General features: G+C 44.1%; 6 protein-coding genes across 13 annotated transcripts in view; 1 reads left to right on the top strand and 5 right to left on the bottom strand.

Moving 5' to 3' along the window:
- The window catches only part of LOC146365056 (mitochondrial carnitine/acylcarnitine carrier protein), a 6792-nt gene extending 3638 nt beyond the window's left edge, over positions 1-3154 (bottom strand). The window contains exons 1-3 of one of the 2 annotated variants that reach the window (XM_084918092.1): positions 2851-3154; positions 1920-2006; positions 1622-1749 (exon numbers count right to left, since the gene is read on the bottom strand). In XM_084918092.1, the coding sequence (XP_084774218.1) occupies positions 1622-1749; positions 1920-2006; positions 2851-2952 (317 nt within the window). In that variant the 5' untranslated portion in view covers positions 2953-3154. The remainder of the gene's footprint in view (positions 1-1621; positions 1750-1919; positions 2007-2850) is intronic. The other variant, XM_084918091.1, reaches the window with a different exon arrangement.
- Positions 3155-6213: 3059 nt separating this feature from the next.
- ndnl2 (necdin-like 2) lies at positions 6214-12490 on the top strand. The gene is made up of 11 exons (XM_084917989.1): positions 6214-6305; positions 7515-7575; positions 9089-9208; positions 9297-9360; positions 9681-9760; positions 9835-9929; positions 10254-10333; positions 10424-10466; positions 10555-10617; positions 11926-12040; positions 12122-12490. The coding sequence occupies exons 2-11, from the start codon at positions 7528-7530 to the stop codon at positions 12221-12223; spliced, it is 810 nt and encodes a 269-aa protein (XP_084774115.1). The 5' UTR covers positions 6214-6305; positions 7515-7527; the 3' UTR covers positions 12224-12490.
- On the bottom strand, positions 12402-28656 carry LOC146365054 (6-phosphofructo-2-kinase/fructose-2,6-bisphosphatase-like). Of its 3 annotated transcripts, none has more exons than XM_084917986.1 (14): positions 28190-28656; positions 20385-20510; positions 19021-19117; positions 18135-18201; positions 17845-17919; positions 17703-17759; positions 17273-17394; positions 16419-16626; positions 16184-16330; positions 15989-16093; positions 15614-15743; positions 15262-15324; positions 15018-15082; positions 12402-14778 (listed from the first exon to the last, which is right to left on the bottom strand). In XM_084917986.1, the coding sequence occupies exons 1-14, from the start codon at positions 28272-28274 to the stop codon at positions 14719-14721; spliced, it is 1407 nt and encodes a 468-aa protein (XP_084774112.1). In that variant the 5' UTR covers positions 28275-28656; the 3' UTR covers positions 12402-14718. The 3 variants fall into 3 exon arrangements, with proteins under 3 accessions (XP_084774112.1, XP_084774114.1, XP_084774113.1); XM_084917988.1 differs by lacking the exon at positions 28190-28656 and adding an exon at positions 27716-28070; XM_084917987.1 differs by lacking the exon at positions 28190-28656 and adding an exon at positions 22690-27682.
- A 4085-nt stretch (positions 28657-32741) lies between these two features.
- Positions 32742-80562, bottom strand: LOC146365053 (neural cell adhesion molecule L1.1-like). 3 transcript variants are annotated; one of them, XM_084917983.1, is made up of 29 exons: positions 80377-80561; positions 62098-62487; positions 60799-60813; positions 59291-59393; positions 58706-58872; positions 57524-57646; positions 57059-57229; positions 56527-56638; positions 55798-55982; positions 55373-55504; positions 54424-54567; positions 54228-54339; positions 50916-51088; positions 50535-50694; positions 49669-49796; positions 49466-49567; positions 46930-47136; positions 45616-45686; positions 45285-45510; positions 41983-42089; positions 41364-41634; positions 40893-41015; positions 40474-40650; positions 40252-40365; positions 39420-39569; positions 37859-37990; positions 37703-37775; positions 37312-37323; positions 32742-36790 (listed from the first exon to the last, which is right to left on the bottom strand). In XM_084917983.1, the coding sequence occupies exons 2-29, from the start codon at positions 62240-62242 to the stop codon at positions 36535-36537; spliced, it is 3891 nt and encodes a 1296-aa protein (XP_084774109.1). In that variant the 5' UTR covers positions 62243-62487; positions 80377-80561; the 3' UTR covers positions 32742-36534. The 3 variants fall into 3 exon arrangements, with proteins under 3 accessions (XP_084774109.1, XP_084774110.1, XP_084774111.1); XM_084917984.1 differs by lacking the exon at positions 37312-37323 and having other exon boundaries at positions 80377-80562; XM_084917985.1 differs by lacking the exon at positions 60799-60813.
- Positions 80563-90864: 10302 nt separating this feature from the next.
- On the bottom strand, positions 90865-103251 carry LOC146365052 (uncharacterized). The gene is made up of 9 exons (XM_084918188.1): positions 103191-103251; positions 100914-101264; positions 97007-97342; positions 96102-96179; positions 95849-95923; positions 95436-95534; positions 95001-95038; positions 94777-94920; positions 90865-94398 (listed from the first exon to the last, which is right to left on the bottom strand). The coding sequence occupies exons 1-9, from the start codon at positions 103228-103230 to the stop codon at positions 94228-94230; spliced, it is 1332 nt and encodes a 443-aa protein (XP_084774314.1). The 5' UTR covers positions 103231-103251; the 3' UTR covers positions 90865-94227.
- A 4371-nt stretch (positions 103252-107622) lies between these two features.
- LOC146365051 (uncharacterized) lies at positions 107623-114809 on the bottom strand. Of its 3 annotated transcripts, none has more exons than XM_084918134.1 (8): positions 114712-114809; positions 113618-113953; positions 111693-112040; positions 110925-110987; positions 110438-110533; positions 109958-109995; positions 109675-109881; positions 107623-108359 (listed from the first exon to the last, which is right to left on the bottom strand). In XM_084918134.1, exons 1-8 carry the CDS (start codon positions 114749-114751, stop codon positions 108204-108206), a joined length of 1284 nt encoding a protein of 427 aa, XP_084774260.1. In that variant the 5' UTR covers positions 114752-114809; the 3' UTR covers positions 107623-108203. The 3 variants fall into 3 exon arrangements, with proteins under 3 accessions (XP_084774260.1, XP_084774262.1, XP_084774261.1); XM_084918136.1 differs by having other exon boundaries at positions 109723-109881; XM_084918135.1 differs by having other exon boundaries at positions 110925-110984.
- Between the last annotated feature and the right edge of the window lie 27777 nt (positions 114810-142586).

Genomic DNA, 142586 nt, shown 5'->3' with positions numbered 1-142586 from the left:
TATATACGTCAGGGTAACAGGACAGGGGTGTGAAGGGGGCGTGCTGCTTCAAATGAACGAATGACAACAGAAGGAAGGGAGGCAGGGCGTGAGTTATATATAGAGAAACACACAAGCGACAGTGTGTAAGCTTTGGAGGAGTGTTTGAAGGTTAAGGTGACGTTTAATGATTGGATCTAGCCTTTTAGCTGTGATAGTTACACATAGGGATGGGTATCGTTTAGGTTTTATCCGATACCGGTGCCAAACCGGTACTTTTGAAACGGTGCCGGTGCTTAAACGGTGCTCGAACCGGTGCTTAAAGAATGGAGAACACAAAATTGGTCCAAAAACCTCTCATGTTTAGCTGTTTTTTGTAAAAAGATAACAATGTTAGCCTTTTCTGCAGCTATGGGGCATATATGGTATCACTCTTGGCTGGAAGCAGTGCTTAAACAATGGAAAAAACACAAACTTTGTCCAAAAACCTCTCATGTTCAGCTGTTTTCCACTTTTTTTTTGGTCATTTTAGCCTTTTTGGCCAGGGTGAAGGGAGCATCTGCCATCAAACAAGAAGACAGCCGCATGTAGCTATGATGATGTTTGCTAGTTCACCTTGCATGCATTAATGTAATAACGTGGTTAGCCTACTCAACGTAAATTACACACGAACAACATTAAGCTACTCACGCAGAGAAGAACGGCTGCTGCTGCATCATCATCCTCATCATTTCTGCTACACTGGCAGGGCTACGGCTACACCCGCAGTAGATGTGCTCGGTGTGAGGTCTCGCAGCAAGCTATCAAATACGGCGCATTTCTCGGCTTTAAAAAAAAAAAAAAACGCTATGCGTCGCCAGGTGTTTCATCAGATTCGAGGTGTTACCTCCTTTGACAGTATCACAGTATCAGCTTAAAGCACTTGTTGCAGGCTGCTGAGTTTGCATCTTTTGCTGTGAAGTACAGCCAGACTTTGACCGCTTCGCCTTGGGCATTTTTAATCTGTAGCTCTGCTCTAAAACAACGTACGTACCTGGGCCCGCCTACTACGCTCGCAAAGGTAAAATGATTGGCTGGAATCTAAAGTGTATCACAGCTCAGGAAAAAAAAAGCACCGAAATGTGCGCTGCTTTTCGGTCTGGTTACTACCGTTTATGTCAGAACCGGTACCCATCCCTAGTTACACATTACTGATGTTGAGCCTATTTTAAAAACAGCTGGATGTGTAACAGGTCTGCTCCAGCCTACAAACACAGACAGGGGTAAAAAGAAAGTACGCTCTCTTTCACTTCTAAGGTTTTAAGCAGGTCTTAACATTGGATCAATTCAGCCTCAGATGAACAACAACACATGAGACTTCACACCAACTCACTCTTAAACAAAAATGAAGCCAAAAAGCAGAAGCTGTGTGAGAGTAAGAGCACCCCATGATTCAGCAGTTTTAACGGGAATGAGCTGAAGCAACCGTTTCCTGTATGACTTCATGAGTCTGTCACGTCACTGTGGAGGAGTTTTATTCCACTCATCTTCACAGTGTTGCTTCAGTTCGATGTTTGCAGCATTCATTTATGCACAGCTCTCTGAAGGTGTGCGTGTTTGTGTGTGTGTGTGTGTGTGTGTGTGTGTGCGTGTTTGAACTAACATGAGCGGTTTTCCAGAAGCCGTCTGTTGGAGCTGTTTTCCAAGACCAAACCCAAAGAAACTGATGGCCATCATAGGAGCCACACCTGCCAGGGGCGCCCCCATACCTTTATAGAGACCAAGGATGCCCTGACACACACACACACACACACACACACACACACACACACACACAAAAGATTTTAAATGAGTTTCTAGTTTTTAATTAAAGTGCCTATACTTCAGTTGATGTGTCACATGTTGAAAACAGAGCTGAGTATTGGCTGTGGCTGTGTGACTGTCCTGCAGAAAGCGCTCACCTCTTTGGATACGGTCTTGCGTAAGCAGTCATACGTTCCTGTGTAAAGCACATACTGAGCGGCTTTGGGCTGTGTTTGTAGTCTCACCTGAAACACACAGTTTAAATAAGAAGAATTACAAACACACACAGTGACCATGCAGGAGGATTGCTGAGTGCTGTCAGACAGGAGGAGACACCCACTAACATCTGCTGCTCTGTCGCTGATAAACAGGGCGGTGCTGCGCTCATGTGACGGTTACTGCGATGATGTGATCAAACTGTATCTTCACAAAGACTCAGTGTGTCGCACACAAACACACAGACGTGGTTTAGATAGACTACAAAAAGATGTGGATTAAAAATAATGCTCATGTTGTAACGATACGTTGTTGGTATTTAGCATTTATATTAGATTTCTGCACATTCAAAGTTACTATATGTGAATAATAAAGTTATAAAAATCATGAGCAGTTATTACTTTAAAAAACTAAGTTATAAGTTTTAGAAAAGGTGAAAATGCGATAGTGAGAGTAATGAGACGTTTCTATTGTGATGTGTTCAATAAATGTGATGCTTCATGGCATTACTTTGTTTTCGTCAGAAATCTGATTTTAACTTCGTGAGTTTGAGCTGCACACTTTGTACCCACGCTGTGACATTTCCTCGACAGTCTCCCGCTGGCTCTAAGCAGCCTCATTATTCCGTGTTCAGGTGGCCGCCTCGGCAACAGTTTAAGCTGATTTGTCGGTAATCTCTTTAGCACCTACACGATCTGACATTTCCCGTGACTTCTTCAGAAACATTACCCCCCCCCCCCCCCCCCCCCCCCCCGACACACACACACACACACACACACGGGCACACACGGGCACACGTGGACGTGGACTGAATGTTCTGTCTAAAGGTCTAAATCAGCTGTGTTGAAGCTCGGCTCGGGCTGCAGCTCTCACCTTGATGGTGTCCAGTGGGTGTCCGGCCAGCAGCAGACACGCTCCTCCGACACCCCCAGCCACGAAGTTCTTGAACGGAGACACTCTGGGCTTTTCCTCCATCCCGCTGACCCCGCATGGCCCGAGTACACAGCCGGGCAACCTCACCACCTCACACCGCTGCTGTCCAGGGAGGGGAGGGTGCGACTGTCAGCTGTCTGTCTGTGGGTCTGTCTGTGTGTGTGTCTCTGTGTCTATCTAAGCGTGTCTCTCTCTCTGTGGACTTTTGTAACAACCCTTTTGGGTTATAACACCACTAGAGGGGGTTGCCCTACTATTGTCAGTGTTGCCAACTCCTCTGTAAGGAAAATCGCTATTGGTTGTCCTAAAAGTCGCTAGAAGTCGCTAAATGACGTCATCGCCTAATTTGCATAATTGGTCATGCTAATCGAATTGTAACCTATGTTGTTGGAGAGAGAAATAACATCGTGGAAGAGACATAAAGTGAGTAAAAAACGTCCTAAATGCATTTAGAGTTTATTTAGAACTACAAATTAAATTTCTTTTAGCAATTATTGTTTTTTTTAATGTCACAATTCCAACCCTGCTCCTTTACCCGGGCTTGGACCGGCAAAAGTGACCCGAAATAGGCACTCTGGTGGAGTTACTTTGTGTGTGTGTGTTTATAAGTAGTTTTAAACCTTGTGATCCACAAAACAGCATAAGAGTAAACGAGTAAAAGAAGAACTGACTGCGTTACAGCACCCGCTGCTTGTTGAGAGTAAAAGCGATACGCGCTTTCACGTCTTTTTTTAGCGACTTTTTTTTTTAGAAAAAAAGTCGCGACTTTTTTTTTTAGAAAAAAAGTCGCTAAGGGGTCTGAAAACTCGCTAAATATAGCGACAAAGTCGCTAAGTTGGCAACACTGACTATTGTAGTAGTTGTGGGAGTCTCCTAGTGGGTGTGGTGTTGTTAGCGGCAGCCATTCCATGCTGCTCATGTTCCATTCTCCGAGGAAACACCTTACTGTTGTAACGGCCTGGCGCCGGCGACTACCGAACCCCACACATGTATGTACGGACAGAGTAGAGCCGTGGAGACCTGGCTTGTATGGTCTTATGTTGCTGATAATGAATAAAGGTCTGTTGTTTAATTTAACTGACTGGCTTCGAGTAACCTCCACACCACATGCCCGCTGGACCTGCTAGCCGCTCCTCCCTCGCCAGACTGCTGTTACACTTTGTCTCTCAGAGCTGAGCGGAAACGAGAAGAACAGTTATTCCTGTAAATAATTTACCTTCACAGTCACCCCTTCACATGTCCATAAACTCTTTGCTTTAGTCATACGGCGCACTTTAAACCACTGTTTTATATTTTTGTAGCTTATAAAAATCTGCCGCAGGTGTATTCACAGGTAAGGTTGAAACAGGGGATACAGCGCCCTCTGGTGTTCACAGAGCGAAAGATGTGATTTCTTAACACTGTCCAAAGTAAAAATACTACACTGCAATAGCACACCTGAGGGTCCTTCGCTGCTGAAAAGTCTTCCTTACCTCTGCTGAGGAGGTTCTGCTTTCGGCAGCGTTTGTGTGTCTTCCCATCTGAAAACACAGACTTTTGAATAAATTCAGATCCTGCAGATGGCGTCATGTTAACGGTCCATTGAAATTCAGCTTCCATCCACCAGCGTCTTCAAGGTCATCTCCAGGAGTTATTGGTGGAAAATGGCCAAAAAAACCCCCAATTTTTCCTAAAAGTGCGATATGTATCATCAAAATCTACAAAGTAACATAAAACATGTGAAATATGCCACATTTGACGTCTCCTTCAAGGTCAGTGGATCGATCTGAAGGTCAAAATGATAATAATGCTGTATAGTGCTATTTTAAACTTCTCTTTCCCATTGTTCATATTGACAACAATAACAAGGAAGTGGATAAAAATAAGGAATCATACATGTGGATTGTAAATATTGTGGTACTTTGGACCTCTGACCTCTTATTCCAGGTTAAATAAGGTCAAACTTTCACAAAACATTTTTTTATCTTTAAAACTGTGCTTAAGATTCTGCTTGTTTGTTTGTACTGGCTACATTGAGGAAAGGATACTGGTATATGGTGACTCTCACATCATAGTTGCATCCTAATATCATCTCACATTTGACCTCTGACCTCAGTTTTACATTTCTGCCTTTATTGATCCTAAAATGTGCTAAATCTTTAAGGAAAGTATTTTCAAGAGGAAGAGAGAAAACTCTGCTATTATGTAATAACCTCAAGTTATTCATGTCCGGTTGTTTACAAAGTTATCCACTTTTACATGTTTATATAAAAATAGAATATTATTCCCTTAACAGTATATTACTGCTCAGAGAGAGAGAGATGCCTCGGTGGACGTTTGTGCTTCTTGTTCACACATCAATTCTTGCATATTTTATTCAATAAAACTCTAAAATCTCATGTAGTACAACGTTTAGGCAAATAAAAAGCCTAAGATGATCATTAAAAATGGTGATGAATTAAAAGTACATACAGTATTTTACTTTTGAAACTGTTCAAATCAAGAATTTCTAAGACTGAAGCACTTTTTTCCAGAAATTTTATGTTCTCAAATATCAGACTGGCGCAACAATAAACATGGGACTTTAATTATAATTTTAAAAAGTAATAATAATGAAAGTGATTTTTCCTCATCCAGAGGATTACATGGAGATATTCATAGTTGGATGAAAGGGTCTGTAGCTTCGTCTTTAATATGGACACTTATATTTATCTCATACAGAGGCTGGTACACTTTCCAATGGAATGCCGAGAAGACTTTTTAACTTATTATAAAAAGGCTTTTGATAAGTTAATAAGCTCATTTCAAAATTACACATGTGCTCTTTCTACCAATCACAGAAGCTAACAGCCGAAGAAAAGTCAACAGTTGCAGAGGTCTGAAAGAAATATCAATTTAATTGAATAAAGTATGAAGCTTCTCTTGGATTTCTGAAATTCCTGTTAGTTTCATTTTAAATATGCTAGTCCGTAGAATAAATTTCAGTAGTTTCTCACGCCTGTCCTCGCCTGTGTGCGTCATGAATTTTATCATATAATCATGAGTTATATCAGTATGATTATTTATCTCTTTATCAAACGTTCATATTTCTGTTCATTAGTAATTATGCCAATTAGGTCCTTTTACACATAAACTAATGAACAATATTATTCCGGCGAATTTGTAAAATAAAAATAATTTTCTCGGTATAATAAACCATCAAACTGTCACAGGGGGAATAAATAAATAAAACCACTCATTTTTATTTAATTAATGGATGAAACCAATGACTTTTCTACAGTCACTGAGTGAAACCAACGACGTTTCTGCCGAACGAAACGGAAAGGAAAAGCGGCAAGTGCAAATGACGTCATCAGCAGGCGCCTGCAAGCCCCATTAGCGGGAATCTGACCGTTTGGAACGGGTGGGGGATCAAAGTGAGTCATTTTCTAAAACATACAGACTATTTGAAGCTTATGTTAGCCACGCTTTATCCCGGGAAATCCGGGTGAAGTATTTTAGGGCACGGAGTTAGCAACGCTGTCTGCTCTGGTTTTCGCGTTAAGGATCTGTGGTCACTTCCGGGTTTTTGTTTTTGTTCAGCCTACAGACTTTCTCGTTTAAAACGCGCCGAAACACACACACACACACGGTGTAGCTACGGCGATCAGGTCCTAACAGAATAAATGAGCGGCAAAAACTGTGTTTGTGTGGGACAGGTCAACGCTGAGTCTAACATTTGGTTTGCTCTCTTACAAAGAAATGAACAGCCTCTGATTTTTATGGTACTTAGATTTTAATGGCGTGAGACGGAACAGCCAATCACAGAGGCTGGTAAACATGCTGTGGGCTGCTTTCCTGCAGAGGGTGAAGAGGATTCTTCACTGCATTGAGGGGCTTGTGGATCAAGCACATATTTCAACCAATAACATTCAAATTAAGTTATAACTTCTATAATGGGTTTATTTTTTGGAAGGAGGCCTGTGTGTGTGTGTGTGTGTGTGTGGGGGGGGGGTTCTCTTTGGGGAGACAATAACCCGACGGACCAGTTGCACGAACCAAAACATGTATGTATATTCCAGATATCTGTAGTATTATTAGAATCATATGATTACAGCACATTTACCTCTCATCCACTTCTTTGAAGTGTCTCCCAGTCCCAGCGCACTTGTTAGCATGTTTTGGTTCGTGCAACTGGTCCGTCGGGTTATTGTCTCCCCAGAAACATTTCCATTGTGTTTTTTCCGATTTCCGTTGTGTTTTGTTTTCTTTTTGCAGCGTTTTTCTTTTTGCAAGTGTTTTCTGAAGTTGCAGTCCGTTTGGCCTCTCAGGGCCACCGTACAAACCTTCAAAACACATCTGGCAATTTTACCATTTTTAATCCAGTGATGATGCACACGACGTATCACCTCACACCATAATTTCCTGCTGTGCAAAGCTGCAAACAGAATGACCTTTGGTGACAGGCTGATCCTCTTCAGATAACAATAAACAGCCTCCCCTTCGTGTATGTGAAAGTCAGACTTTAGAAAAGTGCATGTACTGCAGAACCATTCGAGATGTGGTGCAGGGGGCCAGGAAGAAAAATGCTGTGCAGTCCAACCTAAAGAGGGACATCTGTTCACCCTACCTGTCTCCTTTATCAGGCGGTGTGTCGCTATGACGCAGAGGAAAAGACCGTCCAGCACACAGAGCTCCTCTCAGAGAGTAAGTCCTTCGTTTCCACCACAGAAGAAATTCTTTTCACTTCGAGTGTCTGCACTGTTACAGTAATGAGAGGTGCTAGGGTAAAGTGGTGAACGCCTTTGTATAAACTCAAGATCACGTCCAGATCAAACCACAGCAGCTGGAAAAAAAGCAGCCCATGCAGGAAAAATGATTCAAACTGTGAGGGCATATGTTAAATAATTATTACACCCACTCCACGTGTCCCAATGATAGGAGCTTCAGCATCATGGGATATAGAGTTTGAATTAAGTGCAGTAATTTGATGTCTGTGATGCAGAGGGACAGAAACAAGCTCCAGCTCTCTGGATGTTTGCTCTGTCTTCACTGGAGAAAATGTTCTGCATGGTTTCTTAAACACATGCTGAGAAACATCAGAGATGCTACGAGCAGAAACCGCTGAAGCAGCTGGACGAACAGGCCGGTCCCTGATGGCGGTGAGGTGGTCTGAATGGTCACTTTATTGGGAAACCTTCCACATCTTCAGCGGGGTACCTCAGGGTCATCGGCACTTTGCCCAAGTCAGGGGTCTCAAACTTAAATCAGCTGTGGGCCACTGCTGGCACTGTCATCTCACCGTAGTGTTCAAATAGTACAAAACAAACAAGAAGAAATCACACAAATATTTCCAAAAGTGTTTGTTTTTTATTTTAAATATTGTATAACAAGACAAAACTGCAAACTAACCGAAACCTTTTATTGAACTACCAAACAAACACACCTGTCCTCTTTCTGGACAGGCACATTTTGTCATATGTAACAAAATACAAACACAGACAAGTGTTCACATTAGTTTGTGACTCGCTGAACTAACACAGCCGATCCCTCAGCATGTTTGTGCTCTCTGCTCATATCACCTTCATAATAAGTCATTTAAAGAGCTTATTTTAACATTTCACTCAACAACAAACAAATCCTCCCCAACAGAAAAAGTCAAACTGCGTTATATTTCTTCACATCAATATTTGAGGCCTCGGCAGAGCAGCAAAGGCAAGATTAGCTTTGACCTGTGGAGGGTTCAAACTGCAAGCTCAGACCAACCATAACCATCCTGAACTGGTCTCGGCTGCTGGATCGCTCTTCCCAGTGACTTTTTTAAAGTTGCGTGGGCTCCAAGCCGACCTGCTGAAAGAAACTGCGCTGACGTTGCCGGGAAATCAGAGCAGCAAACTTTCATAGGAAAGGAGTGTGAACGTAGCGTAGTGACTGATGCAGTCAGATGCTTGGGGCAGCATGGAGCCCAGGAGCTCGTTGACGCTGCTGCTTCTCTTTGAAACCTAATAGCTTTGATTGGTTGGACTTGATGGTTTTTGTGTTGACCCTCTGGAGGTCTGTGTGTTTGGCGATTATTGCAAGAACCTTATCGTGTCTCCATCTTCTCCCAGAGCTTTTAGACAGCCAGGTGATATAAGTCAAAGTTACCGTACAGAAAAATAATCTGAGGGTGTCAGTGAGTTTCACAGATACTGACTCCATGTACATTTTTCCCACGTAGAGACACACCGGCAACTTGGTGGCTCAGGATGAGGATGACGATGCGACCTTCACTCAGCCGAGTACGTCACAGGTGCAGAGAGGGCTGGAGAAGCTCACACCTGCACAGGTCGACCAAAAGGTACAGAACAAGGAGAAATCCAGAGTTTGATTCTTAATGATCAGTAAAATGTATTTAAATTTTTTTTCTGTCACTCGTCTGTCTGCAGACTGCTGAGGTGGTGCAGTACTTCCTGGTGAAGGACCAGAAGAAGATGCCTGTGCGGCGAGCAGGTACAGACAGAGCAGCCAGGGAGCGTTTGAATACATGGCAGCTTTCCACTGAAAAACCCTCTGAGGTTTATATCAGCTGAACTGTGAAATCAAACGGGAGTAACAGTTAAATTGAGTGCTAAGGAACAGAAGTGTGCCACGAAAACAGAGGCTGCTTCAGTTTGTTTGAAAAAATCAAAGTGCTCAGTGTGTCGTGTCGGGCTCTGACGAAGACGTTGTGAGTCTGAGGCGTTTTAAAACCTTGCTCGCAGCCGTGGATGTCCCAGACACACGTATAAAGCACAGTAATGAAAGATAACGTCTCCTCTGTGCCGTTTCAGACCTGGTGAAACATGTGGTGAAGGATTACCGAAACATTTACCCCGAGATCCTAAAGAGGGCGGCGCGGACGTTTGACCAGGTTTGTAGAGTCAGAGATGATCGGCGTCACGATTTGCAAGTGAAACTGTCTCAGCGCTGCGCTCCTCTGTCCAGGTGTTCGGCCTGAAGCTGGTGGAAATCGACCCTAAAAATAAAATGTACATATTGGTCAATAATTTGGAGACGCCTGACAAAGCCTCGCCGGTCAGGTGAGTATTCATGCATATATTCATAAACCGGGGAAACGAGTGTCTAAACATCAGCAGTACAAATGTTTGTGTCCTTGTGTGCGCTGTGTGGCGTCTGAGAGGTCTTTAACTTTAAGCTTCAAGAAACTGTGGGCAGAGACTGCAGCCCCATCTAGTGGTGACATCATGTGTTACATCACAACCTGAACAGTTAAACGCTGAGGCCGAGCAGCTGGATTCAATTATTGAATACCCGCGTGTTTTATACTCTGACACAGCCAACATCAGTCCGTCATCAGAAAACCTGCATTTGTGTAACAAGTGTCTGTTTCCTGTGGCGCGTAGGAGCCCGTCCAATCCAAAGATGGGTCTGCTGTTAGCGATCCTCAGCGTCATTTTCATGAAAGGCGGTGTCGTCAGAGAGAGTGAGTTTCAGTCTTCCTTAGATAAAACAAAGGCGAGTTGATCTGTGGAAGGACACAAGTTTGACACGTTTGTCTTCCCTCGTCGTACAGATCTGATCTGGAACACTCTGAGGAAGCTGCGCGTGGACCCCGGGTGAGGCCACGCCCCTCAGTCGGCGCCCAGCTGCCCGTTAGGAGTCGGCACAAATCTGAATTTAAACGTTTCTGTTTGCTGTGCGCAGAGAGAAGCACGAGGAGTTTGGTGACGTGAGGAAGATGGTCACCGACGAGTTTGTGCGTCAAAGGTAGGAAGCAACCCGAGTCATGGGCTCTGTCACCGTGGTAACCGGGTCACTCTGGGGTCAGCCACAAATGATCAAGGACAGTTTAAAGTTCTGATCAAGATGTGAAGTTATTGCGCTTAATTGGATGTAATCTGATTACCCGATAGCATGTAAACCCTCCCCCACCTTTGAAAGCACAGGGCAGGTGTGAAGTACCTGCGTCCTGCAGTCTGACGATGGCTCAGGCTTCTAAAGGCACCGCCGTGTAAGCAGAAGGTCGCGGGTTCGAGCCCGGCAGGGTCGCTGTAGTCGTAGCGCACTGGTGTGTTCAGAGCCAGCGTCTTTCAGACCGTAGACTCTGGTTTATACCACACCACAGAGCAGCAGGAGGGCGCAGGAGGCCAGAGCACCACAGCACCGTGCCTGGACCAGCTCCTCCAACATTCCCAAACTTTATGCCGGTCAGAAAACCACGTGTTGTGTTTCGCTTCGCATTTCTTTGACATTTTGTCTTCAGTTACTTTTGTGCGTCTGTTTTCGAACGATGCATCGCTTTCCTACAAAAACAGGCTGCAGTGGATCATAAAGGGCTTTTTTTCCTTCAGCGTTTGTTGTTTTTCGCTGTATTGTAATTCATGTTTCCAACCTGAAGACTCAGACTTCCTTGGTATGTGCTGGCAGCGTCACTGATGTTTCATAATGATTATTTAACGTGATTGCTCCTCAGCCTGGATTAAAAGGATCTGTTGATGTTGAGTTTCTTTTTTAAAAGTGGTTTTCATCAAAATGTAAAAGGAAAGAAAAAAGGTGTGAAATTTTCATTTACCCTGAAATTAAACCCACAGCTGTCAGTGGAAGCAGGCACAACATCTGTAAGTGAACCCGGTTGATAAGGATTTAAGACTCATAGATATTTGGAGACTGAACAGATTTATCGGCTGAATTTATTTGTTATTGTCACAGGTGGTGGACGGCCCATCTGTCCCATCAGCACTTATAATGTGGCTGATGGGTTTTCCCCAAAGTCTCTTTACTGCTTTAAGTTTCCATTTATCTGCAGTTTCATATATCAGCTCATAAATAATCAGGTGGGCGATCGCAGGTCCTGTTGGGAGGCCTCGACTTCTGTAACCAGATGTGATGATCAGCAGCGATGCTGGACGTTTCAGTTCGCCCGACCTTAGTTTATAGGAAGATCATGTTTTATTCTAGAAGATGTGAAGAGCAGCTCGCTGCTCACGTTCAGTTTATATCGACTTCCACACTCATTTACTTAACATCTTTTCTGTTAATGCTCAGTTTGATTCCTGTGTTTGTGCGTGCGTGTAGGTACCTGGAGTACGTGCGGATCCCTCACACGGAGCCCATTGAGCACGAGTTTCGCTGGGGTCAGCGCGCCGACGCAGAGGTGTCGAAAGCCAAAATCCTGGAGTTCATGGGTGAAGTAAGTTTGCTGAGCAGAGCACGCCTACACCTGCAGATGAAGCTGTGGCTACTAATGATGGTTTTTTGTGTCTGATCTCAGCTTCATGAACAGGACCCTAAGACCTGGACTCAGCAGTACAGACAGGCCCACTCCCTCCCCAACTCCAGCCAGGCCTCCAGCAGCAGCAGCAGTCAGAGATAACCACCTGACAGCTTCTCCTGCCTTCTTTTTATTTATCGTGTGTGAAAGAGAAGCTGCACCAGCAGCGTTTTGTAGACTGATCGTGTTACAGTGTGAATCCCGGTTATATTAGAGCCTCGTGTTGGACCCGTGTGAGCCTCTTTAATTCATTTTAAACATGAGAAAAAAAACACAGATGTCCAGTATCCATTTAGATTTTATTGCCTGGATTTTAACGTAACAGCAGGTTTTTTTTCACGTTTATAAAATAAAGTTTTTTATAATTGATCCAACAACAGTGATTGCATTGATTTGACTGGTTGCTGGTGACACAGCGGCACGGGGGCGGGGTTACTCTACGAGTCTGGTTTAAACACAGAATTACTGTTCAACACTGCAGGTTTGCTACAGTAAAACTGGCTGTCACACTGTGAAAATGAGGATCCCCTGAGGTGGTTTGATTTTCTATTGCTACACCCGGTGATTCTGCACAACTCAGAACATAATGCTCCACACCAGCACACAGAGGCCTCCAATCACATCTGAGTAATAGTGTTAGTCGGTATCCAGGTTTACTGGTATCATGAACCTGGCTCACCTAACTACAGCATATCACCATGGTAACCTCGATTTAAACATGCCCTACTCTGGAAAATGTGCAGTTTTTCTACAGTTTCTCAGGGGAGCACATCCCTAAACTGCAGGCTTTGAGGTATATTTAGTCTCATTAGCTTATTGATCCTGTATACTATTATTAAGAACACCTGAAGGTGTTAACACGGGTGGTGCGACTCCTTTTGCAAAGTGGCTCTAACCAGAAGCCTACGCAGGTGTTTGGCTTCACTATTATCATGAAGCTTATTAATTCTGCAGCGTTCATTAGCAGCACAGTTTTTAGCGTTTCATCCGAGCAGCAATCCGATGCTTGGAACCACAAACGCAGTCCCTCGAATGACCACAGGATGTGGCCGTTTTGATTCCAGCATCTAACTGATGCTTTTATTGATCTTTAGTGACTTTTAGTACGACACCAGTCTGTGCTGCCTGTAATGAACCACTCGCCCTCCTAACATCAACCTGCCTGTAGGTGAGTTCATGATACCAGTGATCCTGGATCAGCGAGTCCAGGAGACAAAGAGCAGGACTACAGCGGACGGACACATCATCAGGACCACGAACAGTCAGTGTAACTTCACAGAAAAAAATAAAAAAGATGCACCAGACCTCCCTCCCCCCCTAAAGAGTGTGGGGTGCATAGAGCAGTCATGGATTTTGTGTTTATGAGGCACATTGAGGTATCGGGCAGTTACAGGACCAGCTGTCCCCTCATGTTTTACGCAGGAATTATGGGTCGTGTGCTTTGAAGGCCTCATTTCTGTTTTATCTTTTACAATGAATAATACTGAAAACTACCAAAAACCACATTCATCCAAACACTGTCAGCCAGTCCTGCTGAATCCAATCACCGACCCCTCAGGTTATATTCCAGTCGCCTGTGGATATCCGGGTAGGGATCGTTTTCCTCCATCTTTTTTTTTTTTTAAATGAACGCGGGCCGTTTAAAAAGAGATATTAAAACACTAAACTATCATCACAGTTTCTGAACAGGCTGAAGGTAATCAGAGCTGAGGCTCGCAGAAGTCCCGAGGCGCAGACACGGTAAAAACATGGATGCGTCTACCTGCATTCTGTCTGAAGGCCACCAGGTGGCGATAGCTGGGTTCCAGTTTTATAGGTGTTTAAACTGCTTTCTGTCTTGACTTTGTTTTAACTCTTTTTTTTTCCTGATGATCATCAAGTGTTTTCTTGTTGTTTTAGAGCGCGTGTTCTGGGTGTTTTATCAGCATCGAGGCGCCAAGCACACGACTCAGGGAGAGTTTATTTCCGCCCTGGAAGAAGGCCCACGGGCGTGATGGTGGAAGTCCTGCTTTAATGGGTGAATGTGGCTTTAAGAAGTCGATTAGATCAGAATAGAAATGTTGGTACATTTACCACCAGAGCAAACGTGACGGTTTTACTGCCAGGAATAAAAACTTTTTCAGCAATTCTAAAAATCATATCAACCTGTCCTTTAAGGATCTTTCAGCTTCGCTTCTGTAACAACGCTCTACTCGCTGACGGTAACCAGCACCACGTGTTCGGTATGTCAGTGTGGACAGTTAACTTCCTACAATGACGGTTCAGACTGACACCGGTTACAGCACAGGTACAGGTGAGGAGGAGTCGAGGAGGGAAAACGGTAACGCAGACCCCCCGGCACATGTTCAGCACTACTTTGTTTTTTTCACAGTAGAAAAGACCTCTTCTTCATCCGGCCTCGGCCCTGCGTTATAAAGTGCATCGACATCGGAAAGAGGCTACCACAGAGAAATGTCTCATTTTCAGTGTTGTGAAGCTTCAAACTGTCACAACAGCAACAATCACAACAGCGATGATCTCTAAGATTACTTAAATTAAAAAACAATAAAAGGCCACTTTCCATCAGTGAATAAAAACGAGCTCCCTGCCGTCCTCCTCTAGATGTGTTCAGGGACCGTCTCCAGGGCCTCGGCCGGGTCTCGGTCCACGTCGACGTTCTGGGAAAGAAAGTCAAACTGAGTCTGATGCACAGTCGCAGCGCTTTGAATCAATGCAGGCTGCTTCATTTACTGATGTGTACGACACACACACACACACACACACACACACACACACACACGAGCAGCACCAAGTGTGCGCGGTTCCTCTGCACCTCGGTCAGTCTCAGGTTTCGTTAACTCTACGACTTGTGTTCAGCCGTTTGTGTTTAAAAGAAGAAATCATATTTCATATTTACCACCGGCTTGTCTCTGTGTGTGTTGACGGCCTCGATGTTCAGGAAGACGGATTCCACTTTGCAACCTGAGGGAAAAACAGACGGACGCTGTGACTGCACGTCGTGACTTCTTCCACCAGCACGCCGTTCAAAAATGACTTTCATCATCTTACTTTGTGTTTGCTAGTTTACGCTGCAGAGCTTGTTTCAATGCTACTAACAGGGGAGGACGTTAAAGTCAGAGGCAGAAGAAGGCGAGACTGACCGTAAGCGACTGGCGTGAGTTTCAGAACCGTGTGCAGAGGACACTTCAGGTACGGCAGCTCGTCTGAACACAGAGACAGAAATGTTTGTTTATCCACAGCATGACTGCTGCCATCACACTAACCACAGAGAAATAAACTCGGGGAATCTATCGTCGTTTCTTCATTTGTTTCATTATCAAAAAAATCCTGTGAAAGATAAATAAGAAGATGTGATCTTGTACTCTCAGCGGTGGGTTCATAGGGTGATATTTATGGGAATAATTCAAAACAACATTGGTTTTAATCACCTTTCGATCACAAACATGAGCGTAAAGGCGAGCCTCAGCAAAGCCACTGCAGAAGAACACTTACTAGCACTCTTGTCCAGGAAGTAGGCCAGCAGACACCTCATGACTGCCTGGTGACAGATGACTAGAACGTTCTCCTGCCTCTCCAGCTCCATGATGACCGGCTCCAGACGCTGAACGAGGTCCTCGTACGACTGAGACACACACAGTTAGACATCAGTCACTTTGCTGTCAACGCGTGAAGCTGAACGAGGCTCCTCTTGTGATCAAACACTCGGATTTATTATCTGACTCAAAATGGGACCAGATTTATTTATTTTTTAATCACTTTAATGTTTTATTCAGTAAAACCTGAAACATGCAACAGAGACCTAAACTCATAGTGACTCCTATTACACAGCCAGAGCAGCTGCCCCCTGTAAGCAGGCTCCACACCCACCTCTCCTTTAGGGTAGCGGTAGCGATACTTGTCTTGGTCCCTCAGCGCGAACTCCTCGGGGAAATGCTCCTGAATCTCCTCGTACGTCATCTCCTCACAAACCCCCTGAAGTGAAACACACAGGAAGTCAGACTCGTCTCCTACAAATGAGCAGAAATCATCTACGTGAAGCGGCCGAGCCGTTTCTTTACGTACGGCGTCGATCTCATTGAGAGCTTTCCATTGTTCGTACTGGACTCCCAGAGCCTCTGCGGTCTGGATGGTCCTCTTCATGTGGCTCGTCCACACCTTCAGGTCGCTGATGCACTGCCCACGCATGTAGGTGCCCAGAGTGCTGGCAAACTGACGGACACGCAAGAGAAAAATCTCACTGACAACAACATGACCCGAGATCACAGGTGCATTTAAAAAAACAAAACAAAAAACGAACCTTTGCCCCGCGAGAGGAAAGCCCAGAGTCGCCTCCGATGCGACCCACGAGGTTCAGTTCGCTCTCACCGTGGCGACACAGGTAGATGGACCTCGGGGTGACGTGGATGTTCATGAGGTAGTAGACGATCCGGCTCTGAATGTGGTCCTGGACCCGGTTCACCAGGTATCTGCTGCCCACGTTGAAGATTTTAATGTAAGACAAGTTCCTGCAGAAAGACGAGGAAAAGAGACCCAAAAGTGTGTTTACGTAACAAAGACACAGATCGCCCAGTCCGAAGACGCAGGACCAACAACCTGTCACCCAGCGATGTATCAATGTGAAGCTCCTATAAAGATTTCATTCTTTAAAGTTGTTCATTTCTTCTGCCATCATATTTGTACTTCGTTACATTGTACTTAATGCACACGCATTTTGTTTTTTCTCAGTGTGATGGATGCTCAGGGACGACTTCAGGATCTCACCCAAGATTCAACCACAGACTGTCCCATTAGTGGGCAAACCGCTCAGCCTCCTGAGCCACAGTCATGTGAGGAATCCTGCCGTATTATTGGCTCGTGCAACCGCTGGACCAGCTGAGACGGACGGCCCGTAAAGCTCTCGCTCCACAATTTATTACAATTTAAACATATTGTCATATGTAATGGGCTTCAGAGGCATCAACTCAAACCAATATTGACTGTGCAGAGTGATTGATGTGATGATGATGGAGTTTAATTCCAAATTCTCTGTGTAAGGTTATTTTATGAGTTTAGCATGAACAGAGAGTGTGGCTGATCTGCCTCCACGCTAACGGTGAACCACGAGGTGTGGATGTGACTCAGAAGCTGATTTTCCACAGCAGAGGCAGTCACCTGTCCTTGGTGTCATCGAGGGGGACGTAGGTCATCGTATAACATTCGATCCTCTTCAGGAAGTCGGCCACGGCCTCCTCTTTGTCGCAGCCGGCGTAGTCCGGGCTGCTCAGCTTCACTTGCTGTTTTCAGGCAGAGAGAGTGGGAAAAGTCACGACTAAAGCAGGGCACATGCTGAGAGAGACGTGAGCTGCACGCACAACATGAAGTCTGAAACGAGCCAAACTGAAGAGAAAACAAGAGAAAAGGACGGAGAAGCTGCAGGAAGGGTTTCTCCACATGTTTTTGTTGTGGAACAAAAACCAGTCCAGGTCCTGCCAAGACACCCGCGGGCTGGCACAGCGAGCTCGGTTCAGCCCGTTCCAACAAAAACAAACTGAAAGCGCACCGGATCCCGGCTCCGAGCAGCGACTCGCCTCGGATCACTTACTTTAATATTCTCAGCGATGATGTCGGGGTCGTCACATATCGACTCCACAAAGAAAACCTGAACAGGAAGGGAAACAAAAGCTGTCGCAGAGGTTTGACGAACACATTTCTATTTTTAATAAAGAAAAAGAAAGAAAGTTAACCTTGTAGCCGTTTTCTTTGGCAAAGTTCAGGATGACCTCTCTGCGGTCCTGGGTGGTGTTCGTGGCATCAAAAACCTTCAAGAGACAAACTTAATAAGACCACACTGACCGACTTTAACAGCTGCTCACACAAGGATGTGAGGACTTGTGTTCACAGCGTTTTAGGGAGATCTGATTTGTCACTGTAATATTGTGTTTGTGTGTCCACGACAAACAAAAATGTGCTGCTGAGCGGTTTGGAGGAAACTCTGGTTTTATTTTTTTAAATGAGAAATGAACGTTTGACTCACCACCACCTGACCCTGCTCCCTGCTGATGTACTCGCACACGTCTTGGAGGGCAGCGACGGCACAGGCCCTGCGTGCAGACACAGAAACCGACACATTAATGATGTATGACACTGTCAGCAGGCGGGACTCACCCCTCACATCTTTACACGTTGGTAGGAAAGTAGGAAACAGCTTCAGACGTTCATGCTGCATTTCCACGTATGTGCACGTGTTGAGTTTCATGCACCTCAGTTATGCCAAAGAACAGCTGGACAGCAGTGAGTGTTTAAAGTCTGTTAAATACTGCTGTGGTCTGACCACTGTGAGCGCTACAAAAGCTCATCTTCTCTGCAGGACATCAAATGTATTTTTTGGTTTCCACGTTTTCATCTTGGAGCGTGATGGAAGGTGAGCAGCACTGTGGAGTGTTACAGGTCAGTGTGACCGACTGAAGAAGCCGTTATTCCAAGAACCTGAACACCTGAGGGGCCGAGATCATGGACCGTGAGCTCTGCAGTGAACTGCTCCAGCTCCCATCTCACTTTGTGTCACAGATTATTTAAGGCCAGTTTATGACTCAACAACAAAAGTCTAAAAACAAAGTCTGAACGATTCTAACAAGCTTGAAAATGAATATTTGATACGGTCACTTCCAGTCTTTACGCCTAAACGACTCACAGCTCAGGTACAAGAACTGGACTGAAAACGGGAGAAAAAGCAGCAAATGTCCAAACAATAACTTTTAAAGACCTTCAGAGAGTTGGACTCGTATTGCTCGCGAGCACTTTAAAAATGACGACGTAGTCTGGCTCCTCTGAAGCAACACGCTGTGGGTTTCAAAAACACAGCCTCACACACTAACACCTTAATGCTGAGGTGTGGCACACGTGCAGCTGAGGGCTCGTACTTGCGGATCTTCATGGCCTCCTCGTTGTCGGGTCTGAAGAACTCGTAGCTGTTGTAGGAGCACGTGGCCTGTCTGCGGTACTGCCCCACATTAAACACTGGAACACAGAAAACACAATCCTGCTGACACAGTGACAGGGTCTGGATCCAACAGTAGCAATGAGCTAACAACGCTCAGAGATTAGAGGTGAGACTAAACTTACAGCTAAACATGCTAATGAGGATGCCATCTGCTGACTTTTAGCAGTGACCATCACAGGTTAGGAGAACGAGCCGTGAAGGATTATAACAACACAAACAAGGAGCAGTAACTGTGGCTGACAGCAGCACACGTTCTAACCCACGATGCTTTCAGACGGCTGAAAAAGACCAAACTGCAGTTCCTCTAACATCCAGCAGAAGCTCCAGCAGTCAGTCCGTCCCCATAAACCCGGGGTGGGCAACTCCAGGCCTCGAGGGCCGGTGTCCTGCAGGTTTTAGATGTGTCCTTGATCCATCACAGCTGATTCAAATGGCTAAATTACCTCCTCAACATGTCCTGAAGCTCTACAGAGGCCTGGTAATGAACTAATCATGTGATTCAGGTGTGTTGACCCCGGGTGGGATCTAAAACCTGCAGGACACCGGCCCTCGGGGCCTGGAGTTGCCCACCCTGCATAGACTCCCATGTTAAGACTTCTGCTTCGGTCTCTAAACACAAGCTCTGCTCCATAAAACCGTACAGCTTCACTGTGAACAGAACAGCAGATGGAAAACTCGTGTGGAGAATAACAGATTTTTGCACTGATGAAGAAGAAAGATAAATGATTTTTTAGTATGTGCACAGCTTACAGCTGTTATGACCGAGGATGGAAATCTCCTTACTATCATTTAAATGTCATCAACAGACTCATCAGATCCATGCTGACTGTAATGAACTTTTTAGATCCTTGAAATCTGACAGTGTTAGGATCCTCTGAAGGATGTGCTGCCAACATGTTGGTGTCAAATACCGCAGAGCACCTTCAGAGTCCCGAGGAGGCCTCAGCGCCCTGGAAGTGTTTTGGCAACACACAGCAGACCAAATAAAGTCCGGACAGCCAGAAACGCCTCGGCCAAAAAGTTCCTTTGCTCTCATCTGCATCTCTGTAACACGCCTGTTTATTCACAAACCTTTGACCTGAAAAACTTTATTACTCTGCTGCTCGGTCAGAGCGAGCGCGTCTGTTTGAAGGTTTACAGAAATCACTCCAACCTGCATCAAACAGCACCTGCGAACATGAGCTGCGTTACATTAAAGAGGAACAGCTCACACTAACAGATGTGTTTCCATCTGTGTGACGACGGCCTGGTGTGTCAGTTTAGCCGCGCGCTGGCAGCCGATACCTTTGGTTTTGACGCCGATCCAGTTCAGGTACCTGGTGAGCTTCGTGGAGATGTAGGTTTTCCCTCGTGCCGGGAGGCCCACCATCACGATCATGGTCGGGGAGTTGGTGAACTGGGGCACCGAGGCTGAAACGCACAAACACAAAGGCGGTGACTACAGGTGACCAGCGCAGGTGTCCGAGGAGGAAAACACACCGACGTCTCAAAGAAGCCGTAAAACTTTTACCATCTGAAGTCTGATGTGTTTGAAATGTTCGTCAGTCTTATAAATACTGACACAAACCTGCAAAATACTCCAGCTACTACATTACAATGCTAGCATCTCTACAGATGGCCCCGCCCCTCCCTGAGCCTGTCGGAGGTTTCTTCCTGTTCAAAGGGAGTTTTTCCTTCCCACTGTCGCCAAAGGGCTTGTTTAAAGGGGACATATGGTTGTTGGGTGCTCTCTTAATAAAGAAATACATTTAAGTAAATGTTTATAAATTAATTTCTATGTTTTTTGTGTAAAAATGTGTCACAGACATTAGAACTACTTCATTTTTATTTCATTCGTTTCTTTGAAGCCTCGGTCCGTACGATCCTGATCTAAATGTTAAACGGATGTGAAAAGGTTAAGTGGACGGAGCTGAAGCCTGGCTGTGAAGGAGAGGCAGCAACCACACAACGATGTTCGGCTCATCTCGTAAACAACGTCTGACTGCACAGCTTTCTTTCTCTGACGTCAGTACATGTGTACCACGGAGGGTTCGAGCTGGACTAAATGTTATTTTGGTGATAAGAAGGAACACCGTCTGACCGCGAGTCATTTTTCAGAGTCACAGGCTGTAATCTTTCCTCCCACAGACACACGTTCGCCGTACAGGAAGGAGGTGATTTTAAGCTCATGGCGAGCTTCTCTCTTCTGTCATCGCTTCAGTTTCATCTGTTTGTTTCCCAACCTTTCTGCACTTTACTGTAGTTTAAGTAGGAAGTGCAGCTGAAGTCAGTGTGAAGTTTACTGTTGTTCTTTGAAATACGTTTTCTTCTCATTTACTGTGTTTTTCTTTTTTTCCTTCTCCCACATCAGCACTGATCTCATTTCTTTGATTTCTGTTTTATTTGCTGTCGTTGGCTTTTGTAAAGCACGCTGTGTTTGTGTGTCTGTTGTATAGAAATACATCACACCTGATTACTGATTGAAAATGTGGAGTTAAGACCATAAATCACCCTAAAACCACTCAGACCCATCTTGTGACATCTCCACAGCTCCAACCGCAGGCTGCAGACACACTGACTGCACAGATGAAGCAGTCACAGGGGAAATGTCACTCGTATTCTTGTGCTTTTACTTTGGTAAAGGATCCAAATAAAAACTTTAGCACTCAGAAAGCAGCAGTGAGGATGATGGTGGTGGTGAGGAACAGTGAGTTTCCTCTTCAGGTGTTTGCCTGCTGCTGTCGCCCCCCCTCGTTGTTAGGCTGCCCGTTTAATGCTTACAAAGCTGCAAAATGTTAACACGTCTGAGTGAAAGCTTCAGGGAAGATCTGAGAGAACCTGACATTCGTTTGTTTCTTCTTCTGACAGCTGCTCCGTGTGGGATCTTACTTTCAACAACCCTCTGCATGCACTCAGATATATACAGACGTCACATCAGCAGCAGAAATGTGGACTTTACAGCAGAGAATCAGCAGCTGCACGACCGCTCTGCTGCCTTGCTCTGAGGTCAGAGTCAGACACTCCTGCACTGATAAGGTTATAACTGTGTGGTGGGAATTTTTTCCCTTAGTCGGGGGTGAAGATCGGAAAATTGCCACCCAACCCATTTTTTCTGCGCTGCCGGTTAAACAGAAACATGTGGTCCTGACGTTTGATTGGGCGGGCAAAACGCCCGTTCGGGCAGGCTGAGCCTCGCCACACACACTTGTCCAAGTCCACCAACAGCCTAGTTTTCATACTTTGTAACTCTTCCTTCAAAATATTTTGTTATTGTGATTCTTTAGATGTTTAGTTTCACTTTGTACTTTACAAAATTCTTTAAATGCACATTTGTCGTGTTATTTTTGACGATCTGAGTCTGTCTGACCGCACGCAATCACACAGCGACCCTTTAGGGTGAATGGCCGTCAGGACACACAGACACACACAGACACACACACCTGGTGAATCCACATAAGCTGTTCAGAAGAAAACGCACAAGTATCAGCATGTCAAAGCAAAACAAGGCATCACAGCGCAAACCACGTGTGCGTGTGCACAGACACACACACACGTGGTTTGCGCTGTGATGCCTTGTGCGTGTGCTGCATGTGTGCGCTTGTGTACTTACAGCCTCGCCGTCTGTTCAGCCTGCTCTGCATCCATGGACCCCAGGTCTTCTCCAGAGGATTCTGAGTGAGTGTTTGCGACATGGCTTCAACAGCCAGGTGAGCGTCTGTGTGTGAACCTCTCCTCTGTATCTAAGCTGTGTGTGTGCGTCTGTGTGTGTGAACCTCTCCTCTGTATCTATGCTGTGTGTGTGCGTCTGTGTGTGTGAACAGGAGGACGGGATAAAGGCGCTCTCCCAGCTGTGTTCAGATTTTGAACTTTCTCACACCACATCAGAGTGGGAGGAGCTTCAGCAGCACTTCAACAGCGAACACACCTGTTTGGTTTGTGGCAGAGGATGCGGTGCCTCTGATTGGTCGGCTGGCCTGTCAGTCAGTAAAAGACACTACGATGAGGTCATCCACCAATCACCATGTGCTGCAGTAACCTTTGTCCCGGCACACAGGAAGTGGTGTAACGTGACAAATGGGTAACAACCATGCTGAGCGGCTCTATTGTGATTCTATCAGCTGACACCCAATGAAAGCAGCCGAGCCCTGTGTGTGTGTCACATGACCTAGGTCTTCATTAATATCAACCATGTGGGTGGTGACTGACTTGTTTGTTGTATTTAAATCCAGTCCTGAGATAACCACACACACACACACACACACACACACACGCACGCACACACACACACACACACACGCGCACACACACACACACACACACCTGAATGTAATTAAAAAGGAACAAGAGCAGAAAATCCAAACTGCTGCTGCACAAATTCATTAAATGCATTTTAAATGTAATTATTAGAGGCAGTCATGTTTTTGCATGTGTGGAAAACAGCTTCTACCAAACAAAAACACTTGAAGAAACGAGCAGATCAGACTGAAATGATCAGACTGTGCCTGGACATCCTGACCTTTCTGCGTTAACGATCATTAATCCACCTTCACGTGACTACAGTGCTGCGCATACGTCTTGATTTTGCTTCCAAGGAGCCAAACCTGTTTTTTTCTCTCCCATTTTCAGTCCACTCCTTGTACCTGACCATTTTCAGAGGAATGTTTTAACTGCTGACCAATGAATCATTCAATGAACCCAACTCCAGGCACTTTACTACTACTCATGTGTCACAAAACATGCCAAAGACTACACCGTTTGACATGCATAAAACAGTATTTTTGCACCAATGAACAAATTTCCAAAGAGCTATTGGATAAAATCTTAGCATATCTAAGCAAAGTGTTCAGTGTGTCGTTAAAAAATTAAAGAAATAAATGAAGAAACCGGAGAATGGAGGACAAACCTCAGAGGAGAGGCTGAGGTAGGGCTGCACAGTTACAGCTTAACTGATAATCGCCATCATTGTGATCAATACTGAGACCACAATTATTTGTCACGATTAACAAAATGTGTGTTACACTGTAAACAAATCTCTGCATTGCTGTAAAAGACTCTGGTGACCTCAGCACGTCTGAGCTGCACTGCATCGTTGGCTTTAATGCATTAATTATGTTAATGGAGTCCCTGCTGATGGAGTCCCTGCTGATGGAGTCCCTGCTGATGGAGTCCCTCAGCTGGCCGAAGAAGTTGTTGTTTGTGCTGCAGACACAACTCTGCAGCACTCTGTGCATGTGATGCCTTCATGTTTAACATCAGCTGCCTTAAAATGAAGTATTACCAAACACCATGTCTGCAGTGCCACACACAGATACATTTTCAGTGTTACTGCTCCAGGCATGGAGCAGGGAAAGGCTGTGATTGGCTCATATAGACGAGTGGTCGGCTGCTTATTTAGGGAGCGCCTGGCTTGCCTTTGCTTTGATGGCTCATTTAATTCTGGGACATCAAATACAAGTAATTGTGCAGCCCTCGGCCGACGTGTGCCAAGTTACATTTTTGGTGAGAGCCTGCAGACATCTGTGAAACACGGTGGAGGCTCTGTCATGGTTCAGGCTGCAGTGGAGCGAGTGGTGTTTGCTAAAACTTCTAAATGCAGCGGCCATTTAAAGCCATCTGCAAAGCACCTGACTGGGAGTAGGAGAATACCTGCAGTAAAAATATACCCGGGCAGGAAAACAGAGTGAAACACTGCCATCAGACTGGGCTCCACAGAGTCCACACCTCAACCTTATTACAGCAGTGTGGGATCATCCTGACGGAGAACAAAACAAAAAGCAGAAACATTCTGAGAAGAGCTCCTAACGTCCTTCTAGAAGCCTGAAGAGAAATGACTGGAGACACTTAAATGACAGAAATCTGCCTGAGAGAGTTCAGACTGCGGAGAAATAAAGGCGATCATACCAAAATATTCATTTTACATTCACAGAAATCTGTTTTTGCCTTGTATGTTTTAATCCCACACATCTTTTTGAACATGCTTCAATAAATCCTTACATCCATTTTCCAGCAGAATACAGAGAAATGAAATTGGCTCACGATTGTTGCACGGTACTGACCGTCATTCCTTTGCACGTTAAGCAACATTAAAAAAGTTTTCCCTTCGTTATCCCAGTTTATCTCCTTTCAGCAGACGGCTCTTATTTACAGTCGAGTTAGCTCCTCCTGTCCTGCTCTGTCTCACAGAGTGACGCAGACAGACAGACGGAGGGAGGAGGAGGGACGTTATAATAATTATGCAGCTGAAGTCTACATGTTGCTTTACCGTAAGTGTATAAAACGGCGCTCAGCAGACATTACACCAGACGTGACGAGGGCGAGCGAGAGCGATTAAGAGGGAAGTGAGAAGGGAAACTGAGGTCTTCAGTCAGGTCAGGTCTGAACCTACCTGACATGACTGTCACCCCCCCAAAAAAACTTCATTATTAGAGACATCAACTTTTTTTGTCAAAGCTAGCGTTCAGAGACAGTAACCAACAGTGGCCACAAGATGGCAGTAAATGACAGGACGGCAGCAAACAGGCGTTACAGGCTCGCCGACAGGACGGCACGCTGTTCTGAGGAGTGAGGAGACAGAGGCTTCCACTCGTCTCCTCAGCGTGATGCTGCCATAAACACATAAAAGCCAGAACGCAAACAGAAAGCTTATCTAAGGTAAGACCAACACGTGGACCAACACACAGCTCAAGGCGAGCATCTTCAGATTAAACACCCGTCACACTACATCCTGTTACCGTCCTTGTTTGCACGCTGCAGCAGACACGAAGCTTTGTACAGAACTGAAACTGAACTCACGACCTTTTCGCTGTGAGCCAGCGGCGCTAACCACTGCACCAGTGGCCAGCTGGAGTCGTTCTGTGTGGAGTTTGCGTGTTGTTGTCTGCGTGGGTTCTCGGCGGGTACTCGAACTTCCCACGGTCACAAAAACATGGATCCATGGATGGATCACTCACTTTTATTTGAATTTTGGGGACAAATAAATGAGAGTTAAATAAAGGGAAAACATGCCATTTTAGTGGTTTGGGTCTGACTATAGCTTCTACACAGAAGTTAAAATATTAATGATGTGTATTACTGACAGAACATATAAACACAGATAAGTCAGTAAACATAAGCAGCTCCTGCAGCGAGAGGCAGCTGATGTTTACTCTGCTGAAACTCCCAGTGAGCAAACAGGAGCTGGGTCACATGTGAAACGCACGTCTGCTCAAGTCATCAACAGCTCAGAGAAGTTGAAGTTGAGCAAGAACATTTCCTACAAAGTCACGCTTCTGTTCCCACGTCACAGTTTTCTTCAACAGTGAGCCGAACACCAAAAACCAAAGAATCTGAGGTCAGAGGTCATCAGTTTTCAGTCACCGAGGTTTAAAAATGACTAATGAAGCAAACGGCTACGTTTCTTCTGCCAACTTAAAGTTTATTTTCAGGCCTGAGTACTTCATTTATATTTTAGTGGCTCTGTAGTTTAGTGGTTTACACCCAACACGGCAAAGATCCTCGGCCTGATTATTTCTAAATGACTGACGTGGACACAAACTGAATCCATCCACAAGTCAGATTTCAGTAAAAACCAGTGAAGCATTGTTGTCTTCATGCCTCTTCCTTCCTTCATGAAAGGAAGCTGTGTGAAAGGCATGCAGTGTGTCTGTGTTTTTAGTCAGGACTGAAAACTGACCAAAAATGCCTTTGGGAATTTTATCAGCTCGGAGTGGACAAAAGTCACATTTATTAGTTTAAAAAAGAAACCCACCCAGGACTGGACCAGAGACCAAGTTACAGCCACGACAGAGCAAACCAGCCAAGCATTCACTGCTATACTCAGCTCGACATAAACAGGTCTTTTAAAAGCGCTGCACACGTCACAGACGGCTCGGAGCGAGATCGAATCATGTCAACACGACAGAAACCATCACAGAGCGTCAGTCACACACGAGCTGCCACAGTCTGACCAAACACACCTCAGAGTGGAAAGACCTCCCTGCGGCCGAGCCGGGACGTGAACTTTGTCGTCATTAACTGAAGTGAAGCCAAAACCATGCAGGAAATTTCAATTTTACTATATTTTTAGACACGAGCAACATGCTACAGCCTGCTGTTGGTTTTATACATGACCACGGCCTGAAGTTTAAAAAAGCACGGCGTACATCAGTCACCATTCGTCAGGCCTGACCGCACGACGTACTGCAGATGATCCTGCTCTCAACTACATATCTGCTTCTTATCACAGGAGTGAAACCCAGCACTGACACGGTGGCGATCAAGGCCCAGACATGCTGACCATGCAGTGAGCTGTACCCACGCCACCACACTGCAGAACATCCATCGCTTACACATTGATAAGAGTCCAAAGACAGGACCTGCTGCTGGTCAGGCTGCGTTTTTATAAAAATAAAAGTGGCCGTGTGACCACGCGCTCCTCGCCCCGCAGGCTCAAAGTCGTCCACTCCTCCAGCATTAAAAGGTGCCCACTCTCGGATTTCTGCCCGCGGCCTCTCAGACAGCGGATCCGGCCCTGCATTGGCTCTCACTTCACGTGACCATCGAGCCAGACTTCAGGTGTTTTCACCAAAAATGAGTCACGTGTGCGACCTGGGGGAGGTCAGTGGTGCGTTTCTCTGAATGAGGGAAACAAACCTCACCTGTGCTCTCACACCGCACGCGCCGCCGTCGCATGGGGTGCGCGCTTTGCTCCCTGGACTCCATTCCCCACGCGGGTCGTGTCTTATCAAACCAGCAGCACCACCCAGCACATGCCTGACAGCAGCTCAAAGACCGCGCGCTGTGACATATATGCGCGCTCACAGCAGGCCCGATATATCGCAGTCCTTATATAATGTGTGTGCGCGCGCACGCTGATTGGCTTTAACAGTATTCCTGATGATGATGATGATGATGATCACGCCCTCTGCCCACTAATCAATGACATTATCAACAGTTTGCGTCACGGTGACGCGCACACAGTGTGTTGCGGGAATGAATGAAATAAGAGGAAGTGTGTGTGTGTGTGTGTGTGTGTGTGTGTGTGTGTGTGTGTGTGTGTGTGTGTTTTATTACATAACCAGGCTGCTATTCTTACATCCCGGTCATGCGCTGTGCGCGTGCCCGTCACTAACCGTGCGGCCGTTGGAACCGGAGCGTCCTCCCCGCGGCCCCCTGCGTGTCTCCTCCGGCTGCTGCGATCCGCTCTCCGTTCATCATCCCGCAGATCTGCTCGTGGCTCACCGCGTCGCAATATCTGTTTGTGTGTTATGACTCCGTGCCTGCTGCATGCAGCCACGGTGCGTGTCTCTGCCTGCTCAGGCAGCGTGGAGCCAGCCAGGCGGTGCTGGGCGGAGCGGAGAGGCCGGTCCTCGTTGTCACAGACTAACTAGTCCTGCAGGTTTAACGTCTCACGCCTCTTTGTCATCGTAAACATCAGCACGAGCCCGTGCGTTAATGACGCGCCCCTCGTGTGCCACGCCTCCTCCTCCTCTTTGTCCTTCCTGTGGGGATCGTCGTGATGCTGCGCGCGCTCTGCTCTCACCTCGTTGCCGTCATCCTGTCACAGAGTCTTAAAGGGCCCCCCCGACACTGTTACCCGAAAGGTCACGGGACTGTTTCGTGTGGAGGACGCTTGGTCACGTGCTTGTTGGCCGTTAAGGAGCTGGTTTGTTTGTCAGCGGGAATGCACCCAACCCCCACACCCCCCGACCCCCGATGGCCCCTGAGGCCCTCTGCACTGCTTTCACTTTCCAGGACAGCTGAGCCAGTCAGGCAGAACTCACCGCTGACGTTAAACACGCAAAATCTACGCAGACGGCTCGTCGCAGGCTTCTACGTCATAGAGAGTTAAAAGTCAGACCCTTTCCCATGGTGACCGTCTCTGAGCTGGACATACACAGTGTGATCCACCCGTCAGACACTGTGCCCCACATTTGATTGTCTTTAGCAGAGTCTCTCAGAAATCGTGTGGACCTGAACATGATTAATAAATCTGCACAAATACGATTACAGAGAGGATACAGGACACAATACAGGACACGTGACATCCTAAACACTTTTGCTTCCAGCATTAGAAAACAGTCCTCAGATAAAATACTGAATATCTGTCCTGCAGAGTTTGTAGATTCGTGTCAGCATTATTAATGTGTCCAACGCAGACATACTCTTCCTTGCTCCGTAGTTAGTTTGCTGGGATCTGCTCTTCCTAACTGTACATGATAATATGTGCTTTAACAGTTCTTCCAGAATCAGGAAGAACGGCCTTATGCTGAGATTTGGTGGAGGGCTGTGTAGTCTGTATGTGGCTGGAAAGAGAAATGTAGAAATGTGACATTATGTAATTATCAGGACAAAAAGTAGGATATGAGAAAATGTAAATACAGAGGAAATCAATTCTCACAAAGGTGCAGCATGTTTGCTAAAAGCTGCTACAGCCTGCGCAGTTCTATATGTAACCACAGGGAGGTGCTGTGACAGGCAGTGTGGCCTTTCTAATAGAATAAGGGCTGGCAGCAGGGCGGCTGGTCGTTACCTGCCAGCAGGTGTTCTTGTGTTTTAGCTGGGATGTTTCTGTGTGAAGTAATGCACACTGTAGGCACATGTATGAATGAGTGGAGGGAAGGTAACCCAGGCCAAGGCGGCACTAATGGGCATCTTTACAGATTAGATACGTCACGTTTTCTCCACCGTGTCTGTATTTAACAACGTCATTCCAGTTTTCCTTACAGATTCACATCCAGCTGAGCAGGAAATTGTGATGCACTCTTTTGGAATTCATTGGTCTGATAGTCCTACTTAACTAGTCTGCAGCTGTTCAGCTTCTGTTGACTCACAGCTTTGAGCGTAACTCGTCTCCACCGTTTGTAAAATGGAGCTGTGGGGCAGGAGGGGCGGATGTGTGGCAGACATTTCTCCAGAACAGAAAGAAATGGAGGGAATTATATTTACCTTACAATATGTGTTATCGGTACATGTGTGAGTTCAGGGTGGTTATGGCCTTTGGGAAGGAACTGGAGGAAACTGAAGGAATAAATGTCCATCAGGGAGGGCAGCCGATGATTTTTTGTGTCTTGACTACACTCTGAATCCTCGCTCTATCCGCCTTAGTGCAGCTGCCGTACCATACCGTGATGCAGGGCGATGGCGTCTTCTGTGGATCTGTTTGCGTGGTATGCAAACTGGTGGGGGTCGAATTCTGGGGGGGAGGTAATCTTTGATGAGCTGAAGGACTAGTCTCTCAAAGCATTTCATGATCACCGGTGTGAGGGCCACGGGACGGTAATCATTCAGGCTGGAGATGGGAGACGTCTTTGGCACTGGGATGATTGTGGCTGATTTTAGACAGGATGGGATGGCTGCCTGATCCAGTGAGAGGTTGAAGAGTCTGGTGAAGATGAGGGTGAGCTGGTGGCCACACGCTTTTTGCACCTTGCCAGATACTCTGTCTGGACCGGCCGCCTTTCTGGGGTTCACTGCTAGGAGCACACGTCTGACATCGTGCTCTGTGACAGTGAGTGGAACGGTGCAGGAAGGTGAGGATGAGGATGGGAGCAGGGCTGAAGCAGATGAGCGCTGCTGTTGTGGTGTTTCAAAGCGGATGAAGAAGCTGTTTACTTCCTCTGTCTGCTGCTCACTCAGGTTTTCTGTTTTCACAGCCTCTGTGGTTGATGATGTCTTGTATTCTCTACCTTCCAAAGAACCAAAGCAGATCCTGTTTTTCCACACTTTTTCTGGAATGTGTTAACTGAGGAGTGACAAGTTCTGACATCCGAGTTCAGAGGTATCTGGAATGTGGCGTAAGTTTACAGCTTCACTGAAACACACTATTTTACAGAGGCGTAGCGTCGATATTTGAATTGAATTGAATGATGAATACTGAGAAAGAAATTCTTAGGAGGACATTAACTGTCTAAATACTGCTGTGATGTCACACAGGCGGTGTAGGACTGACGGTTTGTGTGGTGTGTGTTTAAATGAAATCACTTCCTGCTCTGCGCTTCCTGCATTTCACCACACTGAAAGCCCCTTATCAGCTGTTTGATCATTCATACTGACCGTGAGCATGAGGGTGTGGCTATTAATCCTTTTATTTTTTTCCTCTTACAGATGGAAGGTTGACTAAGTATCCAATAAAAATATCATTACTTCAAGCATCAGAAGACGTATTTTCCTTTTAAACAAATGTGCTTGGTTTGGAAGACAGGATGTGAATGGTCAACTTGTTGCTACAAATCCAAGCTTTAATAGATCAATCGAGCGAAATGTTGAAACACTGACACGCACAAATCCATCTGCTGTTGAGTAGCATGCAATAAGACGGCTAACATCATCCACGATTCTTACTTGTGAGTAAAGTACGTGACTAAAAGATGCTTTCTACAGAATGAGCCATGAGTTAAAGTGAGGCTGGTGCAGTTCGTCTGCCAGCTGAGAAAAACTCATGGCTGCAGTGCATGTGTGAAAACTGGCCAGCGTACGTTTGGTGGAGAGCAGCAACTATCCAGTTAGCAGGTCACATACTAACTGGGTGGTTGTTGGTTCGATCCCAGTCTGTTCCAGTCTACATGCCAAATATCCTTGGGCAAGATGCTAACCCCATGTTGCTCTCCGATGCGTCCATCGGAGTATGAATGTGTGTGATTGTTAGAAGAAGTGCTTAGAAAAAGTGAATGAACACGTTGTGTAAAGTGCTCAGATAGAGTAGAAAAGCACTATATAAGAAGCAGTCCATTCACCAGAAATAAAACTCACAAAATACCAGAATAATAATGGAAGCTGAACCAAAAGACTCAAAACAGCAACTCAGCTGAGATGGATGTTCTTAGGCTCTCCTTTTGTGGATGACCTGGTTTTTCTCTTGGCTTCATCAAACGATGACCTTCAGCGTACAGTGGAACAGTTTGGAGCTCAGAGGGCATTAGCATCTTCAAGCCTGAGACCATGGTTCTCAGCCAGAAAAGGGCAGAGTGCTAGCATGAAGTCAGCCTAAACTGTGGCCGTGAGCTCAGGGTTGTGACCGAAGGAGCTCTGGATACAAGGCACCAAAATGAGCTTCCTCGATGAGCAGCTTGATCATTCAGCAGGAATTCAAAGTACACCTAAATCTTTCACAAAGGAGCTGATTGAAGTGGTTTGCCTTTGGGCATGTTCAACTGGGAGGAGACCAAAAACAGAATGGACAGGCTGGAGAGATGATGCCTCTCAGCTGGCTTGGGAATGCCTCAGTGTCCCCCCGGAGGAGTTGTGTCCCTGATTAGAATCCTGACCCTGCAAGACCTGCTGGATAAGCAACAGAAGATGGATGGATGATGCCCCCAAAAGTTGATTCTGTTCATCTGGACGTAGCTTTTCAGTAGGAGAAACATTTCGTCACTCATCCAGGTGACTTCTTCAGTCTCAGCTGACTGCAGGTTTCCCCAATCTTGCAAACAGTACATTTGCATAATGACTGAATGATGATTGAGCATACATCAGGATGTATGGTTGGATGAAAGCCAGACTCAAATATGTTCCCTAAGATTTGTGCATTCAAATACACAAACACCCCGGGACAGTCGAGGATGCTAAGAGGTTAATAACTTTGGTCAGACTTGAACTGAACTCTTTAACAGCTCCAGAAGTGTACATTTTCAAAATGCACACACACGCACACACACACACACACACACACACATGAGCCACTAGTTAAGGATATGCGTAGTCCGTGTTTATTAGTTGACAGTTGGGTTAGTTCATCAGATACAGCTCAGCGCACAACGCAACAAGCAGTTACAACATCAGCACACCTCAATATTGCAGTAACCCCCTCCCACCCCCTCTGTATACATATGTGTGACTCCTCTTCTCCCATCCTCCCACTTTAACCTCCCTGCTTGATCCTGTGATACTGATTCATTGTGTTACTGACCACATGAGGATGACACTGACGTCATCATCGTAGCTGATTAGATTACAGCACTGTTGTTATTGTAAGCAGAATTATTATGCATAACTACATTTTTGTCTTTTTAAAGTGTTTTTTAATATTGTTGTTTTTTCCCCATACGTATAAAAAAGGCTGTGACAAAAACAGGCAGACAGACAGGGCTGTACAGCAGAGTCAGAGCAGAGAGACAGACGGACGGGAGTGGGGTCGAGGGCGGGGACACGTCCATCAAGGCAACAAGATGAGGTCGGACTTTGGATTATTGTACATGAAGGAAGACGAGCGTTTGCTCGCTGCTGTTATTTCACAATCAGCAGTGATTATTCAGCTCCAGATACGCAGTTCCCTGTCCATGAGTTCACTCTAGTTTTCTCTAGCTCGCTTGTAGTTTTTCTTTTGCAGGAAAATCCACTGAAAAGACCAAAACCAGTGCTGGATGTGGGCTCACTTTTTGTCTGGAAACTGTGAAAAATCTAGTTTTCTGTAGTAGGACTTGTTTTTTGACCCCTGAAGTGAGCATTGAGGGGACAAGACGCCCTGTCCTAAAATGTAGGACAGGCCTGTCACTGAGTCACAGACTTCTATACAGCCAGAGGAGTCGCCCCCTGCTGGGCTTTGGGAAGAATGCAGGTTTGAGGCACTTCTAGGTTGACTTCACCTTTTTGAGGCCCAAAAGCTACATCCATCCTTTAGATGTAGTTTATGGTCACACAGACACACAGTAGAGATCCAGTGATGTAATTCCCTGCTTCCCAACAAATGCACTGCTCCTGCCTGTTTGAATTCATTTGTGGCCCAATGAGCAAGTGAAAATAAAAGTAGGAATAATACCTCAGAGCCACAGATGGAGGGAAAACCCATTCACCCTCCTGCAGTCACAAACACTCACTACAGCGCAAAATACGAATTCAACTATAATGAGAATTTATTTGCTGGATAATAATGAACTTTGTTTTTATGGGAAACTATCATTTTGGAAGGTTGTTTAAAGTTTTATGTCTACAGTAAGTGGTTGTTGGTTTTGGTCTTTTCTGCTTGGTTTATCGCTTCGTCGGGTTTGTCTCTCTGCTCGACAAACTGTAAGAATAAGCGTCAGCTCTGGGTCCGAACACGGGGCTCCCTGTGTGTAATCCTGCGTCACATATTTTCATCAGATTGATTTTTTTTGATCCGCATCGGCATCAGTGCAGCGTGTCCAAGGCAACGAAATAAACCCTCTGAGCTCTAAAACTGTTTCCAGTGCGGGTCCATCCAGAGAACATCATCTCACCCGCTGCCATTAAACAGCTCAGCGAGCTGTAGAAACATTTATGACATAGCTTTTTAATAATCAGTATTATTTGCTGCATTGCTACGCGCTATAAAGAAACTGAATGAATGAAGGGGAGTGTTTTTCTCTCTACGGTTCTAATCTTCTCTAAACGTCTCGAGGCTACTGAGCGACACGAAAGGAAAACCTAAGATTAGACGATGGAGGGGAGGGTGTTGATACAAAATACAAGTACAAAATCAAACAGAGCAAAAGATAAAAAGACAAACTGCAATTCAATGATTTTAGAGAAGAAGCAATGGAAATAAAAAAACTGACAATCTCAAGGTTCTATTTACATTCAGGGAGCGATTACATCTGATCCTCTTTCTCCTCCGCCTCCTCCCTCGCTCCGTCAGAGGGTCCGTTTTGCTACAGAGGACCCGCCATGTGGGCCTCCACTTCATGTGTTCATCAGTATGTGTGTGTGTGTGTGTGTGTGTGTGTATGCATAGGAATTTTTCAATCATATTCAAAGGCAGCCCTGAAACATCTGAAGCAGTGAACTGTGCGTCTGCTGGCCATTTACAGGGTATAATGGACGTTTGCAGAAACTGCAACGCTGAAAACTTTTACACATGAAGCTGCGTCTGAGGAGAGATGACTGACAGGAAGAGGGAGGAGAGGAGGTTCATCTGGACTCTCTTAAGGCAACAGAGCTCCCCTCTCTGCAGGTCAAAGGGCAGGGATGGAGAGCAAGCACACACACACACACACACACACACACACACACACACACACACACACACACACACACACAGCGTAACAGTCTCGCTCTTTAACTCAAATATCAATGAAATGCTTTAGAAATGCCTGGAAGCTGGCATGCATCTATAAATAGCAAAAACCGTTCCATGACGCATGCATGCAAACTCAGATACATACGTTGGTAACAAAAACACATAAATATAAAAAATCTACATATAAAGATGTTAAGGAAACAAAAAGTGATTTGGTCCAAGATGAAAGATGAAAAACTCCCAGATGTTTGCTTTTTCTTTGTGACGCTCTCCCATAAATCATCTCCGTCTCCTGGGCTGAGCTGCACCAGCTTCTCTAAGTTTCTATTTAAAGTCTAATTTTACTGCGTCATGTGCAAACACCACTCTAAGGTAAAAAGTCAAAGAGTAGCTTTGTCCTGGTGGACAGATGGAGCAACCAAGAATCAGACGCAACACTCTGAGCCATGAAACTCATTTCCTTATGAGACTGAGACTGGTTTCACTTTAAGGCCATCTCAGCGAGTCCCAGCTTAATTTGCAATTACATTCATCAAATCAGGAAAGATTTTAGTAAACAGTAAATTGTTTGTGCCCAATTAGAAAGCTTTCCATCGTGTAAACAAACCACAACATGGTAACTACAAACCTGGTGAAGTCCAGATAAATCCAGAGATGTATGTCAGTCTGAACGGCACCGAGTTAGACCCAAAGAACGTCAGAGGAAGCTCCACCTGCAGCCGCTCAGGTGACTTTCTAGTTTGAGATATGCTGAGGTGTCAGAACTCGTCATGAAGGGTACGGAGAGGACATCAGAAGCTCAAACTGTATTAGCTAAAATGCACAGAGAATGGATCCTTTATCAGAATTAGTATTAATAAGCTGTATTATTTTATTTTTGTGTTTAAGCTGATATTCACCGTTAGCCAATCAGCTGTCTCTTGGTTCTTCCAGAGCTCCGAGCAGACTAGCAAACTGTTTGCTTTGTAGTCACTGACTACAAAAAGTTAGTCCAGAATTTTAAATATTCATTAATAATCCTACATAAGAACTAGTCTGTGTTTTAAAAATGTATCCCTTTATTATGAATTTAATTGAAGTTTCATAGCTCTTAAACTGTCTCCATGTACTCATTTGGGTGTTAATCTATGTGAGTAGTTACTGACATGTGAAGCTGAATCCGATGCTGCAGACCAGAATAACACTCGCTGCGTTTCTTCGGCGGGCTACGCGTCCCGAACGCCATCTCAGTTGTTACAAAATCAGAAGTTTTACATGTTCAGTAACAATCCTGCAAGCAGACTGAGCTCATGTAACCTGACTCAGTGAGCTCAGGAGCAGCTGGTGCAGCTCTCGCCCTCACCTCACTCAGTTTGTTCGCTCATACGAGTTTCTAATCACGCGGTTGTATGTGTGTGTGTTTTTGTGTGTGTTTGTAAACTGTAAACAGCTTCACTGCATAAACCAATGGAATGTACTGACATTGTGTGTGTGTGTGTGTGTGTGTTTTGGCCATGTGTGTCTCTAGCTGGGCCGGTTTAGGATGCTCGACATGGAGGGAGCGACGGGGGGAGGTGGGACTGCATTAACGGGGGAGGCGGGGCCCGAGCTCTCGTTGCCGTGGGGAACAGATGCCCGGCCGCTGTACTGGCCGATGAAGGAGCCGTCCTCGTTGAACTGGATGTCCACACTGTCCCCGTATTCAGCCAGAGAGTCGACGCTGCCCATCTTACTTTCCTCCAGAGACTGCTGGCTGTCCGAGCGCTTCTCATCGCCATCGCTGGAGGACGGCACAGAGACTCAGTGTAAATTCTCACAGACAAAAAAGTGAAGTCTGATAAATGAAGGAACATGCTGCGTAGCATCACACGGACACGGTGACGTCATAACCGTGTCAAATTTGTGAAATATGTCCCAAACTGAAAATGGAAAGAAAGAAACTGCATGGGTGTAAGTACATCCTCTTTAACAGTTCATGTTAAGGAGGATCAAGTTATTATAAGTATTTAAATAAATTTAAAGTATTTAAATAAAAAAATGGAATGATATAAAATAAATAATTTAAAAAATGCAGAAAAGACAAATATGAAATAACATAATATAAAATAACACATGAATAAAATGTTAATAAAATTCTTCCTGGTGTTCAAGGACTGCAGGCTGATTATGCAAATGATTCCTAATTACACAAAAAATCAAAGAAATGCACACAGAATGAAAAGTTTCATTAAATCTAAACAGCATCTCGACACAAACACACAAACACACATGTGAGTGCTACAGAGGGGTGAAGTGTCCTACCTCTCCAGGGATCTGCAGGCAGAGCATTGAAGGGAGAAAGAAAAGTGAATGAAAGGAAGCAGAGCTGCGAGCATGACGAGCTGCACGCTCAGATGAACCCGTCAAACTCGATGTTTCAGAAACAAAACAAAGTTTCATAATATGATTTACTGCAGGGATATTATCACTGTTTATATAAAAACATACTGTATATAACTGATCTCATTGTTGACATGAAGGATTTTTGTGCAAAAACTAAACAACACACTGACTCAAATCGTAGGGTCGCTCTGTGTTTTGTGCTCTTGCTGTAGTTTGTACCTGCAGGGCCACTGTAGCACTTTGTTCTGTGTGGAAGCAAATGCATTTCAAGCATAGCCTGTAATCATGAGTGACATTCAAAAAGGCCCACCTGTATTCTCCAAAGGCTTCATCTTTCATTGGTCGAGCTTCAGAGTCCACCTCCTTACTTTCTTTGTCCTTCACTGTGAAAAAAAGAAACCTTTAACTCTGCGTTAGAGTCTGTGTGAGTCAGAGAGTGTGAGTCCAGCTGCGCACCGCAGCGTACCTGCATATTTGCCGCCCTTGCTGCGTTTGATAAGGCAGAGGATGAGCAGTATGAGAACCAGCAGCACGATGGCGCTGATGAGTCCAATCAGCCAGCCTTGGGTGGCGAACCTGCCGGTTATCTCTGACGGCACTGAGAGAACAGAGACAGACTGTCACAGAAATGTTTGGAATGATGTCTGTGAAGGTTCTCAGTCATCCAGGTCATCGTAGTCTAAGGAGCTTGGAAAGAAAAGCGTCTGGACTTCTTTAAGTTGCTTGAAGACGTTTCACCTCTCATCCGTGAAGCTTCTTCAGTTCTAGGATCAAATGGTGGAGAGTCCCAGATTTAAGCTCTGTGGGAGTAACCCACCGAGAGGGACAATGGACCCCCTAATGATCCTCTACCTAATCACACGAGCCAAGGTGTGAAAACAGGTGTAGGTCCCAATCAGCCAAGGTTTCGAGTGAGCTCATTGTGAAACTTAGCCCCATCCTAACATGTGATTTCCTGAGGTCAGATGGCCCAGGAAGCATCTGGGAAGGATCTCAGAACTGGATTATAGATGGCAGACAGGTGGTGTCTCCACCATTTGACGCTAGAACTGAAGAAGCTTCTCGGATGAGAGGTGAAACGTCTTCAAGCAACTTAAAGAAGTCCAGACGCGTTTGGAATTATGATTTTCACACAGGTAGCGAGATTAGCCCGCCTGAAAACTCCACAGTGCTGGTCCCAAAAAGTTGAATCTGTTCATTGGACGTAACGTTTTCAGTGGGAGAAACGTTTCGTCATCATCCAGGTGACGTCTTCAGTCTCAGCTGACTGCAGGTTTCCCCAATCTTATAAACAGTACATTTGCATAATGACTGAAACCAGCCCACTGAAGGAACAATGGGCTGGGAGGTCAGTTCCTTGATCATTAATATGCAAATTCTCATGACCATTGATCAACAACTACTGATCAAAGCTCATTGATCAATGGTCATGAGTCCCATTCACAGAGAGTTGGGGAATGGCTGCAATCACAGCATTGTAAGATGGTGACAGATGTACCCTTAGGCCCCTCCTCGATTCAGAGATGGTCTTTCCCTTTTCACGTAAATGGCCTCCTTGACTCCGCCCTCAAACCAGCGTTCCTCCCTGTCCAGGATGTTACATCCTCATCCTTGAAAGAGTGTCCACTGGCCTGTAGGTGTGAATGGACTGCAGAGTCCTGGCCTGACGAGGTGGCTCTTCTGTGATGTGACATCCGCTTCACCAGAGGTTGTTTACTTTCTCCGATGTATAAATCCTGGCAATCCTCCAACCAGATCAAAGCTCCAGGTCGAGCTTTGTTCAGAGAATTTGCATACTGTACTGTTTATAAGATTTGGGGAAACCTGCAGTCAGCTGAGACTGAAGAAGTCACTTAAATCAGTGACGAAGTGTTTCTCCCACTGAAAACGCTACGTCCAGACGAACAGAATTAACTTTTTGGGATTTACTTACCTGGATGATTGAGCACGCATCAAGATGTCGACAGTGCTAGATTTGTGAATCTGTGAAGATTGTGGCATCAACGTCTACTACTCTGCATACTTACGTGGTTCCACGGTCTTTGCCTCGCCTTGCCAATAAGTGGAGTTTCCATGCATGACCCTCAGGTGGTACTGAGCTCCTGGTTGGAGGCCCGTCAGCATATAGAAACCCTGCGTAGTGTTGACCTGTTCTGACTTCTCCCACCCACCACCTCCTGCAGCCACACGGCAGAGAACAATGAAACATATGAAGAACATATGATGAAACAATCCTAAAGCTGTTCCTCCTCTCATGTAATGAACTGTCTCATCTGATTCTTCTGCTCTTTCTAATAATTCTGCTGTGATGTTGATCCAGAGACGCTGCAGAAGCAAAACAGTGTGAAAATTCATATTCAAATCACTGGATACGCATGAAACATCAGAGAGTCGTGACAGTTTAATCTACTTGTGATCATCATAACAAGTTGGGAGCTGTTTACTTGTTCTTGGTTCACTGCAGGTTCTTCAGGCTCGTCTCACTTTGGATTGAACCATTAATCAGGCTGTCATGTTCTCAGACCAAAGTATAACTTCGAGAGAAAAAAGCCTTAAAAGTTTATTTTTTGGACATTTGAGAGTTTTTTCAGATTTGACTGTTGAGCCTCCGCATGCTGTTCTTCAACACTGAAGTTTAAACCTCTGTTCGATCATTTAGAGTCAGGAGCTTCAAAATAATTGGTCGAATCACCGCCGGGAACTGTTATCAAGATTGGCTGTGCAGACTTTGAGAAGGATTCAGACATGTTTTCCTTCCTTACTCTCCAGCTCCTTTATTCCTCTTTCTAAGAGTCATTGTCCACACATGCTCACAGACCCCCCCAAACTTCCTCTCCCTGCAAGCCGTCCTGTCCTTACCGCTCTTCTTGAGGTATTGGATGTGGAAGCCGTGGTTTCGGTTTCTCTCTCCGGGCACCCAGCTCAGGTTGACTGATGCGTTACCAGAGGTTACTGTGATGTTTCTCGGAGGCTCTAGAAGGCAGGGGGGTGGAGAAAACAAGGTCAATTTGAGAATTTGGTTTTATTTCACTAAATAAAGCCGAACACTAAACAGTGTGAGGCAGAATTCTGAAGTTTCACCTCCATCAAGCAGAGTGGCTCCCCTGCGTGTGATGGGAGGGCCTTGTCCAATCTTTGTGCATGCTGTTACTTTGAAGATGTAATGGCTGTCGGGATCCAGGTTGTCCAGCGTGATGTGCTTTACTGTGGGGTCATTGACATTCAGTATCTCCACAGGACTGTTTTTGGTTTCCACCTCTACAGATGAAACACAAACCAGGCAGAAAAACATGACTAAGAACGCCTGGCGGCCAAACGCTGTTCCCAGAAAGTGAAATAAATAAAACTTAAACAGGGACAAAGAAAAAAATTGAAATCTGAAGGAAACACTAGAAAGTAAAGTTACAACAGAATTCAAGGATGAACAGAAAAACCATGAGAAAAGTCACAATCGTTAAACTTCATCTTATTTTCATGACGCAGCCAGGATCAGACCTTACCCCGTTGGTACTGCACTATGTATCCCAGCAGAATGCCGTTGGTCTCAGCTGGCGGGCTCCAGGAGAGAATCAGGGATTTTTCTGTCGGGCTTTCAAACTCCAGAGATGCAGGAGGACCAGGAACTGCACACACAGAACAGTTCCAGATGAGGTTTGTGTAACTTGAGAACTGATCCTGAACTCTTAGACACGAGGGAAGAAAGTTCGGTTGACTTTATTCTGTCTGAATGTCAAAGTCCGCTCTGATATGAATGTCGTGTCATAAGCTTTTGGGTCAGGTGCAGAGGTTGCAATGGGCTGGAACAAGAGCAGCATTCTGATACCTTCAAATAATTGGTAATTAAATCAGACAGCTAACTTACTACACAATGCTGCTCAGATCAGCTGACCTTTGACTTGTGGAACCTGTCAAATCGCACTTCGATCCGTGGTCACATGACCCTCAAACAGCAGCGTTTGGTTGAAACTCACCTCCCTCCGGCGTGTGGAAGTGGTGCGGCGGGGAGCGAGGACTCTCCCCTTTGCTGTTAAACGCAGTGACCGTCAGCTCATACTCAGAAAACAGTCGCAGTCCCGTCACCTCCGCTGAGGTCTTGCTATGGTCAACCTCCTCCACCTGCCAGCTGTGCTCGTCTGTCTCACTCAATTGTTTTGATCTTTCTCCTCTCTCCTCCTCATGTTGGGATTGTCTGAGAGACCTCCGGCTGCGTTCGGCCTTGGGAACCAGCCTCTTATAGTAGATCTGAAACAAGCATAGAGAAACATGAACACACTTTATGTGCTTTGATAAAGTTACAGCTGAAAATGAAATTAAAAAAATCAGAACACGATAAAAACTTTTATCAGCCTGTGTTTTCATCCATTATTCTACTAATCAAAGATGCCACTTGGGACTATTTTCTGGGGTTTGACTGACAGAAAGATTATAAAGTTTCTCAGTATTAAAGATGGGCAGAGGCTCAAAGCCAAAGTCCAATTAAATTGTTTGAAACATCGCACCAAGTAATAACCTTACATGAACAGAGGATTTAAATGTTAAGAGCATTTCAGTGATGTGAGTCAGGTAATTCAACTCAATGAGAAGTGCTACCCTGTATCCCAGCAGCCGACCTCGGACCCTCTGGGCTTTGTTCCAGCTCACTCTGATGGTGCTGTTCATCACGGTGGTTGAAACTCCAGTCGGCGCTTCCTCGGGCTCTGAGAGAAGCAGCAAGGCATGAACATAAGAAATCAGCACAGCAGCAATGTTATTTGCACAAACTCGCAGTTTATGACTGTGTGTGTGAATGTGTATTGATATCTTTGTGGGGACCAAAAGTTGGAAGTTTACTATACTTGTGGGGACCAACAGCCTTCATGGGGACCAAAATTCTGGTCCTCGCAAGTCTGAAGGCATTTTTAAAACTAAAAAAGGTGGTTCTAGTGTCAGGGTTACAATTGGGTTATGGTTAGGTTTAGGGTAAGGGGCTAGGGAAAGCATTGTGTCAGTTACATGTCCCCACAAGATATGAATACGCGACATGTACATGTGTGTGTGCACGGTTTTCTGTCAGAGACAAACTTCTGAATTTCTGCTGAATTCATTACACTAGTAAATACCCATTGCTGCAGTACTGACTTGTCTGTGATTGTCAGGATATTTCTAAGCAATAAGCACGTGAACCTGAAATGATGAATAGTTTAACAGCATGTGTCTGTGAAGGTCCTCATTGATCCAGGTCATCGTAGTCTAAGGAGCTTGGAAAGAAAAGCGTCTGGACTTCTTTAAGTTGCTTGAAGACGTTTCACCTCTCATTCGAGAAGCTTCTTCGGTTCTAAGATCAAATGGTGGAGAATCCCAGATTTAAGCTCTGTGGGAGTAACCCACCGAGAGGGACAATGGACCCACTATTGACCCTCTACCTAATCACATGAACCAAGGTGTGAAAACAGGTGTGGGTCACAGTCAGCCAGGGTTTTGGGTGAGCTCATTGTGAAACCTAACCCCACCCTATCATGTGACTTACTGAGGTCAGATGGCCCAGAATGGGAGTGGCCGTTAAGGCGTCTGGGAAGGATCTCAGAACTGGATTATAGATGGCAGACAGTTGGTGTCATAAGCCCCGCCCTCTGTTCAAAGATGGTCGCTCACAGTGAACATAGATGGCTTCTTTCACTCTTTCAAACCAGAGAAGACAGATGTGTGAAGGAGTGACCTTTGACCTTTAGATGCCGATGGACAGCTGAGTCTTGTCCTGTGGAGGTGGCTCTTCTATGTTGTGCCATGCACTTGTGAAGTGGCTGTTTGGTCTCTCCAATGCAGAGGTCTGGGCATTCCTCGCTGCACTGTACAGCATGCACCACATTGTTAAGTTTGTGTTTTGGAGTTTTGTCTTTGGGATGAACCAGTTTCTGTCTGAGTGTGTTGCTGGGTCTGAAGTAAACTGGGATGTCGTGCTTGGAGAAAACTCCTAAAGAATGGCAAACAGTTATCCTTTGTGTCAAACTAGGGAAGACACAAAGGATAACTGTTTGCCATTCCTGGACTGTGCTGTGCGCATTGAGAAGAAAGCTCAACATTGAAGTTTACCGGAAGCCCACACACACGGACCAGTACCTCCTCTTTGACTCCCATCACCCTCTGGAACACAGACTTGGAGTAATTAGGACCCTACACCACCGGGCAGAACATGTTCCCTCTAAGCCTGAAGGGAAAAAGAAGGAACACACACATGTAAAGGAAGCACTTAAAACATGCGGTTATCCTATTTGGGCTTCATCAAATCAGCAAAGTTGCAGAGAAAAGAAGATCAGACACCAGCGAGGGAGGATAAGAAAGACAGACGCAACAACATTGTCATCCCCTCTGTAGCCGGTGTATCAGAGAAACTCAGGAGAGTTTTCTCCAAGCATGACATCCCGGTGCATTTCAGACCCAGCAACACACTTGGACACAAAGTGGTTCACCCGAACGACAAAACTCCTAAACACAAACTTAACAATGTGGTGTATGCTGTACAGTGTAGCAAGGAATGCCCAGACCTCTACCTCGGAGAGACCAAACAGCCACTTCATAAATGCATGGCACAACATAGAAGAACCACCTCCACAGGACAAGACTCAGCTGTCCGTCTGCATCTAAAGGTCAAAGGTCACTCCTTCGAGGATGCCAATGTTCACATATTGGACAGAGAGGACAGATGGTTTGAAAGAGGAGCGAAAGAAGCATCTATGTCTACTGTGAGCGACCATCTTTGAACAGAGGCGGTGGTTTACGACACCAACTGTCTGCCATCTATAATCCAGTTTTGAGATCCTTCCCAGATGCCTTAACGCCCACTCACATCCTGGGACATCTGACCTCAGGAAATCACATGATAGGGTGGGGCCAGGTTTCACAATGAGCTCACCCGAAACCCTGGCTGATTGACCCACACCTTGGCTCATGTGATTAGGTAGAGGATCAATAGGGGGTCCATTGTCCGTCTTTGGGGGGGACACTCCCATTGGGCCTAAATCTGGGACTCTCCACCATTTGACCTTAGAACTGAAGAAGCTTAGCCCGTTGGTAAGAACCTTTGGACGGTGTCATGTCACGGGTTGCTGATGATGATGATGATAAAACACTGAGCTTTCCAAAGACCAGTGAAGACCTCAGAGCTCGAGGTAACTGAAGGAAACCGTGACGACTGCTGTGAGGAATGACCTCGGCAGTCATCACCTTTTTACCTCCTAACTACCCTCTAACTGAACAGTTCTCTAAGCCTGTGAAAGAACGCGTGTGCAAACTCCTAAACAGAAATAAGTCAGTTCGAGCTGAAACTCGTATTTCTCATCAAAATGACAACATTACAAAAGAGGCAATTATTGATTCACATGCCGAACATTCAGCGTGAGATATTAAACCCTCAGCTGCATCATTCCCATCATCCACTCATTGACATTCTTGACTTTTGACCTAAAGACATTTTCCCAGCATGATCTAAGCACTGACAGGAAACTTCACTCAGTGCTCTGAGTGATTAACAGGCTGCACAGCAGCAAAGCGTTCATGTGTACAGCTGCCGGGCACTCCAGCAAGAGACGTTAGATTTGACATTTTGGCAGAAAGAGTTGTGATGTGATGCTTCATGAAGCTGTTGCAGTGAGATTATTTATGACTGATGGCATTCATAAGCTGTATGGATAAACATGGTTAACTCAGATTGTTTTAAGTTGATATTTTCAGAACTGGCTCACTGTCATCAGTATTACTGACTTGTAGATATCATGTACTGTCTCTATATCTGTATGTATGAGCTTTAGTTCCAGTCCTCTCAGTGGGTGCGCACAGACTTTAGCCCTGTAATGGTTCCCAGTTACACACAATAACAGGCCCTCCCATTACAGCACTCGGCCACAGGGATGACGTACTGTCCTCTCCGGAGTGCCCGATCCCCGGCTCTGGTTCCGGTCCTCCTCCAAGGGCGTTGACAGATCGGACTTTGATCTCAAACGGTGTGTACGTTCCTGTGTTGTTCACTATGAACGGTGGAGACCTCACACGGCCGGAGTTCCAGTTTACATTTGACCCGTCGGCCTCCCTCCACAGCACCTCGTACTGGAAGTTCTGGCCGTTATGGAAACGCTTGTCTATCTCCTGCAACAGAAAGTAAGAATATGAAGTGCCCGTGGACTGTGCTTTTCATGAAACATATCAGAGGATGTTTACTCGAGCCCACTGCATACACACTGATGTACTCACATCCCACGTGATGATCAGTGTCCCTGGTTCTGAGGAGTTACTGCGCACTCCTGTAGGGTTGGTGGAGGGAGCTAAAAGGGTGAAGGAAAATATCTCAGTTTAATAAACACACTTCAGTCATCCTGTATTGATCTTCTTTATTGATCTCCATGACCATTGATCAACCATGTTTTATATTTCTTTGTGAAACTTTCAGACTGATAATGTAATTAATGGTAAATACATTTTCCGTCCCTCTAATGTCAGCCTGAGGCTCAGCTGTGAGTCAGACTCCATGTTAAAACTTCACAGCAGAAACAAACTTATATCCATGACAACTGTAAGGGTGGACGATGTGTTTATAACTCATCTATTTAAACTGCATTGAGGCCTAAAGTTTACATCATTAGGGGTGTGGCCTCTTTGACTGACAGGTTATTGGAGTCCCTGATCTGGATCTCTGGACCATGTTTGTGCTTTTTCAGTGTTTTGGAGCTTTTTTTTATGTAATTGTGACCAATAATGTGGCTGCTGTGATGTTATTTTACTAACAGACCATCCAAGAAGTCTGAGCTTCAGTTTTGGTGAGTGAAACTGTACGATCTTCTTTGGGTGAAATATACGTAACCAACAGGTGTTAGTGAGGTGCCTCAAGCTAGGTAGTGTTAGCTGATAGCATAGCAGTAAATATGGTGACTTCTTCCTGCAGAAGAACAACACAGTGATGACCATAAACTGCTGTTCCAAAAACCGGTGGGTAATGCCACGCCTCATATTCAGCTCCTGGACACAGTCTATAAAAATCACTGCTAGTAGCAGTTGTAACTCTAACATCACATCTGCTGCTAGCTTATATTGTTGTTTCATTCACTGAAGCCTATTACTTAAGGCTAGAGGCGGGCGGATCGATACCAATGCTGGTACTGGTATCGGATCGATACTATCATGATAGGATCGATTTTTATTTCTATCTTTTAGTTTCAGCATGTAGCCCAGTGAACTGTGTTAAATAAAGTGTATACCTCAAACATGCACCTGTGATGTTCACGGTCACATCTATTTTATTTATGTCCTATAGCAAACATAAATAAAAAAACCTCCCAATTTAAAATACATGAAAAGCTGAAGAGTGTGTTTTGTTGTGTCAACTAATTATTGTGGAAATTAAAAATCACAGTTGAAATCAGAATCTCATAAATCATGCTGCTCTTCCCTACATAAGCTGCCTTTAAGCTTTGGTATCAGTACTGGTATTGGCAGTACTGGCCCTGTATTTATTTGGTATTGGATCTATACCAACATTTGCACAGCACAAGTTGAGGTATTGTTCTTTACCAGCAGGTGGCGTGCTGTGGTGGTCTGAGGGGTTGCTGTGTCTGCTCCTGCCAACCTCATTGATGGCGATGACCCGGAATCGGTAGGTGGAGAATGGATGGAGGGTCAGCTCCACGTGGTTGAAGTCGCCTGGCACTTTCTTCAGTTCCTCCCACGTCCACTTCCTCTCCTCTGTGTGGTACTCCTCCCGAGCCTGTATGATGAACTCTGGAAGGAGTCAGACATGATCCGGTTCATCAGCTGTTTTTCAGCTGTAGGTCGATTTTTCGAATAAATACGTTTTAAATAAAGTAGAATGAGCTAAAGATCAACATGGTTTGTTTCAGGAATGCCTAAGGTGTTCATCCATCCATCCATCTTCTTCTGCTTTATCCGGGGCCGGGTCGCGGGGGAAGCAGCCTAAGCAGAGAAGCTCAGACCTCCCTCTCCCCAGCCACGTCCTTCAGTTTATCCGGGGGAACACCAAGGCGTTCCCAGGTCAGCCGAGAGATATAATCTCTCCAGCGTGTCCTGGGTCTGCCCCAGGGCCTCCTCCGGGTGGGACATGCCCGGAACACCTCACCCAGAAGGCGCCCAGGAGGCATCCTTGTCAGATGCCCGAACCACTTCAGCTGGCTCCTTTTGATGTGGAGGAGCAGCGGCTCTACTCTGAGCGCCTCCTGGATGGCTGAACTTCTCACCCTATCTTTAAGGGAGAGGCCAGCCACCCTTCATGGGAAGCTTATTTCCACTGCTTGGATCCGTGATCTTGTTCTTTCGGTCACTACCCACAGCTCGTGGCCATAAGTGAGGGTAGGGGCGTAGATCGACCGGTAAATTGAGAGCTTCGCTTTAACACTCAGCTCTCTCTTCATCACGACGGACCGGTTCCAGTGCGAGCTGGTGGCCATCACCTGATGAAGCCAACAGAACCACATCATCCGCGAAAAGCAGAGATGAGATTCTGAGGCCACCGAAGTGAAAGCCCTCCGCCACTTGGCTGTGCCTAGAAATCCTGTCCATAAAAATTATGAACAGAATTGGTTACAAAGGGCAGCCCTGGCGGAGCCCATCACCCACCGGGAACGAGTCCAACTTATTGCTGGCAATGCGAACCAAGCTCTTGCAACAGTTGTTGCAGGTTTGAATGGCCCGTAGCAATGGGCCAGACACCCCATACTCCCGCAGCAGCTCCCACAGGACACCCCGAGGTACACAGTCAAATGCCTTCTCCAAGTCCACAAAACACATGTAGACTGGTTGGGCAAACTCCCATGCACCCTCAAGTATCCTTGAGAGGATAAAGATCTGGTCCAGTGTTCCGCGACCAGGACGAAAACCGCATTGTTCCTCCTGCATCTGAGGTTTGACTAGCGGACGAACTCTCCTTTCCAGCACCCTGGCATAGACTTTCCCAGGGAGGCTGAGGAGTGTGATCCCCCTGTAGTTGGAACACACCCTCCGGTCCCCCTTTTTAAAGATGGGGACCACCACCCCGGTCTGCCAGTCCAGGGGTACTGCCCCTGATCTCCATGCAACATTGTAGAGGTGTGTCAACTAGGACAGTCCTACAATGTCCAGAGCCTTCAGGAACTCAGGGCAGACCTCATCCACACCAGGGGCTCTGCCACCAAGGAGTTGTTTAACTGCCTCAGTCAGCTCACCCCTGGAAATTGGCAGGTCATCCCCCTCATCCCCAGACTCTGCTTCCTCCTCGGAAGACGTGTCAGTGGGATTAAGGAGGTCCAGGAAATATTCCTTCCACCGCCCGACAATTTTCTCAGTCAAAGTCAGCAGCGCTCCATGACAGGCACCAACTACCTTGCGGCCGCAGCTCAGTGCAGCAGCTTCGGCAATGGAGATGCTGAACATGGTCCATTCGGTCTCAATGTCCCCAGTCTCCCTCGGAATGCTGTTGAAGCTCTGCCCGAGGTGTGCGTTGAAGATCTCACGGACTGGGGCCTCTGCTAGGTGTTCCCAGCACACCCTCACTACGCATTTAGGTGCACCGGGTCTATCCAGCGTCCTCCCCCGCCACCTGATCCATCTCACCACCAGGTGGTGATCAGTTGACAGCTCAGCCCCTCTCTTCACCCGAGTGTCCAGAACATATGGTCGCAGGTCTGGTGATACGATTACAAAATCGATCATCGACCTGCGGCCTAGAGCGTCCTGGTGGCACGTGCACTTATGGACACTCTTATGTTCAAACGAGGTGTTCGTTATGGCCAAACTGTGATTTGCACAGAAGTCCAATAACAAAACACCGATCGGGTTCAGATCAGGGAGGCCTTTCCTCCCAATCACGCCCATCCAGGTCTCGCTGTCGTTACCCATGTTTTTCATAACTGATGAAGATGAAGTGTGATTGGTGGAGGTTGGTGGTCTGCTGTACTCCTTTTTCAGTCATCTCAGAAAAATCCAGAACATTTCATAAGGTTTAAGAGTCTCAGCAGGAAATGAAAATGTCCTCTTCAGCTGCTTCCACTATCAGCACATGACAACATATGTTTTGTTTGTGTGCGTGTGTGTGTGTGTGTGTGTGTGTGTGTGGTACCTGTGATGGGGCTGTTGTGGGAGAGTCCTGGGCTCCAGCTGAGAGTCACACTGACCCCCTCAGCATTAGACAGAGTCAGACCACTGGGAGGGTCCGGTTTTGCTGAGAGTACAACAGAAAACAATTAGAGCCACAGTCCACACACACACACACACACACACACACACACACACACACACACACACACACACACACACACACACCTATGACAGTGATGGAGCCCTGTGCAATCATGTTGTCCACTTTAGTGATGACCTCACAGGAATACTCTGTGCTGTCATTTAATTGGACGTCTGTCACTTTCAGCGTGTTGTTCTTGAAGAAGGTGTACCTGCACACACACACGAGCACACGTGTAATTCTGTGTAACAACAACACTACAAGTCATTTATTTCTGTACCCTGACAGAGACATGCAGACCTCCAGTTCAGAGCTGAGGAACTCAGATGTTTCTTGGATGGTGACACCTGAGAGCTGCTGTAATGTTCTCTCTCTGTGTTGAGAGTCATGAACATTTATCGACGATGCTGCATTTCAAAGTATGCACTTTTACTACATTTTGGTTGTTTTTCATTCACAGACATAAACTTTTGTGGTATTAATAGCTGTACAAGTATGTTTGGCAACTCATTTCAGGGTCCAGCATCCATCATGCAGTCCATTCAGGTGCTTCCCATAAAGGATCGAGTCTTGTGATCAGACATATCTGACCTGTTCTAAGGTCAATCCTCTGAAGAAGCAGCTGATGAGCTGACTCAGTTATTTATTTTTCCCAAATTAAGATGAAAATGAGTCACTGGGATTATTTAATTATTAGGAAATTTGTGAGTGTGTCATTTTGGGGATCACATAAATAAGTACATTCACCATGAAGGTCTTTAGATTTCTGCTCTCAGAAAGAGAAATTTCCAGCTCGGAAACCAGTCCTCTGTTCTTCCAGAGATTTCTTCCGTTTCCTCCCAAATAAAAGATCTTTAGGTTTTTTTCTTTCTTTTCTTTTTAGGACAGAAGCTGCAATATAAATGTGCTTTGTTTTGCACAGTATGTGTGTGTGTGTGTGTGTTTTTACTTGTCATCTACTGATGTCTCTTCTAGTTTCCGATTCGCTTTCTTCCAGACAACCTGGTAATCCCTCAGCCGAGGATCGGTGTCGACGTCACAGTCCAGGAAAGCGCTCTTTCCCTGGACAACGCGAACAGCCTGGGGGGGCGCCAGTATCTCACTTGGACCTGAAGGAACGCAGGAATCACAGGACCGAGGAATTAGTGACATTTGTTAGTGACTTTTTCTGTAAACGCTTACAACAAAATGTTTGCATCATAAATGGTTCATATCACAGTCACACAGTCACAGGTGCAAGCAGAGATTTTTATAAAGCGCAAATAATTCCAGGCTCCATCAGAGAGGAGCAAGATTTATATGAAGCTTCACTTTTATGTGTGTGACTCACGGAAGACGTCCAGCTTGGCCGTGATGGAGATGTTGGTGTTTTGTACGGAGCAGATGTACTCGCCGCTGTCGTTGTGGCTGACGTCGGACAGCTTGAGGGTCCCGTTGGTCAGGATGGAGACACGAGGATACAGCAGAGGGTCCGACAGCAGAGCACCCGTGTCCTCCCGGTCCCTGCAGGCAACACACACACACACACGCGCACACAAACACACGCACGCGCGCGCACACACACACAAACACACACAAACACACGCACGCACGCACACACACACACACACACACACACACACACACACGCACACAAACACACGCAAACACACGCACGCACGCACACACACACACACACACACGCACACACACACACACACACACACACACACACACAAACACACGCAAACACACGCACGCACGCACACACACACACACACACACACACACACACACACAAACACACACAAACACACGCAAACACACGCACGCACGCACACACACACACACACACACACACACACACAAACACACACAAACACACACACACACACACAGAGCAAAGATATTGATCGTTACATATGCTAATCAGCTCTGTGTCTCCAGAATCATTGCAGACTTATTCTAACATACGATTGCAGAATCAGGTCCCAGGAACTGGATCAATGGAAGTGTGTATCCTCACTGATTAGTGACTTGATAACAAACACAAAGGGATCAATAAATGATGAGAGAGGGGAAGAACATAATGTGAACTGCACAGTGGAAGCCAACACATCACATTTGTTTTCTAATGAAATTCGATATCTTTTTTTTCAAGGATCTCTAGATACCCAGAACAGTATTTCTAAGTTTTGGTGGTTAAATAACAAAAAAACCCTGATAGCTGTAAGTATACATTTGTTTCCAGATGTCAGGAACTGAAAATCTAATCACACGACAGCTGGAGATAAAGGTAAATGCAGACGACTGCTTTCAGTTCTTCAGACTTGAGAAATGGGTGTGGTCAGGTCATCAGAGACATGGTGCATTTTAAACAAAACCACATGAGGGCGCTGTTTCATTCAAAGTAAAGAGCAGGGGATGCCAAACCAACAATGGCTCATTCATGACCAGTGTCTTTTCACTGTTAGCACAACTAGACTGATAACGCTGCTGTATGTGGGATGTGTATAGAAACTGCTGTAATTCTTAGACACTTAATTCACGTCAGCAACCACCAGCTCCAACTCAAACGGTTTGAATTAGTTTGATAGTTTGAATGCGCTCTTTGTTTTTGATCTTATCAATAAATAGGCTTTAATAAACTTTAAAATCACCTTGTAATAAAACCTTATTTCACTGCAATTAAAACGCTAGAATTTCAGGACCACGGACAGCGTACACACTGATCTGCCTGTTTTTAGTTACCTGCACAAATCATCCAGCTGCATGCACTTTGACACACACACACACACACGTGTGTATTTATATCCTTGTGGGGACATCTCATTGACATAATGCTTTCCCTAGCTGCTTACCCAAACCCTAACCATCAAAAATGAATGCCTCTACCTGACCCTAACCATAACCTAACTGTAACCCTGACACTAAAACCACATTTTGAGTCTCAAAAATGCCTTCATACTCGGGCTGTTTGTCCCCACAAGTATAGTAAACTACCAATTTTCAGTCCCCATGAAGATGTTAATACCCGTCCACACACACACAGACTCTACAGTCCTGCACCTGTTAGTTACTTAAGGTAGTTAATGCATGCACACATCCTTATTTACATGCTTTACTGCTTACAGTTAGCAAACTTTGCCTCCTCTGTTAGTAAATGACTAAATGTCAGCTGAAAATCATCTCTTGGCAGATTTTACATTGAAAAAAACTGACGGCAGAAAGCAGCATAACTTTTTATAATCACCTGTAAGACTAACCACACCTCTGAGCACACTAGTTTGAAAGGGCCACCTCTCAAACTAGTGTGCACCCTCCTCTATCAAACCCTTAACTTTAGGATGCCATCTATATGCTGGATTTTCTTCTGGTTTAGTGTAGGGCTGGGTATCATCGCTGATTTCTAGAATCGATTCCATTTCGATTCTCAAGGTCCCAAATCGATTTGATCCTCGATTTGATTCTATTCGATTGATTCAATTCGAATCGGGGAAATTTTGCCTCAGACAGTCAGAAATATTATAATTCTGATCACGCATCAGTACATATCCATATTTTTTGTCTATAAAAAGAAAGTTGACACTGTGAGACTTTATCAAAGGTGTGAGCAGCACAGCAGACGCCTTTGTGTCAAAGTAACTGAGGATAAAACACAGAAAAACATGAAGGAGAATTTCCTGGCCTGAGATTTTATAAAAATATTCTGCAGTAGATCAAAAACGAAAGAAAACCATTAATCAACACGTGAACATTACCTGATGCTGCTGAGGTGAAGCAGAGCAAAGTTACAGAGGTTTGATTACAGACACAGCTGAGAGTTTTGCAATTTTGCATCATTTTAAAGTTTACATTTGTTCAGTGTTGAACAGCAGAAATGAGGCTTTCTTTTCCGAAGTAAGTAAAAGGAAAAAAACAGCGGCCGTCAGGCTGTAAACAACGGTAGACTGGTGCGTAACAAACAAACGAATAATGCAGAAAAAAGATTTTTAGATGGGAAAGTGCAGAGAGAGAGAGAGAGAGAGAGAGAGAGAGCTCTGCATGAAGTGTGATTTTATCCTGGTGGAAGAAAAACAGCAAAACTAAGAGTGAATTTATGCCGATGTTTATGTGAAGCGTAGTTTGGATCTTCTTTTGCTGCTGGTTGAGTAAATATTGTTTGGAGAGAGAAAAACCTGCAGCTTCAGAATCAGCGCGTGAGAGAGGCGACATCTCACTGATTCTGATGCGTCGGCGGGTCGGCGCTTTGTGTTTACGTCTTTGTGCAGGACCCGTGTTCATGCTCTCATTTACTGCTTTAGCTGTTTGGTGGTTGTTGAAAATTTGTGAGGTTTAACCTGAGATTCTGGCGTTTCGGGCAAAATAAATTTATATTTAAAAATCGATTCAGGATTTTAATGACTCGATTTTACGTTATTAAAGCCAGAATCGATTTTAATCGATAAATCGATCATCAAAACCCAGCCCTAGTTTAGTGTTCTCTCCACAGGGCTGGTTAATCCAACTTTCTGATAAAATACTGTCCCCTAGTGGTGAAGGTTAAATTCTGCACAGTGTAGTTAGAGAAATGATTTTCACTGAGGTGAAAAGGTTCAGCAGAGAGAATACAGAGAGGGTATTTTAGTTACACTGATGAGAATCCACACTGTGTGACACTCACCATGTGACGCGGGGTCGTGGCGAGCCAAAAGACTCACAGTGCAGTGCGACGTCTCGGCCCTTGGTGGCGTTGTAGATGAACCCATCAGGGGACAGGATCTGAGGGGGGAGCTCTGAGACAGAGGGAGAGACGCCGTCATTAACCAATCACAGGTGAGACAGAACAAAGAAGGACGTGAACCCGGCGGGAAACATACCGACGACGTTGAGGTAGGTGTTGAGGAGGATGGAGCCGTGGTCGTTTTTGGCTTCACACTGGTACACGGCCGTGTCGCCAACGTTCACGTCTTTCATTATGAGCGTTCCTGCGGTCACCGTGCGCCGAGGTTCTTCATCCACTTCTACAGGGAGGGGGGAAGAGGCGAGGAGGCAATGTAGAGTTTGTCAAACAGAAACAGGCTGAATCTAAAGAACTGTTTAACAGAGAAGCTGAGGTCCACTGAGAGGAGCAGCAGCTGTCACCGGCTGTCACCTCCCTCCCTCTGCTACTTTCTCAGTTTCCCTCCCAGTGTGCTCATATTCCTTCCTTTTCTTCCTTTTATGTGGCGTTTAGGTTCTTTCCTCATTTTAATTTTTCTAAAAGCCCATCTTCATAAGTAACATGTAAACTCTGAATGTGCGAAACATCAAGAAGAAGGTTTGATAGAGAAATGTGGACTCTTTCTTTGTCTCATTTCCATCGTCCGTTCTTTATCTCCTGGTCTTTTGATTCAGTCATTTTCCCTCTTCTTTGTTCTGATGATTTGTTTCCTTACTCTCTGTTTTATTTTATTTTATTTTATCTTCTCACCTCTCTCTCTCTCTTTTGGTGAGTCCATCTAATTCACGTTAAGCTTATGAGGCTCTCTGTCCACAGAAAGTCGACAGCCTGGAGCCAGGAAATGCTCGCTCTGCCCTGCCTTCAAATCTGTGGCTGTGGCCATCAAGCTTTAATAGAATCAACATCGAGTTACCCGAAGGAACGGTTCACTCTGCAAAGTGCTGATCATCAGAGTAATACAAGTCTGTTTGCCCCAATTGTTTAAAGGTAGTTTATCATGTGCACTATATAAGAAATCGATAACTCCTGAGTATCAGTCACACACATCAGGTGCTACAGTTTCTCCCCAAAGAATCACAAACAGGTCCGTCAGAATCTTGCTGTACCTGTTAACAGCTGACCGTTGATCCTCCAGGTGATGCTGGGCCTCGGGATGCCGTCAGCCTGACAGTCCAGTCGGACTGTTTCCCCGGGAGTGTACATCAGGTTCTGAGGCTCCTTCATCCAGTAAGGAGCCGCTGGAAAACGAAGAAAAGCAGCATTTAAACCCTAAAATATAAATCTCAGAGTCAGAACTTGTCTGTTGAACATTTGGCTCTAACTCTGAACAGGCTTCAGGACCTGTTGATGTTAATTAGTGAAGTGCTCCTTTGAAGTTGTGAACATGTATACACGTTCTTTAGTAAAGACTCCTCACAATCATCTCAGACAGAGGAGCTCAAACGCGTTAGAGTTCAAACTAACACAGAGATCACGTCCTCACGGTCAGCAGAGCATCGTGATCGTCTGTGCGCTCGGCTCAGCGGCCTACCTTCCACAGTGACCGTGAAGGAGCGCGTGATGAAGCCGTGGGTGTTGGAGGCTTTGCATTCGTACTCGCCGTCGTCATCCAGGGTGATGTTGTCGAAGTGGAGCCAGCGGTCAAAGTTAATAACTTGGCCGGTTGTGTCTGCCAGGACACCATCCTTTTTCTTCCATTCCACCCTAGGTGTGGGTCTGCAGAGACGGACATGGAAGAACAGAAGGATGTGACTGTGAGAGAGAACCGATCATGGAAGTGAGGTAGGTGATGAACAGAAGATCGATCACAGGAGGAAATTAGAGCTGAATGCATGCAGATGATCTTGGTAATGATGTAACATCCTTTTTCATCATTAAGTCAAAATTATAGTGAGAGTCCATTTGTTGCCATAGACAGGAAGCAGGATCATTAGAATGAAACTGGACAGATCAAATGATTTCATATGAAGAAAAAGGAGCAAGGCTGCATGAGAAAATATGAAACAGTAACTGGGTCCTGAGTGTGGTTGTTGTTGTTGTTGTTGCTGCTGTTGTTGTTGTGTGTGGCTGTAGCAGAAAAGCCACAGCTGAGTGTTGTGAGAGCAGCAACTGGGAATAAAGTGTGTTGAAAGAGTGAACCAGGTGGGTCAGTCATTCTTATGCCACAAGGATCATAAACATGAACATGAACTGAAGGTGGAAGTACACAGACACACACACACACACACACACAGACACACACACACACTGAGATGCTTACAGGCCTCTGGGTAAACATTCCAGGGTGACGCTGTTCCCCTTGAGGGCTGATATTTGGGAGTGGTTCCTGTGATGGAAGAACTCGGGTTTTCCTCCATGAGCCACGCTGTTACCTGGAGGATGTGAAGACAGAAATCAGGACACAGAAACTGTGAAGCTTGATCATCACGGTCATGCTGATTATTGCAACAATAAATGATGAAATGAAGACAGCCTACAGGGCAGGACTGATTAGTCGACTGTGATCTAGTTACTGAGCATATACGCGTCATCATAGCAATACTCAGTGGAACAAACACTGGTGTCTCAGTTGTGTTACAGTGTAGCCTGCATGACATAATTAACAATAGAGCGTCAACACTGCAGGACAGCTTTACGCGTCCTCACTGTTCTGGCTGATGTTACCTCACACAGAGAGCGTGATCATGGTCCGCACACACACAGGACAGCGTGATGCTCTGACTCACTTTTCTGATTTTTCTTATCTCTATATTTAACACTTTGTGTGCATTGTGCGTTGTGTGTGCGCTCACTCGGCTTGACAGAGAGGGAGACAGCAGTGGCAGGTAGAATAGTCCTGGCCTCTCTGTACTGGGCGTGGCAGATGTAGTCCTCTTTGCTGTCACTCTTCATGAGGTTCGCGAAGTACAGCTTCCCGTCCAGGCCGATCGTCACTCTCTCACTCCGAGTAATGTGCATCAAATCTGAGCCGGGACGGGGACAGTTTAATGTAGGTGGGAAATAAAGTTCAAAGCATGGAAACTGCAGTGGAAGGTGAAAATGTTTTTCATGTCAGTGTAAAATGAAATTGGTTAGTTTGCTCTTAAAATGCACAACAAGCACCTCGCTTTATTGCACCGCAGCCTCAATAAGCTGATAACTTAAAAGGCAGAGAAGGTCAGTCATAGAAAAACGGAGGCAGAGTGGACATAAAGAGTCTGTGTGTCACAGAGGCTGGCAGCGGATGAACGGGACAGGAAACAGATCGGCACACTCACTTATGTTCATCCAGTGGATGCTGGGAGGAGGCGAGCTTTTTGGAGGGTTGCAGGACAGGACCATACTCTGTCCCACGAGTCCTTGCTCACGCTCGACTTGTTGTTTCATGAGAACTGGCTGAGCTGAAACACAAAGCAGCAGAATACAAGTTAATACTTGTGCAGGTAACAATGAAGAAACAATGACAATAGTGACGCAAAATAAAAAAATACAAAGAAGGAAGAAGATACACTTCTGTGAAGTGTCTGTGAAGATACACTCCACAGCTGTTGTAACACAGTGGATTGGAGGAAATCTGCAGGATAATAGACTTTAAATGCCCAAATTATATAAAAACAATGCCAGGGTTCATTTGTAATTAAGAGGACCTGAAACAATAGCTGCATATTTACATCATGTGGACACAGAGTGACACTTGAATCTCATATTTCCTGCACAGCTTCTCAGGTTTCATCAGCCAGTTACTTATTTTGCTCTGAAACATTGTTTAAAAGTTTTATTTGCTAAAAGCAGCTTTCTGATGGTGCTTTGGGTAAATAAAAATACCTCGATCACATGCTGCCTGTCTAAACTGACATTTAGTCATCAAAACCTTAAGAAACGCTGGCTGAGCTGATTGTAAACATTGAAGTTTCCCAAATTAATTGAGAACAATGGTTCTCTGGAAGTCACACAGCAATGTTCAATCACAGAAAAAACAGTGTCGATAAACTTGGAAACTGTGAGGAAGAAAAACAACAAATTATGGAAGTAAATCTCACAACAAAGCAGAGGAAATACAATCTGAAAGCACTGAACTGCAATCAAAACCAGAATTCAAAACCACGGCGGAGGTGAGATCCCGGGCAGAAAGAGCCAATACAGTATAACATTTCATCTGGAGAGATTTTAGTGAGTCTGTGTGCACGCTGACCGCAGCCATCGGCTTCATCCTCCACACCAACCGTACATCCTCCCTACTGAGTGACGTCACAGCGCTGTCTCCGGGAAATGGTTGCCGTGGCAACTTGAGATGAGCGAGCAGAACAGGTGGCCCCGATCAACCTCACTGACTCACTGATGTGTGTGTGTGTGTGTGTGTGTGTGATTTTATATGATCGTGTGACATCTGTGCATCAGCAGGTGTGAACCTCAGAGCACACTGACTACCTTTGTGTGCATACAGTAAGTTTGTGACTCACGCTCTACGTTGACTTTGACGGTTTGTGTCATGGCGGTCCCCAGACTGTTGGAGGCGTAGCAGCGGTATTCACCCTCTAACATATCCAGGGAAGAATTGTCGCCTCTCAGCGTTCCGGATCCTTCAGTCTCTGATCCGAACAACTCGCCATCTTTCAGCCAACGGAATCTATGAACACAGAGGGGAGAATGGCTGTCAGCACATCAACAGTTTACAAAGTCACAGAAACAAACCTTAAATTACACAATAAAGAAACAGACAGTTGCTTCTATTTATTTGTGAGCTATTTTGAAGGATCTACATTTTCATTATAAACCAGCGAGTCTTTATCTTTGGATCAAAGCCTGAAACAGGTTCATGTAAAATTTTGATCTTTTTGATTGAGGGCCTGAAATACAGAAATACATAAATATGAGGAAGTGTAACATTTACAGCTGTTATTATTACTTTTAACAGTCTGTCCCCGGGAGAAGCAGGGAGTGGAGAGAGGGACGAGCTCCGGGAGGGAAACAGCTGAGAGATAATTTTGTTTTTGTTTTATTATGAGGACATTTATTGCCATGTCAGCACACACAGGTGTACGTACGTGGGTGTCGGGTTCCCGGTGGCCTCACAGGCCAGATTGAAGTCTTCTAGAGAAAACACTGTGTGTGATTTTGGCATCTCTGTCAGCACTGGAGGCTGAAATACTGAAGACACACACACACACACACACACACACACACACACACAGTAATGAAATTTGCAGAGTACAGGCAGGTAAAGTAGGGCGTACAGATAGAGACACATCTAGAAGGATTGACTGAAGCTCATTCATCATTCTTAGTTCTGGCAGGTCCTCTAAAACCATCGTGGTTAACAGGAGCCACGATGGAGAGGGGAGACACTGGACATCAGGCTGTCAGGCTGGGCGAGTCCCCTCACCCACATCAGCTCCAGAAGCCTGCATTATGTCCTGGGTAAGTCTCATAAGATCAGGGATTAAGACTTTTTAGTCCGAGAGCTGAAATCAACTTCCTGTGTAGGGTTTGTTTGCCTATTTGTCTACAACTGCTTGAAGTTTGCTCGCATGGATAAATAGTTAATATCAACTCTAATTCTATGACCATCATATAATGGAGTGAAGTGGGTGGTTAAAACTGTTTCAAAAATAAAAAAAGATAAACATCCTATAATAACAGCAAAAATTAAAAACTACAGTTTTTAATGGAATAGTCTGACATTCTGTGACATTGTATATTTAAATAAAATATTTTGTAGATAAACGAGTCTCAGGTCAGCTGATAAGTAGCTTCTGATCGTCCCTAGAAGCAGGCTAAAACACAGAGGAGACCTTTGTGATTGCTGCGCCCAAACTTTCTTCAAATTAGGATCCCTCCAACACTCGACAGCTTCAAACCCGTCTGACAACACACTGTTACTCACCAGCTTTAAGTTATGACTGAGTTTTTGTCTTGTTCTTTGTGTGTGTTTGCTTTTTTTTTTTTTTACCATGTACAACACTTTGGTCAACCTGTGCTGTTTTCAAATGTGCTTGTGGAGAATGTTCCTGAACATACTGAAAGAAAAGAGTTCAGTTTGTGCTGAAAAATAAAGCTGCTCATGACAAACATTTACTCAGGTTCGTTGGAGCTGTGCAAACTCTGTCATGTTCATTTCTATGTATGTTTGCACATTTCATTAAATTGCTGCACCGAATCCAAGAAATACAGAGAAATGAAAAGTGGTCCAAGACTTTTGCACAGAAATACAATGAAATGACTAATGTGGGCAGTTTCAGCCCTCCAAATATCTGTACATCTGTTTCAGAAAAATACTCAAAATAACATTAAATCAGTTTTAAATGAGCTAATATAGAGGACATGATCTCTTCCTTAGTGTCGGTGTGGAGTGATGCAGGGGGAGAGATGTTCTGCTTTGACAAATTTAACAAGTCAAAAAACAGGAAAAGTGCAGGTGAGCAGGTGCGAGACACAGTCAGCAGCCATAAAAACAGACGTCCGGAGCAGGTTTCTACCAATGAAGCACCGCTCACGTCAGAGCTGCAGACACGACACGCATTTCTTCATTACAGCGACAAAGAAAATCACTTACTGTTGTCTTTTGTATCTGTGTCCACAGGAAGCAGTGAAAGGAGAGCAGAAAGGAAACAGACACGTTTACAGACTGAACAAACACATGCTGGCACATTCTTCATGCTGTTCCCCGAGCGGGACAAGATCTGCTCATTAACATGATTTTTATTAACAGTGACAACATCTGAGGGATTTTATCTTCCTTCTTGGTTTTCTGACTCAGACACACTGGCGTCTCAGGTCACTTTACATCCATCTCCTTATTTTTTCTTCCCCGTGTCTCCTTTTCCTCCCCCTCCCCCTCCCTCCCCTCTCTCCACCTCCCCCATCGTTCTCCTCCTCCTCCTATCCTTCTCTTCTTCCTCTCCTGCCACACCCAGAAAGAAGGTCGTTTACCGAAGGTCAGACTGAACCTGATTCCTCCTCTGACTCCCGCTTCCCCTCCTCTCCTCTAGGAGTGTGGATAAGCCTGCTGACCTTTGACCTTTACCTCCAGGACCAGAGATTATTCTAACCTGATTGTTTGGATTTATATTTGTGCTTAGATGTGTTTGAAAGTTCCATATCTGACAGGAATAAACACAGCACCAGAGAAAATGAAGAGCTTTACTGAACTTTACTGTGCAGGAACCAAAGGATCCACCTTTAAATGGCCCCCTATCAGCACACGTCACGTTTCTGGTCAGTTCCATCAAAGGTTTTTCCTCAGATGCCTGAAAGGCGAACAGCTTTTTGTTGGAGTCTGAGGTCTGTGGTGAAGTCGCAGTGGTCAGAATGAGCTTTGGTCCAGAGGTGCTCGAGGAGACAACCCTGAAGTGCAGATCGTATGGGGAGGGGTTGATTTTCACAGGATACTGTGGGGTCTTTAGAGTCTAAAGTGTCTTGAAGTAACTGTTCTTGTGAGTTGGAGCGACATAAATAACCTGAACTGACCTGACGTCTCTGCGAACATTTCAACAAAACGCATCAAATGTTGAACGTTACATCTTGACAAAGGCTAAAGAAAAAAGAAATCTATAGTTCCGGTTCTTCTCCACAGCGCTGCATCAGAGGCTCGTGGGTAGTTTAGACTCCTCCCCTGATGCCTATGAAATAATTAAAATTGGTGGCTACAGCAGATATCTACTGACCTGATACTTAATTTCAAAGAGTAATGATATGATTAGAGAAGCCAAATGTGGAAATACTCCCTCCCTCATACTTCCCAGCCCTGTTAATTCCGAGGAAATGGTTTGGAAATATTTACTGGAAATGAAAAAACAAACACTTTCCAGTGTTTCCAGTGTGTGATGTGTGCAGTGGAGGAGGGAGTACTCACAGCTTTCGGGGATGTGGATGGCTCCCTGAGCAAACGGAGGCGTGGAGGAGAGGAAGGACAGAGGGAGCAGGAGGAGGAGGACCAGCGGGAGGGCGGGGGAGCACATCCCCCTACAGCCCATCCACCGACTCTGTGACACACACATCTTTCAATGTCCCATCAAAAGTGATGCAAGACACCCACACACTCATCAACACATAAAGAAACACACACACACACCCACGCACACCAAGGCAGACACACACTCCAGGGACCGCCCGGAGCTGAGGGAGAGCTGAGAGGAGTAAACAGCAGTAAGTTGGTGGGTGTGTTTGTTTCCTTTACAGTCCAACTGTGAGTGAGGCTCGCTCCTCGCTCCGTCAGCTCCACAAACGCTTCTTCAGGAGCTGCCTGTGGGGGGAGGGGGGGGGTGACCCCGAGAACAAAGAGGGATAAGAGGGGAGGAGAAGAGGAGGGGAGGAGGGGAGGGGAAAGAAGCAAAGACATGGTTAATTTGACCAAACATAAATCAACAGAAGAAGACAAATATTAATGTATTCCAGAGGGGGGAAAGTTTGACCTTAAAAACATCACGATGAATCCACGGCACATCTGTGACGTTGATAATAAATTCTAAGATTTAAATTCACTTTGGGTTTGAATTTAGTACAGAATCCACAAAAATCTGAGATAAAGAACAGACAATCGGCCGGGTCATCTCGATAAAGTCAAGATCAGATCAAAGCAGCAGGAAGCAGCTTCTCCACTAATGACATTACAAAGAGAGATTGAGTGTGTGTGTGTGTTTCTGCCACACTCGCCGCATTTCCATTCATCTCAACATCTCCTCCTTTGTCCCTGCCTGGTGACTGAACACTGACCCGTGACAGCAGGAGTGTCGGGGGGTGAAAGCAGACACAGATGGATCAGGCTTTCTCCCTTTTGTTTCATCATCTTAGTGCTGCCTCGACATGAGGCCAAAAAAAAGAACCCTCAGCGCTCCGAGTTTGGCCACATTCTTGTTTGTACTTGAAGTTGGGGATTACGCTCTCCTCCTCTGTGAGCTGATCAGCTGAAACTAACAGCCATTCTAAAAATAGCCGATTGTGCCACTTCAAAGCCATGAAATCAGGCTGCGGCTCCATGTATGGGAATACTTTGATCAAGCAAAAAATGAAAGAAACTGAGGGAGATCCCGCGAATGAACCAAACATCTGTGACAGGTTTTCATCCTAAAGCCCAAAACAGTGTTTCCTCCACTCCAAACCATTCATGCCTCCAACAAAATTACCTGTAAATGCTCCTGATTTATTTGGTATCATGTGAGCTCCAGTGAAACAGAAGCTCATTATGCAGTTTTTGCATTTGCATGAATAAGTTTGTTTGTCTGCTAACAAGGACAAATCCCAAACAAGCATTTTGTAAAGCTTCGTAAGGCTTTCACCACCGGGGGCAGCATTTTATCTTTGGGTATGTTTTTATATTTGTTCAGGAGGCTCTGCCTTTAACCAGGATTATTAATGCAAATAGGTTCTTACAACTTTCCTGATTCAATTTAACACTGAAGTACAGCCTGCACCTAACTTGACTTAATATCCCTTTGACACAGTACAGGGATGCGTTGAATATAAAGTCAGTTGCCTCTTTAGACTCTTTTCACAACTTTATGTAATTTTTTAAAAGACAGGAAGTTAGAAAAAAATAACTGTAAATAACAACCTGGAGTCATAAGAAGACAGTAAGATTGTCCAAGAGTTCATGTCACTCCAACGCGCAGATGAAATGTCATTTTCACCAGAGCTGAGAGGACGCATCGCTCATGGAAGATGAATACAAAGAATCTAATATAGAGCCAGTGTTGCTGTCAGTGTCTAATTGCACTGATGGATGACATATTGCAGATGAACAGTGCCCTGGGTCTGGATGATTCTCCTCCCTCATTCACTCCCTCAGTGGACAATTATGGAAATACAAGTTTTTATATACTGACTTTTTGCCTGGTGTGATGCTGCAGCAGCTTAAAGATGCTCCGACTGTACCGACTCCACGCTGACACACCGGAGTGAGGATACTAACAGACAGGGAGGGCAGAGGAGGTTACAGGAGGTGTCATAACTTATCAATCTGTGAGTGTAACCACCAGCAGTCCTCCGCCAAGGCCCGTCTCTGAGGCTTCTCTTAAAGCACACACATGGGGTGAGGGGCGAGGAGTGACAGCTGGCTAATGTAGACCCCCTCCAACATCTCATAATTACACAACCTGTCCCCAGCACACACACAAACACACACACACTGTCTCTTTGTGAGGATCCGGGTCTTTCTGAGCGTCTCCACGAACACAGAGAGGACACAGAGGACCCCCGTTCAGTTCCTATGACTGTCAGAGTCTTTTTCTTCTAGTTTTTCATTGTTATCACTCATGATTACACACACACACTCACATCTGCCCTGCGTCACGGTCACTTAAACACACACACACACACAAACACACACCTGCTCCCGCCTGTCGGGCTGCTGCTGTTACCTGCCGGGCGTATTTTCAAAATACATGAGCCAAATGGCACAGTGGGACAGAAGGTGTGTGAGAGCCTGTGTGTGTGTGTGTGTGTGTGTGTGTGTGTGTGTGCGTGTGTGTGTGTGTGTGTGTGCGTGTGTGTGTTTGTCATTTTGCCACTGATGGGGGGTGGGGGGGGGTTCTAATGATGTAACGAGCTCAGACAGAAAAATGAAACAGACGTAATAAATGACGGGTGAAGAAAACATCCCAGCATGCTCCACTTCCTTTAATAACAGCAGCCTCGTCCTCTGCATGGAGATTTTAAAAAAACAGAAATCGATGATCATCCACAGAGACTTTCTTCATTTAAATATTCATGGAGCTCCTGCTGGCACTGAGTTAAGGGGGCGGGGGCGGAGCTCGTTAATGAATCAAGTCTTAATCTAAAGGCGCCTGATGGAGGGTCGCCTCCTTCACACACTCTGAGTCTTTATTGAGGCTGCAGCTTAGAGCTGCTTGACCTCTGCTGACAGGAAGCTCGTTGAGTTGCTGTTGCCGGTGCACAATGACATTAAACGCACCGTGTTGTTCGCCTCTCACCGATTCTTTGTTATCCTGGAAATTTGACACATTATGACCACTTGAATTAAATCAGACGTTCAGCCGTGAGAGCACAGGAAGTCCATTTAGGATTTAGAGAGGACGGATGAGGAGGAAGAGTTTCAGATCTGATTAGTGCTGCAAGTTTTGGCGCCCTGCGTGTTCACGGCGCAGTCTTAGATTTAAGAAAACACAACATACCACACATTTTATCACAACTGTATATCAGCTGCAGACATGAATGTATCAGGCAGGAGGGGAGTTTGCAGGTTTTATGGTGATAAAGCAAAAGTTAAGCTCCAAAAATTTAATTATTTGCTGTTTTTTCCACAGAAAACTAAAAGTGTTAAAGTTTTCTTCTGACGTGGAGCTCTCACAAACTGGGATGGACATTTTCTTTGATTTAAGAGAAGTTTATTAGTTGCAGTGTTGGGAAATTCACATTGTTACAGCAGCAACGCGGACACAGCAGGAATAAACAAATAGAAAGCTTCTGGTCTCTGTATATTCTTCCTATAGTCATATCTTACATATGTTACAGAGATTACCCAGACCCCAGTCTGAGTGTTGGGTTGTCAGCTGAGTGCTCACTCTCAAGAATAAAAATGTTTAATGACTGAAAGCCCAAACAGGACATTTTAATAGCTGCTGTTAATCTCGCAGACCGCAGTACAGAGGCAGTTCATGCCCTGTGGGCAGCCATGTTTCCGTTCTGTGCCGGTTAATATTAAACATACTGTACCAATTTCCTCTCTGCGGCCCCCCTCGGCTTCTTCAGGGTCCTGAGCCATCCCAGAGAACCTGAAGGGCTTCAAAAGGCAGAGGCAGGTGGACCCGCCCGTCCACAGGGAAGCCTGAGGGGAGGAGGGGAGACAGGGCGGGTGCAGGTGGAGCAGTCTGTGGGGGAGGTGGGAGGGGATCGGAGAGTCAAAGGGAGGCGATGCAGGTGGACGGATGGAGAGCGACAGAGCGAGAAATTAATTCATTGATAGATTCCGATCTGGAGGAAAGAACAGGGACGTGTGGATGGAGAGATTAAGCAAATGCTGGGAGGAGAGGGAGGGTACTTCCCTTTTAGTCTGCACGAAACACACACACACACACACACACACACACACACACACACACACGCACACACACACACACACACACACAGGTATAATACGGAGATGAGGAAAGAAAGAGCTATTCCCATGTTGTCCCTCCTGTTCGCCCGCATGACCTAAATTCACCCTAAATTCATTATTCATTACACATCTCACATTTACTACTCCATCCACACACACACACACACACACACACACACACACACACACACACACACACACACACACACACACACACACACTCACAGACCACAGAGCAGGCAGTCTATAGGTGAACTCTGCTAAGTGTGTGCGACAGTCTGCAGATCGAGCTGCTGATGTCCTTCACATCAGTCTCATGAATATGTGATGAAGTGTCATTTTAATGAAGCACCACTGAGTTAAACGTGCTGCTGTCTCTGTGTGAATAGCAGGGGGGATAATATGTATCAGAAATCCTTTCTCCGAGAAATGACATTTATATACTGTTCATGTGCAAAAGCAAATATGTTTTTAATGAAGCATAATGCCACCCGGATTACAAAGACAGCTGTTAATGAACAAATCTGCCTCGCAGAAAATGTTATCTTGTAGAGGTGAGGTAAGGATTAGAGCAGGGCGATATGACCAAAAATATTTATCACGATATACATTTGAAAATTTTTCTTTATTAGTGCAAAAAAAAAAAAAAATCAATGTATTTTCACTTAAACAAGCAGCTGTTTTTTATGTACATTAAAGTTATATAAAAATGTAACAGTGCAAATGCAAATTCCTCGCTGACAGTTTAACCAAAAGGCATTTCCAGTGGAAACTGGCCGACATATCCTCAGCATAACTATGTATAATATCCACAAAACTTAAAAAGAGGTTAAACACACACAATACGGTAATATTATGTTGAAGCACAGTACGTATCACTCCGCGAGGCTCCGCCTACGATAGCCGTAATGCTCCCACAATCCATCAAGCGGTGCGGCTTCGTAGCTTAGCAAAGTCGTACTGAAACATTTGACATATTTTTGAGCGCCGTGCACATAAAATCGTTTCAAGGTCAGTAAACACAACCAGAGTTCATACATAAGGCTCACGGGATTATAAGGGGCTCTGTCGACTTTCAGAGAAATCAAAGGATTGATTTTAAGTGTGCCGTATTTTCCAAAAAACACGGTTGTTGCACGTTAGCATGCGCTACCAAAAATAGTGCTTTGTTGTGTATCTGACGGACGAAAGCTAAACCAGTTCCACCACTGAAGCTGCAGCATTTTTACAAACCAGTTCTGGTTCATCCGTTTCATTCAACGATCCGCTTTCGCCCTTCTCATTCTCCGTTGCCGCCATGCTTTTTCCGCCATGTGCGTATGAAAACAAAGGCACTGCGCACGCGCGTTTCACCCATATTCTATCGCGATATTTCATTTTCTTATCGTTGCCCAACATTATACCGGTATTACCGTGAACGGTATGATATGGCCCAGCTCTAGTAAGGATCACTATCTTGAATGAAGAATGGAAAAAATAATCAGCATACGAATTTTCCATAATTTAATCTAAACCTAGTGTAACAGCATCAACACAAACGTCAGTGTCAGGAACCAAAAACTGGATGTCCACAGCAGACTCCACAGCAGACTCCACAGCAGACTCTAAAACTCCACACACATCACAAAATGCTACAAAGCATTTTGAATCTTTAGTTATTTGTCAAAGTGTGGGTAAACTTCCTGTTAGCATCTGAGAGGAAACCTGAAGACTGAAAAAATGAATCGCACCAAATTCAAGCTGCAGTTCCTTTAACAGCCACTGGAGGCAGACTCCAGCTGTGAGTCCGTCCCATAGACTCGCACGTTATAACTGTACAGCTGAAGTTTGATATATGGTCATCTCAGGCACAGTGGACCCGCCTGCTCTTCAGGCCTCTTACTTTTAACGGGTTGTATCCAATCAGAAGAAATTTGACTCGAAGGGGGAGGAGCTAAAAGGGCTTGTTTCAGAAAGAGGATGAACTGAGGCTCTGTATAAGATAAAGAAAGATTATTTTGAATTTTCAATCAAAGCTACTTTAGTAGAGTCAAAGCCAAAACATTTGGAGCTGGCTTTACTTTAAGAAGATCACTTTTCACGACTCGCTCTTCTTTCCTCTTGTCTGTGTGACAGCTCCTTTCTGCAGGTGTTAGAGAGGAGGCGTGGCTTTTTAACACTCAGCATCACTGGTAACACCTGAGCCCAGCATCCAGTGCTCTAGAAAAGTCCTTAGAGCTCCTCTTTGAGCTCCTCTTTTGGACTTTGTTTGCTCCTTGGTTTATTGTCTTGCACTAAATCCCATTGCATTCAGCATTGACAGTACTGACTGCACACACCATAAATTAAGAAACATTTTAAATTGCTTGTTTAATTTAAAATAAACTCTTTCCTAATTGACATTTCTGTACTGCTCTCTTCCTGTAATGGCCGTCTGTGACATCAGTGTACAACAACAAGTCATTTTTTAATTGAATAAGTGCAAAAAGGTCATCTGATGACTTTAGTTTAATCTGATCTTTAGATGTTGGTGCAGAGCAGATGTGACAGTCAGTATGTGGGTTTATTCCTCTGAACCGCAGTGACTCAACATTTCTCGTGAAGAGGCTTTGGCTCTTCTCCAAGCAGCTTAACAGATTACAGATTTGTAAAGTTTCTTCACATGCAACCAGACACAAAGTACTCAAGTGCAAATGTCCTTCGGTAGACGATGAGCACCGAGTGTGGCAGGCACTTCCACAAAATCCTTTGTGACTGAGTGAGCAGCGAGGTCATTTCTCTCTTTCCCAACATGCAGAGCACAAACAGATTTGCTGAAAATTACAACAAATTAAAACAAAAGAAAAGAAAAAAAATGTTACTGGGAAAAAGAGAGATCTGAAAGTGCTGAATAAATCAGTTTTGACTCGGCTCTGGACTCTCCTGTGTGCCATTCCTCTGCTCACTCCCTGTTTCTCAGTCTGCTTCAGTCTCCTGTCAGTAAAGGCTCATAAAAATAACTGGAGGTTAAGTATCGTAATTTCAGGAGTGGGACCACGCCTCCAAACACACTCCTTCTGGTTCTCATCTATAGATGTTCCCTCAGTTCCACGAGCTGTTCATTCTCGTTTACGTTCCCCACCCTTACTCCCCTTTTCAATTCTTTAACTTCTTCACTTCTGTTTAGTAGATGGGGATCTGCCAGGCCCGGGAGCCGTTGTTTTCACCTCCACCATCTTTTTTAAAACAAGCAACAAACTGATGGGACGAGGACGGCCGGGTCTGACCAAGCAAACTTTAATAAGAGCCAGAAAGAGCGACTCAGACCTCAAACTCATCAGGTCAGTGTTTCCTGAGCTCACAGCCACAGGTAACACCACCTGAGGCCTGCAGACCAAATTTAAGGCCCATCTCCACTGGCTTCGTTTTCTTGATCTGTTAATGTTTCATACTGTGTGCGGTGACAGCCACCGAAACAGATTCAAATCAGCATCGGTGACTAAACTATGACTGTTTCCAGCTGCATATTTTTACTCTATAGCTCTGAGTCACAGTTCACATTAATCACATTAATCAGTCTTATAGCAGGCCTCGCTCAGTTCATCCTCAGAGGGAAAGGGGGAGGAGCTGTTGTAGCTCCTCCCCCTTTCAGATCACTTCGTTCTGATTGGCTCTGTGCCAGAACATATTAGGGTTGTCCCCTGTCTATGACATCATACAGATCCAAGAGTAGAAAAAACTGAACCCAAGTGTTTAAATGATTTCTGAAATGTGAAGTGTTTTTTCTTCCTGTCAGTCATGACTCAGCTGCTGTGCATTTGTCAGCTTTATGATGCACAGATGATGTCACCATCAGCTCTGTAATTTACAGGGATGACCTCAACTCGAAGGATGTAGCAACACACACACACACACACACACACGTCAGTGTTAAGCTGTCTTTGTGTTCACGTCTAAGCAGACTGGGATTTCCCCGTGGAAGTGGAGAGATGAATAACTCAATAATCACGAGGAGGTTTCTGACCTACTACAAAGCTCCTCCGCTGACAGGCCTCCCACCACCCACCATCTTCTTCTGCCTTTTCTTTGTTTTTCCTCTCTGTTTGCAGCTTTTCCTCCTTCATTACTTTTGTTCTGCCATTCTGTTTGTGTGGATCCTCTTTCTGCCTCCACACCAGCGACATGCCTGTAAAACGGCTCCAGGCGATGCTTCACCATGAAAACTCTCCTGCCTTATCAGCCTCCACCATGAAAGAACCACGCTGCAGCAAAGGCAGAGGCATCCACCCCCCGTTAATGGAGACACCGTAGGCTTTGAAAAAACAATGTTGTGATTTCTGGGTGAAATATTTTAGCCAGGCTCAGTCTGTCAGTCCAGGCTCTGCAGCCATGAGGCCGTCTGCTATGAAATTTTGATGGAGTGCCTTCATCTTGATCCCCAAGGAGAAATCCCACCAACTTTGCTGACTGTGCAGAGCTCAAAGGTCAAAGTTCATATGAACCAATTATTTTTTAGTATAATTTGTAATCTAAGGGGCTGAGGGCTCACGGGCTGAGGTGAAGCATTTAAAATGAAGGCTGATGTTTACAAAAAAGAAAGGTGATTTCTGCCTCCTCCTGATTTTAATCAAATAAATAAATTAAACAATAACAACAAAGAATAAAACCTGAAAAAAAAAACAATCAGAAAGAGAAATGTTCAGATCATGACCCTGCCCCTCAAAAATCTACAAACGTAATATTTTCTTTAGTGTCGACACCAACCGACAGTATCAGTGTGCTGCCCAGCCCCCGTCTGTGGCACGATGTGAACGTCCGCCTTGGCTGAGCTTCCTTCAGGTAGTACTGTAGCTGTAGATCAGGGGAGTTGAACTCCAGGCCAAGAGGGCCGGAGTCCTGCAGGTTTGTCCTCGATACATCACAGCTGATTTAAATGGCTAAATGACCTCCTCAACATGTCTGAAGTTCTCCAGAGGCCTGGGAATGAACTGGTCATGTGATTCAGGCGTGTTGACCCAGGGTGAGATCTTAAACCTGCAGGACACTCGAGGTCTGGAGTTTGAGACCCCTGATGTAGATGATAGAAAACAGTCCTCTTTGACAGCAACGTTAGTGGATTTTCATGAATAACTGCTTCATATTTCTGGAACGAGACGTTTCAGACTTAAAGGGAAACAAACATCTCCTCAGAATTGGGCAGCCCACCCGAAAAACAGGGTTACAGGCAAGAGTATAAACATATTTTTGATTTTAGGCTTTAAGTATTTCACTAAACAAATGTTAGACACACCAGGCTGTCAGTCCTGAAACACGGCTTGTTGTCCTGCAGAGGCAGAAAAAGCAGCGAATGTTTGTGTTTGTTGAATGAAAAGCTGGTTATCAAAAGTTCCTGATTATTTCTGACTAATCACTTAATTGACGAAGCATCTGAAGACATGTGCGTCTGTCACAGAGCTCCATTGTGTTATTTCTGTGTATTTGCCTTTCAGATGGGATGTGGGGAGTCGGTCCCGGAGCTCAGCCCGACGCTTTTCACATTCAAATGAGCTCTTATTGGTGTGACATTGTTTAGTCACCTCTGGATTACCTCCGCCCTCCTCCAACAACCCACCCTCCCACGCACACACTCCGGCAGACACAAAGCCGGCACGTTTGTTTATGATTTGCGTTTCTCTCCACGAAGGCAAACGAAGCGACACAGGCACGAATAAATTGCTCATTAGTGACGGTATGCTCCTGGATAAACAACGGCTCCCGCGCTGGGTGGCTTCCCGGCCCCGCTGGAGTCCATTAGGTTTAGCTGAGGGGTGAGTGGCGCCAGCTGTGAGAGGCCACAGTGTGACAGAGCGCTCGGGGCGGTGTATACAACACCCACGGCCACACATCTATCACTGCCTCCACCCAAATTAAAGTAAGTGGTGGTGGTAATGCACCATTTTACTGTTTGCCAACCGCCAACAAACACTATAAAGAAGGAGAAGAAGAAATTAAAGTGAGGAGGCAGCAGTACTGTTCATGTGTTTGAGAGAAGAAGTGTGAAACATGTTAAATCCTCTGATTCAACAACCTCACTGATTAATCTGATCTAATCATTTTCACACATCCTGGATTAAAACATGGCATCGGCGGCGTGCGGCCTCGGCCCTCGGCTCGGTAACAGAATAAAGGGCCTCAGCTGCGACGTCAATCAATACCTCACATGATCATGTGTCACGCGTGTGACGGGCACACTTAACTGAGAGCTGTGAGATCAGCAAAGATCTCTCCCGCTTCTTCTCTGGTTTCATTCTAGAAAGAGGCGATAAAAACATGGCCGACAGAGGAAACGCCTCAGCGACATCATCAGCTCATACACCACCGAGCTACAGCTGTGACTGCCACCAGCACAGATCCTGACACGCTACAGGACTTTAGGTAACGTCAGCGTCTGATTGCACGTTTGCCTCACGTCGACCTTTGGACCTTCATGTTTTCTTCGCTTTGCTTTGTTTTCATTGGAGGATTCATTACTTGGATTTCAGATCGAATCGGACTTTATAAACTTCCATGTTGGGGTTAGGAAGAGGCGGGAATTGGGTTAAAATGTTCTCCTTCCCAACAGTGTGTGATGCCAGCAGGTGCTTCACAAGTTTAAGAGACCTGACAGACCTGACTCATGCTCTCCATCACAGCAGCTGTGACGCACAGTAGCTGGTTCAGGAGGAGTGAGCATATCTAACCACCAGCTCGAGTCTTTAGCTGCTAATGCTCCCACAGGCTAGTCCCGCGCGGCGTCCGTCTGCTGTACAGGTAGCGTACCTGGGTTTATGGTTGAGCTGAAAAAACGAGCTGAAAGTACCGCTCGTGGAGCTCAGGGAACCAGTGAGTTCACGGTGTATGTATGAAAATATGAATCCCAGCAACGACTGACATCACAGAGGTTTGTGTGTAAAGATCGAAAGCATGGCTGTAAAACTTTGCGAGGCCCGAGGCGAAACAGAAAATGAATCCACATTATGGAGATGAGCTCCACTTCAATGTTCTCACCAACACACACACATTATCGTCAGTGGTCCCACACACATCCTCTCTTGTTTCCACCACATCCTCCCACGCACTCCCACCCACTTACACCACAGCGAGCCAGCGGCTGTTCTGACTCTGGATCTTTCTTCTTCACGGCTGATGATCCACTGAGAGCTCAGACTCACAGCAGCCACAGACACATCACACCTAATCCCTCCTGGCAGGTAAAAGGCGCTACGCCGGGCTTTGATTTTGTCTCAACATAATAACCTCGTCCTCTTGATGTGCGAGGTGCGAGGTCACAGCCAGCAGGTGCTCGGGAGGATCGACGAGACAAAGGTGAATTCGTTTGAAGCGCGGAGATGAAGTCACACAGAACACGAACGGATGAGTTTCTTTAACAAAGATGAAGGATTTCTGTAAGCTCTTAGTCTGGGTTTGCATTTCTTTCACAGATATTTCACACAAACAGCTACAACCTTCACTTGATTATTAGCCACTTGGTTCAAATAAAAACTTCATTATGAAATTAAAATGAAACGAAATTACATCAGCTGTTCATTTGGCAAGCGAGTGAATTAGCAGGTTCATCAGAGTCATTATAGACGCAAGGACGGCAAAGGTGGTGCTAAGAGCATAACTCTGGTGTGACGTTTTAAGAGCTTCTGTCATTAAATTATACACGTGCTGTTTTTACACATCAGGCAAAATAGATAAGGAGACTGCAGCGATCGCTGCTTTAGAAATAGCTTTCAACACTGGTTTAGGTGAGGAAGCTGCTGCACACTGGATCATGTGTCTCCCCAACACGTCTGTGTCAGGGATGCAGATCATGTGTGAAAACAGCAGCGAGTCACAGAAGTTACAGCCTGTTTGCACGCAGACGTAAAAGTGAGTTTAACACACTGTTTGGTTCACAATTATTTAATATTTGCTTCTTTTTGAGTCCAGTTGAACTTTACTGATGTGCCAGTAAGTTAATAACTTTAACTTATCAGCGTCTACCGACACATCTCTCCGGCTCCCAGCTACACCCCTCCCAGGTGGGAGATCGCATTTCTACATCTCCTCTCAGAGCCTCGGTCTTTATCTTCTCCTCTTCTTCCTCCCTCTGCAGCATCGTTTGTCTCTGCTCGCCCCACCCTGAGCATACAGGAAGGAAGCTTTAAATTAAAAGGAGATTTGACGTAAATCTCTTTATTTAATCAGAGAGAAAAATGTCAATTTGGTTTGTGCACGCGCTTGTGTGTGTGTGTGTGTGTGTGTGTGTGTGTGTGTGTGTGTATTGGCAGTCTTTCCCATCCCTTTCCGTCATTCTCCCATCACCATGGTAACCCCCTGACTCCAGCAGCACACAGCAATATTTCCTCTTTTCCCATCCCCCAACACTGCCCCTCCTTCTTTTCTCCCATCCCCCACTCCATCCCTCCACACCTCTCCCTCGCTTTCTCTCCGGTGCCACTCCCTACATCGCCTCAACTCACCCCTCTCTCTCTCTCTCAGTCACACACACACACACACACACACGCACAGACACACACACAGTTTCTCTTCCCATTGTCTCAGTTCCCACTCGCGTCTCCTCTGCTCAACACGAGTGGTCTGCAGTGTTAAAGCAGCCGTCTAGTTTTTGGGAAGCTTATTCCCTCCTTTTGTGCAGGTTCTTAAAGTGCCCACACACACACACACACACACACACACACACACACACACACACACACACACACACACACACGCTTCCGCAAATATAGCACAAATAAGGTGACAGATGGTGAGCTCAGGAAAAAGTTCTGCCGTCGGGAATTCGCTGCAGGTATGAGGAGATAAAAGAAAAGCAGCAGGAGCTGAAATAATGCAGAACATACTAAAGTATCGAGAAACATATTTCCTCTTCCTGAGCGCTCATCTCTTAAACTGAAAAGCTTTATTTCGAGTACTCGGCGACTGGAGGTGCAACAGGATTAAACTCAAAAATGCAAAGAAATGTTAAATTATGCAAAGATAATCGTGGATTAAACGAGATAATTCTGCAGCTGTGGGATGACACTGACGCCGAGATTTAATCAGACATGAGGATTATTTTCATCACTTATTAACTTTGGATTTATTTTCTTGATTATTCAATTAGTCAGCTTTCTGTCGAATATCAGAAAAATCAGACAAATGCTAAAGATAACATTTGCGTGCCACAAAGATGAACTTTTACTTAAGGGCAGTGATAAACCAATCAGACTTCAGATAGATGAAAACATTTCCCCATCATGAAGCATGTTAGTGACTGAAACCATCTAACAGTGAATTCTGGGGAAATGAAGAAGATATGACGGCTCAGTTTATCCCCACTGAACATATTTATCTTTGGAACCATCCAAACGTTTCACTTGGAACAAGTAAGAATGACATTAAGCAGAAAAAAAGCGGAGCAGAGCCTGGATGTTTCCTAACGCACAGGCGAGCTTCTCTTTGGGCAACAAAAGTGGCCGATGACCTCACTCCTCTTTATTTCCTGTAGGTCACTGTGGTCTATAAAATCTCTCTCCACACCAGCATTAGCAAACCACAGATATGAATATTAGGTTTTCCTCTTTTTTGCGGTGGAGGTCACAGCAGGTGTGACTGATCAGTGTTTACTGGCTTTGACTGAGTCACTCTTTGTTTTAGTGAAACAGACTCATCTGTGAGCAAAATGAACACAGGACAGAGTCTGAGCTCCACTCAGTGTCATAAAGATTAAGGGAACGGACAAATGAACACGTTTTAGACCACTCGAGTTTTTCTTCTATTTTTGATTAGACTATTTGGGGATTTTATTATTTCTTTTATAAAACTTTTTTAGAAAACTGAAAAAGTGCCTGAGATGATGTTTTTAAACCTTTTCCCCCCGAAATCTCCCAAATATTCAGTTTATTATCAAATAAAAAGAATGAAAAGCTGTAAATTCAACAATTTGAGACGCTGAAAACCAAAAAACAAGGCGTCCTGTTCTCAGACTCTACTATATCAGCTTTGTATGAGTCACACTTTACGCTTCCTGAAACTCAAGTTTCACTTTTTAAAGAGAAGTTTTGAACACAAATGGATGTTTGTTCTTCATGACCATTTAAAGCTCTGACATTAGGAAAAACTAATGTTTAGTGATGCGAGCGAGTGCAGTCTGAGGCTCATGCACCATCACCACAGAAGATACACGACAGGAAATATATGGTAAAAAATATCCTTTGATCAAACCAGTTTTGCCGGTTGGTGAGAAGCGTCAGATTTATGTCTCGTATTGCTCATCTTCTGGTCAGGAGACTGTATGTCATGTGACCTTTGGTCCACCGAGTCACTGATCATATTGTTTGTCTGATATTTGTCTGATAGAGTCTCTGTGCTGGTGGTCACGCCATGAATGGACTCTTGTCATGGATCAGCTACACTGCCCACAAAAACAGACACATTTACTCCACTGTATGTGTGTGTGTGTGTGTGTGTGTGTGTGTGTGACAGTGTGTGTGTGAGTGTGTGTGTGTGTGTGTGTGTGAGTGTGTGTGTGTGTGTGTGAGTGTGTTAAAGCCAGTGAAGTCAGATTAGCTGCTTCTGAAGAGATTAAAGCCCCAAACACAGAGGGGCTGTTAAAACCTGCCTACAGGCTCTAATCCGGGCTAATGGACGCACCCCCCCAATCTCCACACACACTCGAAAAAGGAAGGAGGAAAAGATGGGAGGGGGGTGTTAAGGGCATTCCTTAATTTCTAAACACAAAGACCTCATTTGTTGAGGGTAAAATGGAAAAAAGGCGATGTGGAAGAACGAAAGGTCAAAAGAGAGGAAAGATGTTTCGAGGGGGAGGGAGCGGGGGCGTGAGAGCGAGATGGATGAAGATGGATGAGAAATGCCACAAAGAGAATTACAGACGACGCTCAGAGCAAAGACAGACAGAGGAACTGAGAAAGAGCTAAATTCAGACTAATCTTATTTTCTGAACCCAGACCTCCATCTGACCTGCGGACCTGCGGCTGAAACCTTTTAGTCCAAACTGCTCATTCTTTGATCCACTTGATAGACCTGCTGGGACAAGACAAATTCAGGTTGTCCTCCCAGTCTGCATGCTAACGTAGGGATGTAGACACTGAGGCTTGCCCGAGGGCGCCTCTGGCTGCTTACTGGGCCCAGAATTACTCTCAGTAACAACTTCAGTCAGAGCGCTTTTAAACAGGTTTAAACAGTCTCTACTAAACAACCGCATCATTCCTCTGACATGTTCTGCATGCAGAGCTGCTAAATGCTGCTCGGGACGTCAGAAAACGATTAATGGAGAATATTTATGTGAAAATATTTATTTATAAAAAGTCACAAAAAGTTGAGGAGAAACTGCCACAGAGTTTATGTTGATATTATTTTCAGAAATGTTGCGTAAAGTTTAATTTTTTGATGTGTGAAGAGTCTTTACCCATATCTGTAAAACCGATGATATCATTTTTACCTCAAACACTCCAAAGATCACGCGTGTCTGGATCAATGTTTGCTCCCAGCCTGGAAACTGTGACAGATGTTTACAGATGGGCCACATTTATGCCACTTGTTATATCTTTGCCCTTTTTATAACCTCTTATTAGTATATTGATCTTGTAAATGTAGATGAATAAACACGTCATCATTTTTGCGTCATAAGAATCCAGGTTGATCAGATAGAGGCTGTCTGAATAATTTCAAATGCTTTTAACTGTATCAGGTGTGTCAGGTGGACGAGTTTTGCTCCGTCTGATGAATAAGACTCACACAGGAGGCTCAGTGTGTGCTGAAGCTCAAACATTCACATTGTTGGACAGCACCGAGCGCCCAGCACTCGCACACTCTTCAACTGCTGTCAGCTTCATATCATTTCTTATCAGCTGGCTCTCTGCAACGGGTTGGTGTCATTATAGAAAACTATATTAAAGAATTTAAAGTGTCATAATTTTTGGATGATACAAAAGCAAAAACACAGAAATATATTGATGAAGAAGTGATTTAATCAACACGTCACCAGCGGCGCACACAGGGTTAGTGCTGGGTTTAATTTTGGCGTTTTTCTGTAAAAAATAAAATAAAATCAATGTTCTGCAGATATCGTTCGCTTAGTTTCATAAATGTTGTCGACATTAAGACAAATAAAGAGGACAGTGAGTGTCAGTGTAATTAAAAAGAGCTGCTCCTAATTTCAACAATATATATGTACTTAATTTTTTATTTTATACATTATTTAATTTAATTTAATGTATTTAATTGAGCGTAAAAACAAAAATCTCAGAAAGGCTTTCAGAAGAAAAGACGGGGAGGTTATGGTCTGATTGTGAAATAGAGAAACTTCATCATCTGCACAACTTAATATCATTAAAAATTCAGCGATCCGTCTGCAGTGAGGCGCTGCACACAGACACGAGTCTGTTTAAGGGAATTCATGGCAGAAACACTTTAATGAGTTCAAACTCATTCACGAGAACAAAAAACAGACGCAGAGCTGGAACTGAGCTCAGTCTGAAATGTGTCGGTGCTGCTGCTTCCTCTCCACTAAACATGACAGAAGAGGCCCCGAACTGTCGAACTGAGTCTGAGGCAGGAAACAGTCGACTTTCAAAACCACAGAAACGGATCAGCTCAGAGTGTCTTTTAAAGAAGACGTGCTGCAAAACAGTGGGAAGCTACTTTTTCATGTTACTGGCAGCAAAAACAAAAGATGGATATGTTTGTTCAAAGAACAGTAAAGGTTGAAAACAGTTTTTACATCATTTGTTAATCATTGCAGTCACAGGGCTGTGCAGAGCGCTCCTTTCATGATGCATATTTTTTTCATGTGGCTGTCTGGAGGTAGTCTACTGTAAGTACAAAAGCCTGAATAAAAAATGCAGGCAGATGGTTTCAGTCAATTTGACTGCTGCCAAAGATCTGGGGAGGGGAGAAAGAGAAAAGGGCTAAAAATCCTCCTACGCCACTCAGCCCTAAATATCCCTCCTCCTCCTCCTCTCATCCCAGTCCAGGCTCCCTCTCACCTTCCACGTCCTCTCATTTCCTCTGCTCTTTTCGGATTCAGGCTCTTCTGGGCTAAATCCTTCACCTCCCGTTTCACTCAAACTCTGCACCTTATCAACTTTCCCTCCTTCAGCTCTCCTTCCACCTCCTCTCTCTTATTCCTGCTCTCAGGTTCTGGCCTAATTTTAAGTGCCTGAGCGATCACAGTGAGAAAACTCCACAATGCAGGCAAAGAATGACAAAGAGGCCTAAATGATGTTGCCATGAGAAAAAAGAGGAATTCCAGAGTAAACAGAAGCAAAGGACAAACACAGCAGTGGGCAGGAGCTACAAAGCTTTCTCTTCCTGCATTTTATTCCCCAATTCAGAGAGAAGTTGAGCTACAGGAAACACTTTTAGAGAATAGTCATTGGTTCCAGCTTCTGAACATCGAAGCTTTTACACGTTTCTTGGTCATAAATGCTGATAAACTGAATATGTTCTTGGTTTTGGACCGCTAACTGGACAAACCAAAGAACCTGTTAACCTGGAAACGGCACCATTCAGCACCAGGCCATGGGCGGACAGCAGCCTGGAAGCTGGCATGGACACAAGATGGGAATTGCAGTTATCTTGTTTGGAGATATGAAGATCAGACTAAATCATTCCTGGCAGAGACTTTTAGCATGAAAGGAAGCGTGCTACAGAGCAGCGGTGAATAATTTAACACGATAATGTGGTATAGTGCAGCATTTCATTCAATATTCATAAAAACACACGGCCGCAGATGATTTATGAGATATTAAAAAGCTGAATCAGGTCAGACACTCCCTACAGATGGATTTACCTCCGCACAAACATCACGAGTGAACATTTACTGACCCGAGCATGTTTGAGTCAAAAGGTGAAATCACAGACAGGAGGAAGTGCGCACCAACACCCACACATGTATGTACAGTGACACACAAACACTTGTCTAGTATCTCAGCACAGTCGCTCACACACTACCTGCCTTCCTATTATGTAAGACACCGTTAGAGCCTGCAGCCCTGATCTCCAACCCACTGACACACAGACACACACATGCATAGATGGAAACCCAGACACCAGCAGAACCCTGGGACGCTTCAGTGTTAGTCCTACCTCTGCAGGTGTCTCCTCTTGATGTTTCTCCTCCTCTCAGGCTCCTCTCCGTGTCTCTTCTTCTATCTCTGTATTGTTTCTCGGTCCAGTCCACCGACTCGTGCCTTTTCCTCCTGTCTTTTTTTTCAACTGATGCTGCAGTGGTACAGAAAACACACCCTTCTGAGCTCTGCCTCTTCTCCCTCCCTCCTTCCCTCTCTGCTGCTCTCGGATTGGCTGCTTCACAGAGATGACATCAGCCTTTTTATTGTAGTCTCTCTCTCTCCCTCTCTCTCTCTCTGTATACCTCCTGCCCCTCCCTTCCTCTTTACCTCAATGCCCCCCCCCATCCCCTATTTTTACCTCTCCATCCTCTCTGTCTCCCATCTTCTGCTTTTCTTGTCTCTCTGGTGCTCGGCTGCTTTGATTGTAAGACCATCAATGAAAAATATTCTGAATTATTTGGACTCAACTATCTTAAACAAGTAATTAATTCACCATTAAATATTTGTGTTATTTGATCTTTGATAGCTTTAAACCTCTTCTTTTATATTTAAAACAGTATATATATTTATATTCCTTATATCCATTAATGCTGCTAATGGCTGAATCACAAAAGCACAAGCTCAGTATAAAAGCTTCCTCTTTAGTTCAATAAGAGATGTTTGCTTGCCAGTACACTGGTCCATTAGAGAGGGAAGCCTTACAGATTGGGTAAATATTTTAGATTTTTAAAAAATTATTTAAAATTATTTTTGAATTATGATATTTTAGACCAGATCGATCAAAGCCCCTAAACCCTGAATGGAAAAAATTGAAGATAATGGATGGATCCATGAAATTAGAGTTATTATATTCTTCTTCTTCCCTTTCTTTTTTTGGAGCACTATTCAGAATTGTAGGACAGAAGAGAGAGAATATGACCCTTTAAGTTCAGCTACACTAATGAATAGAAACTGAACTGAACTGATTAATTACTAATTTGCATCTTCAGGGTCCTGAAAGTGAGTTTCTTGCTAAAGCTTTTGAATACGAGCAGTGCCCTCAGTGAAATAGCAGCTGGTTCTTGCTTTGCATGAACTCAGCAGGTTTAAAGACTGAAGCATTTTTGACCTGAGCCAGTATGACCATATGACCGTGGGTTAGTCCAGTGGCATCGTTGGGACTTATGTCACAAGCCTCTAACAAAGGTTTGTATTGTTTGCTGATAACTGTATATAAATGTGACTGCAGAAATCAAGTCAACAAATTGGTGGGTGAAATTGTATTACGCATGTCAGTGGCAACCAATCAAAGGCGTGCTTATCTCATGAAAACACAACAAAGTGAATATACTGTTGTTGTTTGTTTTATTTTTTATTCTGGCTGCTGGTGGTTATTGTCTCTGGAAGCAGGATTAACTCTGCTTGACTGTGATTACACTAGAATCTGTAGTTTAAGTGATTTTATGTTATTTCTTCTGCTTAATGCAGGTTTTAAAGTTAAAACTTGTTATTAATCTTCAACTCTTTAAATAATTTCTCTTGTTTTAGTTTATTATGTCTTTGGGTAAATTGGCTATGTCATAGTTAAAAGGCCCACTCCTTTTAAAACCCTGAAAAATGTGTGACGTAACAGAGCAGTACCGCCCCTGAACTCACCACCAACAGCAGCTCACATTGTGCTTCTTCCTCTTCCAGTCTGTCCAGATGCTTTCCCGCTCTGCTCCTCCTTCTTTTCCTCCTCTCATAATTAGAATGGAGATTATGTTCTCTGGTATCCAGATTATAAAACCCAGTGACATCCATGTGGCATTTTGTTAACTGCCAAACAGAGCAGGCATCCAAAACACGCCCACACTTTCTCTCTGTGTGTGTTTGTGTGTGAAAGATAAATACAGAAAGAAGGATGTGAGAGGACAGATGGACGGGACCAGGGCGTCAGTTTTTTAAGTGGTTTTCTTTAGCAGGAAGATGGATATGGTGAAACAGTGATCGGTTAGTGTTTCTTTGTGTCTCATCGTTGTTGTGCTCTTCTCCATAGCTCTCCGACAGCTTAATATAAAACACAAATCATCAGTCAAACAGATGTAAATCTGCAAAACCCACGAAAACATTTAAAAGAAAAACCTGCTTTTAAAAGGCCTGAGCATTATTAAGCCTGCAGCATGAGATCCTCCTCTTTAACAACCAGACTAAAACGCAGAAATGTAAATAAAAGCTAAAATAACTGATGTTTAATAGCATAAAAGCTACACAAGCACACATAAGCAACACATTTCTGATTTCTACGTGATTCATGCACTCAGCGAGGTTGAGTACGGTGCAGGTCTGTTTTTTATTCAGGCTACACGTGTGGTCCTGTGAAAATGTCACGTTGTGAGGCAAATTGTAACCTTACCAATCCCGGACGAGCCCCCATTGGTCACAAAGTGTATCAAGGACAGAAAGCAAGGTAAGCAGAGACTCCACACATGAAGTCAGCAAACTGAGTGATGCAAGGAAAGAGAGGATGTCATTATGTCCTACAGGACTGTTGAAGGTAAAGTCCAAGACATGTTAAAGTTTGGATTATTCTTCTGTTACATTCTTTTGTAGCACTCATTGCACACACGTGCTTGTGTAGCATTTCCTGTAGAATTTGGACAGAGAAGTGTTGAGAAAAACTGAAACTGAGCACATCAGGAACCAGGCTTCAGTTAGCTGTCAGGATAAAGTGTTTGGTGGTCCCTCCCTTTGTGCTGCGCAGCCAGGACGACCTACAACGCACAACCTTTTGTTCTATATGGTTACACCATACTCGTAAATCACTTCATGTAGCTGTATTTAACTGGGAATATGTGTGTGCAGTCAAAACAGCAAATCTAAGAAGGGAGGTTAAAAAAAGCTGAGACACAGCAAAGACTGCACAAAGCTAGCCGGCCTTTTCAATACCATCTAAAACATACACACAAAGTTTTGTCAGGGAACACCTGTTTGAACACAGTGTTTGGACCTGCATGTGTGTCACAGCCTCAGGTACAAACAGATGTCACAGAAACTGCTTCAGGAAATTTGGGGTATTTCAGAATAATTTCTGTTGTAATTTACTGTCCAGCAGCTGATGATTAGATTTAACCTTTTCATTCCTTAACTGTGTGCTAAAGAAGAAAAACACAAGAAGCATTTCTCTTTCTAAGAAAAGGGAACTGACAGTTTTTGTATCACAGCAAGTTTCAGAAAACGAACTTCAAGTTTCCAGGTTTAAATTCTCAGATGCAAACATGCAGACATGACAAAAATAAAAGGTGATTTGCAGAAGTTTAACATATTCATTTTAATACTGAAAAGGCCTTTCTTCCTCTCAGCCTGCTCTGTTAATGCTGAAATAATAATGTAGTACAGTCAGCTTACTGAGGAAACGAGCGATAGAGCATTTCATATTCCATTATGAGGCAAACATAAATGAGCACCGTCCTCGTGCTCGTTATAGTGTCAAAGTGCTTACACTCACTATTCGGACTAAATAATAATAATAAAGTACATATTGTGCTACATGAGCCAACAGCAGGTCCAGCTGAGCTGCATTAAACCACTGAGGAGGCAGATGCCTCACTGGTTAATTTAAATCAATTACAATTCAGTTTTACTTATATGGCACCAAAATCACAACAATAGTCACCTGAAGGCGCTTTATTTTGTAAGGTAAAGATTCTACAGCAATACAATATTATACTAATACTTATGTATGTTTTAAATATATTTTATCTGAGCTAATGTTTAATAAAAGTTTAACTTAATAGTGACGAGACTAGACCTGAGCAGGCTGAGCCTTCGTTATGCATCCCTTTGTGCACTGGGCACAGTTACAGTAAATCACAAACTGACCGGATTTAAAGGAGCTTAAGCGAGAGAACGACCAAAGTTATGAATATTTATTCTCAGAGTTTTCGATGTCTGTTTGTTCACAGGCTGACACAGTGCTGTATAGAGCAGTGCTGCTACACGGCTGAACCGCAGTGAAAGTGTGAACACCATCCAAACTGCTCTTTAGACAAAAACCAGGGTATTTCCAGATTCCCCCTCTTTCATTTTCATCTTCTGATCTCCTTCTGCTCAGAAAATTGAGTTTCCTCTCAAGCAGACAGCAGGTCCATTATCTCCTCCACCTCCTGCAGCTTCAGTTTGTCCCCTCCTCCCCCCGACTTCCATAGCCTTCCTCCATTTTCATGTCCTCTATTGCTTAATTCGCTTAACCTGCAAGTGCATGTGTGTGTGTGTGTGCGTGTGTGTGCGTGTGTGTGTGTGTGTGCGTGTGTGTGTGTGTGTGTGTGTGTGCATGCGTCTGAGAGCTGATGGTTAAGAGTCAAAGATCAATACAACAGATGAGGATCATTCCCTCTCATGTCCTTGTCTCATGTCTGGCATTGTCTGGGACATGTCATTAAAACACACACACACACACACACACACACACACACACACACACACACACACACACACTGGGATTAAAGACGACCTGTCATCCGACGTGTGAGGCTGAAGTGCAACAGAGAGAATGATGTCAGAATTTTAAAAAACAGCAGAAGCTGAGGAGCAGCACTGATGTCAGATGTGATCAAAGGAAAAAGTGAAAAGATGAATAAAGGTTCAAGTTTTATTCTATTACAATAAATCCTGTAAGGCAATCAGACCGTCAGGATTATGAATTCTGCGTCTGCTGAAGCCCTTACTGTTTTTGTCAAACTCTGCTGCTCACTACTCACTCCTTAATACCTGAACTATACAACTAGCTAATGCTACCCCTCAGTTGCACCCGATGTATAAATCCTGGCCCTTAACAGCGTACACTCTGTTACTCTGTTTGTGTCGGGGGACCCGATCCTTGGGGTGGACCAGTTTTTGGCGCAGTGTGTTTTGGGGTTTAAAAGCCACAGAGACCCGGTGTTTAGAAAAAATGCGTCTCAACTGCTCCGATACTCCTGACACGTACGGGATCACTACAGGTTTTCGCCTGGGCAGCAATTGTCCTCTCCTGGATCTGCTGGAGCTTTCTTTAGGAGCCTTTCCCACTTTGACAAAAGTCCAGCTGGGATAACCACATTCACTCAGGGCCTTTTTGATGTTCTTCTGCCTCCCTGGCTGCTGTGTCAGTGGGGATGGTGTTCGCTCTGTGTTGTAGCGTCCTGATGACGCCCAGTTTGTGCTCCAGTGGATGATGAGAGTCAAACCTTAGATACTGATCTGTATGTGTAGGTTTACGGTACACGTCAGCTTTTAGATGTCCCCCACTACTGATGGAAATCTCACAGTCTAAGAAGGCTAACCTGCCACTTTTCATATCCTCCCTGGTGAATTTCATGTGTCGGTCCACCGAGTTAATGTGATCCGTGAAATGTGGAATGTCCTGAGATTTGATTTTCAGCCAGGTGTCATCCACATACCTGAACCAATGGCTTGGTGGTGTTCCAGGGTAGGATAGCAAAGCCCTCTTTTCCACTTCCTCCAAGTACAAATTGGCCACGGTGGGTGAAAGTGGGGAGCCCATGGCACACCCATGTTTCTGCCTGTAGAACTGACCCTTGTACAGTGTTGGCCGAGTTACTTTGAAAAAGTAATTAATTATAGTTACTAGTTACTTCTTCAAAAAAGTAACTGAGTTAGTAACTGAGTTACAATATTCTAAAAGTAATTAATTATTTGAAAAGTAACTATTGCGTTACTTTAAAAAAAACGTTTATCCCTCTGAGGTCCAGGGTAGAATCGGCCATTTTTAACTACTTTTGATGTTTCCTCCACATTTCACCTTTAAAAACTATTTACTTTGCCTTGTTTGGTCTCATCCTTTTCAGCACAACCTCACGTGTCTGAATCTACAGTCATGTTTTCATTTTGACTACTGTATTAACACAATTGATCTAAAATCAGACAAAAAACACATTTTTTACTGTAACAACCACAAACATGTTTAATGAATCATATTTCATAACTTTAAATGCAAATATAAATGGTCAATTTTAAAATCATACGCACAAGCTTTGCGAACAACAAAGTTATTTGCATCCATTTACCTTTGACCTTGATTTTTTAAATAACCATTTCAAACTATTTACAGAACAATCAGCTGTTCTTCAATAAGATGCCACAAATTATTTGTGCCACTCCAAAAACATAATTTCTGTCCACTATAAAGGAAACATCACAGCCTGATACCTGCAGGTCTGACAGCAGCAGGTGTGTCACTGCTGTTTCTACCTGGAGACAGCAGTCGCCTCATTGTTCTGACACACAACACCAAACTATCCACAACACTACACACTAACTACACAAGACAACACATTAACTACACACTCCAAACACGCTAAACGTCACAAATCTCTCACATCTCAAAACTCGCTCTCTCTCTCTTTTTCTGCTGTCTCGCCGTCACTCCTAAATCTTCCTCCTCTTCCTAAACAACCAAATTTGGTCGACATGGTACAATTTTCCACCACAACGAAAGGGCTGTTTTGTTTGTTTGTTTGTTTTGCTCATAAGCAGAGAGTCTCGCTGCGCTGTCCTTAGACAGACGTGACGAAACTATTGAGGAAAAACAGGCGTATATCTTGTTTATCATGACTCTGGTTTTACGTGGCCACACAGTTTATAAACTGGTATATGTCACCTTGTTGCTTTGTCTGTAAGTGGTCATGTGATTGTCTTACCACGACTACTTTATTCTTCCTCAGTCAAACAGCAGCACTCATGCCATTGTTTTGCCCCCTGAGCTCCAGGTGTTGTGCTAGACAGCGCTCGTGATCAGCGTCCGCGGGAGCGCAGCTGCTTAAAGCTGTAGCGCCCGGATTACTTACAGCTACTTCCTGCAGCTGATATAAGATGCGGTAACCTGAACACAGCTTCAACCGTCTGATTGTTGAAAAATAGTAACGGATCGCGTTTCCTTGTTAGTAACTGTAACGGCGTTGTAACGATAGGAATAGTAATTAGTTAGATTACTCGTTACTGAAAAATGTCACGCCGTTATTCCCATCACTGCCCTTGTATGTGAAGTAGGTGGAATGAAGACACAGTTCAAACACACTTGGTGGATGCTGAGAGTGGTCCTGCTGCTGAGGTTGGTGTCATCCTGTAAACTCTTATGAACGTCTGCCAACGCTTCAGTGACTGGGACGCAAGTGAAGAGAGATGTAACGTGGTACGAGACCGTGGTTTCATCTGCCTCCATAATGACATCTCTCACCTTCTCAGCAAAATCCAGGATGTTCTGGATGTGGTGTTCAGAGCTGCCGATCAAATTTCCAGATGTGCCAGCTCCATAGACACTGATCATCATCATCATCATCATCATCATCATCATCATTTATATAGCACTTTAAAAACACACCTGGTAGACCAAAGTGCTGAACAATACAACTATAAATAATAATAATATAAGAACTGATTAAAACAATAAAATTGATAAAAAGGAATAAATAAAAACTGTCAGTCACTCACAGAGTTAAAAGCCAGAGAATAAAAATAGTTTTTTTAATCTGGACTTAGAAACTACTGATGTAGTCTGACTAATATGAAGAGGAAGATTGTTCCAAAGCAACGGGGCCACAGCAGAGGACGCCCGGCCTCCTCTGAGTGTCAGCCGTGACTTAGGGACTGAAAGCAGCAGTTGCTCAGCTGACTGGAGGGAACGAGTGGGAACACGAGGCTTCAACAAATCAAACAAATAAACGGGTGCCAAACCATTTAAAGATTTAAAAATCAATAAAAGAAGTTTAAAACGGATGACCAGCGTCATTCTACTGGATTTCATCCATAACCCAGCGCGGAGCGTAAGAACGCAGACGATCACCTTTCGTGTTCCTCAGGAACACCGAGGGACTTGACAGATCGTCATTATAGTACACCTCGGAGTGAGAGCAAACAACTTTCTTAGAAATACAGTAAAAACATCTTCTGTTGTAAAAATCTCATCAACTTTCTAAAGTGTGTTTTCTTTTCGGGGCAGCACATCACACTGATGTAGCCACAGAGAATCATCAGCCTCCATCCAGCATCCTCCTCTGTCACACCACCCTGCTCACTATCCATCCTCCTCCTCTGTGGTCTTCCTCTTTTCCATCTTCATCATCCTTTGTTCAATATCTCCACTACCCCCGAGTAGAGATGTTCAGAACATCGCAGCATGTCTTTGTTTTTATAACTGGTTATTCTAAACTGGCTGCATGTGTGGATGTGAGATTGTGTTTGTGTCAGCCTGCTCACCCTGTACTGATGCTCACACGAAGCCCTTTGTAATGGAGGGAAACAGGTTTGTTTCCGCTGCTGGAGCCTCTAGTGGACATTAGAGGAACTGCATCTTCTTCTTCTTATTATTACAGATTACGAAGATGATGGTGATGATGATGAGGATTATAATAATCTCTGTAATCTTATATACACAAGAATAGACTGAACTAGGATATTTATACATATATGTCCTAACTTTATCAAAGCAGCCTTTCAAAAATGCTGATATTCAACATTTAAATTAATACTGAAACTTTTTAAAGCCTTTCTTTGTCTCGCTTCCCCGTTTCTTCCTCTCATGGTCTTCGGTAAAGTCACACAGAAACTTGTGGTTTGTGATGCAACTGAAAATGCACATTGTCTGGTTCCTCTTTTCTTTTGTCTTGAAAGAGGAGAAATAAATACTTCTTCTTTTTTTACTTTTGTCTGGCAGCACGCAGTTAACCTTTGACATCCATCAGGTCACTGGCGAACCACTGAGGGTTACGATTAGGTTTTTCTTTGGCCACATCTTAAAAAAGAAGAAACTGGAAGACGATATCTTCACATTCTCATGTTAAACTTTGTGGTTTTCTGTCATGAGCCTCCTGTGTGGGAATATCAATAACAGGAAGCTGAACGTCCAGATTCAGGTTGTGGATAATGATTTATTACGGTGCCCACAGCCTGTGGGTTTTTTCCTGTTGCTGTTGCTCTCGGGTGGAGATGTGGCTGGTGTGTCCTTGCAGGTCGACCTGTAGGTGGAGTCTTTTCTCGGGTCTTCTATGCCTGCTGTGCATTGTTGAATGATTTCTTGGTATTTAAGGACCGGCTGGTTCTGCTGCTGTCTCTATGATGGTGGTAAACACGCCTCCTTTCTAACTGCGTATTTTGTTCGTGTCTGTCTGTTCTTGTTTGCTCAGTTCGTTGGCTGAAGCCTGTCAGATATTCCCAACTTCTCTAACCTGCATCTCTACAAGGAGTTTAACTTACTGACTGTGGCTGTTTGACTCAGGTTGCAGAACTTACCTGCGACTCACCTGAAGTGCTCACTTTCCCTCTGGAATTCTATCTGCTGTCTGCTGCCCTTCTTCTATCCTAGTCAGGAATACAACAACTAAGACCTGAATCATATTGCAAAACCAACAAGGTCACGTCAGTCTCACCTTGGATGTGTTTAAAGTCTCCTCTTCCCCCTCCAATACCACAAATATTTTTAATTGGAGCAGCTGGTTATATTTGGATTAGGATGAGGTTATTTTTTTGTAAACTACAGACTTCCATGAAATTTATAATGTGTTCAAAAAACAAAAAACAAAAACACAGGTGAGAGAAGCAGAACATCAAATAAGCTCAGGCCAGAAGAGACTCAAACAACCCAGTTTACATCTCACATCACAGGTTTCCAGTGATGGCATCAGCAGGCAGAGAGGTGATGGTCAGATCCAAGGAACTTCAGCGCTGTGGGTCGAGCAGCGAAACATGGGTACATATCTGGGAACTGTTATAAAATATAATCCAAGTGCCTGTTTGCTAAGTATATTATATATTACAAGTATATATTAAAGTAGGTGTGGGTAGGTGTACTTCCATGGTACATTAGTTCCTGTATGGCACTGTCATTAAATCTGTTCTTCTTAATTATTAATAACTTTGTAAAAAACACTTAAACTAAAATATTATGTTTGCAATCTGAATTACACTTAACTGTTCAAATCTGTTTTAAACTGTTTTAATCAACCGATTCGCACTACAACCTGGTTTGCCCCTTATCTGTAGTTATTTTTATTGAATTGAATAACTGTACAGTACTCTGTTTATAGTAACCACTGTCCTTAATGTAAATATGTAAGAAAAATTGTGTATGTTTCTGTTCTGTGTCCTGTTTGTTTGTATATGTGTCTTTTTGACTGCTGTTACAACCAAATTTCCCCTTGTGGGACAATTAAAGGATTATTCTATTCTATTCAAAGTGCTGTAAAAACATAAACCTGCATACGATTTTGACTTCCTCGTATTGCAACGTGAACTTCTGCACCTGTGCAGTTTCTTCTTCATGTTTTGTTTTTGAAAATATTCTTAAGGGACTCAGATTAGAGCAGAAACAACTCAAACAAGCATCATCAGGCAGACAGTGGATAAATAAAAATGGAGTGTGACCAAATGCAAATAAAAAATGCTGCAAAGGTTACTCATGATACAAATGAAAAGGTTAAAACAACCCCACAAAGACAGAAAACCCGAGTCCTTCTTGAAGTAAAGGAGGTCCACCCATTTGTGACTGCTTGTTTATGGTAACTAGTTCTTACTTCCTCTTTTTAATCACTTCACTGAATGTTGTGTCAAATAGATTTAGAGAACCAGCAGCTGCTTCCTCTTTCTGTTACATACTCACTGAAGTGATGCTCGACTACCACTGAAAACATATTCGGTGTATTTGGCCTGTTTAGCCTCCAAACTACAAACGATATCATTGTTTAGAAATTGTTTAATCATTTAAGTCCCTAAAAACACGTCTTAAACAACAATAGAGACACGAGGTCGAAGAAAGATACAGTTCATGCATGTTATCATAACCCTAACCCTTAAACACAAATTAACTCAGAGAGGCAGACTGATGCAGCAAAACGATGAAGCATGATGTACAGCGTACACTGTAGTCACTGTCGTGGTTCAAATTTTTGAGGAAGAGACATACGACTGGAAGTCCATAGTGGGTCAACACAAATTATTTTATTAAAACACACAGTACAGTGTGAGAAGAAACTTGCAACAGCAACCCTACAATCTTCTTCGAGCAGACCGCTCCCCATCCTTATATTACCCTGATGACATCACAGCTAGATCTTACTGGAAATGATAACAGTTCCAAAGTTCTCCTTATATAGACATCCGATACTACTTTAGAGACAAACAAGTTTGTGATATGTTGTGCAATTTTGTGAGACTGTGGGTCCAACCCAGAGACTGTCCTGAGACGACCTCCCTGTTCTTAGTACGTGCGGGAGTGAACGTGCGTACTTTCCATGACTCTCTATGTGCATGTTGGTGTAGGCCTGAATATGTGTGTAGGTGAATGTAGAAGGCCCTACTGGACCCACAGCTTCGAGAGGGGTGAATAAAATGATATGGATACCATTTGCAACAGCTTAAGCAGATAGAAAGAACGATAGAGAACAACAATAGACTAATTAAAGTGATGATAATATACATACATTAATATTTTTGCTCAGATTACCATAGATATAATTCAGAGATTATTCTGTCAACTGGTTCGACAATGATGAATGATTGATCAATGATAGTTCTGATTATAAATCGTCACCATAAGAATACAAAATAAAATATCTCTTGTCCACATCACCCAGCAGTCTTAGGTTATGATGCACATGATGGTCAGTTGTCTTGTGGCAACTGACGAACTGAAACAAAGGAGCGTGCTGTGTGTGCAACAGCATGACAAACATTACCTGTCCTTTTAGCAGCTAGCTAACTGGGTAAGGCTGTCATGCGTCTGCAGCTCCGTCCACCGTTTAGTTTTAAAGAAAGTTACAGGGCTTTCTGATATGCATATCCACATAATTATGGATTATTATAGTTGTGATATTTAAACACACACACACACACACACACACACACACACACACACACACACACACACACACACACACACACACACACACACACTGTATTTTAAAGAAAATACATTAAGAAACAGAATAATTTAGATTTAAATTTTCAAATATGACAGAATGCTGACTTTAAAGCAGTAACATTATTGCAACTCTGCAGTTTAAACATGAAATAAACTTTCTGCCTGCACAGAGTGGATAGTTAAACAGACTGAATCCTCATCAATACATTATTTTATATTTACTACTTTATATTTTTTTAAATTCTCATAACTTTATTATAATAGCACTAGGAATAAATAATAAGGGAAGGATTCCAAAGTATATCCAGTATTCTGGAGAAGGTATAAAATGTCACTGTATGTGCATGTGTGTGTGTGTGTGTGTGTGTGTGTGTTATTTATGTGTATAGATGTTTTTGTTACATTCTTACCCTACCGTCACCATCCCTTTCTTTTGCCCTACTATTATTCTGATTTCAGTTTATTTCCCACAGTGTTTTTAATCTGTTGCCTTATGATTCCAAGCATTGTCACCACAGCCTCAGATCAGCTCAGCCCCGCCCTCCAGCTCTATCAGCAGCAACATTGTACCCATCAGGTAAAACAAACTCTATATTTGCTCTGCATTGTCCCCACCTGATGACAGTGATATAGTTTGATGTGATTCCATATTAGGTTCTTCAGCCTGGTTCTATGTGCCCCTTTTTTAACTTTGAGCACCCGCCCCTTCACGGCCCTGGCAAGTAATTCTATATCATCGTCATGCAAACATCCTTTCCTTTGTTTCACTTAATCACGTGAAAAATAAAAAGTCCAAGAGTGCACAACACACTCTGAACACACTGCTTCTTCTTTTTTTCTTCCTTCTTCCTAGTGAGTCAGCATCCTTTGCTGTAAACTGTTCTATAACAGCTTTTAGCAGACCCATGTGGATCCATGTGCTTGTAGGAACTCTGACTAATGCAGCAAACAGCTGAGGTGTAAAAGGTGTTGTGCTGATACTGTACTGATGTAGTGATAAAAACTGCAGAGCATCTTGTTTCCCTGAGATGACACCTTGTGTAAGCTCTCACAAAGGGAGAGTTCAAAGGCTTCTAGAGATGCAGTGTGTAAGGCTGCTGTCTGATCTAGAGCAGTGGAGGCGTGTTCATTATAGAGATGAGTCACGCTTCATCTGCCAATCCGATGGATGAGTGTGGATTTGGAGGCTCCACACCGGGTGAGGTGTGTATTAATATCTTGTTACCACTTTCTGACTTTCTTTTGTTTGTGTATAATTCTTTAAAAACGTAGGTTAAGCAGTTACTAGTTAAGCATTATTAGCTTATTCTCCACCTTACCACCTCTGATCTTAATTGAAATGACTGTAACAATAACCTAAAGACAAATTACATCAAATTGTAACATAAAAGAAAAACGAATCTTAGATTTTACAGTCTTAGGTGGAGGAGTTTAAGTATCTCGTGTCTTGTTCGCGAGTAAGGGGAGATGGATCGGTGCTGCGGCTGCAGTGAAGAGAGAGCTGAGTGTAAAAGCAAAGATCTTAGTTTACCGGTTGGTCTATGTCCCTACCCTCACCTCAGAAAATGAGATCATGGATACAAGCGGCGGAAATGTGCTTCCTCCAAAGGGTGGCTGGCCTCTCCTTTAGAGATGGGGCGAGGAGTTTGCCATCCAGGACGGGCTCCACATTGAAAGGAGGGTAAGGATTCCTTCGGGCGCCTCCTGGGTGAGGTGTTCTGGGCATGTCCCACTGGGAGGAGGCCCCGGGGCAGACCCAGGACACGTTGGAGAGATTATCTCTCTCAGCTGGCCTGAGAACAAGTTGGTGTTCCCCCGGATAAGGTGGAGGAGGTGGCTGGGGAGAGGGAGGTCTGGGTTTCTCTGGGTCTGGGCCCCTGTGACAAGGCTCCAGATAAGAAAATGGATGGAAGGATGAATCTTCAGATTTTGATGGAAGCGCTGCTTCATTTTGAACACTGTGAGAAATAAACTGTGCCACCAGCACAGGAGCTAAAGCTAGGCTATAGTAGAGTACAACGGATCACCTCCGGAGTGGCTCGCGTTAACCCGAGGCTCGGAGTAGATAACTTCACTGGTGTTACTGCGGGACGTGCTGTTGGCAGAGTCACTGCTCTTCTTGGAAAAAGTCACCACGGAGTAGGTGAGTTTGCTCGAGTCGTCTTCAGTCTGAAAAAAATAAAATAAAATAGTTTATTACAGGTAATGTTTTAAATTGATCTGAGACCATTTTCACAAAGTAGTCCAACACTTTGTGTTCACTGTAGTGTGGAAGCAGGTGCCACAAATATCAGAATATCAGCTCCTCTGTGTGCTGTGTTGTTAGAGGTCACATGATCGGACCTTTGATCCAAGACCTGGTTACAGCATCCAGCATCCCCCCATCAGGTTATTGATCTGAAATAACGATCTGGATTCTTTAAACTTAGTTTGTGCTTTTCAACGTGACACTGATGATATTGTGTGTCTTCATATTTATCACAAGAAATGTGAATCTTTTCTCAGATACAACTGTTTGTTCCGTGAATACAGAAAGTGTTTTCTTACTTTGTGCTGAGAAGTGGCTGCAGTGACCAAGCTGTGGTCATCATTGGTTTCAACTCCGGACTGTTTGGTGTATTTGGCATGAGAGTCAGGAGGAGATCTGCTGTGTCTGCCCTCTGCTCGGATGTTCTCATACACTGTGTTGGTCTACAGGAGAAGCAGAGGGAATCTAATATCAGCTGGTGTCACAAACATCGGTGCTGAGTCTACAAGTCCTTCAGCCTCACCTCTGTGACTGCATCGTCTTCAGTTCCCACAGGAGGATCTGAAAAACACATCAGTACAGTGTTTATACTGCAGTTAGGTACTCAGTCCGTCACACAGAGAGACAGAAAACCACTCATGCCCACATTCATGCTCACACGAATGATCAGAGACTGTAATTCAACCGAATATTCAAACTCCATCCATCAGTTTGTCCAATTCAGGTTTGCAGAGGGCCCAGAGTGTATCCCTGCTACCACAGGGTGGAGGCGTGGTGCACCTTGCACAGGTCGTCAGCCTGTTGGAGGGATAACTTGCAAACTCTGCACAGGAAGGCCAGATGGAGGATTCGAACACAGCTTACAACATGCAAAGAGACGTCTGACAAAATGTTCACTTTTCTGTGAAAACAGGAAGTTTGATGAGTGTGTCTGTCAGTGTGCTTCCTGCTGTCTCACCCTTTGGTTTAGAGGATCTGTTCTTGCAGAATATCAGCACTGACACTGATAACAGGATGATGATGAGAGCTAGAGTCAGACCCACAAACGGCACCACATCTGCAGCAGTTTGACAAGAACAACAAGTTATTTTAGACAAACACCTCCTGATGAGTGTGAGTACCAGCCCTTCACGTGGGCTGTAAAGGTAGCTGAGTGCACATGTACAGTATAGTTGTATGCAAGTTTCTTCCATGGAGAATTTGGTCAGACTGTGATGCTTTATGAGCATAAAACCATGTCTACATGACATACTCACTGCTGATTGGTTCCTAGTGGCAGATAACAGCAAAATTATACAAATGATACAAATTCACTTAAAGTATGGACTTCTATAAAATCTTCCGTCTCTCAAACCCAGTGGATGGACGCACCTGTAGATGCTGTCCTCTCAGACTGCTCAGTGGTTCCAGTGAAAGTTGATGGAGGCGCGGAGGCTGATGGGAGGACTGGTTAAAAAAAATCACATAATGTCTTTAAGGTGGAGATATTGTGGCATGATTTACTTTCTGTACACACTGCAGTGGTATTTTTCAACTAAAGCATATAAATTTGTACTTAAAGACAGGAAACATCAGAAAGCTTTAAGTGAGACTTCCGTCTCTCAAACCCAGTGGATGGACGCACCTGTAGATGCTGTCCTCTCAGACTGCTCAGTGGTTCCAGTGAAAGTTGATGGAGGCGTGGAGGCTGATGTGAGGACTGCTAAAGAAGTTCAGCCATATGTGTTTTTTCAGGTGTTTGAGGCGAACAACAGAAAACAACACATAGCAACAATTTGACACCCTATTAGAGCACTTCGCTCTCGCTCTGCAGGCCTACTTGTTGTTCCTAGAGTATTTAAAAGTAGAATGGGAGGCAGAGCCTTCAGTTTTCAGGCCCCTCTTCTGTGGAACCAGCTTCCAGTTTGGATTCGGGAGACAGAAACTATCTCTACTTTTAAGATTAGGCTTAAAACTTTCCTTTTTGCTAAAGCATATAGTTAGGGCTGCACCAGGTGACCCTGAATCCTCCCTTAGTTATGCTGCAATAGACGTAGGCTGCCGGGGGATTCCCATGATGCATTGAGTTTTTCCTTTCCAGTCACCTTTCTCACTCACTATGTATTAATAGACCTCTCTGCATTGAATCATATCTGTTATTAACCTCTGTCTCTCTTCCACAGCACGTCTTTTATCCTGTCTTCCTTCTCTCACCCCAACCGGTCGCAGCAGATGGCCGCCCCTCCCTGAGCCTGGTTCTGCCGGAGGTTTCTTCCTGTTAAAAGGGAGTTTTTCCTTCCCACTGTCGCCAAAGTGCTGCTCATAGGGGGTCATATGATTGTTGGGTTTTTCTCTGTATCTATGAAGCGCCTTGAGGCGACTTTTGTTGTGATTTGGCGCTATATAAATAAAATTGAATTGAATTGAATTGAATTGACACATAAACATCATGAAAAGACAAAAGGAAGCCAAACGTTAGCAGCTGTCAGAGACAAATACAAATTTCCTTTAATTCTCCAGATTCATGAATGAATTTGTATAGAAACTCACCTTCTGTGACAGTAATCTCAAACTCTCTGTATGGATCAGTACTATAGAATGTGTCCAGGTAACATCTGTACCGTCCTGAGTCAGACTCCCTCAGCTGTTTAATGGTCACATACAGAATACCACTTGCACCAGATTCTTCTTCATATTCAGCGCTGTATCTGTCTCTTTGAGCTCTGGCACCCTGAGTCTCAATTAAAATCCCATCTCTTCCACATTCTCCCCTGCAGAAGTACTTCCTCCTTTCAGAGTGTTTAAAGGAACATCCGACTGTGAGAGAGCTTCCAGTTTCTTTATTGAAGTGTTTCAGCTGAGCAGGATTGTTTCCATCCAGCAGTGCTGTTAAAGAGACAAACGATCAATAATTACTATCTGTGCTGAAGATGATGCAGTCTGATCACAATAACTCCAGCTTCACCCACAGTTACACTGGGAGCTGCCCAGTTCAACCAGTCAGTGACTGGAACAGTCAAAGACCTCCATCCTAAACCGTCAGTATGTGAGTGTGAGTACTGCTGGAGGTCTGATTAACCAGAGCTGAGGAAATGAGAGCTGCCCGTGTTTCTGAGCGTGCCGTGTGGTGAGCTAGAATATTAGCTACAGCAGACTGTGCCTCACAGATGGTTCATGAAACAGCGATTTATTTGTGCTGCTGTGAAAACTCATTGACATCCTGCTCTTATATGATTTAGTGTTTGAGCTTGGTAAGAAGATTCTGCTGTTTCTATAACAGGAGGAGCACTTTTGTAAATGTGGCACTTTTTTACTTTATACAACTTTTCTCATTCACATTCACACCAGCTCTTTTTTCTATGATGCTTTCTATCTAACATTCACACACGTTCATACTCTGATGGAGCATCTTGTGGTTAGTGCCTTGCCAAAAGGTATGTGATATGCAGACTGGCATGATTGCACCACCAACCTTCTGATTAGTAGATGATCTGTTCCTGAGCCACAGCCACCCCATCATGAACCAGAGAGGAGTTAACATCCAGCAGGGTTTCATTCACATTTCAAACATAAACATTTTCTTTAGCTGAATTTTTCATGCGCTTCAGTTTTTGTTTTAATTACATTTATTTTACAACAAAGTCGGTGAATTAAATCGAGTTTTTATAAAAGCAAAAATGTAACCTCCAACTGAATAAATCTTTTTCTAAAGGCTTGTCTAACAGGCACCTCTGCCTCCCATTTTACTTTTAAATACTCAAAGAACCACAAGTGAGCCCTCAGTGCTCTAATGACCAACTCTGCAGCAGACCACAAGGTAAGGTAGCAGAGGAGGACACAAAATTAGCAACCGCAACCAAAAACCTCCTGTGAGAGATACAGGAAGATAACCAGTCAAGAGCTGACCCAGAAATGCCCATGCATGCGCTACGTCTCTCAGTCAGTATTCTATGATCAGCTGTGCCTGAGGCAGCACACAGATCCAAAAGTACAAGGACTAAATAGTAACTTATATCTCCACGTGTTAAAATATCATTTGAGACTCTAAGGAGAGCTGTTTCAGTGGAGTGCATCTGGTGAATTCAGGAATGAAATTTATTTCATGTTGGGAGTAAAACTTCTGTAAGCTGGTTGGTCACCACTTTTATATATATATATATATATATATATATATTTTTTTTAAAAAGGCAGTTTTGAAATTGGCCTAAAATTCTCAAGGAGGGAGGGGTCAGTGTTGGGCTTTTATAAAAGAACATGAATAACAGCCTGTTTAAAATATGTAGGGACACAGTCAGAGATCAAGGAATTATCAAAGACCAAATGGTCCAACGCTGTGAAAGAACTTTTGAGCAGCGAGGTTGGTAAAAAGTCAAGTGTGCAAAAGGATGGTTTCATTTTATCAAACCAAAACATTGAGAGCTTTTTAAGAGTTTGGTGCAACGCTCTCTAAGGAGGAATATTTATATCATGGGTCTTATTAACAAAGCAAGAAAGAAAGTTTTCACAATTGTCATTTGAGTGAATAGTTAGAGCAGGTGGTTAACAGTTGTCAGTGCTTCTGATTATATAAAATAAAACCTTTTAATTCTCCTGGCTGTTTTGGATTAAATTTAAAAAATATGTAGTCCTCACATTTTTGACCACATATTAAAAAAGTGTGAGAGATATGAACCTGAAGCTTGGTGAATTTCCACAAACATTCAACTTATGACACTTAGATTTGAAACAGTGAATATTTTCATTTCTCCAGGTCAGGATTTGGTACAGGGGGATTTAGACGCTGTCTAAAACATAGAAGTAATGATTATTAGAAGAATACATCCTGATATTTGCTTTGTTGTTCAGGAAAAACGCATCGCCAGCCCTGAAAGCAGCTAAAAATGTATTTCTATCAGGTTAATTCTTAATCACATGAATACCCTTTAAAGGATAAGACACATGCTGTTTAATTTGATTTTATTTATTATTTTTTCAATGACTTATCACTGGACCTGTCCAACTTATTAGTGGAGACGAAACACAAAATATCAGGTTTTTTTAAATCATCAGTTGTCTGTGAAAACTGAAATTTGTGTTGCACAATTCCACAATTTTAACAGAAACTCACCTTCTGCAACAATCACGTCAAACTCTCTGTATGAAGATGTTGAAGATTTGCTCAAACCACATCTGTATCGTCCACTATCAGACTTGATTAGCTGTTTGATGCTCACATACAGAACTCTTGTAAGAGATTGTTCTTCATAATCCATGCTGTACCTGTCACTGTGAGCTCTGATATCATCTGACTGAATAAGAATCTTGTCCTTTTCACATTCTCCTCTGCAGAATAACTTTGTGACTCCAACATGAGGAAAGGAGCATGCAACAGTTAGTGATCTAAGCTAAGAGTTTCCTCTGAGAAGGAGCTTTGTTTCTATCCAGCAGTTCTGTTAAAAAGACAAATGATCAATATATACTATCTGTGTGTGCTTTAGATGACAGGAAAAGTCTATTAACAATATTATATTTTCTTACATAGAATTTATTTATAGATAAAATAAATATATTTCCCCACTCGCCCTTGCGGGCGGTCTATACTTCAAGCTCGGGTCCTCTATTACCAATACTCCTCCATAAACCAGGCTGACAGCTTTGGTGTTCAGTCTAACCTATAAATATGTTGGTGATATGGATCAGCTGGCATGGTTCTGGGTCTTTGACTCAGTTTTGTGCTGTTGGACTTTTAAGTTCAGTTTATTTTTAAATATTCTCTGATTCTTAGTTCGGATTTTCTATGTTTTCATGTTGTGTATTTACTTGATGTTTGCTGTGTTTTCCTTCTCAATCTTTCCTCTGAGCTTAGTTTAGTCACATGTCTGTTTCCATATTTAGCTGTTCTTTCACTTCCCATCACCTCTGTAAGTGTCCTAAGTTTGCACCTCTTGTTGCATTGTACTATTTTCCCTGTTTCTCTGTTTCTAGTTAGAGTCTCGTCATTTTCATTCTTGGACTTTGATCAGTCAAATTAATAGCTCACTTTTGTGTGTTCTGTATTTTAGATCCTCATTTCTCACACTCCACATCATCCCAGGAACCGCTCTCTGACTTTGCTCTGTAGTGAACGCTGATGTTGCGCTGTGTGTGGGTCAGTGAACGTGTGGACACTCTGAATGTAGCCCTTTGTACCCGTGTCTAAATGAAGCTGTGTGTTTCAGCTGTGTGTTAAATGTTCCTGTGGTATTTTGTATGTTAGTTTTCCTTTGTGCCTGAAATTGTCTCCTGTCTTATTTTGTTTGCCTTATCAGATACTTCCTATATTGAGATTTGCAGTTCTGCAGTTTCCAGATTTAAAAGTATGTGGGACCTAATAATATTTCATTAAGTCAATAAATAATTCATATACCAAAAAAAATCTGCTCAAAAGGCAGAAATACTGAAAATTTTATTCAAAACTCCAAAAAAAGTTGAAACTCACCTTCAGCAACAACAATTCCAAAATGTGTGAACTGGTATGAAGATGGATATTGTCCCAGACCACAGGTGTACCGTCCAGAGTCAGACTTGATGAGCCTTCTGATGCTTACAGACAAAATATATTTATATTCATAATCATATTTATATTTATATTCAGTGCTGTATCTGTCATGATGATCACTGTTGAGCTGTGTTTCAATTAAAATATTTCCTTCTTCACATTTTTCTTTGCAGAAGATCTTCCACTTCTTAGAAGAAGAAAAGTAGCACTCAATCGTGATGCTTTGTCCAGCGAGTCCATAAAAATGCTTCTGTGCACTGGTGACCTTTGTGTGTCCGTCCTGCAGAGCTGCTGGAAACATGAACCATTAACAGTGATTATTTGTACTAAGCTGCATTTTAACATTTACACACAGACACAGAGTCACACTGAGACTTTAGTGTCAGTAATGGGACTCCTTTCCAATAAATCGCTTTTTATTTTACTCATAATCAAATATATATTTTTTTGTTGTTATGCAGGTCATTCTCAGTGATGACTTATTATGTTGTCATGCATGCTGTGGGTTCTCAGGACAGATTTCTGGTGCTGTAGTGCAGCAGCTCCACCGTCCCACTAAGAGGAGGAGGTGGGCCTGCTCCTGTTTCTGTGGCAAAAACAGTATCTGGTCAGTGGCATCTGATTACATTAGCAGCAGCGCACAAACTGACTTAGCCTGTCTATGGGAATTTCCATTGTATGTTAGCATTAAGCTAGTGGGACTAATGCTAACAAGTTTTTGACTCTTTTGTCTTGGTTACATGGCTAACCATGTATGGCTTTGTATCTTATACAAAAAATATGAAGTGAATTCTGAATATAACTGGAAGCCGTTCAGGGAAAACAGGAATAGAGGTGATCTGTGTTGAGCTGCCGCTGCAGTCTCGACTAACTGAAGACGAGCTGTGGAGAGATGTGAGTCAGTGAGTTTCAAAAATCAAGGCAGGAGAAAATAAAGTGTGAAAAATTCCAAATGAAAGAGGTTCGATTTTCCAAAAACTCTTAAATGAAAGAAACAAAACTAGATGAGCTTTGAGATGTGATGCTCAAATTTCAAATATTGGTCAAAAATCTGAAGTTCTTAGCAGATAAATGAATATAATAGTTGATATAATTGATATAATATAATATTATATATATAATAATCGATATCATTCACTGATGCAGGAGAGGCTGTCTTCAGAAGTTTCTGTCTCCTTTCATCATTCTGTAAGTACGATGAAAACCTTCTGAGAGCCGTGTCAGAGATACCAGCCCAATTCCATAATTTGTCAAAAAGAAACTTATGATCAAAGGGGTCAAAGGTCGCAGATTTGTCATGCCTGCTGGGCATTCAACACACTTTGTTGAAAGGTGCTCTGGAATGCCTGGAAATGTACCAGAGCAGATCCCTGATGTTTTCCCACCTCCGACCCATCTGTCACTCCTATCGTATACCTCACCACCACCTGCACCAGCCTCACATACTTCCTCATGCAGTACCACAGCTCCTCCCTCAGCAGCCAATCATCTGCTTTCTCTGATCCATAAAGACTCAGTGAAGCTTCTTCTGACCTTCTCTGAACTTCTCCATCAACACTCAAAGCAAACATCACATCTGTGGAGCTCTTTCTCAGCATGAAGCCACACAGCTGCTCACTGATCATCACCTCTCTGCTTAATCCAGCTTGATGATCACAAATATTAAGAGCTGAGGATGCAGGGTGATGCTTCTATTTCACTATTTACTTTTTATTTCTTTCTTTTCCAGAGCTACATTGAGTTCTGTTACGGCTCTTTCATTCAACTCTTCAAACTGCAGAGAGATAAAAAACATTTTACTGTCCTTTAATCTACTAGAATTTGCACACACTTTTTAACTTCTGCAATTTTTCTTTATTTTCTGCTCCAAGAGGCTGAACAGGAAGAGGTTTGCACCATTGTACTGTATCACATCCACATTTTACTGACTGTCCAGTTTATTCTGAGGAAGTAACAAACACTTGTAGGAAACCATCTTTGAAAGGACGAATCCTAAAGCCAAAGTGAGCAGCAACATGTCCATGAATGTCTCACTGTGATGGTTTCTTCTGTCCACACTGGCCACAAACACATCCATGAAATCATGAATAAAAGCAGTTTGAATGGAAGAAGCGTCCATGAAAGTGACTCATAGCTGACTCTGATCATCATGTTTAACAACAGAAAGAAACATGTTGAAGAACGAGAGTGACAGAAAGAAAAAGTGAATGTACTCACAAAGGAAGAAGAAGCAGATCAGAGTGTGATGGACTTTCATGATGAGGCTCTGATGGTTTACTGCTGCCTCTCTTCTTCTTCACTGGAAACCAGGAACTTGTGACGCCTCACTTCTCTAACTGAAGGAGTCCCTCCTCCAAACACCACAGCACCTCTACACTCCTCATTTGTCTGAAACAGTTGCAACAGCTCAACTTCCTGTTAAAATAAATTTGAGTCAGGTGCAACATTATGTTCACCGGAAATGTATCCATCCCCACTCTCATAGTTTCAGCATCTACTGGGCCATAATGGTGCTGTTTAAACTGGGATTAACTCCGTCCCCCTTTTTTGGTGCCTCATCATCTCCTTCTGCTATGATAATAAAATAATGCAGTCACCATGTGCCAAGAAACTACCTAAAACCAAAGTTTTAAGGTGATTATTACATATTTAATAAATAACAGATTGCAGAAAAACGAAATATTAATGAGCTATTTCATGGCATAAGAGGTAAAAAGTCACCAAATGCTGCTACAGGATGTTCAAACTGTGGGACTCCAAAACAAAATGGAAATGACACAAAAATGTAAAATGAAAAAGTAACAATGCCAATAATATTATGGATACAATAATAATACACATCATGCATTATAGAGAGAGAGTGAAAGAAAATAGATGACAACCAAACGTTTGCTGTTTTACTTAAAGCTTAAACTAAGAGACAGTACTCTAGGAAAATATCTCATCACTTCAAAGACAGCAGAGACTCACGGAGCCTGTGGCGGGGCATTCAGACCATCACAGATTACAAGCCCCCGCCACAGACCCGTGATAGCACTATCCCCCTGCTGAACGAGCTGAATACTTTCTTTGCTCGCTTTGAAGCCCAAAACAGCACCACTGCACAGAAGACTCCACCCCCTCCTGGTGACCAGGTGATGACTCTGTCCCCGGACAGCGTGAGGAGATCCCTCAGCAGGATCAATGCACGTAAAGCTCCGGGTCCTGACAACATTCCTGGTCGTGTACTGAGAGACTGTGCAGTGGAACTCACTGATGTCTTCACAGACATCTTCAACATATCACTCATCCAGGCTGTCGTCCCCACATGTTTTAAAGCCACCACAATCATTCCGGTTCCAAAAAAGTCATCTCCCTCCTGCTTTAATGACTACCGTCCTGTTGCACTCACTCCCATCCTGATGAAGTGCTTCGAACGACTAGTCATGCAACACATCAAGACTGTCCTGCCCCCCTCCCTGGATCCCTTCCAGTTTGCGTATCGGCCCAACCGCTCAACCGATGATGCCATCTCCACTGCACTCCACTCAGCACTCACACACCTGGACAAAAAAGACTCATATGTTCGAATGCTGTTCATAGATTTCAGTTCAGCATTTAACACTATAATCCCCCAACAGCTCACTCAAAAACTGGTCCAGCTGGGGCTCAACATCTCACTGTGCAACTGGCTGTTGGATTTCCTCACCGGAAGACCTCAAGCAGTACGGGTCAGCAGCAATACATCCAGCACCATCATTTTAAACACGGGGGCCCCGCAGGGATGTGTGCTGATCCCCCTCCTCTTCACTCTGCTGACCCATGACTGCACTCCATCATATAGCTCCAACCTCTTCATCAAGTTTGCGGACGACACAACGGTGGTGGGTCTCATTAGCAACAGGGATGAGACCGACTACAGAAGTGAGGTGAGACGCCTGGCCACGTGGTGTGTTGACAACAATCTCTCTCTGAATGTGGAGAAGACGAAGGAGATTGTCGTGGACTTCAGGAGAATGCACACCCAACATGCTCCTCTGACCATCGACGGAGCGTCTGTGGAGAGAGTGAGCAGCACCAAGTTCTTGGGTGTGCATATCACAGAGGATCTCTCCTGGACGCACAACACCACAGCACTGGCCAAGAAATCACAGCAGCGTCTCTTCTTTCTCCGCAAACTAAGAAGAGCAGGAGCACCAGCCCCCATCATGTACACTTTCTACAGAGGCACCATCGAGAGCATCCTGTCGAGCTGCATCGCTGTGTGGTTTGGAGCCTGCAATGCGTCCTGTCATAGAACCCTCCAACGCATAGTGAGGGCTGCAGAGAGGATCATTGGTGTCTCTCTCCCTTCCCTCCAGGACATTTACAGCACCCGTCTCACTAAAAAGGCCCTTTGCATAGCGGCTGATCCCACGCACCCGATGCAAAGCTTCTTCAAGCTGCTGCCGTCAGGGAGGAGACTGCGGAGTCTCCAGGCCAGGACCAGCAGACTGAAGGACAGCTTCATCCATCAGGCTGTCAGGAAGCTTAACTCCCTTCCGATTCTGCCCCCTCTCCCCTCTTCTCCTTCACGGTCTCACTGAACTCTGTCACACACACTCACACACACACACTCTCTGACTTCACTCACTGGCCTGCACCAGTTACCAGTCACTTTGTGGAGCATTGGACTGCCATTATCTCATAAGACTTTGTTGTTATACCATCTCTTACCGTATATTACTAAATCTCCATTTGCACTATTTGCTTATTTGCACTACTCTGCCTGGTTTACACTCAATGTCATTTATCCTTACTTGAATATTGTATATTGTATATTGCATAGCTTTCTTATTTATTTAAATTTTTATTTTTAATTATTTTATTTGCATTTTTTAATCACTCTCTTATATTTAAATGTTCATTTGCTATTTCACCTAGGGTTTGAGAGTAACGAAATTTCTATTCTCTGTATGTCCTGTACATGTGGCAGAATTGACAAATAAAGTTGACTTGACTTGACTTGACTTGACTAAACAATAGAGACGACGGGTTGGAGAGACATTTTGTGGCAGTGACGACGAGGCCGAAGTAAAAGCAGCAGGACAGAACTGGAACGGTGTTTCTGACCCACTGCAGAGATGTCTGTGCTGTATAAGAAGGGCAGTAGGAATGATTCTTACTTTATTCCAAATGTCAACATGTTTAGTGACACAATGATATTGTGTCAACTTCTGGGGGGTTTTGTGAGCCACGGCGCCCCCTCCTGGCATTAAGAAAATGCACTCAGTTATATGACAGAGCACGTGGTGTGACAGCTTGTTCTGCTTGGATTATGTACGGTGTTGCCTTGGAAGCTATTTGCCTCACTTTCACGACGGAAACTGGTTCCAAGCACAGAATAGGAATAATGACCTGAAATCGTTTATTAGGAATCATGATGGACAAAGAACGGCGCCCTGTAACCATGGTTACAGTTACTTACTCTCATGTCTGTGCACGTGCACAGAGAGCGTGTTTATACCTGACATCAAACCCAAAGCATGCATGACTTTATGTGTACGGCCTGTAGAAACACACACGGTCTGAGTAACTTTGTCATAACAATGAATTTGTTTTTAGCTCCATGAGGAAATGGAAGTTTGTGAGTATGTGCCTCGGTGTGTCAGAGGTCGATACACATTTTGGAAGCACGGAGAGCCGCTGATCCACCAAATCCGAGAGTGAGCACCAGCTCCTCCTCTTCCTCACCTGCTCCTCCTGGTTTCCTTATTTCCTTATATCCACCAGAACAGCTGGCTCTGCAAACAGCTGCTGGAGTCCGGTGAGTTGTTGAATGAGCTTTTTCTGACCAATCACCAGTGTTTGAGTTATTTAACTAGAAACTGTAATAAAACTGTAATAAAACTGTAATAAAACATTAAACAGTATTAGTTTTAAACACTACAATGCAGAAGCAAAATAAGAAACTTACTAAAGCAGGCCTGGGTTTATTTTCCTTTTTTATTCTTTGTTCTTTCTCTTTTTTCTTGAAATTACCTTTTCGTAGTTTAAATATTTGATATATTTTCTGTGTTCTGTTGTGAATGAAATATTTGCAGATTGTTAAATTAATTTTTTGACGCTTCTTGGAACTGGGGTTGCAAACTGCCCTAAAATTAATGAGTATGAATTAATTTAAACAGCGAGAAACTAATAAAATGAAATGAAAATGATCAATAGCTGAATCAAAGCAGATTCATCCAGCTTCCAGCTGCTCCCGTCCCAAAGCCTCTCACAGTAACCTTTCATAAGCAAACTGACAGAACAACCCCTGAAATACCTGTGAAGCCTCTGTTACCAACACAGGCTCTCACAGCCTGCGTCTTCATCACAGGATGAAGGTCTTTGCTGAGGGAGTCGTTTCTGTCCCACAGATGCTCATACAGCGCTCTGCTGTCCTTATCTGTCCTACTGTCCTTCTCTACTAATCAGACTGAAAACATGACAGTGGTGGCATTAATCATCACATATGTAAATGTTTCCAAGGGTAATTTCAGTTAACAGCACAGGTCATACTGAGGCATGAAGAACAGATCTTATGCAAACTTACTGACTTCCTGTATTTGCTGCTGCCTGAAACAGATGTTTACAATCTCACACTATTTATAAAATAGGAAGATTTTATAAATGCAAACAGGAACATACCACGAGTTCAACATTTATTTGACAGCTACTCTGCAGAGCAATTTAAAATAAATTAAAAATACATTAGCTTTGAAGAACATTAGCATGAAACGTGTAATAGTGAACATGGTTGTTAAGCAAAGATGCTCACACAACAAATCCTTATTATGACCTCATGTGAATGTACAGAAGGACACTTCTGCCAATAACACTCTCCACTTCACTTAAAAAAACAATCAGCATTTATTTATAAAATTAATAAGCAGTTATTAGCTTTAGCTCAGTAAAATGTACAGTCTGTACTCTCAACGGTTTACTTCTGGCTAAGTGTAAAGAATAACAAACTCATGTAGGGATGAGACTGTAAAGCATGAACGTGTAAAATGTGAAACTTTAACCAAGTTTTTAGTTTGGTTACTTCAGCCAACAGCAGAATTTCTTCCCATGGTTAAAGCTTGTGTGTCAGAAAGTCAAAACTCTCCCTGTATTCAACTGTTTTCCTCAAACTGTCACATCGTTGAATTAAAAAAATCTCACATTTTGTGAGAGAACGACTTCATTTTGAACACTGCAGGAGAAAATATGCCATCAGCAGAACAGAAGCTAGTCTGCAGTAGAATACAGTGGATTTTCCAGAGAGGCGCTCGGGTCAGAGCCTGCGTCTCCCTGAGGCTCAGGCGAGGTGCTGCTGGGAGAGTCCACGTCTGGTTTTGAACTATTCAGCTCAGATTTGGTGAGTTTGCTCGAGTCGTCTTCAGCCTGAAAAACAAAAACAAAAAACAGAGATTTTATTGTTTTTACTGGAATTTTTTTTTATTAATATGTTCATGTTGTTTCCTGAAGCTAGCTGTCAGGGTCCTGGGTCTCCTGACCCAGCGTTTTTAGTTCTTTGTGATTTTTTGTATTATTGTACTTGTGAGTTATTCTATCGTTTCTAGTTTTGATCCCTTGCCCTTCATGTCTCTCTGTGTCCCCTCTGTTCTGTGTAATTGTGTCTTTGCATGTTTGAGTTTCTTGTTTTCTGTCACTCTGCATTGTGCATTATGTTCTCATGGTTGGTCTTTTGTTACTCCCTCAAGTCTAGTTTCTTGTGTTCCAAGCTTAGTATTTCCCTCTGTGTATTTTGGTTCTTAGACCTCTGCCTTATGGTTTATGTCTCTGTGTTTCTTAGTTGCTGTCCCCACTGTGTCAAGTTCGCGTCTCTGTGTGATACTTCCTGTTTTACCTTGAAGGTCCGTGTCTTATGTGAATGCGTCCTGCTTTGCTTGTCTCGTCAGTCCTGATTTCTCCCAGCTGTGCTCTCCTTCTGTGTCTCATTCCCCTCGTTACTTCCCAGTGTATTTAAACCCTGTGTTTCTCTGAGTCAATGTCGCGTCGTCCCTCAAGCTGTGTGTTTCCGTGTGTGCCTCTCTGCAAAGTGTGAGTTTATATTTTCCCAGTTTAGTTTAGTTTAGTTTAGTATGCTCGTTTTCTGTGACCAGCAAATAAAGCTGTGATTTTTGAGTTCATCCCCTGAGTCTGTGAGTCCTGCATTTTGGGTCCAACTCCTGCCTGCCGCACAGCGATTCATGACACTAGCCTGTTAAACCCCAGGGGTCTTTCTCAGGTTCCTGCTTGGAAACAACACGCCCAAAATGAAGAGTATTTCTCTGCAATTACAAACTGTGTGTAGTATTAAAATAAACACTTGTGAGGCTTCATCAGAGGTGTAAATATTACAGCAGATGTTATTGTGTCAAAGTGTTTGAGTCTGGAAAAATAAGACGATTTTTTTTTTCCTCGCCCAATTTTCTTTTACTTTTATAACAACTTTCAAAATTTTCTGGAGTACACATTAAACCAGGAATGAACATGATCTGTGCAAAGACTGATGCTGCAGTGAAACAGAGCAAAGTTACAGAGGGTTTAGTGAAGACAAAGCCAGGGGTTCTGCAGTTTGGCAAACTGTGAGTTGGTTTTGGCTCAAGAGGCGAGATCAGCACGAGTTGATGCAGCTAAATGTGACACATCACAACAGACAGTAGAAGTCAACAATATGAACGACACAAAGGAAAAAATGTCCCAGATACAAAACCTTTCCCAGATTACAGTTTTGGTTTGTTCTGTCCAGCGTTTTCCTTACGCTGTGCTCAGGCGTGGCTGCAGTGATCACGCTGTAATCATCGGTGGTTTCAGGCGTGTTGTTGTATTTGGCCAAAGCATAAACTGAACGGATTTCCACAGGAGCGGCTCCTTTCTGCCCGCCCTCGTCTCTGATTTCCTCGTACACGGCGTTGCTGGTCTGCAGGAGAAGAAAAAACATTTCTTCAAATCCTGTAACATCAAACTCTGATGATGTCAGAGTTCGTGGAGCTCACCTCTGTGACAGCAGCGTACTCTGTTTCCACAGGATGACCTGAAAAACACATCAGTGAGTTTGAACCAGTGCAGGTGAGGAGAGAGGGCAGGTGTGTGTGTCCTGATAACAACAGGAAGTCAGGTGATGCAGTTAAACATGGCGGCCTGTTACAGCGGCTGCAGTGGCTGTTACACACAACTCAAGACATCTTAGACACACACTGCCTGTGCATTTGTCTGTGTGTGTGTGTGCGTGCATCTGTGCACGTGTGTGTGTGCGCGTGCGTCTGTGCACGTGTGTGTGTGCGCGCGTCTGTGCACGTGTGTGTGCGTCTATGCATGTGTGTGCGCGTGTGTGCGTCTGTGCATGTGTGTGCGCGTCTGTGCATGTGTGTGCGCGTCTGTGCATGTGTGTGTGCGCGTGTGTGCATGTGTGTGCGTGTCTGTGCGTGTGTGTGCATATGTGTGTGCGTCTGTGCGTGTGTTTCCTGTTGCCTCACTCTTTGCAGATCTTTTCTTGCAGAATATCAGCACAGACACTGATAAAAGGATGATGATGATGACAGCCACAGTCAGACCCACAGACGGCAAATCATCTGCAGCAGATTCAGAAGACGTTAGTTTACACTCACACCTCCTGATACAATATATAATCAATATTTTCTCTGTCATGTTAGTAATATGAGGCCTCTGAGGTGAGTATTTACCAGTATGAACCTTTACATTCAGACTCAGGGTAAGTTGGAGAGTTGCTTTTGCATTACTGTGTTAAACAGTCTCATTCTCCAGTTAAAACCATGTGTGTTTGGACAACAGCACATCTTTAAGTTTATATCTGTAGACCACAGCAGTGGATTTTAAATCAAACCATCAACATTTGAGGAACGTTTTTATTAAATATTTTAAATTAACGAAATTCTTCGATATAAATTCCACAGTGGTCGTGTGCAGAGGAGGATCTTTAAAAACCTGTGGACACAATGGTACCTTCAGATGTTTTCTCAGGCTGCTCAGTGGGGAGTGAAGGTGAGGAGGCTGATTGGACGACTGCTGAAACAGGTCAGAGAGTGAAGTTTGGTTTGGATGTGGTTCTTATTTAAAAGCAGAGATCTGAGAAAAAGCAGCCGCTCACATACTCAGAGTCAAACATCACTGTGTGTCAAAGTGTGTCTCTCACTGCGAGTAAGGATGTTTGTTTCATCACATCTTTGACATCACAGTAGGCCGGTATCATAGCTCAACATGCTGGGTGTATTTTAACTACCCTAATATTCTTCCGTACTATAGCCAACCATTAATATGCATCCAAACCAGTGCATGAAACCAAGAAACAAACATAAAAGTCCCTCAGAGTGGACACAGACTGCTGTCTTCAAACTTTGTGACCTTTCCCATCTCCTGATGTTGTAGCACTTTAACAAAAAGGACACATCAGTCCTCCTGCAGCCAGTTTGGAAATGACCAAAGTCAAAGAACACCTCATTCTTAAAGGTGAGACACCAGCAGCGTCTCATAGATCAGCAGTATCTGACATCTGGGATAAAAGTGTCAAGAAAGATTCTGAAATTCAGATTTTAAAATAGCATCAAGTTTTGATACTGCTGGAGAAAAACTGTCAAATTAGATTTTAGTTCCAGAAAAAGTGCAAATCATTAGCTACAGTATGGCTGTAAGATAACATGTCTGGTTATCTGAAACAGCAGCAGCTATCAATGACTAAATTAGCAACATTAAAAACATTTAGGGAAAACTCACCATCTTTGAAGCTGATCTCAAAGTCTCTGAATGAACCTTGACCAGCAGGTGGATTCAGAGAACATCTGTACCGTCCTGAGTCAGACTCAGTCAGCTGTGTGATTGTCACATACAGAATTCCTCCTCCTTTATATTTCTCCTCTGACGTTCCTCTAAATCCAATTCTGTATCTGTCTTTGAAATCATCTGCATCATCTGTTTGAAGAAGAACCTCATCCTCTCCACATTCTCCCCTGCAGAGGTACTTTTGTCCTCCAGCCTGATTAAAGGAACATCCGACTGTGAGAGAGCTTCCAGTTTCTTTATCAAAGTGTTTCAGCTGAGCAGGATCGTTTCCATCCAGCAGTGCTGTTAAAGAGACAAACGATCAGTAGTTACTATCTGTGCTGAAGATGATGCAGTCTGATCACAATAACTCCAGTTTGACCCACAGTTACACTGGGAGCTGCCCAGTTCAACCACTCTGTGGCTGGAACAGTGAGTTCAACAGTGATTGAAGTGAATTCTTCAGATTCAGCCCGACCTCCTCGTGCCATCATCATAAAACAGTGACACATGCAGACACTCTGCTAGTGTCACTCTGGAGGTTTTACTGTGTTTACTGTACAAAGCAGGATTTAATCTTGTCCACGTAACTTCAGGGTTAATCGTGTTTTTTAATATGAAGCTGGTTCACTTATTACCTGTTTACATCACTGTGCTAATATATATGCTAAGCTAATCTGCTCCAGAGCAGGTTATGTTCCAGATCACAGATCACCAGGAAACCACAACCTACTGTCCAATCAGATCGCTGGAACGAGACCTCTGAGAGCAGATAGTGGTGTTTAATGTCTTTGCTTCTCCCTGTTGATCCCTGAAGGAATATTAATTATTAAATACAAATTCATTCCCTGATTCTTTTTTTCTATTGCAGTTTTATTGTTTTATAATCAAAGTATCTGATCCTAAAACAAGCAGCTGTTCGATGACCTCACATCAGATTTGCACAGTCTAAGCCCACAACTCCAACAAGAGGTGCATTTGAAAGAGTAAAAACTAAAACCTTTCTTTTAAACATGAATTTAATGAAATGCTGATTATGATCCATCAGATTCTCTGTGTTTTAATGAGCTGAGACATTGATCACTTCAAAAAGGCTAAACTTAGTGAGCTGGTAAAAAGCTTCATGTGACCGCTCATGGTAAATGCTGATGTTAAGTCCACACAGGACTGTGGTTTAGGAAACTCAGACTTTAACCCTGAACGCTTCAGTTCCTGTGCAGGTGATCAGAGGAATCAAAAACCCAACATCCTTACTGAAACCATGAACCAGGACTCACTGTGCCAACAGAGCAGAGCCTCAAATTTAATCCAGCAACATGAGAATAATGTGACGTTAAAAACCCCTCAGTGAATACTGTGCAATACAAATATGGATCAAACAGATAAATTCTGATTTACACACAAACCTTTGATTTTCATTTTCAGACTCAGAAACTGAACACAGTTTAGTTCATGCTCATGAAGTCCAGCTCAACCACAGAAAGCAGATCAGCTGATCACTTAGACGAGACCTCAGATATCATATTAGCCGATCTCATATAGAGCGTGTTAGTGTCTCCTGCCCACAACCCTCCACCACAGCTTCTGATGAAATAAATGTGTCTGTCTGCTCTGTTCTGTGCAGCACGATTCACTCACATCATCCTGACATGATGGACATTATGGCACGAATGTTCTTTTCTATAGTTATATACACAACTAGAGTTAAAGAAACAGTTTAGTAAAGAGGAGTTTTGTTCAGAGAGTCACTGACTGAAAACTGATAAAAAGATAAAGTAAAGTAAAATCTCAGAGTTTCCAAAGTTTTATAAAACTTTTCTTCAGACTTTCAGAGACAAAACAGAGAAATCAACATTTCCACAGTTTAGACTGAAACTCACCTTCAGCAACAACAACTTCAAACTGTTTGTATGAAACTGATGATGGAGATTCAGCCACAGCACAGCTGTACTGTCCAGCATCAGACATGATCAGCTGTGTGATGCTCACAGACAAAGTAGGAGTATATTCTACAGTTATATATTCAGTGCTGTATCTGTGACTTTGATGCTTCTCATCTGTTGTATTAATAAGAATGTTTTCTCCTTTACATTCTCCTCTGCAGAACATTTTCCATGTTCCATCAGGAAACCTGAATCCAGCTGTAAGATTTCCTCCAACGACTCCAAATGAAATGTTTTTGTAGTTGTTGACTTCAGCGTTTCCCTCCTGCAGAGCTGTTGGAAACATGAACCATCAATAGTTACTGTTTGTACTTCCTGTAAGAAGCTGCAGTCTGATCACAGCATCCACACACAGACACACTGAGACTAAAGTCTGAATGTGAAACACTGAGAGCTCAGAGTTTAAACATCATCTTCTGCTTCACTTTTCTCTCCTCATTGATCAGAACAAAGATCCACATTCAGTCCTGTTAGAGCTCTGACACTAAACTGTTTGTGATCAAGAGGAAACTAAAAGTTTAACATTACTGAGTTATTCACACTTTGGTTTTAGGCGATGACTCACAGTTTTATATTTGGCTGCAGGATGTGAGGCAGTTTATTCTGTTTCATCTGAGTTATCAGGAACAAAATGTTTGCAGGAAGATTTTCTTAGTTTAGTCAAATTAAAGTTCAGCCAAGTCGATAAACTCTGAAGGCAGCAGGCTGAGTTTGTTCCCTTTATTTGACTGACTGTCCAGTTTATTCTGAGGAAGTAACAAACACTTGTAATGAGCTGTGTTTGAAACGATGGTTTCACATGTTATCAAGTCCTAAAGTGAGCAGCAACATGTCCATGAATGTCTCACTGTGATGGTTTCTTCTGTCCACACTGGCCACAAACACATCCATGAAATCATGAATAAAAGCAGTTTGAATGGAAGAAGCGTCCATGAAAGTGACTCATAGCTGACTCTGATCATCATGTTTAACAACAGAAAGAAACATGTTGAAGAACGAGAGTGACAGAAAGAAAAAGTGAATGTACTCACAAAGGAAGAAGAAGCAGATCAGAGTGTGATGGACTTTCATGATGAGGCTCTGATGGTTTACTGCTGCCTCTCTTCTTCTTCACTGGAAACCAGGAACTTGTGACGCCTCACTTCTCTAACTGAAGGAGTCCCTCCTCCAAACACCACAGCACCTCTACACTCCTCCCCTCTGCATCCGTCTGTGAGTCTGCTGCAGGGCTTCCTGCTCATTCATGCACCTCTTTACATTTACATTTATCCCTGAAACCAGAATTCACATCACTAATTTAAAATGTGATGATGTGTCCAGCTGATTCTTCCACCTCAGCTAAAATTCATTTAGTCTTTTTCTAATGTTAAAACTCATAAATGATCATAAGTGTCATTGTTATTTGTGCATATTGTTCTTGAGACTTCACAGCATTTCAGTATCTGCTGACTCTGAGGTTGTAAATCTGTCCGACCTTCATTAAAGATCTGAGTTTCTCCGTAAGATCTTTGGAATCTTGTGTTCATATTTTTATTAGATAATTCCTTATTTAATTAACTTAGTTTCATTTTGACTGGACACAATAATGAAACTTAAATATTACATCATAACTAACATGACATCCAGCACAAAGACCCAGGATAGAGGATCATTCTTGTCCATTTTAAACAGTTGCATTGAGGCTGTTTTTTGTCTATAACAGCTGCAACAGCTCGACTTCCTGTTCATGCTATCTCACTGAGTCTGAGGTCAGCTCGTGGCAGAAAAGGAAGCTGAACGTCAACACTGACCAAGTTTGACAAACTTATTGCTCAACAGCACTGAGGGAACAGTTAATATCTTTCCTTCTACTTTGCTGTTTTTACATGGAGAATTATTTTATTCTCACGAAGAACAAAGAGGAAACATCTCCACTGACCATGAACTGACTTAACATTCAGAATCTGAGTTTCTTTATTAAATATGAACTTAAGTGTGTGCAGAGTTGCTGTGGTTGTTCTTGTTAATGAATTTCTTTGAATAAAAATCTTTTTACAGCATTAGTTTTAAACAGTGGTCTGATACTCATTGCAGAAGCAAATAGAGGAAGTTCATATTGCTAAGGTTAAAAATAAGCGGTGCTGAGTGCTCGTACGTCACACCATGTAAGGGTGTGACGTCTATGATGGACGTGCAGTCCAAAAGAAAATCCCCATTTTATTTGTTTTCATGACTGACTCTGAAGTTGTGACACAGAGGAAGATTTTTTTGCAATCATTTCAATACTTAGAATTTAGCAAAGAGGAAATCTCTATGAGGACAAAAAAAATAGTCAGGTTTCCTGCTCAGTGGGTCAGGGTTACTGTGGTGCCACTCCTGAGCTGGGTCCAGGGCTCGAGGACGAGCCACCAGCAACTGGCCACATGAGCCAAAAGTCCTCTTGGACAAATCCACCTCGGAGTAGGTGAGTTTGTGTTGCGATCTAAAAGTAGTTATAAAACTTACTAAAGTTCAGCAGATACTGAAATACTTACTAAAGACTACACTTATTTAACAGTGTTTTATTTTTGTTTCGAAGCGTAACATGATGACAGTGCAATGTGGTTGGTTAAATAAGAATGTGTTAAGTGGGTCCCATGCAGTGCTGGAGCCGAATCGTGACACACCATGAGCAGACGGCCTAGTTGTTAGAGAACGGCTAATTCAGCTCCCCTCAGAAGATAATGCTAAAGTTGCAGTGACTGTGGAAAATATGACTGACCATGATATCACCCTCTGTGGTCGCACTACACTGGGATGGCTGCACAATGTTGATGCCAATGTATGGAGGGTAAGCTTTCTAAGACATCAGACAGTAGTGCTTCCTCACCCATGGCGCAGTCCAGTCAGACAACACAAACTGAGCCCTGGGACCCACCAGTGGATTTGCGCCATCTGACAAGTGACAAACAGCAGCAGGTAAAACAGATGCTGAGGGAGGAATGCAATGTTTTTGCGAAAGATGGCTGAGACATGGGATGCATTACAGATCTGTACCTGGAGATACTAGCTAAAAGCTAAAAGACAATGGGCCTGTGCAAAAGACATATATGCAATCTCCAGACACCTTTATCAGGAAGTTAAAGCACACATACAGGACTTACTCAATCAGGGCTGGATCCAAAAATCTTGTTCTTCATATTCTTCACCTGTGGTATGTGTCAGGAAGAAAGATGGTGGCCTTCGCATGTGCGTAGACTGTAGGCTCTTGAATGCAACGACACTGCCCGACAGACATCCCATCCCGAGAATACAAGAGATCCTGGAAAACCTCGGGGGCAACTCCTTGTTCACAGTATTGGACCAGGGAAAGGCTTATCACCAGGGTTTCATGCATTTATAACAACATGGGGACTCTATGAGTGGGTGAGGGTCCCATTCAGCCTTACTTATGCCCCAGCAGCACTCCAGCGCTACATGGAGGGATGCCTGGGAGACCTCAGGGATGAAGTGTGTGTCCCATATTTGTATGATGTACTCGTCTTTAGCTCAAGTTTCGAACAACACATCCAAAATGTGAGGAGAGTGCTACTGTCAACTAGGGATGGGTCCCGGTATCCGGTGCCATTATGGCACCGGTTTTGACATAAACGGTAGTAACCAGACCGAAAAGCAGCAAAACAAAACCGGAGCACCAGAAGGCCATAAAACAGAACACGAGTCCAAAACCAAAAGAAACACACCAGAGCCCGAGAAAACAAAGTCCAAAACAGAATGTTTCAGGGGGCCGGCCCGGGGGCCGACAACACAGGAGCCCGGACAGTTCAGGGGGCCGGCCGTGCGGAAGGCAACGGTGGCGACTCAGGCGAAGGGGGTCCGGGGGCCGGCCGTGCGGAAGGCAACGGTGGCGACTCAGGCGAAGGGGGTCCGGGGGCCGGCCGTGCGGAAGGCAACGGCGGCGACTCAGGCGAAGGGGGTCCGGGGGCCGGCCGTGCGGAAGGCAACGGCGGCGACTCAGGCGAAGGGAGTCTGGGGGCCGCCCACGACGGCGATGGCGCCTGGCCAGTGGCCTAGAAAGTGGCCATTTAGCTGCAGACCCAAATGAGGCTGGGCCGGGCGAGGCTGAAGACACGGAGGCTGGGCCGGGCGAGGCTGAAGACACGGAGGCTGGGCCGGGCGAGGCTGACGAGGCTGCAGCTGGCGAGGCTGAAGGCGGCGGCGTGGAAGCCGGAGACGGAGGCGCTGCAGGCGGCGGCGTGGAAGCCGGAGACGGAGGCGCTGCAGGCGGCGGCGTGGAGACAGGAGACGAAGGCCGGAGCGGTCCCTCGGGCCCTCCAGCAGAAGCCATCACTAAGCCAGCAGTCATGGAGGCCACTAGCTGACACAAAGGCGACTGGCAATGCACTGAGCACTGGCTCTGCCCAGGCAACGCTGACATGGTGCAGTTCTCAGGTGGCTGCTTAAATTTCAGGGGTCCAGAATCAGCTGGGGACTGAGACCTAGCCTCTGGGGAAGCCCTGGAGCAGCAAACTGTGCCAATGGCGGCTAAACCATGAAAAGCACCTTGAGTTGAAATTAGACTTTCTCCCTGCATGGAGTGAATGAGTGAAACTGGTGGCGCAGGGGCCTGAACTACAGGTGACACTGGTGGCGCAGGGGCCTGAACTACAGGTGACACTGGTGGCGCAGGGGCCTGAACTACAGGTGACACTGGTGGCGCAGGGGCCTGAACTACAGGTGACACTGGTGGCGCAGGGGCCTGAACTACAGGTGACACTGGTGGCGCAGGGGCCTGAACTACAGGTGACACTGGTGGCGCAGAGGCCTGAACTACAGGTGACACTGGAGGCGCAGAGGCCTGAACTACAGGTGACACTGGAGGCGCTGGAGGCTGAACTGAAAGTGACACTAGGCGCTGGAGGCTGAACTGAAAGTGACACTAGACACTGGTGACAGAGCAGAGAGTGTCTGCAGGGCAGCTGACAGAGCAGAGAGTGTCTGCGGGGCAGCTGACAGAGCAGAGAGTGTCTGCGGGGCAGCTGACAGAGCAGAGAGTGTCTGCGGGGCAGCTGACTGAGCAGAGAGTGTCTGCGGGGCAGCTGACTGAGCAGAGAGTGTCTGCGGGGCAGCTGACAGAGCAGAGAGTGTCTGCGGGGCAGCTGACAGAGCAGAGAGTGTCTGCGGGGCAGCTGACTGAGCAGAGAGTGTCTGCGGGGCAGCTGACTGAGCTGAGAGTGGCTGCTGAGCAGGTGATACGCTGTTCACATAATCATCTGCCGCACAGAACACAGCCCCTGAATGAACAGTTACACAGTCCGAAAATGGAAAAGAGTCCTCACTCACCACAGCCAGCGAATTAGAAGCCCGAACGTCCGGCTGTGGGGTGGCTCGCCGGCGGCGCGATCGGCGTTTCCTCCCCGCAGACGGCTCCGACGGGCCGGGCAAGATCACATCCGGCAAGTCGGGCAGCGAGGCAGGAGTGGCTGAGAGAAGGTGCGGTGTGCGCTGGAGAAAAGCCTGCATGGTCGGAGGAAGCGATTTCAAAAGCCATGGCAGGCCGGAAAAGAGCCGTTGTAGCCGGTTTTCAATGGTGCGGCGAAGCTCGTACGGAGGATTCTCCAGCCACAGCCCGAGGAGGATCTCCACATTGTAGCTGATGTCATCCTGGAGCTCCTCGGACGGATTGAGTGCCGCAGGGTCCATGCTGGCTGGTTCGTACTGTCACGACCGCGGTGGCAGACGTGTGGAATTGGAGATAGGACCCAAAATGCGGCAGCTCAGAAACGAAGATGCAGGGAGGTCTGGGGAAATACATACGGAGAGACGCAGGGAGACCGAGGGGAAACAACACAGACGAACCAGCAACTACTATGACAGAAGACACAACTTAAATACACTCAGAGAACACAGGGAGATTACACACAGGTGGGGAACACAGCTGGGAGTGATTAACGTGACGAGACTAGGGAGGCAAACTGAAAACACTCACATAAGACGTAGACCTTCACAATAAAACAGGAACTTACACATGAAAGGACACAAACTAAGAAAAGCGGACTAGATACAGGAACACACGGGCAGAACAGAGTAAACACTAAACAGAGGAAGAACAGAACCAAAATCGCAAGAAGAAAAAACACAAAACGCTGGGTCAAAAGGACCCAGGATCATGACAGTTATTGAAATGGTTTTGTGAGCTTTTAGCTGAGATTCTGACATTTCAGTGGATACCACATGTGACATGTGTATTATTGTAGGGTTACAATAAAGTACCTTGAGGTTACTGTTGTGATTTGTGTACATAAAATCAAATTGAACTGATACCCACTAATGTGTGATCACATTGATGTCATTGATTTATATTTAAGCTATTTTACTTTAAATGTAAGAGATGTTTCTATTTGAAAATGCTCTAAATTAACTAGTTTTAGGTAGAGACCTGGTACCTAGTCTGGGATATTAGATTTTTGTAAATACTTCTTTATGGCTTTAGCAGCATGCTACAGGTAGCATGTTGGATCTTACAACCCCAACACAACCCCAACACTGTAATATTACTAACCTGCTCCACCTTTGTAGTGTGTTGTTTTTGTCGCTTATTTTCTGCTATAAAGTGTTTACTTAAATTCAGTGCACATATCAAGATGGAGCTGATTACACTATTGTTTTGGAACATTTGAGATTCATTTTTTTTAGCATTCAAGAACGACAAGCCACGTCTTCCTGTCTAATCATTTCTTATATATATGGCTCTGTAATGTTATGTGCACGTTGAGAATTTTAGCATCTCCTAGTGGTTAGCTTGGAGACTGCGGTCAAGTGAATTTTTCTGTGGCTTGTTCCTTCCTATTGGATGTTTAGAGTGGGGTAATGCAGGAAGCCATTTTTGTATTGGGATTTGCACAGTGAGGCGTACCAGAAGTCTCCCTGTTTAATCCTTCGTCATCCACCTTGTTATGCCGTGAAGAAGCTTTGTTTGTAAGTTTGAATTGTGTTTCATCTTGATGAGTAGTGAGTGGTGTATATTTTATTGATTTTATGCATATTTGGAGAGATTTGTATGTAAATGCTTAAATCTGTTCGCCATGTGAAGCAAATGCATAATTCATTATTTTCATTGACTATATTTATTTGATGTAATATTCAATAGTGAAGTGGAACTTTGGTCTTTTTCAAGGAAGCTATGTTCATTCACTGTCTTCATTAAAGCCTTATTTTTATGCATTTATTACTACCAGGGAGAACACAGGTGAGCTTTAAGGCCTGGACGAGTTTGAAACCTTTTCCCTCCAAAATGGAAACTGGCTGAAAATAAAAATGGGAATCTCTTTATCGAGCTGTTAATTTTATAAATTCTGCTCTCAGCTTTGCAGTTGCTGCTCGTTTTATGAGACGAGTAAACCCCAACAATCAGCAAGCACATGGTGACTGTGGGAAGGAAAAACTCCCTTTTGTCTCCACTGCTGTTCAGTATAGACCCAAATCCACAAGGATTCTGTTAATGGTTACAAAACAAAACATGTAATTATAGGTGAAATGGGAAGCACATGTTTGCAGTGAGGTGTCAGAGGACTGATGTTTCTTGTAAAACAGCTTTTGTGTCTGTGTTGAAACTGATTCATGGTTTTCACTGAAAGGAAGCTTTTTTCCAGTAAAGCCATCACTGTCATTGTTATACAGATTTAGAAAGCTTCAGTTTTCTTCTTTTATTTTTGTTTAATTTATGATTTTCTTTTTTTTTTTAAAACACTGAAAATGTTGAGTGAAACCCTGGAATCAGGAAACAAACCCAGGTGTGAATCCAGAGAGTCTCATGTGTGATGTGTGAATGTAGAGTAGGTCTGGTCCTGGTCCCTGCCGGCTGGATCGAGGCTCTGGTAGGTCGAGTCTTCACGTGTAGAACCTGGAGTACAGTTCTCGTAGTGGACGTCCTGAAACAGAGACAAACTGTCTTCTTCACATAAAAAGAAGAGACTTTGACTTGGTTAAATCATTTGTGCTGGTAAATATTTCCACGTTGCCTCGTTGAACCTCTCAGACAACAGTGTCTCTGTTTGTTGTTGGAGTCTCCGTCTGGGCGGCCATTTTTGTCACCTACCTGTTTGAATTCTCCTTCTTGGATTGTAATTTCTGGAACAGTCTACAAACTGAACCATCACACTGTGACTGCTTTATTTCTTTGTTACAGTAGCAGTCTGTCAACAGTGAGAGGAACCAAAGAGAAAGAAAGTCACCTCCATGTTTGTGCCCTCTGAGTTTCCTCTGGTCCTCAAACCTGTGGAACAAACAAAGGATGTTCCTCTGTTAGAGGGACCAATCATTCAAATTATTCAAAGCTTGAGGACAGAACATACTTATATTTCCTGTAACATTATCTTTGGCTTTGTGCACTCCTGTTTTGAAGACCCCATACTTACTATTGTGGAGGTATGTAATAACGACAGGAGAGGTCTCAGTGTCTCACTCCAACTTTATTAACTGACTCTCAGAACTTCACATATAGTAAGCGCCAAAATCTCCACCCCAGCACTTCCCTTCAACTTGGGTGTGAGTGGAGCCACCTGGTGGTCCGCCACACTATTACTATTATATTTTTTAAGTTTACATGTGTGTGTGTCTATGTGTACGGGGGTGGGTTTAAGGGGGATCTAACTAATGTTGAAGTCAGTGGTAATCATAATGTGGTGAAATATCATTTACATTGTGGAGGTATGTAATAACGACAGGAGAGGTCTCAGTGTCTCACTCCAACTTTATTCACTGACTCTCAGAACCTCACATATAGTAAGCGCCAAAATCTCCACCCCAGCACCTCCCTTCAACTTGGGTGTGAGTGGAGCCACCTGGTGGTCCGCCACACATACCCCCCCCTGAACACACAGTTAGGTCTCTATTCAGTCCAGGACCCTGGGCCTAAGCAAACGACCCGAACGACTGAACCTGGGAGGGAGAGAACAGGCAGAGGAAGGTCCACCCTGTGAACGAGGCTGGTGAAGGCGAGCAGGAAGGGCAGGAGGAGGCTCAAACGCCGGTGGTCCGGGGGTAGTCCTGGGGGGAAAACCAGAGTCTGTCAACCCCATCGAAGGAGGGCGGCCACGGCGAGGGGCCTGGGCCGGCACTACATTACTGTCTGGAAGAACATGTGCAGGTTTAAGTCTGTCAACACACACAATCTCCCTTCGACCCCCAAAATCCAAAACAAAATGTTTCTGGCCCGGTTCATTAACCCTGAATGGGCTGTCATACAGCGGCCGCAGCGGTGTCCTGTGGGCATCGTGCCTGACAAAAACAAACTTAGCAGTCTCTAAAGTCTTTGGAACAAAAGTGTCAGGCACGCAATGGTGCACCGGACCAGGAACCCGAAGCGAGTGCAAAAGCGGGTTGAGAAATAGCACCGATGGATCGAAGCAGGGAGGAGGATTTTTGGGCAAGAATTCTCCAGGCACGCGGAGGGGCTGACCAAACACTAGCTCAGCTGGGGAAGCGCCGAGATCCTCCTTAACTGCAGAGCGCAGCCCAAGCAAAACCCACGGGAGGCGGTCAACCCAATTGCCATCCTTTAAGGAGGCGCGAAAAGCAGCCTTAAGCGACCGGTGGAACCGTTCACACATCCCATTAGCTTGCGGGTTGTATGCGGTTGTGCGGTGGACTTTAGCCCCCAGTCCATCAGCCATGGCCGACCAAAGCTCGGAAATGAACTGGGGGCCTCTGTCTGACGTAATGTCCGCGGGTGGGCCGAAACGCGAGACCCAGGTTGACAAAAACGCCTTGGCCACCACTGCTGCGGTAGTGGACGCCAGGGGGACCGCCTCCGGCCACCTGGTGGTCCGGTCAACAACAGTCAAAAGGTGCGTAAAACCTTGTGACTGCGGCAGAGGACCCACCAGATCGACATGCACATGATCGAAACGTTTGCCGGGTATGAAGAACGGCTCCAGGGGCGCTTTGGTGTGTTTATGAACCTTCGCACGCTGGCAGGGAATGCACGCCGACGCCCATTCCTTAACAGATTTGCGAAGGCCTGGCCAAACAAATTTAGAGCTGACCAGTTTAACAGAGGCCCGGACCCCCGGATGAGAGAGAGCATGTACCGAGTCAAAAACTTGACGACGCCAGGAAACGGGAACCACTGGGCGAGGGCGGCCGGTGGAAACGTCACAGACGAGGAGGGGACCACCGTCCTGCACGGGTTTGTCCTCCAATATGAGGCCCGTCTGGGTGGATTTAAGCGCGAGGATGTCCGGGTCACCGCTCTGATCGGCAGCCATGGCGGAGTAGTCTATGCCGAGAAAGACGGGAGAAACCAGCGCACGGGACAAACAGTCAGCCACATGATTGGATTTACCAGCCACGTGCCGAATGTCCGTGGTAAACTCAGAAATGGCTGCCAACTGGCGCTGCTGGCGTGCACTCCATGGATCAGAAACCTTGGACATGGCAAACGTCAAGGGTTTGTGGTCCACGTATGCGGTAAAGTGACGACCCTCGAGAAAAAAACGGAAATGACGAGTCGCCAGGTGGAGCGCCAGTAGCTCCCTGTCAAAAACGTTGTAATTGCGTTCGCTGTCACGCAGCGTACGGCTGAAAAAGGCGAGCGGTTGCCAGACACCCGAGATTCGCTGTTCCAGCACCGCACCCACCGCTATGTCCGACGCATCGGTGGTCAACGCAATCGGCGCTGAGGGGGATGGGTGGGCCAGAAGGGCAGCATTAGCTAACGCTGACTTAGCATCAGAAAACGCTTGGATGCTTTCTGGAAACCAGTCAACGGAGTCATTAGCTTTCTTACCTTTTAATGCCCCATAAAGGGGCTTCAGCAGATGTGCCGCTCTGGGGAGAAAACGGTTGTAAAAATTCACCATCCCCAAAAATTCCTGCAGTGCCTTAACATTCGTGGGACGCGGAAATTCCGAAACAGCTCGGACTTTGTCAGGCAACGGAACCGCGCCCTCGGCGGAAATACGGTGCCCAAGGAAATCGAGAACCGGCAACCCAAACTGGCATTTAGACGGATTAATAATCAGTCCATGCTCCGCCAAACGCTGAAAAACCTGACGCAGATGGAACATGTGCTGCTCCTTCGAGCTGCTGGCCACCAGTATATCATCAAGATATACAAAAACAAAGGGCAGCCCGCGCAAGACCGAGTCCATCAACCGCTGGAAGGTTTGGGCGGCACCTTTCAGGCCAAACGGCATGCGCAGAAACTCGAAAAGGCCGAAAGGTGTAATTACGGCAGTTTTGGGGACATCCTCCGCGCGCACGGGAACCTGGTGATATCCCCGTACCAAATCGATCTTCGAAAAAACCGAGGTCCCCGCAAGATGGGCGGAAAAATCTTGGATGTGGGGAATGGGATAACGATCGTTCTCCGTGACATTATTAAGACGGCGGAAATCCCCACAAGGTCGCCACCGACCATCAGATTTAGGCACCATGTGTAACGGGGAAGCCCAGGCACTATTCGAACGCTGCACGATGCCCAGACGCTCCATGGTGGCAAATTCTTCCCGAGCGACAGCCAGTTTGGCAGGGTCGAGGCGGCGCGCGCACGCGAACACCGGGGGCCCTACTGTAGTTATGTAATGCTCCACCCCATGCTTCGGCACTGTGCTCGAGAAAGTGGGGACACTGAGTGAGGGAAACTCAGAAAGCAAACACTGAAAAACGTCACCCGAATCTACTGAGTTAGCATGCACCACGGGCTGAGCACCCCGAGTCAAACAGGGTAATGAGGAAAATGACACAGCATCAATTAAACGTCTGTTAGCAATATCAACCAGCAGTCCGTGAGCACAAAGAAAATCAGCGCCTATTATAGGCACAGAGCTAGCAGCAACAACAAAGTTCCACTGAAAGTCACGGTCATGAAAGCAAACAGTCACCAACCTTTCACCGAAGGTTTTGATGGGAGAGCCATTAGCCGCTGTTAGCAATGGCCCGCAGCCCTCAGCTAGCATGTCCGAGCCAGCCGGGGGAAGAAGGCTCTTCTGTGAGCCGGAGTCCACCAGGAAACGCCTCCCCGAGCGTGAGTCCTCTAAGAAAAGCAGCCTTTCCTTGTTGCCAGCGGTCGCGGCTGCTACAGAGCGCTGACATGCCCGTTTCCCTGGGTCTGGAAACTGCAAGGCGGGAGACAGCGCCGTGCCTTCGCTCCAAAACGCTGGTGATAAAAGCAAAGCCCTTTTCCGCGGTGCCGCCATGCAGCGATTCCGGCCACCGTGGACGAGTCGGAGGGCCCCTGGAGCATCGGTGAGGGGGCGGGGGAAAACGCTGGTGAGTCCTGAACAATCGCCTGGACGCCGAAACTCCTGGTAGCCAGGAGGATGCGATCCGCCTCTTCCGCAAGGGAGCGGTAATCCTTCGTGGCCAATAGCGGGGAGTTGGCAAGGCCAGCGCGCACTGGAGCCGGCAGCTGTCGGAGAAAGAGGTGGGTGAATAGAAATCCTCCGTCATCCGCGCCCAGCAAGGACAGCATGCTCTCCATGAGCTCGAGAGCGGTGCCGTCGCCCAGGCCCGCGAAGGAAAGGAGTTTCTCGGCCCGCTCAGCATCAGAGAGAGAGTAACGCTGCAGCAGCAGCGCCTTGAGGGCGGCGTACTTGCCTTGGGCTGGGGGGTCCCGGAGGAGAGTCATCACGCGGCGGGTTGACAGCGGGTCAAGTGAGGCTACCACATGGTGGTATTTAGTATCGTCGGCTGAAACTCCACGAAGAGCAAACTGAGCTTCTACGTGCACGAACCATGAAGGAGGATCGTGAAGCCAAAAATCCAGCAATTTAAGCGCCACAGCAAACGCAGCCATCGGCGGAGGTGAAAGTCCGGCGGCAGCCGATGCTTCCAGGCCGGAGCTGGCTTCGTCGTCGAGCCTTAGCATGTTCGCTTTTGGGGTCACCAATGTGGAGGTATGTAATAACGACAGGAGAGGTCTCAGTGTCTCACTCCAACTTTATTCACTGACTCTCAGAACCTCACATATAGTAAGCGCCAAAATCTCCACCCCAGCACTTCCCTTCAACTTGGGTGTGAGTGGAGCCACCTGGTGGTCCGCCACAACATTACAATAAATATTAAAATAATGAAAATGATCAACATTTCCATCCCCAGTCACTCCTCCCTGAGCCTGGTTCTGCTGGAGGTTTCTTCCTGTTTAAAGGGAGTTTTTCCTTCCCACTGTCGCCGAAGTGCTGCTCATAGGGGATGTTAGGTTGAAATTGTTAAATGTTGCCATTATTGTACTTAAATTTGTAAGCCTTGGTTTCAAACTGCATGATCAAAGACATTCTTATGTTTCTGTCCCCCTCCCCGGCCTGTTGAATGGTGGGGGAGGCAATTAGCTATATTTTTTAATAGGGCTTTGGAGCGTGATGTCACGGGGGTGGGCGTGGAAAGGATTTTGGCCCGATCCGCCATTTTGGGGGAAAAAGGAGCAAAAGGCACACACAACAGCCATGGTTCGTATTTGCTGTGTGGTCGGCTGAAATGTTCGATCACACGACCGGCAAGAGAATAAGCTTGAAAATGGTTTATGTTTTCATTCTTTCCCAACCTGGAAGCAACATGAGGCAGCTCGTGTATCGATGTTACCAAACGAAGGCGTCTAGCCTGGATAGCATCTGTGAGACGAGCTGATATCCAGTTCTCTTCCATCCAAATATCTGTTGGTGCTCCAGACATTTTCATTCCGGTAAGTTCTAAATATGTTCATATCACTCTTTATAGCCTATTAGTTTTATTTTCGATGCACTCTGAGGTCATAGCAAATTAGAACAAACGTCCTACTGAGTGATTTTGCAGAACTACCTTCTATTTATAGAGTTGCTAATTATTTGGCATTATTGCAGCAAACCAGCCTATGAAATGGATGAAACATCATGACTGGGTTCCAGCGCTACACAAGGGACGTGCTTCAAACATACCACCAGGCCAATCAGATTACTTCTTCCATGTGAGGGTGAAGAGGTGACCCTTCTGGATAAGATGGTGAAGGTTTGCTGCGTTTGGTGAACAGTGTGATAATAAAACCAGGGAAAATGAAACCTGCTCCTGTTAAATATTCTTAAGTCTTGTGCTGTATAAATAGCGGTATTTTTTAAAAGATACAGTAAATAAAGTAATGTTAGTAGTGGGTGATACCATGTAAACACTGTCATGATTTTGTGTAAACATTTTGTCATTTGTAAACTATAAATGACATGGATTCTACACTGTAACGGATGTGATTCTATAAAGTGGTTCTAATAAAAAAAAGAGGCAAAAATTAGTTTGTTTCTTTATTCAACTTTTGAACAGTGGGACTCAGTCAGTACATATTCAGTAAATGCAAATTATTTACACGGCAGTGCACTACAGGCATAAATCTAGACCCCTAGATAAAACATTATGGCATTATAGCAGTGACAACTCCTCCACAGTAGCAGGTGGGATTTTTCTTTTTTGAGGACGGCTCCTTTTACCTTTCAATACAGATGGTCTGTTTATGTTTTGATCAAGAGCCTTTTTTTGGGCAGCTGAAGAGGAGAAGTCTATCTTATGGCCAACCTCTGGCTGTATCTTGGTCACATTACCCAGCAAAACCCAGTATGCAGGTTCATCTGTAACAGTCCTTGTGCCACAGATCAACACTGTTGCTTCTACATTAAACAGAAGAGCAGTGACGTGGGTGCAGGTCTCCGCGACTCCGGCCTTACAGGTGCAGCGGGCGGCTTCAACCTTCCCTGTGATGCTCACAATGACCCATGGCTGCAATGCTGGTTGATTCAGTCTTTGAGAGTGCAGCACCTGAAACACACACAAAGTTAATTTAAAGACAAGAACTATGAGCCAAGGCCGACATAAATGTGTTTTATCTACTTTATCATAAATGTAACAAAGTGTTTAGAAAGTTAGCACATACATGTAATTTTTCATTTCTTTATGTGTCCATCTATAGAACGCTGCATGTTATAGTGTAAATCTGCCTGTTCTCTGTCAGAAACCTGCCTGCAGAAAATGAACCTAAAGTATGTAATGCAAGGATGTCATCACTTTAGAGATGGAGAAAGCATAAAGTGACAATTATGAATCACTTAATATGATAAGGAGATTCTGCAGGTCATTAATCAATGACCACGTCACATCAATGCACTGAACTCACTATGTTATCCCTCTAACAGCCTCCACATGTTCTCACTGTAATTTCCCCTGATGAATGAATTTATGCTGCACTAATGTGAATGTTTGCAGGGAAATCAAACGCATTTCACACGCAGTACTCGAGCTGACTTACCTTTGTTTGAATGACGACTTGTACGCGCTGATTCCACAGATAAGGTACGACAATATGTCAGGCTACGTCAATAGCGGTTGGTCTTCAGCGTTTTACTCCACGGCCGTATTTCATACGGGTCCACATTTCCAATGCACACTATTTTCTGCAAGTACCGCCGCTTCGCCTCTGAACAAAATCGGTCTCTATACAGTCCATTCTCTTTTGAGCTGCTTTTAAGCATCTTGTAATTGTCGTTCCAACACAGTGTGTTTGTTTTGATTCGTAGACCCCGAAAATGCCACGCTCCCACAATGCATTGCGGCGTGACGTCAACTCCAAAGCCCTATTGCAGACATTCCAAGTAAGGTTCTGGGTGTCCTTATTTAGTGAGGGTGTTTTACTTCCTGCTCTTTATCTTCTCACCTGTGTTTGTATATGGTAAACCGTTAGAGGAAGCTAAGCCATATACAGGGGTGAGGGGAGATGACCCTTTGTGAGCAGCAGGAAGTCACACAAACACACCAACATCCACACACACTCACTCACGTGCACGTGAAAAAGTTTAAATACAAGTTGAAATTGAGACTTGGAGACCTCTAATTGAGAAGTTGAGACTGGGACTAAGAACCCACCAGGAAAGCCATTGCTGAGGTCACAGGCTTGTATTTCCAAACAAAACAGTGTCCCTCTCCTGGACATTAGAAGAATGCAGGTTTCAGTCACTTTATATTTGCTTCATTTTCAGATCTGAGGCTTGTTGAGCAGTCTGTGGAACAAAGTCTGTGTCATGATAAATGACCTAAATATCAGATTCTGTTTGTCTGGCTGTATACTTTGATGCTAATGAGTCTTAATGTTTTTACTTCAGTTCCTTCTTTCACTTGATTCAGTAGTGACTCGTCCTACTAGGTAGATTTGAAAAATGCATGTCCTTTGTGGACAAACAAGAAATCAGATGATAACCTGAATAATTCATTATTATCAGGATGTCCTAAAAACTCCCTGAAAAGCCTTCAGTTAATCCAAAATGCTGCAGCAAGAGTCCTGACAGGGACTAGAAAGAGAGCAGATTTCTCCTGTATTGGCTTCCCTTCATTGGCTCCTTGTTAAATCCAGAATTCAAAATCCTGCTCCTCGCACATACGAGAGTACATTGTCAATTTTTCCACTTATACTTAAAATTTGTCACTTGTCAGGGTGCATTTGGTTAGCTGATAGACCTTGCAGACAGCACAGCATGTTCAATTTGAACCTGTATATGTTCAAATTAACTGCTAGATTTGTATTGTTGATTGTTATTTATGCTTACAAATATCTACTCATATATGCTTAGAGTTGTATCATCAATGTCATGTTGGTGGAGGTTTGATCCTTAATAGTCTGCAAAGACTTTCTGTGCATTCCAGAGTGTTCTGGCATTCACACCACATCCTGGGAGCATGGGAGAGGTCGTACCTTCTCTTATTGTTTTGTGGTAGGATAAACGTGTCTATGTCTGTTTTAGGCTAAGTGCCTTTTGTTTAGATGAACTGCTGGACTTCCAAACCAGCAGGTTTAGGGAAGTCTTTATGGGGTCACACTCTGACCCCACACACACACACACACACACACACACACACAGGCAAGGTACTCTTTGTTTGTATGTAGACGTCATATGTTAATGAACCTATGTATATTCATCCATCCACCCATCCATCTTCATCCGCTTTATCCGAGGCCGGGTCGCTGGGGCAGCAGCCTAAGCAAAGAGGCCCAGACCTCCCTCTCCCCAGCCACCTCCTCCAGCTTATCCGGGGGAACACCAAGGCGTTCCCAGGCCAGCCGAGAGATATAATCTCTCCAGCGTGTCCTGGGTCTGCCCCGGGGCCTCCTCCTGGTGGGACATGCCTGGAACACCTCACCCAGGAGGCGCCCAGGACATTCCATGTCCCTATTGCCAGTCTTGGCAGCCGGGGGTCAGTCTGCCAGGGCCTCCGCTCCTGGCCGCCACCCGGCACACAATGCACCCGACCCCTATGGCGCCTCCTCCAGGTGGTGGGCCTGCGGGAGGATGGGCCCATGTCTCCTCTTCGGGCTGTGCCCGGCCGGGCCCCATGGACTAAGGCCCGGCCACCAGATGCTCGCCCTCGGGCACCCTCCCCGGGCCTGGCTCCAGGGCGGGGCCCCGGTAACCCTATCCCGGGCAGGGTAAACTGTTCCCTCGATGTTCTTTTCATAAGGGTCTTCTGAATCGCTCTTTGTCTGGTCCCTCACCCAGGACCAATTTGCCATGGGAGACCCTACCAGGGGGCAAAAGCCCCCAGACAACATAGCCCCTGGGATCCCTGGGACACACAAATCCCTCCACCACGATAAGGTAGCGATTCACGGAGGATTCATGTAACCTCAATAAAAGAGCAGTGTTACGGGGGAGCGGACGAGAGCGACTGGGGTCAAGCGAAGGAACGGCGCTTGTCGTGGTTCTCTCCCTCATATATGAGTAACACAAAGAACTTTGCCTACTTGTGTTCAATACTTTTGCTGTGTAGTTGAATTGTCTTGAACGTTCCAGCGAATAGGTTTAAGCTACAAACCTATCATTAACCAGTCAGCAGCTGCCTGCATTTTTATCATGGTGTCAGAGTAAATTTGTGTTTCGACGGTCTTGGGTGAGGTAACTAATCACTGACAGAGTGAAATGTGGTCAATTTATGCCAGAGTATTAATGTGAGTAAAAGTATTTCTATCAAATGTATTGATATTTTAAGCTCGACTGTGAAATATGCCTGAGGTTAAAGTTAGTTGACCTAGCAAGAAAAGAAAATTGTGTGTGTGCACACACGACTTGCTTTCGTTACCTTCTGTAATTGTAAGCATAATGTGAAGTGTGGGATTGTGGCATGTCAACAGTGGTCTTCAAATAATTAAAAAGAAAATTCTCTCACACATTTGGATATGACACCTTTTTCCAGTTTTAAACTACAGTCTGTAGATTTTTTATTTTTTGAATTTTGGATTCATCTTTTCAGTGTTTCATTGTAGTGTTTTAGAGAAAGTTGTATACTTAAAATAACTTGTTAACTCAAAAGCCTCGATAAGTCTTTGCATTACCTAAAGTTGCAATAAATTTCAAAATGGACTGGACTTGCAAAATTTGCAAATTTGAAACACCAAGAAGGAATCAGCTCTTAAAGCGTTACAGGCTTAGACATAGCCATGGTGAACTGTTTATGCCTTGTCTATACTGGGATTGTTACTGCTCATTTAAAACATGGAATAGCTTGCGAACGCATTTATCAAGAAGCCATTCATCCTCTGATACAATGACATGCTCAGAAGTCTTGTCTTTCAAATGTCCATGTTGCTCTTTAAGCACATTTTCAACTCAAAGGGAATATTTTAAGATACAGAGGTGTGTCAATCGTTTGAATACAGGAGATGATCCTCTTGAGGAACATATTGAAAATCCATTGAGTGAAGATGAAGCAAATGCAGAGGATGAAGAAATTGGTGAATTGCCTAATTTAATTGAGAAACATTTAGCCCACCTACTACTAAAACTGGAAAGTATATACAGTGTTTCTCACAAGTGTATTGATGAGTTAGTCGAACAGTTACAGTTCATTTCTTCCTCTGCTTCAGGTCCTATTCTAAAAGAGATTTTACAGTTAAGCCTAAAGAAGCATAATTGTGCCTTTGATGATTTAGTAATTTCAGATATGGTTGCAGACCTCTGTCAGTGCAACCCAATCACACTGGCGTTTGGAAATAAAGGTCCTCTTTCTACCTCTTACAAAAGAAGCCAATATTTCAAGGAGCATTTTTGTTTGGTAGAACCCACTGAGTATTTGCTTAGTGTTGGGGAACGGAGAAGTTTCCAGTATGTACCTGTTTTAAAGTCCCTGAATGAAGTCTTGAAAAAAAATGAGATCCAAGATTTCCTTACACAGACCTCAGAAATGGATTATAGCTCTGAAACACAATACACGTCATTTCATCATGGCACTAATTTTAAAAATAATCAACTGTTACCAGAAGAGAGTCCAGCCATTTCCCTCATTTTGTATGTGGATGAGTTTGAAGTGTGTAATCCACTTGGCACCTCGAGAAAAAAGCACAAAATTACAGCAGTGTATTGGGTTTTAGCTAATGTACCACCATTGCTCAGGTCCTCACTGACATCAATCTACCGAGCCATTCTATGCAAATCTGATGATATAAAACAGTTTGGTTACAGTGCTGTCTTTGAGCCACTCTTGAAAGATCTTGCATGCCTAGAAGAAGAAGGACTTTACATTCCCTCATTAGGCATATGTGTCAAAGGTACTGTGTTTTGTGTTGTTGCAGACAACCTTGGTGCACACTCTCTCGGAGGATTTGTGGAGAGTTTCTCAAGTGCGTATGTCTGCAGGTTTTGTCTTGGAGAACGAACCCAAATCCAAGTAAGTGACGTTCGAAGAGGAGCATTTAGTCAAAGAACAATACAAGAACACAGGGTACATGTTGACACTGCAAAAGGAGATAAAAGTCAGTCTCACTGTTATGGAGTAAAAAAACTTTGCCCACTGACCGAAAACCTAAAACATTTCGATGTTTTAACTGGCTATTCGCCAGATTTGTTACATGATCTCTTTGAAGGTATTGTACCTTTGGAGTTAGCACTTTGCCTTAGTACCTTAATCAAGGGAAAGTATTTTACTTTGGATGAGCTTAACAAATCAATTAAACAGTTTCCATACAGATGGGCTGATAAAACTGATGCCCCACAACCAGTTCCATTGAATTTTGCAACAAAACAAACTGTTGGGGGAATGCGCATGAAAACTGGACTTTGCTTCGCCTCCTCCCCCTTATAGTTGGGGATAAAATACCAGAGAGTGAACCAACATGGCTGCTCCTTCTCAACCTTAAGGATATAGTTGAACTTGTCCTTTCATCTGTTCATACAGATTCAACCATTTGTTTTCTTGACAACAAGATTTTCGAGCATCGGCAAAGATTTCAGGAAGCTTTCCCACAGGAAAGACTGATTTCAAAACATCATTTCCTAGAGCACCATCCACAACTCATAAAAGCTTTTGGTCCACTTGTTTTTCTGTGGACTATGCGTTTTGAAGCCAGGCACAGCTTTTTTAAGCGTGTGGTGAGGCATACCCGCTGTTTTCGAAACATTCTGTTGTCTCTATCAGTGAAGCATCAGTTAATGATTGCCTACCATCTACATGGAAATCAAACAGCCAGCCTTCTTTACAGGTAACAAAACTATTAACAGTGAATTTGACTGTGCTGAGAGAAGACATTAGGAAAGCAGTGGAAAATAAGTTCCCTGGGGAGTCAAATGTCCAGATAGCAAATACTGTGTCTTACAGTGGCACCAGTTACACCACCGGAATGATCCTGGCACATGGATCAACAGGTGGTCTGCCAGATTTTGTAGAACTGATTCAGATGGTGGTAATTAATGGAAAAGTTGGCTTCATTGTGAAATGCTTAAATGCTTGGTATTCTGAACATTTCAGGAGCTTTGAGCTTGAAAACACTAGAAGTGTTAAAGTTACTGAGTCCTGTGATCTGTCTGATATTATCCCACTGGCAGCATACACTGTAGCAGGGAAGCGTATGGTGACCCTAAAGCATTACATCTATGCAGTGGCGATCCTAGCCTGTTTGGCGCCCTGGGCGAACACTCCCTCTGCCCCCCCCCCCCCCCCCCCCCCCCCCCACACACACACACACAGACAAAACATATTAAGGATTGTACATTAACATAAAGCTGTTGTACACACACACACACACACATATGCAAACTGATACCAAACAGCCGTCATAATTCGTCATACAATGAGAACAGGACAAATCAACAATTGACAATGACTAATTAATATTAAAATCTGTAACATAATGTATTGTTTGGAGTTTAGTTTGTTACTGTTACTATTTTTACCATTTCTTCTTGGAGCAACTGTAACACACATAATTTCCTTAGGGATTAATAAAGTATTCTGATTCTGATTGTTTCAGGATGACCTGGCATTATCCAATCACACATCTGCTTACCTGCATCTTTTGCTCGTTTCTCCTCCTCTTCTTTTCTCTTTTTCCTAAACTGAGCACCTGATGGCTTTGAACTTTTCTTGTCCATCTTCCATTGGTTTTAATTTTGCACTCCAGTATGAACACCCATCCCTCAACCCAAGGATCACCACAACATGATCTAACACACCTACACCTTAGTTCACAGATTCACTTTGTCTAGGGTGCATTTCTGAGATTTCACACAACCCAGGATTCAAATCATGAAGACATAACCTCATAAAACATTCTGTAAATTCATCATGAATTAAAAATGTATCACAGCAGGGAAGAAATGTTGTCTGCGAAACAGCAAAATAAGAAAAATCAGCCAATATGGTGACAAATGCACAAAAACATTATTAAAGGAAGGTATTATTTTTAAAAAAGTATGTATATGCTTATATTTATCTGCAGCATTTTTAGAAGCCACCCTGTTTGTGTCTCAAAGTTTATGAAGCAATAACAAGAACACGTTAACGTGCAGTTAAAATAGAAAATAAAGAAAATCATTTTTCTAAATTCATCTGATTGTATCCAGCAGACTGAGTTTGTTCCCTTTACTTTTTAAGGAAGAGAAAGAAAAAAAACTAGTTTTGAAAGGGTCAGTTTACATTTTTGGAGTAACAAACCAAACTCAGCAGCTCACAGTCCACATGAACATGAGTGTGCTCACTGTGATGGTTTCTTCTCTTCACACTGACCACAAAGAGATCCAAAAGACAGTGAGTTTAGTGGTAAGATTTGGAGAATAATGATTTAATGTCTGTAAATGATTTCAGCTCATTCCAGCATTTAAACTCTGTGCAGTCGTATTTCTGTTCAGCTCGAACAGGACAAACAGGAAGAATTCACAGAACTCTGAGTTTCAAAATACTGACAGGTTGATATTCATCTGCAGGAAGTGATGTCATTATGTCAAATCTATGTGCACTGTGGGAGTGAACTCAGCAGCAGAGTGAAGAAACATGAAGCCTGTAACAGCAAAAACCCACATTAAATAACAAAATATATTATTGTTGTTTTTCAAATAGAAAATAGTTTACTTGATAAAAATGATTTTATCATCATTTCAGTCATTTTCTTTCATGAGCAACATGACAAATTTAATATTCTGATCACGTCAGTCAAAGTTGGCACTTTTTCTAGTTTTAGTTTAAATAAGTAGTACTTTGAGTTTGTGCTTTTATTTTAATGTTTAATGTTTATTATGAGGAAGTAACAAATAAGGAAATATATCTTAAAAGACCAGCTAACATGAAGTCAAGTCCTAAATGTACTCACAAAGGAAGAAGAAGCAGATCAGAGTGTGATGGACTTTCATGATGAGGCTCTGATGGTTTACTGCTGCCTCTCTTCTTCTTCACTGGAAACCAGGAACTTGTGACGCCTCACTTCTCTAACTGAAGGAGTCCCTCCTCCAAACACCACAGCACCTCTACACTCCTCCCCTCTGCATCCGTCTGTGAGTCTGCTGCAGGGCCATGGGACCTTCGGCAAATGGCTGTATCCCAATTCAGGGTCTGCAGCCTCAAAGTACGCAGCCTTAACAGTCCACAAGGGCCGCGCACTCAAAGACCGCTAAGGCCGGAAGTGCGAGGCTTGTAGGCTCGTGAAATGGGACGGTCTAGCCTCCGTCGCGCTGCCCAGGTTGCTTATCAACCATGATACTAACAGCTGGAAACGTTTCATACAGAATTGTTTGACACAAATGAAGGAGAAAATCTTTTGTTCATTTGTTTGTTTGTTTTTTACACGAGCTGTGTGTGATTTGATGAGTATCTGAGGCTGAGACCACAGGACTGTAAAACATGATTGTTGGGCTTCATTTCTGTACTGAACAGTCATTTTAAGATCAGCTAGTAAATAACAATTAACTGATGTTGTTCATGAGACTAAAGTCATCTCACTTTGGTAATGTATTTATTATATGGCCAATTTTAAATATATATAGATGTATTATATATAAGAGAAAAATAGTGTTCGTTTAATATGTTGTTATTACTAAATTTGGCTCATTGCTTACATATATGTGTAAAAGCAAAATGTACGAGCTGTGATAACTGTGTCTGATAGAATGAAGAGTCGACTGATATATGAAATATTCCTTTATTGGGTGAGAAAATCAGACCATGTCATAACTGCTTTAAGTCACACAGAATAGATATCAGAGCCTTAAACAGGCTGACTTCTGCTAAATGGGTCAAACTGGGCAGAAAGTCTACAAACACATAACATCCTTATAGAATATGATGTAACACTATAGATCAACTTAGCTCAGAATATATAAAGCATATAAACAATTACAGCAATATGATGCAACAAACACAGCAGCTACTGATCCAAAATACTCAAAGCTTCATAGAACTGAAACAAACATTTATTTTTAGCTCCATTCTGCTGCTGATACATACTTTAGGTTACTGAACATTAACCTTGTTGCTGCCTTTCATAGTGTGTAACTTGAAGGCCCTGAGTACTTTCTCCCACACTGAAAACACTGGATGATCACATTATTTGAACATTACCTAATAAGACTGATTCAGGACAGACAGTGATGTTAAACTTTCCTAGCAGTCCTTCACAAACAGGGAACAGTCTGTCTATTCTCTCCATCTGTCAGCTGCTGCTGGCTCTTCCTCCTCCTCTTCCTCACACACTGCTGAGTTTGTCCTGGTGGATCATCAGGGCTGCAAAGCCTCACAGATGATGTGCAGCAGTGGGTCCCTCAGTCTGTCCTCACTCTGGACACTTGCAGTCGTCACACATGGAAATCAAATGTGTGATAAGCTGCAGGATTCAAACACAAGTGTAACTTATAAACACATGTTCATACTTTTATTCCACAATCAGAGAGAAAGAAACAGAGAGAGAGTGCAGGACAGACAGACAGGTGACAGTCTCAGGTGTACACACTGCTACACAACAGCACCAGAGAAGCAGGATTTAGTGTTTGTGTTATTACGAGTGTGTCAGGAGATTTATTCTAAAGACACTTTATTTCAATTCAATGAAGTCCATGTGAATTGTATGAAATGGGTGAGGTGGTGTAGGAAAATGTCCTCTTTTTGGTCTTAAGTTACTTTGGGTATTGTGTTTTTGGCAGGTTATACATGTTCTCACGTATTCTTTTGCTAAAGTTTCAAAATTTATAGTATAGAATTGTCGGCATCCCTCAGATTATCCCTCCTGATGAGACATGGCTTAAACCATGGCTCATTAGAGCGGCTGTTTTGTGTAATGATTTGGGAAGAATGGGTTTTCCTGCTATTTTCATTATGTCATCAGTGTCTAGTACTGCTCCATGTTTTAGCCATTGCTTTTGTGCTTTTGGTGGTGCTGCTTTTTGTTCGTCCTGCAGTACAGGTAGTGGAATGGTGTGGTTTTCATGAGTTGTTAATAAGACTGATGTGCTGCACATTTGCAAATTGTTAAATGTTGTATCACATAAGGAGTTTCCTCCCATGTAAACAGATGTGTGCCATGATAAAACCTTCCTCCACACACTAGAAATAAGAAACTAATTTCAACCCTTGTTACATCATATTCACTTATTTTATAATCCATTCATTTTTCCAAATCTAGTATCAATCAGCTAATTTGCATATCAGCTCATAATGCGCTAAGTTGACAGGTCAACAGAAATGCACGTTCAAAATATTATCACAAAAGAGAATTTCCTTCATACAGTAAATTACTTGTGTTGCATCAATCAAACAGAAAGCATCTCACAATGTATTGTATTACCAACTAAATTTATTGTCTGATTACTGCTTGGTCATACCAGACTCTCTCTCTGTCTATTTTTTCTTCTCTGTTTTCACAAACGTTTCACCTATTTTCAAGCTGAAGAGTTAAATGTCAGGAGATTTATTCTAAAGACACTTCTTCAGCTGAGAGTCAGAGAGTGGAGACACACAGTTTTACTTGCATGCAAGGGCAGTCACAGAGCACTCGCACAAGAGTGAGGGCTCCGGGACTCGTGCTCTGCCACTGCCCTGGTCTTTATTTATATACAACAGTAGGTGCATTCGTTTATTACATTGGAATGTGGATGTGTATATGTGTGTGTGTGCGCGTGCGTGCGTGTGCCAGGAGAGGCTTCTCTACCTGGCACGAAGTGAAACTGCTTGTTAAGCTTTTATCTAGCAGGTTCTGCTCCTTCCCTGCATAACGGGTCACAGTGAACTATAAACAACAGTCTGAGTCATAAAGAGGTCATCATGCAGTATTCTATCATATGCAAACTTATATTATTAAAAGACTATACTGACTACTAAGTACAATTTTCTATTGACAGAGTGCTAAACAAGAAGAGTTCCCAGATGGTGCAGTGGACACATGTGTGACTGCTGTGATTAAAGCATCTTTCTTTCAGCTTAACGAGTGAACCGTCAGCTCGTTCAAACACACGTTAAAGTCCGTTTGGCTCGACACCACCGAGCAGAGGCAGCAATATAACATAGCTAACATTAACAGTGCAGTGAATCCAGCTTGTGCCGTGATATTCAGGACTGCAAACCGAGCAGCATCACTGACTTTCAGCTTGTTGTGTTTGTGGATATATGACTGACTTTAATTATCCATAAAATCATCACATTCTCTGTAAGATTAAAGTCGACTATTGAACGACGCATATTTTGAAGTAAAGGCTTAAAAACCAAGTTAGTACAAACATCGCTAATGTTACATAACTTTGCCGACATGTGGCCAACAGTAATGTTTTAATGTTCTTCATTATTAAACATTCGCACATAAATAAGTGACGTCATATTCAGTACTTACTTTTGACAGTTCACTCTTCGGCCGCACTTCTTCTGCCATCCGTAATTTTGTGGGGCAAAATTATTCACACCCATCGCCGCGCTATGAAGTCAGGGATATGTTGGGCCATGAAGGATACACAAGCTGTGTCCCAAAACGTAGGCCGCATCCTTCGGAGGACACGACCTTTGTGGTCTACGTGGGTCGGGTCCTTCAAAGACCGAGAAGGCCGGAAGTGCGAGGCTGTGAAGTGGGACGGTCTAGCCTTCAGATCTGCATCACCGCTGTCTCGGTGGAGTTTAATAAACTCGGCCGTCTGCTCCTTGCTATCTAAAATATAACAAAACACTGGCGCATTTTTAATCTGTAGCTCTGCTCTAAAAGAACGGACGTACCTGGGCCCACCTACTATGCTTGCAAAGGTAAAATGATTGGCTAGAATCCAAAGTGTATGACATCTCAGGAAAAAAAAAAAAGCACGACCACTTCACAGATGAAAAAGCAACAAGGTGACATATACCAGTTTTTAAATTGTGTTGATAGGCCACGTAAAACCAGAGTCATGATAAACAATATATACGCGTGTTTTTCCTCAATTGTTTCGTCACGTTTGCTGTCTAAGGACAGCGCAGCGAGACCTCTCTGCTTATGAGCAAAAAACCAAACAAAACAAAAACAGCCCGTTAGTGTTGGTGGAAAAATGCACCATATCGACCAATCAAAAGTAATATGGCAACATGACATTTGGTTGTTTAGGAAGAGGAGGAAGATTTAGGAGTGACGGCGAGAGAGAGAGAGAGAGCGAGTTTTGAGATGTGAGAGATTTGTGACGTTTAGCGTGTTTGGAGTGTGTAGTTAATGTGTTGTCTTGTGTAGTTAGTGTGTAGTGTTGTGGATAGTTTGGTGTTGTGTGTCAGAACAATGAGGCGACTGCTGTCTCCAGGTAGAAACAGCAGTGACACACCTGCTGCTGTCAGACCTGCAGGTATCAGGCTGTGATGTTTCCTTTATAGTGGACAGAAATTATTTTATTTGGAGTCGCACAAATAATTTGTGGCATCTTATTGAAGAACAGCTGATTGTTCTGTAAATAGTTTGAAATGGTTATTTAAAAAATCAAGGTCAAAGGTAAATGGATGCAAATAACTTTGTTGTTCGCAAAACTTGTGCGTATGATTTTAAAATTGACCATTTATATTTGCATTTAAAGTTATGAAATATGATTCATTAAACATGTTTGTGGTTGTTACAGTAAAAAATGTGTTTTTTGTCTGATTTTAGATCAATTGTGTTAATACAGTAGTCAAAATGAAAACATGACTGTAGATTCAGACATGTGAGGTTGTGCTGAAAAGGATGAGACCAAACAAGGCAAAGTAAATAGTTTTTAAAGGTGAAATGTGGAGGAAACATCAAAAGTAGTTAAAAATGGCTGATTATACCCTGGACCTCAGAGGGTTAAACGTTTTTTTTTAAAGTAACGCAATAGTTACTTTTCAAGTAATTAATTACTTTTAAAATCTTGTAACTCAGTTACTAACTCAGTTACTTTTTCAAAGTAACTTGCCCAACACTGCTCAGTCACAGCACCTGGCTTGCAGTTGGATTAACAACACATTTCAATCATGAACAGATGATCCTCATGTGCATTTTTGATTAGACGTTTTAATTTTTTTCTGAACTTTTCACTGGGTGAAAGAATGAAAAACAACATGAAGCAAAACACAAAAACAGAATTACCTGTGGACCAAATCATTCTTCAGAATTACTCTGAGGTTGTATTGAGGATGATTTTAGCATTTATAAATAGGTGCAGCTTATCACCAACTGAGTTTGAGCTCGACGTGTAAATTTAGCTTCCAACCAAAATGCCAACCCTGCCAACCCTCCTGGAGCTCTGTGTCTGCCACGTAAACCAGCAACCCCTATGTGATGGGCCGTGGCCTGCAATGCTGCTGCAGGTGAGGTGGACTCACCTGCACGGCATCTACAATCACACCTCACCAGCATAAAAAGCAGTGCTTATTGTGTCATTGTGGTTGTTGTTATGTTGAGCTGGTAGCGGGTTAGCTGCAGCTGTGCTGTAAACAGCAACCGAGAGTTAATAAAGGATGCTTAAAACCATAAAAATGTCACCAGGTCTGCTGTGGTTTACTACACCCTTCCTTCTCATCAGTCTCTGCACCATCTCTAGTAATTCATCACAAACCCAGCAATCAGACGTCTCCCCTATCAACAAGCATGTGGCAACAGTGGGAAGGAAAAACTTCCTTGTAAAAGGAGAGAAGTTGTCTTTCTCTGAATCTAAACTGGGAGCTGGAAGATAAATACTTTATTTATACTGAAGAGAAGTTTACATATCCAGCAGCTTATTTTGGCCAGAGGGGCCGATGGTGCGCTATGGCAGCCTCGCTTCTGTCAGTCTGCCCCAGAGCAGCTGTGGCTACAACTGTAGCTGCCTCCACCAGTGTGTGAATGTGAGAGTGAATGAACAGTGGAATTGTGAAGCGCTTTGGGTGCCTTGAAAAGCGCTATATAAATGCAATCCATTATTATTATTATCATCATTATTATTATTATTATTATTATTTTCCTGAAAAACTCCACAGTGTCAGAGCTTCTCGGACCTGCTGCCCCTGAACATGGTGCCTGCTCAGACCTGAGAGGAAACCTCAGAGGAAGCTTTCTGCTCACGCTGCGTGCAGCAGTGATTGAGCGCTGCTGACCACAATAAGGACATAATCAGATGGTAAAAAGAATACTTTGAGGATTTCCTCAATCCCACCAACACTTTCTGTGGAAGGAGAGAGTGAGGAGTTGCTCAAGGCTCAGGATGTTGTACATGACTCTGCAGCACAGTCTGGAAGTCTTTTTTGTGAATGGAGGATG

The sequence above is a fragment of the Perissodus microlepis genome, chromosome 20 (genome assembly GCF_051167445.1).
Source record: "Perissodus microlepis isolate ML-2025 ecotype Zambia chromosome 20, ASM5116744v1, whole genome shotgun sequence".
NCBI lineage: Eukaryota > Metazoa > Chordata > Actinopteri > Cichliformes > Cichlidae > Perissodus > Perissodus microlepis.
The sequence above is the reverse complement of the archived record's forward strand: the minus strand, read 5'-3'. Positions and strand labels throughout refer to the sequence as shown.

What these genes read in the sequence shown, in the direction of transcription:
- ndnl2 (XM_084917989.1), top strand. Translation starts at nt 7,528, where the DNA reads ATGACGCAGAGGAAAAGACCGTCCAGCACACAGAGCTCCTCTCAGAGA. An exon ending in CTGCACAGGTCGACCAAAAG is followed by an intron (nt 9,209 to 9,296) that starts GTACAGAACAAG and finishes GTCTGTCTGCAG; the next exon opens with ACTGCTGAGGTGGTGCAGTA. An exon ending in GATGCCTGTGCGGCGAGCAG is followed by an intron (nt 9,361 to 9,680) that starts GTACAGACAGAG and finishes GTGCCGTTTCAG; the next exon opens with ACCTGGTGAAACATGTGGTG.
- LOC146365054 (XM_084917986.1), bottom strand. Translation starts at nt 28,274, where the DNA reads ATGATGAACGGAGAGCGGATCGCAGCAGCCGGAGGAGACACGCAGGGG. An exon ending in GATCGGCGTCAAAACCAAAG is followed by an intron (nt 19,118 to 20,384) that starts GTATCGGCTGCC and finishes TCTGTGTTCCAG; the next exon opens with TGTTTAATGTGGGGCAGTAC. An exon ending in GAGGCCATGAAGATCCGCAA is followed by an intron (nt 18,202 to 19,020) that starts GTACGAGCCCTC and finishes GTCTGCACGCAG; the next exon opens with GGCCTGTGCCGTCGCTGCCC.
- LOC146365053 (XM_084917983.1), bottom strand. Translation starts at nt 62,242, where the DNA reads ATGTGTGTGTCACAGAGTCGGTGGATGGGCTGTAGGGGGATGTGCTCC. An exon ending in CGGGCACTCCGGAGAGGACA is followed by an intron (nt 42,090 to 45,284) that starts GTACGTCATCCC and finishes TGCTTCTCTCAG; the next exon opens with AGCCCGAGGAAGCGCCGACT. An exon ending in GGCAAAGACCGTGGAACCAC is followed by an intron (nt 37,991 to 39,419) that starts GTAAGTATGCAG and finishes CTGTTCTCTCAG; the next exon opens with TGCCGTCAGAGATAACCGGC.
- LOC146365052 (XM_084918188.1), bottom strand. Translation starts at nt 103,230, where the DNA reads ATGAAAGTCCATCACACTCTGATCTGCTTCTTCTTCCTTT. An exon ending in TGAGATTACTGTCACAGAAG is followed by an intron (nt 96,180 to 97,006) that starts GTGAGTTTCTAT and finishes GAACTTCTTTAG; the next exon opens with CAGTCCTCACATCAGCCTCC. An exon ending in CAGATCCTCTAAACCAAAGG is followed by an intron (nt 95,039 to 95,435) that starts GTGAGACAGCAG and finishes TGTGTTTTTCAG; the next exon opens with ATCCTCCTGTGGGAACTGAA.
- LOC146365051 (XM_084918134.1), bottom strand. Translation starts at nt 114,751, where the DNA reads ATGAAAGTCCATCACACTCTGATCTGCTTCTTCTTCCTTT. An exon ending in CAAGAAAAGATCTGCAAAGA is followed by an intron (nt 109,996 to 110,437) that starts GTGAGGCAACAG and finishes TGTGTTTTTCAG; the next exon opens with GTCATCCTGTGGAAACAGAG. An exon ending in AAAACTGTAATCTGGGAAAG is followed by an intron (nt 108,360 to 109,674) that starts GTTTTGTATCTG and finishes TTTGTTTTTCAG; the next exon opens with GCTGAAGACGACTCGAGCAA.